The following is a 136,138-nucleotide window of genomic DNA, read 5'->3' as shown; positions in this document are numbered from 1 at the left end:
TCATCCCTGAAACTCCCCATCAGCTGCGGACACTCGCCACTTGGTTTCTGCTAAAGAAGTTGGGAGTTTAGATATTTACCTGTCTCCGGGGGTGGGGCAGGCTGTTATTTGTGAGGTAGGGTATGCAGCCCAGACTGACCTCAAACTCAAATTCCTCCTGCTTACAGGAGGTTGTGAGGGGCCATGTGAGTGCTGGAAATCCATCCCAGTGCTCTCAACCTCTGAGCCCTCTGAGCCCTCACTCCAGCCCACAGTAAGCACTCTTACCCACTGAGCCATTTACCATCCCAGCCCCGACTCTACAACAGCTCGGTCCTCACTGCTTTGTGACTCAACCACCCACACGCTCCCACTTCTTCTGAGCCTCATTCAGCCGTCTGTCTGGCCATATGGGCCTTGCTTGGTTTGGAAGAGGAAATGGTATTCAGGTAGCAGTGCGAGCTGGGATAAATGGGCACGCAGGTAATAGTACGAGCTGGGATAAATGGACACACAGGTAACACTGCAAGCGTGAGGTACATGGGCACACAGGTAACAGTGCGAGCTGGGGTACATGGGCACGCAGGTAACAGCGCGAACGTGGGTGAGATTCCTACGGACTAAGTTTGTTGCTTCTGCCTTTTCTGAGTCTACTTTCTCTTGCACCTGCTTTGGAGTTTATTATGTTACTGCCAGTGTGATCAGAACTCCTGCCAGGACAGATGTGAGAATCAAGGTCACGAACGTGTCATTGAGACTGTGATATACCTAGAAGGGAAGGTGAGGCTGGGCCTGGGGTCTCCTCAGGAGACTGAGTGAGGCAGGAAGATTTCAAGTTCAAAGGCCTACCTGGCCACAGAGTGAATTCAAGGTCAGGCTGGGCAACTCAGAGTAAAAAGTAAAGAAAGGGCTGGGGATGAAGCTCGGTGCTGGAGTGTTTGGGTAGGAAGCTTGAGGCCCTGAATCCACTCTCCATTGCACCCTGTAAACTGGGAATGGTGGTCATAAGGTATACTTTTGTTGATGTCTTGACCTAACGTAGCATCCCCTGTGGCACAAATCTCAAAGGAAAGTTGTTTAGCTCAGGTTGGCCTATGTGCAAGCCTGTGGCAGGTTTCCTAACTGGATGATTAAAACTGGAAAACCCGCTCTGTATGTGGGTGGCTCCTTTCCCGGGTTTGGGTGGTCGTCTTAGGTTTCTATTGCCAGGATAAAGCACTGAAAGCTGCTTGGGGAGGGAGGGGTTGCATATTCCAGGACGCCACACATCCCCTTGAGGGGAGCCAAGGCAGGAAGGTGGAGAAAGGACTGAAGCTGAGACCCCAGAGGAGCATTGCTTACTGGGTTGCTCAGCCAGGGCCACCTGCCTGAGATGGCACCACCCACTGTGGGTTGGGCCCTACCATGCCAATCGCAGGCCGATCTTGTGGAGGCATTTTCTCAACTGAGCAGCCCTCTTTACAGATAACTCTAGCTTGTGTCAAGTTGACAAGAAGGGGAGGGGAGGCAAGCTCCACCAGGACAGCAGTGAGCGGAGCACCTAGAAGCATGCATGCGTGAGTTTCTCTCTGTTTCCAGAACACCAGTGAGCTGAACACTTAGAAGTATGCATGCATTTCTCTCTGCTTCCAGTTCCTGCCTCGGCTTCCCTGCAGTGAAAGGCTGTAACTGTGAGCTAACTAAACCCTTTCTTCCCTAAGCTGCTGTTTGCCTGAGTGTTTTACCACCAAGTCTCATGAGTTTAGTCTCTAGGAGGGATGGAACTATGGCCTGCTGCCACAAGCTGTCCTCAGACTGCCATACAAGAGCTGTGGCACACACACACACACACACACACACACACATACACACATAGACACACATACATACACACATACACACGCAAACGTACACACAGACCAATCAATCAATGTAAAAGAAATAAAAATTAAATTAGAAGCTCTTATTTCCCTCGAAATCCAGTATGTCCCAAACACCAGTTAGCATCAGGGCACGCTGGTCTAATGAAACTGGGCTCAGACAACCGAGGCCCAGAGAGGTTTCAGATGGTCACTCAGGGGAGTCCTCAGGAAGGCCTGAGTGGTAGAGGTTTCTATTCTAACTAGGCCAGTTCTCTATTGCACGTCAAAGCTGCATCTCTGGCGATACTCTTTAAAAGCCATTTGAAATGTTCTGAAAGAGGACGTCCTTTTGTGAGCCTGACCCAAAGAGACCGAAATAAGCTTGAATCAGCTCTAGAGGAGCCCTCCTGTCAGCCTGTAACAGCTCACGGCCTCCTCACTTCACTCTGCCACCCTGAGTCTGTGTTCACAGCAAGGCCCGGGGGTGTGGAGGTGTTGGTAGCCTCACAAGCCTGACCTGGGACCCTTCTTCTGAGTCTGAGTTCCCTCGACTGTAACATTCGGATAGACTTGTTGAAAAAAATAAATGGTATCTAGAGAAAGTGTTTCATGCAACGGCTACTGGTCATGCACACATCCAGCTGAGAGAATCCGATTCATACAGCGGTGCCTGTCGTTAGTCCCGTGGTTTTTAACCTGTGGGTCGCAACCCCTAGGGGGTTTATAACAATGCTTTCACAGGGGTTGCCCAGGACTGCTGGAAAACACAGATATTTATTTTACAGTTCATAACAGTAGCAAAATTACAGTTATGAAGTAGCAATGAAATAACTTTCTGGTTGGGGGTCAGCACAACATGAGGAACTGTGCCAAAGGGTCTCAGAGTTAGGGAGGTGAGAACCCCAGGTTTAGACTGCACAGCACAGGAGGTGAAAGTTGATTAACCTTTTTTTTCTTTTTTTGGTTTTGGTTTTTGAAGGCAGGGTTTCTTTGTGTAGCCCTGGCTGTCCCGGAACTCGCTCTATAAACCAGGCTGGTCTTGAACTCAGAGATCCTCCTGCCTCTGCCTCCCAAGAGCTAGGATTAAAGATGCAGCTGAGAAGGAACCAGAAATGGAAAAGCCTCTATATTTAGAGGAACATTTTTAAATGTCTCTCTCTAGTCTTGTTTCCATGGCTCTCTCTCCCTAATGAAAACTGCAATTACTTTCCAAAAGTCAGTTTTTCAAGAAATCAAATGCATTAAGCTGACCTTCCTTGGGGAGACACCTGTCTTCCTGCAGTGAGTTCACGAGTGAACACGTGACCCTTGTCATTGTAGCCAGCACTTTATTTAAACTGATGCTTAATTTTTGAGAGAGGGTCTCACTATGTAAACCAGACTGGCCTCACACTCACCGAGATCCGACTACCTCTGCCTCCTGAGTGCTGGCATTCAAGTATAGAGTATATAAGACTTAAGTCAGGTTAAAATATCCATCTCCGGAAACATTTATCCTTCCCTTATGGTGAAAACATTCATAATCTTGTCTCCTGGCTTTTGGAAATACACAGTATGTGATTCACAGTCAGAACACCAGAACACCCTGCTTCTCTCTGACTGCGATTTAGAGCCCACTGGCCAGTCTCTCCCAACCGCCCTGCCTCCACAATCCCCAGATTCTGGTAACCGCTCTTCTGGGTGTCTATGAGATTAATGTTTTTATATTTCACATTTGAATGAGACATGCGGTCTTTTCTTTCTGAGGCTGGCTTACTTAATTAAAGACAGCATTTCATTATTCTTATGGCTGACTAGTATCTGTTGTATACAAGTAAGCAATTATCACTTTAAAGTACTGGTTTCGTTTTCTTAGATATATACTTATCTCTTATTGCTATAACAAAATGCCCTGATGAAAGTTTAAGGGAGGAAGTGAGATTTCTCCTGGCTCACAGTTCAAGGTACAGGTCACTATTGCAGGAACTTAAGGTTCTCAGTCACATGATGTTCATGGTCAGTAAGAAAAGGTCCTCTCCTTATGCAGTCCAGGTCCAAACCTAGGGAATGGTGCTGCTGTAACGTTAAGAGTAAAATGCTGCAGGTCCCCAAGGGGTTGCAGCAAGCAGCAGGCCATGAGACCACACTGCAGGTTCCCGAAAGTGGGTGGTCCCGGGCAGGGAACCACATGGCAGGCCAGGTGAGAGACAGATGGATAGGCACGCCATGCAGAGTGAGGTTGGATATTTATTTAGTGGGTTATAAAAGGGAAGGGGAGAAGAGAGAAAGGGAGAGAGAGAGAGAGAGAGAGAGAGAGAGAGAAAGTAGCTGAAGATCCGCTTGTCTCCATGAATAGGGAGGGAGTAGGTGTGACTTGTCTCTTAAGTGGACAGACAGAGCAGACCATTACAGCTGCCCACTAGGGCAAGTCTTCCCATCTTGGTAAACCTAATCAGAATAAAACCTCCGGGGGGGAGGGGCTGGAGAGATGGCTCAGAGGTTAAGAGCATTGCCTGCTCTTCCAAAGGTCCTGAGTTCAATTCCTAGCAACCACATGGTGTCTCACAACCATCTGTAATGGGGTCTGGTGCCCTCTTCTGGACTGCAGACATACACACAGACAGAATATTGTATACATAATAAATAAATAAATAAATAAATATTAAAAAAAAACTCCCAGGGGCTGAAGTGATGGCTCAGGGGTTAATAGTACTGCCTGCCCTTCTGAAGGACCTGAGGACCTGAGTTCTGTTCCCAGCACCAGTACCAAGTGGCTAACAGCTGCCTGTAACTCCCAGTCCCAAGGAACCCTATGTTGTCTTCTGGACTCCTTGGCCATCCCCTCCTGATTCCCCAAACACAGTAAAATAAAACAATAAATTAAATAAATCTTTAAAAGAGAAAGATGACCTTCATAAGCATGCCCAGAGGCTTCCCTAACATAAACAATTCCTTACAGGTGTTCTTGAAGGCTTGACTCCTCCACGCTTCTGATAATCACATGACAACCACATGGTCCTAGAGGAAAATCACACAGCACTTCTATTTTTAACTTTGTGGAGACACTGCCACACCACCACATGGTTCTCCAGAATGGCTGTCCTGGTTTACACTCCCACCAACAGTGTGCAAGGGCTCAGATTTCTCCACATTGTCGCCGGCACCTGCCACCTTTGTCCTTCTGATACAAGCTGTTTTTATTGGAGCGTGGGGGACTGTCTCCTTGTGAGTTTCGTTTGTCTGTAGAGCAGTGGCATAGAGCGTCTTTATCTGTCAGGTCTTACAGAAAGGTCTGCTGGGGTCTCTTGCCTGCTTGACTGGGTTGTTACTCTGCTATTAGTGTTTGAGTTCCCTACATAGTCTGGATGCCCGTGACAAACATACAGCTTGCAAACCGTCTCCCTCTGTACACTGCCTCTTCATTGTCGGCTGTTCCCTTTGCTGTGCCCAATTGGCATTTCCTAACACCTTACCAGATGGTGTAAATCCATCCAATGGAACTTTTAGGAAAATAAACACCCTCTTCTAGACGCGGGCTTAGACCTCCTGAGAGCCTTCTTATGTGACAGCCTCGTGTGTGTGTCTAGACACAGTAACACTACATTACTCAGCCAGTTTCAATTCCCTGGATTCAAACAAGCCTCCTGCCTCAGCCTGTAAACACTCTGACACTATAGGCATATACCATTGCACCCAGGTAGAGAGAGCTTTGTTTTGTTTTCTTTTTGAAACAGTTTTGTGTATCCCTGGTTGACCCTGAACTCTATGTAGCTGAGGCCGACTTTGAACTTCTGACCCTCGTACCTGGGATTACAGACATGCACCACCACACCAGTTTATGCGGTGACGAGATTGAACCCAGTGCTTCCTGTCTACTAGGTGAGCACTCTTTCAACTGAGCTACCACTTCAGCTGAGTGTTCTTGATTTTCATGTTCAGTTTTTTTGGTTTTTTTTTTTAAACTCTTTCCGTTTAAGACTTGTAATTCTGAAGTGGTGTTTAGCTCCATGGCCTAGCAATCAGTTTTCAGTGCACACGCATGCATGCACAGGCACAGGCACACACACACACACACACACACACACACACAAATGCAATATGGATCTTTGCCTAAGGTGTTGTATTAGTCCGGGTTCTCTGGAGGAGCAGACGGAACAAATGACTCTGTGTTTATGTAGATAAAGGGGATTTATTAGACTGACTTGCAGCCTGTGGTCCCCCTAGTCCAGCAAAGGTTGACTACCAACAGAAGGTCCAAGAATTAATGATTGTTCAGCCCACGAGGGCTGGCTGTCTCAGGTGGTCTTCGCTATACATCAGAATCCTGAGGAAGTGGGCTCTGCTGCCAGCGAAGGGATGGACTTGGCAGCGCAAGTGAGGGCAAGCGGGCAAAGGGCAGAGTTTGCTTCCTCCGTGTTTTTCTCTACAGGCTGCCAGCAGAAGGTGTGGCCCGGATTAAAGGTGGATACTCCTGCCTCAAAAGACTCAGGTTAGAAGTTGGTCTTCCCACTTCAAATGGTCTAATTAAGAAAAAAAAATCCTTACAGTATGCCCAGCTGCTAGAGTTTAAGTTAATTCCAGATGTGGTTGACAACCAACAATAGCCACCACAGGTGTCTTGAAGGTCTCTAGCTCTGTCCCCACAGCCCTCCTCTGTGGTGTAGCATGGATCGGTTTATTAGTGTGCAAAGATGTCAGAGTTGCTGCCTCGGTGTCAAGTGGTCAGAGCATCTGCCCTTTTCCACTTTCAACCTTTTTCCGCCTTTCTACCTTTCAAGTTGGTTGACCAATAAATGTGGCCTTGTTTCTGTACTCTCTAGTCTAGAAGGGTGTGTTGTCTTGTTCGCGTTAAGTTTGGTTGGTTCAAGGCTTGTCGTGATGGGGTCTCAGGTAGCTCAGGCAGATGCTGAATTCCGCTACGCAGCTGAGGACGGTCTTGAACTCATGACCCGTGGCTTGCGACACCACATTGGGTTGAAGACTGCACTTCGATGTTTTTATGAAAGTGGATATAACATAAAATTTGCTGTCTTGCCACCCCCCTTTGGAGAGAGAGAGTCTGTTAGCCAAGGCTGATCTCAGACGAAATCCACCCCCACCACCTCATCCCACCCTGCTTCCATCCTAAGGGCTGGAATTACACACTTTAACAATTTTAAATACAGGACATCGTGACATTACTCACATGTACACAATTAATGCCATCATCAATCACTCTTATTTTTCCCAAAATGAACATTAAAAAAAGACTTTTTTTTTCAAACTTTGGAATTTTGAATGCCACTTCCCAATTCTCCAGTTTTGTTCCAAGAGAAATGTTAGGGAGGAAAAGCAGCTCAGTGGTAGAGAACTTGGCTAGCATACGTAAGGCCCGCCATTCAGCTCCCGGGGACCATAAAAATAAAATTGCTGATGTCCCAGAGAGGTGGGTCTGAGTCTTAAGGAGCAGGGCGTTTCCAGGGCTCCCAGAGGTCCTGTAGAAGCACCACTCGTCTCAGAGAGGTGACAACTGAGACCCGAGGATCACGCCACTGACTGACAGAGCCAGCTGAGGGAAAAAAAAGAACTGCTATTTTTGTGTGGTTGGGGGATTTGACCAAATCCTCGCAGCCTCCCTCTGTGAATCCGGCTTTGGTAAAATCTGCTTTCCTCACTTTCGGAAATGTCTTCGGGGAGTAACCAAGGGAGCGGAAGGCAGAGCTGGGACGGGGTAGCAGTAGAAAAAGGCAGTCACAGGTCGAATGGCTCATCTGAAGGAGAGCCTGCTGGGGCTCGGGGATGCTGAGCCAGGCCGTGCTCAGCGGCGCCCTCCTCTGGCACGAGTTACAAACTGCATCGGAGCCAGGCCTTGAGCCTTGGTGGTTGAGGCAGAAGCCCAAGTTCAAGGCCTGCCTGGGCTACAGAGCAAGTTCAAAGCTAGTTGTAGCAACATAGACCCAGTCTCAAAAAAAAAAAAAAAATTGTTTGCCTAGCCTCTAGCACGTACAAGGCTCAGTGAGTTCAACCTAGGGTACCATAAAAATGACCTGAATCAAGTGGGAACCATTTTTCTATCTTACAAAAGAAGTGGCTAAACGGCGAGAAGGTGTTAATAAAGTTGCCAAACATTACCCAGTTCTAGGTGTGTGATTTCAGAGGTCTCTTAAGTAGTATAGAAGAGGCACCTCTAATTAGACCACCGGTCTCTCAGTCTTTTCCAATGTAGTTTATGGACGTCGGTATGAAAGTACAGCAGCCCTGGGAGGAGTAACTGGGCGCGCTGGTGGTCGCTAAAAAAATAAACAGGGAGCCGGGACTGGAGCGAGCTGGGCCCCTATCTGGTAGGCTCTGAGTCACACAGGTCAGTGGGGCTGGCCCGCTCAGCCTGTCACCCTCAGCTGTCTCTCAATGCTACACAGCCGGGCTCCGCTCAGAGATGGGGACGGCAATATACAAGCTCTCAGATAAAATCAACTTCCAAGGGAAGAAGACCCACAGGCCCGGTAAGCTTTCCCCTCGTTTGAGATGACTGAGGGCCCCAGCGCCACTGGGAGGGATCAGGGACCCACGTTGATTCAATTGTTTATGCCTTTGATGTTGCAGGACCCAGCTGGTTCTGGGGGCCAGGCATGAACACTTCAGGCGGGCCTGCTGTTGGGGTTTCTCATCATCTGAGTTCGATTATAAATCGTCTCCCTAGGAAACTTTGTTTCTTGTAAGCTGAAGTGCTTTCAAATGTTGCACGAGTCGAACAAAGGGTGGCCGGCACAGCCACGGGACAGCTCGGAGGGTCTGATTCCCGGTAACAGATGGAACATGGACTCCACCGTTCTTCTGGCCAGTTATAAATATCAAGGGCATGTGTTTTGCTGTCCAGGGTCTTCCTAAAAGGACACAAGAACTTTCAGGCTGCGACTCCAGGTTCTTAGCAAGCAAGGAAACATTTGGGTCGTGGCACTCGGTGGAAAATAGTGCGGGGGAAGGTACGCAGGTGCCTAGCATCTCTGGAGAGCACCTGGAGGGGCTGGGGTTCCCTGGGTTTTCAGGAAACAGGGAGTCCTGATTATCACAGATGTGCCATGAAGTTTCAGCAGAAAGGAAATACTGAGATAAAGAAGGGCTGTGGATGCCTGGTCCCAAGACTTGTAAAGTCCCTGCAAGATGGAAGTGCCTTGCAGGGTGTGTGTGTATGTGTGTGTGTGTGGTGAGAAAACGAGAGAGACAGAGAGATTGTTAAGGTGAAGAGGGTTGGAATGGCCTCATAAAGGAAACCTATGACCTTGATCGTGACCTGCTTTTTCTTGATGTGTATAGCAAGCTGCCAGACTTCATACTAAGCTATGTATGACATATGTCAGGGCTGCGTGTTTGCCATGAGACCGTCTTACTGATGTTAGAAGCTCTTGGTCATTTGTCTGGAACAGTTTGCCCTGTAGAAAGCCCAGCACGACTGTTGTCATATCTAAGGCACAATGTTGTTGTTTTTCCTTTGAGACCAAGTGGGCCTCAAACTCATAGATCCACCTGCCTGCCTCCTGAGTGCTGGACGCCGCTACGCCCAGTACCATTTTTTTCTTCCCAAGACAGGATACTTCACGTGTCTCAGGTTGACCTCAACTCACCTACAAGGATGACCTTGAACTTCTGACCCCTGATCCCACTGCCTCTATCTCCCAAGTGCCTCTATCTCCCCAGGTGGGATTATAGGCAAGCACCATTGTGCCTTGTATATATGGCTCTGGGGTCAAAGCCATGGCTTTGTATATGCTAGACAAGTACTCGACCAACTGGGCTACGTCCCCAGCTGAGCACTATCGATTTGGATAAACAACATCATTTTATTTATTTTTTTTAATATTTATTTATTTATTATGTATACAATATCCTATCTACGTGCATGCTTGAAGAGGGCATCAGGCCGCATTACAGATGGTTGTGAGCCACCATGTGGTTGCTGGGAATTGAACTCAGGACCTTTGGAAGAGCAGGCAATGCTTTTAACCTCTGAGCCATCTCTCCAGCCCAAACAACATCATTTTATATCTGTTAGAATGGAAAATGCTGTCAATTATATTGATCATGCCTTTCATTGTAAGATGTATACCATCTTACATGCGTTACAAAAAAAACATATGTATTTTTTAGGAAGCTGAGGGTGTGCTTAGTTGGTAAAGGGGTTGCCTAGCATGCACAAAATCCTGGGTTCAATTACCAGCACTCCATACACAATGGGCATGGTGGTACATACCTGTAGACCGGAACATGGGAGGTTGAAGTTGGAAGGAGCAGATGTTCAAGGGTCTCCTCAGCTACAGATTAAGCAAGTTCGAAGCTCTGTGGCAAAAGCACAAAACAAAAAGTGCCTTTTAGTAAAGATAAAATTTATAGATAAGCCCAAGACCTTGAGCTTAGAAGACAAAGAAAAGCCCTTTGTCTTGTATCAAAGCTATGCTGCAAGGAAAGTTCAGCTTGCACCTTGCTTGGGGTTGTGTTTGCTTCTTGGGAGGGTGTTAGGAGGAGAAGGTAGGTCTGTTGTGGACTCAACATCATAGAGATTAGAATTAATGTTGGGTGAGGGAGAAAGTGTTTACTCTTATACTTTTGTTATGGCAGAGCCGCTCTTAGGAACATGTGGACTCTCACACAGCTGGCTAACTCGGTTCACGTGTTGATTTTACTACCATGTAAGCAGACATAAATAGCAAAATGATCAATTTAATCTGCTTCTCAGATAGAACAGACAGCCTGCGACTGTTTTTTTTTTAATTTTTTAAAAAATTTTTTTAAGGTATGTAGCTTTATGAGAATAACGTGAATTAAGGAATTCAAATCTTTGCATATCCTATTCTATACTGAGTTTAAATACAGAATTCTACCTTAGTCCACGGGGTGGGGGATAACAGGTAAAGAACCTTTGCCCTTCCCCTCATGACACAACATCCGTATTTTCCTAATTACCAGCATGGCAGTATCCATGTTCTCTGTGAGCAGGGTCTCTTCTTAGTGTCCCCTGAGTCTCCCGGGGAGACACAGGCAGATTCCTCCCTTCTGCCCCTTCTCTCTGTCCTTTTAAGACAAGTGTCTCTGCCTTAGACTTTCCCAGCACCTGCCCCCTTGTCTGTCTTCTCTGTTGTCACGATTTGCATTGCCAACCTGTTTTCTTTAAAAAGAAGGAAGGAAGAAAACGTCTATTTCTATTTTTTATTTTTACTTTATATGTGTGAGTGCTTGTATGTGTGTGTACTTGATACCTGTGGAGTCCAGAAGGGGGCGTCAGGGCCCCAGGAGCTGGGGTTCCAGATGGTTGTGAGCTGCCATGTAGGTGCTGGGAACGCAGCTTATGGCTTCTGCAGCCAGGGCTCTTAACTCTTTCTTCCTCTCCCCAACCCACTATTTCTATTTCCAAATGTAGCTATGTCTGTATCTGTTTGTGAGTGCATGTACAGTTGATAACAAATCTGGAGTTGGAGTTACGGAGGGTTGTGAGCTAGCGCAACCTACTGGAACAGAACTCAGGTCCTCCTCAAGAGCGGCATGCAATCTTAACTGCCCAGCCACCTCTCCCCGCATTGTTTCCTTGAAGTTCATTGGTCTGGACTTCCGGCCCTACCCTCCTCGTTGTTTTTCTCCTTCATCCCTGGAAGCGCCCATCGTCCTCTGAGTACCCCTCCGCAGCAGCACTCCGCGAAAGTAAAAACAGCCGCCACGGTGTCTATAGTTCCTACTCTAAACCACGCCAACTGGCGTCTCCAACTTTACGGCACTGCGGCACGACACGGTGTTGTCATGTACAAAGTTCACGCTCAACAGGCACCTGACTGAGTCACAAAACAAACAAATGACTAATGCGTCTCAATGTTCTAAGTAGGCTTATGATTCAGCGTCAGCTCCATTCATAGTTACGTTGGAGTGCTTGTGGCCAACAGGCTGCCCGATCGCATTAGGGTGGACATGTCTGACTCTATAACATACCCCAGTTCACCTGTGGGCTTGTGTTCTGCACATGTATGTGTTCACATGACACAGGTGCATCAGGGTATGTGGAGGTCAGGACCAATGCCTGCACCAACGGGTCCTGCATCACAGGGTCATTGCCCACCATAGTTTTTTTTTTTTTTTTTTAAAAAAAAAAAAGATTTATTTAGTCCCCTTGTATCAGTGGGTGATCGCACCCCTCGCGGTCCTGATTTCCTTTTTCATGTTCTTCCTCCTTCTGCTCCTCATTTGGACCTTGGGGGGCTCAGTCCGGTGCTCCAATGTGGGTCTCCGTCTGTATCGCCATCGTCGGATGAAGGTTCCCTCTGGTCTTGCCTTCTTTGCTCACATTCTCTTTCCTTCTGCTTCTCGTTTGGACCTAGGGAGTTAAGTCCAGTGTTCCAATGTGGGTCTCTGTCTCTATCTCCATTCATCGCCAGATGAAGGTTCTGGCACTCTTGTCTATTTCCAATCTCCAGGATAACTACATGATTTTTTTCAGGTTCACCTTCTTGTTTAGCTTCTCTAGGATCACGAATAATAGGCTCAAAGACCTTTAATTATGGCTAGAATCCACTTATTAGTGAATACATACCATATTCCCATATCCACCAAGGCCAGTTGGACTGGGATTGAACAAGCACATGATCCAACCAGATTCTCTGAATGTGGCCGGATTCTCTGAATGTGGCTGGCCCGGAATCTTTCTGAAAAGCCATTGACAATGACACTGGGACTTGTTTCCTCTGCATATACTGGATTTTTGGGATCCAGTCTGTTTGGATACTCACCTTCCTGGACCTGGAGGGAGGGGGGAGGAACTTGAACTTCCCACAGGGCAGGAAACCCTGACTGCTCTTAGGGATGGAGAGGGAGGAGGAGAGGGAGTTGGGGGAATGGGAGGGTGTTGGGAGGAGGGGCGGAAATGGAAACTTTTATAATTTAATAAACTTTGAAAAAAAAGATTTATTTATTATATATACAGTGTTCTGCATAGAGGCCAGGAGAGGGCACCAGATCTCATTACTGATGGTTGAGAACCACCATGTGGTTGCTGGGAATTGAACTCAGGACCTCTGGAGGAGCAGCCAGTGTTCTTAACCGCTGAGCCATCTCTCCAGCCCCCTCACCATGGTTTTAAGCAGGCTCTCTCACTGACTCGAGAGCCTATCACAGCACATGTGCTCTACTCTCATTGGCTGAGTTTTTAATCACAGTTGTGGCTGGGGTTAGGGTCAACACGGCTAAGGGGAAGGTAACTGATGCGGGCAGAAAGAAGGAGCAACCCCAAATCCACAAGGGATTAGTGAGTGATCAGACCGTGGCCCATTCATACCCTGGAATGCCGCTCCCCAACAAAGAGATGGGGTGCTGACGTGCTGCAGTAGACAGACCTGGAGAATATCCTGCTGAGACAATGTTGTTAGATCACAAATCGTGCCACATAGCATATATTTCACTTGGATAAAATATCCAGGTTAAGCAAATCCATAGAGAAAGAGAATAAATTAATGGTTGCTACAGAAACGGGGATGGGAAGTACCCACCAACCGCATGTGCATTAGAGGTTCTTCGTTTTGTTTTTTTTCTGGGAAGACTGACACGGACACACGTTAGTGGCCACTGCTGCACAAATATTTTAAGCATCTTAGAAACTGGATTTTGCTGTTTAAACTGTGAAGTCCACGTTGTGTGAATTATGTTTCCGACATGGTTGTGTCCATCTGTCATTTCAACACTGAGGTTGGGGAGAAGACAAGATGACAGGGCTTGGGGCCAGGTCCTGGAGAGACACCTCAGGGGCTCAGAGCAGTGACTGTTCTTCCAGAGGACCAGTGTGATCGCTCACCACCTGTGACACAGTTCCAGGGGATCTGATGTCCTCTTCTGGCCTGCGTGACTACCAGGTACACATACATACATGTGACACCCATATACACAAAATACATTTTTAAAAAAAGCTTGAAATCAACCTAGGCTTCATAATGAGACTATGTCTCAAAAACCAACCAAGCAATAAACCCAGCACACTACTTTTACAAAAGATAATCAACAAAGTTATGACGGGATCTCATAGAAAGTCAAGATTTCCGAGAATTAAACAGTTCAGCAGTTTCTTGTGAGCAGATGGGGCCAACGCTTCTACTTTCATTGCTTTAAGTTGGACAGAGCTTTGTTATAGGGGATTTAGATTTCCCTTTGCCTGTGGGATGGATAGAGGTCCCTGTTCATCTCCACGAGAACCGTGTGTGTTTTCTGTTTCAGAGGGAAGATACATCTGCCACTCTCTCTGCCGAGACCTGCTACATCTGGACTGCCCACAGAACGGCAAGCGGCCCTGCTCCAGCAAAAGGGACAGTCAGGTGAGCAGAGACGTCAGTGGCGCGGGCCGCATTCTGAGTTTCAGGCCACCTGTCACTCCTATGCTGGAGAAATGGCCTGCGGCTTACCAAGGTGTCCCGGAGGAACAGGTCTGTGTTCTCTCCTTATCGTTATGTCTTTCCTATTGAGCCAGAAGCTCAACTCCGGGCTATGATTTTAGAACGAACGTGAGGCTTGTGCCTCGTATTAGCCAACAGATTTGTCACAGAGCACAAGGCTTTAATCTGCTTGATCACTTGTATACCCAGGGTCTGTCATATTTCTGTGCTGCCAGAACATGGAATTTGAATTTGGGATGCTTGCTTTTTCTTATGTATTCATTACCTTTCTGTTGCTATAAATATGTTACGAGGGCAAGTTAAAGAAGAAAGGGTTTTGGCTTCCGGTTCTGGAGGGTTAGGGTCTATCATAGTGGGGAAGTAAGCAGCAGAAATGACAGCAAGTAGCGGAAATGGTGGTGGCGGGAACTGGATGCTGAGGCCTCCCATCCTGAACTGTAAGTAAGAAAACAGAACAAACTTGAAGAGATTTTAGGGTCTTTAAGCTGCCAAAACCCACCTTCAGTGACACTCCTTCCAACAAGTCTCTCTCTCTCTCTCTCTCTCTCTCTCTCTCTCTCTCTCCCCTTCTCTCTCTCTCTCTCTCTCTCTCTTTCTTTTTCTCTTTCTGAGACAGGGTTTCTCTGTGTATTAGTCCTAGCTGTCCTGAAACTCACTTTGTAGACCAGGTTGGCCTCAAACTCACAGAGATCTGCCTGCCTCTGCCTCCCAAGTGCTGGGATTAAGGCTGTGCGCCACCAACGCCCAGGTTCCATCTCTTAAACATGCCAAATTGCAACCACCAATTGGGAACCAAGTATTCTAACGCCTGAATTATGGAGGACAGTTCTCTTTTTAACCACCATATCATCTAACGATGAACCTAAGCACTGAGACCGTGCTGGAGTCTGACTCCTTGTGTGCCTTTCCAATTAGGACAGTAGATGCACCTTGTCTGTGACAGACATGTTCCAAGTCCCCTCCCCCAGCTGAAGCCTTGGACTGCAAAGTGTACCAAACCATATATATATATGTATATATATATACATATATATATATGTGTGTGTATATATATGTATATATATATTTACTTACTTACCAAAAACAGGTTAGCAATGACTAGTAAGGATATACAATGACAAATTCTTTAAGCCAGGCATGGTGGGTATCTCAGGATTTCTTTCGCTGTGACACATGGCAAGACTAACTTGGGCAGGAAAGGGTTTATCTGGTTTACACTCTTCATCATCAAAGGAAGCCAGGGCAGGACCCTGGAGATGGGAGCTGATGCAGAGGCCATGGAGGAGCGCTGCTTACTGGCTTGCTTTTATGGCTTACTCAGCGCCTTCTCTTCTCTTTTTTTTTACTTGATTTTTATTGAGCTCTACATTTTTCTCTGCTCCCCTCCCCTTCAACCCTCTCCCAAAGTCCCCATGCTCCCAATTTACTCAGATCTTGTCCTTTCCTACTTCCCATGTAGACTAGATCTATATATGCCTCTCTTAGGGTCTTCATTGTTGTCTAACCTCTCTGGGATTGTGATTTGTAGGCTGGTTTTCTTTGCTTTATGTTTAAAAATCACTTATGAGTGAGTACATGTGATAATTGTCTTTCTGTGTCTGGCTTACCTCACTCAAAATGATGTTTTCTAGCTCCATCATTTTCCTGCAAAATTCAAGCTGTCGTTATTTTTTTCTGCTGTGTAGTACTCCATTGTGTAAATGTACCACATTTCCCTAGGGGTCTAGGGGTGTTTATGTTGTTTCCAGGTTCTGGCTATGACAAAGCTGCTATGAACATAGTTGAGCACATGGCCTTGTTTTCTTATACAACCCAGAATTACCAGTCCAGCCATGGCCACACCCTCAATGGGCTGGATCCTCCCCCACCAATCACTAAGAAAATGCCTTGGTGGCTTGCCTACAGCCTGACCTTAAGGAGGCATTTTCTCAACTGAGCCTCCCTCCTCTCTGATGGCTTTAGTTTGTGTCAAGTTGACCTAAAGCTAGCAGTATAGTGGGTTCACCTTTATAATCATTATCTGATCACTTCAGAAGCTGAGGCAGGAGGATTACCATGGGTTAGAAGTCAGCCTGGTCTATATAGTGAGTTCCAGGAGAGCTTGAATTACAAAGTGAGACATTGTCTCAAAAAGTACAAGAGATCAGGTGGTGGTGGCGCACACCTTTAGTCCCAACACTAAAGGTGGATCTCTGTGAGTTCAAGGTCAGCCTGGTCTGCAAAGTGAGTTCCAGTACAGTCAGAGCAGTTACACAGAGAAAGGCCTTATCTTGAAATACACACACGCACACACACACACACACACGTGCACACATGCACACACACGTGCACACACGCACACACACATGCACACACATGCACATGTGCGCATGCACACACACACAGTAGTAATTTTTAAACCTAAGAATTACCCGTTTCTGCAATCTGTCAGATTAAGCATGTCTAAAATAACTGAAACCATGGGAAGCAGAACATCTGAAGAAGGGATGAGTTAGTGGAAGTGATAACCTCCTTCCCAAAGGGTCTCAGCTGGTTCCTGCCAGCACTCCAGGGTCCCTCTGCCCTTCACAGTAGCTGAAATTCTAGATGTGCCACTGGCAATGATGGCCACACCTCTGCAAACTCAACCTAGCGTCCTCTTTCCTGACATATTAGCTTGTATTAAAAAGCTGGTATTTTTCCCCAAAGGTTGGGCACTAGCCTTGAATGATCTTTCAGTATCTTGTCTGAAGTTACACAGCGCTGTTCAACCTCCTTTCTCTGAGAATGAAACTCTTTGAAACCAAAGAGCTGATCCCCCAGCCCCTGACCAACACTGAACACAAAAGACTAGACCCACAGTTCCGCCTTGTTCCTTCCTGACAAAACTGACTCTTCTGAAGAGTTTGTTCTGCATGTGTGGTTCACATATGGAGGTCCCCATGCAGCTTAATTATACTTGGCAGGAGCAGAGGGGGCCCAGGAGGAATCCATAGAGGGCATGAATAATGGTACTCCTGGCAGCCGGAAGGCTTTGTTCTATGTAGTGACTGATGAAGAGTTGTGTGGCTGCCGTGGATAGGGGCGCCTACAAGATGTGTCCGCCTTACCAAGATCTCCAGCAGATGCCCTCTTCTCGCTGAGACAGGAGGGGATGGGGGGTTGCAGCTGGTACCTTCTCAGGATGACTCTGGAGGGAGCAGAGGGTAGCAGGTTCTCCGAGAGGCTCCAGAGATGGCAAACCTGCGCTTGGTGGGCTCAGAGCGGGTAGAGTTGAGACAAATGCTCCAGGAAGTGTCTCAAGGGCACCTGAGCTGCCCAGGCTTGCATAAATCACCCCTCTCTCTTAACTCACAGACAACATTTGCATAGTTAAAGGACACAGTCATCCAGGTGTGGTAGCATGCACCTTTAGTCCCAGCACTCAGGCAGGAGGCAGAGGCAGGCGGAACTCTGTGTGAGTTCAAAGACAGTCAGGGCTATGTAGAGAGACTGTCTCGACCCACCTCCCACACCTCCAGAAAAGACAGTGTCAACGGTGCGTTCTGGGGATCCAAATCCAGGTTCTAGTGTACATAGCAAACATTTTAGCAACTAAGCCATTAAAATAATGCGTTAAAAACACTTTTAAACTATAAATCCTACTCTGTGTGTGCATGCATGCATGTGCGTGTGTGTCTGTGCATGTGTGTGCGCATGTGTGTGTTTGCATCTGTGTGTGCGCGCACATGTGTGTATGTGCGTGTGCATGTGTGTGTGTCTGTGTGTGTGCGTTTGTGTGTATGTGTATGTGTGCGCGTGTGTGTGCGTCTGTGTAGAAGGCTCAGTGATTTAGAGCACTTGTCCCTTTTACAGAGTTTTTGAGTTCAGTTCCCAGTACCCACATGGGATTCACAATCATTGGTCACTAAATGCCCTCTTCTGGCCTCCTCAGGCACCAGGCATGGGTGAGACAGGGTTTCTCTGTGTAGCCCTGGCTGTTCTGGAACTCGCTCTGTAGATCAGGCTGGCCTCTAATTCAGAGATGTGCCTGCCTCCACCTCCCAAATGCTGGGATTAAAGGCTTGTGCTACAACCACGCCGGCAATGGCTCTTTTAACAATGCTTGTTATTTTAAAGTGTGTGTGTGTGTGTGTGTGTGTGTGTGTGTGTGTGTGTGTGTGTGCTGTGTCTATGAGTGCTGATACCTTGGAGGCCAGCCACATTGGCTCTCCCTGGAGCTGGCAGTTGTGAACTGAGTCATGTGGGTGCTGAGGCTGGAACTCCAGTCCTGCGCAGCCGCAATATACACTCTTTTTGTATGTTTGTTTTTCGATACAGGGTTTCTCTGTCGCTTTGGAGCCTGTCCTGGAACTAGCTCTTGTAGACCAGGCTGACCTTGAACTCACAGAGATCTGCCTGCCTCTGACTCCCAAGTGCTGGGCTTAAAGGTGTGTGTCACTCACTACGACCAGTGTATAAGTGTTTTTAAAAATGTAGGGTCTGGCACAGTGGTGTCTACCTGTAACCCCAGCTACTTAGGAAGATCACTTGAGCCCGTGAGTTCAAGACAAAATGAACAAAGTAGCAAAATCTAATCTCAAAGAAGAAAACTCAAATAAATCTCAAAAATTAAATCAATATAAAAAATTTAAAATCCACTAAAAAATGTAGCTACTTCAGATGTGGTGGGCAGGGTGTAAGAATCGTTGCGTGGTTTGGTCTGTTCCAATTAGACTGGCTAGCCTGTTGCATTTGTGGCCAGCAGAGGGAACTCTAACATCGACGCCTAATAGTGGTCGGCTTCCCATGAAGGACAAAAGTTTATGTCACTATCTCTGGTCTCTGTCATCGCTAATGTTGACGGTCAGAAAGCTTCCTCCAGAGCTACGGACAAACCCTGTTTTGGAAAAAAGAAAAAAAGAAAAAGAAAGGAAAAGGAAAGCCTCAGAGTGCTGCTCAGATTGCCTTCTGGTCCACGCTAGCAACAAGTGTATCGTATTTCTAAATGTTTTTTTCCTGTATATATGTGTGCGTGCGTGCGTGTGCGAGTGCATGTGTGTGTGTGTGTGTGTGTGTACACGGGGGAGGACAACTTTGTGGAATCAGTTTTCACCATCCACCTTAATGAGGGTTCCAGGGCTCATCAGGTTCCCAGCCGTCACCTTCCGGTGCTGACTCACGTTGCTCACCCTTACCAAGATATTTCTGGGGAGGGAGTGGGAACGGGGATATCTATGTAAAATGAGAAAAGATTGTATTAAAGAAATCTTAATAAAAATAAAAAGATATTTCTGATGTTTCCAGGTTTAGAGAGGTTAAATGACTTTTACGAAATAAGGAAAAGATAAACATATTTTTATATTTAGGCTTAATCCTCCACTAGGATTTTTTTTCTTTTTTCTCTTTTCCTACTGGCACCCCAAAGGGTGAAGGCTCTGCTTTGATGGTGCTGCTTCATGGCAGAACATTTGTCCGGCACATGCAGGACTCTAAACCGAATCCCCAGTACTTTGGACATCAGTTAATTAATTAAAAAAAAAAGAAGGAAGGGCTAAAGTTGAAGTCCAGTTGGTAAAGTGCTTGCTTACTGTCCTTCAGCCTCGGGGCACGGGTGCCAATAATCTCAGCATCTTAGAGATAGAGGCAGAAGGATCTGAAGTTCAAGGCCACATATGGTTGTTGTGTGCACGTAGCCAAGCTTTCCTTGTCAAAGGCCCATAAACACAGAAGGGGAGTTCCAGGAACTGAGCCCGTGTGCCCCCTGGTATGATGTCCTTGAAATGACTGGGCTCTCCCCTTCTCTGCTCTCCAGTTACCTGGATGAATGCCAGCAGCTTTCTCTGAGGAATGGCTGTGAGAATGGTTACAGTAGACACTTGCCAGTGTGGCAGGGCCCTTCCTCCTTGGAACCCAGCCACCCTGACAGTCAGTGGGATCTGAAGGGATTCAGCTTTTTATTGGAATAGCTCCCTCCCACCTTTCTCTGGTATAGATATTACACAGTGCTTTAAATACCCATGATTCTTGCTCCCGGGTACACCACACTGTCTTAACTACCTCACGAGTCCCTTGGGTCAAGCCCCCTTGCCTGCCCCTCTGCCCACACGAGTCATTAATAGCAATTGTGGCCTCACAGTTCTGGAAACATCTGTGAGACACACACACACACACACACACACACACACACACGCACCGGTCTCTATTATTTTGAAGCCTCGTTGTACCCTGGTTGTTAACGAGCCCAGTCTGTCACTGTCACTCCTACCATCAGTCCTGACCGGGAGGGAGAGCCACCTCCAAGCTTGTTAGTGCCACTGGGGCCCCATTGAGTCGGAAGGCTTCAAGGACAGCATGCCCTCTGGAGTCTCACAGGTTCACCTTTCTGGGCTTCTGAATTCCTTTTCCTTCGCCAGGGCAACCGACATTCCCACTTTGCTCGGCGCTGGCAATTTCTCCAGGTTTTGAAAAGTCACCTTAGCGATAGGTCTGACTTGTCCTCCGGAGTTATTAAATACCCACGCGGAGGTATCCTCTAGTGAAGGAATTATTTTTGAAAAGGAGATTAGCATGCGGGGAGAATGGCTCAGTGGGCAAGAGCACTTGCTGAGCAAGCATGAGGCCCTGCGTTTGCATTCCTAGCACGCATGTTAAAAAGCTGGGCACGGCCGTGTACATGCCAGTAATCCCGGCATTCTGCAGGGCAGAGACAATAGGATTGTTGGGTTTGTTAGCTGCCAGCTCCGCTGCAGACTTCGTGAGAGACCCTATTTCAAGGTAATAAGGTGGAGAACGGTAAAGTAGGATATTCGATGTCTTCTCCTGGCCTCTGGGAGCTCATGCATGTGTGCGCGAGTGTACACGCGTGCACACACACACACATGCACAAACACCCATATAGGACACACACACACACACACACCCCTACACACACCTGCAGAGAAGAGAGCTTAGAAGTGTGCCTCAGAACATGCATTTAGCATGTGACAGCCCCTGACTTTAAATCCTTATGCTAGAAAAAGAAAGAAGCAAAGAAAGCAAGTGAGAGAGATCAAATGCTGGTTTCAGCCTACAGTCACAGAGGTTCAAGCTACTGGAATAGCATGAGCCAGACAGACAGTGTTACATCCGCGTACATCACGTGAAGGGAAGGGGTCACAGGAAGCCAGAGCCGGCAGGAGGCGAGCTTATCACAGCCTCTTTTGTAGAGACTTCTCCAGGGTCCTGTGAGAACTGTCTTAATTTCACCCAAGGGTAGCTTCTCCCAGTGACCTAACTACCCAGCTCCTGCTGGGTCCCCACCCTTCAAATGCTCTACCATGTCTCAGCATTGCCACCCAGGGCACCAAGCTTTTAACATGTGAACCTTCGGGCCACAAGCCATAGTGATGCCCTATAAGCTGGGTCTGGGGCACAGGCCTGTAATCCCAGCTACTCCAGAGGTTGAAGTGGCCCTGAACTATGGAATGAATCAAGTCACACTGCACAACTTAGTGAAACGTAGTCTCAAAATTTAAAATAAAAAGTGGGCTATAACTCAACGGTAGAGTGCTTGTCTAGCATACATAAGGCCCTGGGTGATCTTTAACTCCCTCCCTCCCACACATGAATACACACATGTGCACATATACACACACAGACACACATACACACACATATACACCTAAGCACATTAGCATGTACACACATACATCTAAACGTGCATACAGGGCTGGAGAGATGGCTCAGCAGTTAAGAGCATTGCCTGCTCTTCCAAAGGTCCTGACTTCAATTCCCAGCAACCACATGGTGGCTCAAACCATCTGTAATAAGTCTGATGCCCTCTTTTGGCCTGCAGGCATACACGCAGACAGAATAGTGTATACATAATAAATAAATATTTTTAAAAACATGCATACACATATGCACTACATCTCACACACACAGATGCACACACATATACATACACATAAACACATATATATATACACTACATTATGTATATGTGTGTGTGTATATATGTGTATATATGTGTATTGTGTACACATATACACACACACACACACACACACACACACACACACACACCCTAATGATCTAAATCTAGAGCTTGTCTGTTTCATTGATTCTGGCTTGTACCACTGTGCGCTCCATTGCCAGAGGGTGATATCTGAGCTCAGATATCACCCTCTCAATGAGGCCTTTCCTGACTCCCCAGACTCCAGTGACTCCACGCCTTCTCTCTGACGAGGCACCGTCCTGGTCCGTTGTCTCCTTGTTAGTTACCACTACCCGGCTGACTTTATGGCTCATCCCTCCACCGACAGGATACTTGTGTCGCTGAAGGGGTGGTGCCTGTCTTCTCCACTTAGTTCCCATCCCAGCCTGGCACAAGAGTTTCTGCAAACCGTGCCCAGTGGCTGAGTTATACCCTCCGTGTACCCTGGTTCTTTTCGTATCTGTCATCACCGTGGATTCTGATCACCGCATAGAGTTTTGGCTCTGGATGCATAGTATCCTGAATGCTGGGTTTTGTCTCATACGCTGTCAATCTGACATCCTGGAACTCCATACTCACAATATAAAAAAAGAAAGCTTTTCTAAGAACATTCACCATCTTAGACATTTCTGCTTTTTCCTCCAAGGAACGTGAATCACCTTGCTTCACGTTTTTGTATTTTATCATTCAATCCATTTCTATGGCGCTGTTGCAGAACACCCAAGAGACACATTCCAAAACAAAACTTACTGGAAACAAAGTCAGTGGTTTCAAAACTCAGAGTCCAGTGGAGCCTACCACCTAGCAGGTACCCAGTAAGTCAGACATGGGGTGCTGAAAGGGACCAGAAGGAGCTGGGAACCTTACGAATGGTTCAGTCAGAGGGTTCATTGCTATGATTATCCAGCACAGGTAGGAAGGGGACCAAGCCAGCAACAGATACATCCTCAATCAGCCACGTTAAAAACAAATACGATACAGGTTCCACACACAACACTCCTGAATTTTCTCAGGCAGAGACAAGGAGACCATAGGCTGCTGTGTGAAAAAACACACGTTAAAGATAAAGCCCTGGACCAGTGATCGTAGTCCCTGCCTTTAACATCAGCACTGAAGATGCAGACACAGGCCAGCCTGGTCTACATAGTGAGTTCCAGGACAGCCAGAGCTATGCAGTGAGTCCCTGCCTCATTGATTGATTAATTAAATAGGTAAAGTCCTCTTGGGCTGGTGGAACAGCTCAGCTGGTTAGGGCGATTGCTGGCAAGCCTGGCAACAAATTCAATCCCTGGGACCACACAGTGGAAGAAGAGAACAGAACTCCCCCAAGTTTGCCCCGTGACCTTTCCCTAATACTGTGGCATGTGTGTGCACCTACAAATCAAACAAATAGATACAGAAATGTAGTTTTTAAATGTTAAAAGATAAAGCTCAGATATTCACTTGCGCATATGGTGTCTGAAATGGAAGTCGCAATGCCTGCTGGTCCCTATCTCCGGAGGGGTAGGGTTTCTAGACTCCTGATAACTGAGACCATGTTTATCACGTTGCCAGGTGGGGACCAAGGACAGAAGGCAGTTGTTGGGGTGCTTAGGTCCACATTAAGTACAGTTTCGTAGGCGTGGCTGGGGCACAGGCTGCAGCAGCCAAGGTCGAGGGTAATTGATTCTCTCCCCACTGTCTGAAGGAGCCGGGCAGCAGCTGGGGCTTGCAACTGTTGAGCAGATGGATTTCAAAGAGGCCTAGACAGAGGAGACCTGTTGCAGAGAAGCAGCGCGCAGCCAGACGCCTGCTGATGACAGTAATTCCCCCCGGGGGGCGGGGAACCTGGCTGACGTCTGACTTGAACTTAAGAGAGTGACTCTTGGTCCTGCCTTCTTCCGTCTCAGCTAGGACCGGACAAGGACAGACACAGGGATGTGGCCAGAAAGTCCTGCCAGGGACCATAAGCCACCATTTCCTGTGTGGAGAGTCAGTGACAGGCAGACTCTCCATCCCTGCCTCTGCATTACACCCCACCAGTCTCCCTTTCTCTGTGACAGGTAACATCCCACACCTCCTAAATCTGCCATGCTCAAACATCACTCCACACACTGAGCTGAGCTAAGGGACCTCCATGCTGCAGCCTGAAAGGAGCCTTGGCTCCCCAGTGATTATTGCTCATGCCCATTGAACCACCTCCTGAAGAGTAGGATTTGAGACGTCTCTGAAACCGCTAACAAACCCTCAGAAATAGCCAGCCTTGGGGTCCTGCAGCTACGAAACACCATTCCTGAAAAGGACCTCAATCCATTTTCTGTGACTATAGTAGATAACCTGAGACAAGGTTCTTTCTTTCTTTCTTTCTTTCTTTCTTTCTTTCTTTCTTTCTTTCTTTCTTTCTTTCTTTCTCTCTCTCTCTTTTTTTTTTTTTTTTTTTTTTTTTTTGGTTTTTTGAGACAAGGTTTCTCTGTGTTCTTGTTGTCCTGGAACTCACATTGCACACCAGGTTGGCCTCGAACTCACTGAGATCTGCCTGCCTCTGCTTCCCAAGTGCTGGGATTAAAGGCAAGAGGCCCCACTGCCTGGTGAGAAAAAGATGATTTCTGAGGAGAAGAAATTTAACTCTGGGATCTGGATGCTGGGAAAACGACACTGTGTGCCCACTGTCGTGGACTCAGGCTGCGTCACACAATAGAAAGCAGGCGGGCAGGTGGCCGTACATAAGGACACAAATGCCTCCTACTGAGACTTCTCCCGACACTGCCACCATACGGAATTAAAATTCTAACTCATGAACTTAGGACATACCAAGCCACACCTCAGAATCCCCGAGTCCTTGATGGTGCTGCAAGCTTGGGAGATGGGTCTCCAAAGTCCAGAGGCTTCCGAGACCAGCATGCAGGGCTGTCCTCCTCCCTTCGGCCCCAGAGAGGCAACTGTTCACCCGGAGGACAAACTGCAGTGACTGCCCTAATTCAGCAGACCGTGAGACCGCCACTGTTCAGGCTCTCTTGCCGTTCCCAGACCTCGTGTGCATGTACATGGGTGTGCATCTGCATACTGATGCCTGTGTGTGTGCACGCGCACCCGTGTGTGCAAGCACGCGTGGGGGAAAGGGCATAAACCAGGTATTACATAAAATGTGCCTTTTAATTTATTTATTTTTCAGGACAGGGTTTCTCTATGTAGCCGTGGCTGTTCTAGAGTTCACTTTGTAGACCTGGTTGGCCACCTCAGACTCACAGAGGTCCACCTGTCTCTGCCTCCTAAGTGCTGAGATCAAAGTGTGCACCACCACACCAGGCAAAATTTGCCATTTTTAACTACTGCTTGCTTCCCTTGCCTGCATCACCTCAAAGGGCCCGTGTCTTGGAAAGTATCACTCATGCCCATTCAAAGTGGCACGCGGTCACTTTCCACAGCTGCTTCCCCCCACGGCTTGGTGAGGTTTGCCCCCAGGACAGGGACAGTGGGCACTCTCCCCCGTCCACTTAGGGCTTCACTCTCCTGAAAACTTTGTATCTTGTATTCTTCTTTCCTCTAGCACCAGCCCAGCCTCTCAGCCCCTGAGGTAGCTGCATTGACTAGGATGTCTCAGAATGAGCCAGGGGGAAAGTTGGTGAGGCCCAAGTTCTGTTTCCACAAGAGATTTTTGCTAGGACAAGGTTGTGTCCCCTGAAATGAGAACCCAATGACCCAGATGTATAGTTGTGTATAAAATGGGGGCTTCTCTTTGCCTCTCCTTGCCTCTTGCTGTTGCCATGGAAGCTTTCAGTACTCGTTGGGGCCTAGCTCTTTGCAAAGGTGCAGCAAGGCTCCCTTTCTGACAGGCTGAGGTTTGCCCTGGAGGCCCCAAAGGACTGCCACAGCACAGGCTGGAGTTTACCCTCTGCTTGGCCTCCAGCCTGCTGCTCCGTGCAATGCACACCACACAGCTGTGGTGCTGGCCCTTCCCACCGGCTGCTGAGGCCTCCCTCCAGCATCGCGGCCAGTTCCTCCGCGCATCCCCCCGTTATTCACTCTCAAGGCATAGATTCGGGGTCTCACAGTGGCCAGGGGTAACTGAAGACATTTTTATTATGTTGCACTTGTGTATGTGTTATACATGTCTATGTGTATACGTGTGCATGGCATGGCATGGTGGGTCCCAGGCGTTGATCTTCGACTGTCAGCCTTGGCAGCACGTGCCTTTACTCACTGAGCCATGCTGCCAGCCCCAAAGGTGCTTTTCATAGCGTGCCAGCTGGAAATCTATGGACTTATCTATAGGAATACAGAAAAGATCATTGTTCCTAGCAGAAAATTGTATTTCTGGGTTTTTCCAAACAGCTCAAATCTTTAAAGGGCCATCTTCACCTTAGAAATTCAGGGTCTGGGGCTTATGGGTGACGCTGCTTGCTGCCATGTCTTACTACTTTGATCCGTGGGACCCACACGTGAAAACAGAGAACTGACTTACTACAAGCTATCCTCTGACTTCTACAAGCACACCCATACACTTGCGTACACACACCACACACACATGTACATGCATAAATGCATGTGCATGTACACATGAACACACATGCACAAGTACACATTACATGCACATGTATGCACAAGCACATACATATACACATGTGCGCACATACGCACACACATGCACACATGCACGTGCACATGAATAAACATGCATAAGCACACCCATACACTCACACATCACACGCACACACACGCACAAGCACATATATAAACACATGTGTGCACAATGCATACACACATGCACAGGCACACATACACATATGCACAAGTAAATAAATACATAAATTCAAATTTAAATTTAAGAACACAGGTTAGCATGCAGCACAACTTACTTTCCTCTACTTACACTAAGCCCCTGCATTCCCAGGCTTGCTCTGACTCTGGTCTTAGCCGCTTCCAATTTGGCTTCAGCATCCTCTGACGTCGGCTCACAAAGTGCACAAACTGGGGAGGAGAATTTTCAGGACCTCATCTTTCCTTGGAAACCAAAGCACCAAGCAGAGAATTGCGTCTTTATAGATGGCCGGTTTAATTAAAACGTGGGCAGAGCTGATTACACACATTTCTTCTCTTGACAGGGCTTATTCAGTGTTATCCTAAAGCTGATGTTCAGCGACTCTCGCAGTCGGAGGACAGATGTTTTGGCTCAGCCCTCTCTCCTTTATAGTTCTCATCTGGGCATACTGATAATACCAAGGGACAAATAAGACCGAACTCAACACCATTCTTGACCTCATTCCTGATGATGAATTCTTCCTTCCACCATGCAATCTGAGGAGAAGGCGGTCTCTGAAGTGGGTTTTGAATTTTGATATCTTTTCCTACTGATCTCTTTCTTTGTCAGGCCACCACTTGTGTAGCTGGCTTAACTCGCTGACTAGGAATTAGAAATGTTCTTTTCTCCAATGGCCAGAAACAAAGGGGAAATTTGTCTTTCAGAGAGCCACTTAGCTGCCTGCGCCCGCCCCCGCTGCTCCTGCACTGTATGAACAGCCTTCACAAAAATCTACCCTGCCTTTGAGTCCACGCCAGTTGTGGCATCTCTCCCAGGGTTCTTGTGTGGCACAGAACACGCAGAGCTCCTGTCTTCTCACCAGGGCTCATCACAGTCACATGAAGTGAATCCGATTCAGAGGATGAACTGGAAGTGACTCTTAGCCTTGGGCTCTCAAGACTGCTGGCCACCAAGGCTAAAAAGAATTTACTGTCTGGGAATGTATTTTAATTGGTAGGGTGCTTGCCCAGCGTGCACTAAGCCCTTGGTTTACTCCCCAGCACCACACAAGTTGAGCAGAGCGGTGCACACCTGTAACCCCAGCTGTTCGGAGGAGGCAGGGTGATCGGAAGCTCAAGGTCACCTTCAACTCTGTAGTGAGTAAGAGGCTGACTTAGACTGCATAAGACTTTGTCAAAATTTAAAAATAAAAAGAAATTACGTATTTAGAAAACTTCACTACAAGTTTTATGCTTTAAACTCTGCCTGTGCATCTCCACTCCTGGGAAATCCACCAAAGAGAGATTTTAAAACAAAAAAATCTCAATGACGTCATCTGGAAGCATTTTCCTGACACATGTAAATATTTGTCCCTCAAGAGGCTTTTGGGCTCAGAATAGTTTATGTCCGTGTGCACCCACTGGAGGTTAATCCCAACTCGTGGGACACTAGGGAAGTCCCTTGCTAATAGCCAGATCAGTAAGAGGGTTGTCAAGTTCAGTAGCAGAGCTGTCCCATCGCGGGGAGCCTGCACAGAATGGGGAAGCAAAGTGGCTGAGAAGTAGGCAGTAGGCAAACAGTGGGCTTCCGGGTTAACCCACTGTAGAAGTGGCCCTGGAGACAGCCTTAGGAACAACAGTGTCTGCCTAGCATACAAGAAGCCCTTCAGTTCCATCCCCAGCCCTGGACAAGACAGACATGGTGGCACAGCCTGTAACCCTAACATGGGAGAGGTAAATGCAGAAGGATCAGAAGTTCAAGATCATTCTTGGTGATGTGGGGAGTTCAAGGGCAGCCTGGGACCCTCGGGACACTGTCTCAGAAAAAAAGGAAGAAGGGGAGTAACTGTCACTGAGCCTCTTCATGCTCTTCCTCCACAATGGTGTGCTGCGGCCCCAGACAAAGGCGGGGTTGTCAGTCTTCAAAGTCAGGGCTTAAGAGGCCACCTGGCAACAGGAAATGAAAGCACTCCCATCTACTCCCCCAGAATAAGCCAGGAAGCTTCACGGTCGCCTGGCAACAGAGGAAGTGCAAGCCAGTTCAGAACAGACAGCTCTGAAAGGTTGGGCTGGGCTTCCGGGGCAAAAGGTTTCCTGCTCACTCAGTGCTCCAGCTTACGTGTGATCTCTCTCTCTCTCTCTCTCTCTCTCTCTCTCTCTCTCTCTCCTCCCCCCACCACTTCTTCCCCCTCTTTCCCCTCCCCTCCCCTCCACACCTTCCCCTGCCTCTCCCTGCTGCACTTTCTTCTCTGTGTGTTTTGGCTGTCAGGAGGGGAAGGCACGCCAACCTCCTGGGCAGCGCCTCTGCTTGGGCAATGGTGTCACATCAGTCATTCCCAGCAGTGGTCTCCTATCAGTTCCGCGGGGGAGATCCTGGAGGCTTTCTTTGCTGTTCTTCCCAACCCCCATGCCACCCATCTTGTGTTGATATGGCCTCTCTCTTCTCCAACTCCCATGTGCTTGGGCATGCCCGGATATGTATAAATCCAACCCTGGGATCAGGCCAGTGAGGGCAGGTGGCGGTTTTATTTTCTTATTTATATACTTACTTACTATTGCCTGCTGCTGTGGTTTGACTCCTCCCCACCCGGGACAAGCACTGATTTTTGAGGCTTTGCTGATGCCAGAAATCAATGGCTCTGTTGTTTTTGAGGGCTGGAGGGCAAAGGTTCTTCCACCAAGCCCAGAATTCACAAGGCCTTTTGTAAGTTTCCCTCTCCTTTGAGTTAAGGTTCTATGCTAATTTCCCCTGAACTTTGTAATGAATGTAGTTGATAACCCTAGATTAGAGTGTAAGGCTATTTGTTGGGTGTTTTCTTCTCATTAGCCCATACTATGGGCTGAATTGTGTCCTATTTAGGCCCAACCCTCAATGTGGTAGTGTTTGAAGTTCGAGTATTTGGCGGGTAATTAGATTAGGTGAGGTCACAGGAACAGGGCTCCTCTCACAATGGCACCAAGCTGTGGGGTAGCTCAGTGGTAGCCGTGATGCTTAACATGCGTGGGCCCTGAGTTTGATCCCCAGCATCCAATAAAATTAAAGAGATACTGGGTCTCTCTACCTCCTCACCCTCCCTCCCATGTGGAGGTGTCTGAGACAATGACTTTCTCTAAGCCATATGGCTGAGACCTCACTAGCACCCTCCAAGGTTGGTACTTTGGTCTTAGACTTCCAGACACCGGAGAAAGGGATGTCTGGAAAAGTCCAGAGTGAGCAAGACCCTGAGTCATGTGAGAAGAGGAGAAGGAACTAAAGGAGAGCCAGATCAAGAGGCCAGGAGGGTAAAGAGTAGAAGAAGGGACCAGGTAACCAAAATGATTGGATTACATATGGAAGGGCAACTCAGTCCCTGGGCTGGAGAAGCTTAGGGTAGGGGGAAGGGTATACCAGCCTTACTTGGTGACAAGTGGGGACTGAGGGATGCTGGGAGAACCTGGCCACTAGCACCCCCACTTTGATATGTTAATGGATACCTCAGTCAGCCATTGTCCTTGGTTGAAGACCTAACAATTTTCTAGTACTTGAGATTGAACCCAGTGCCTTGTGTGAGCTAAACAAACGCTTTACCACTGGGCTATAGCCCCAGCCTGGTGCTGCCTCTTGTATTTAACTTTGTGAGGACACTTTAGCCAACATAATAAAAGACAGAAAGACAGAACAAAGAGTCACAAATTTACCACTGACATGTTCATAGACATAGAAAATACTAAAAATCCTTAGAACAATTATTAGAATTAACTAGTGGTCATCCCGCCCCTCCTCCTGATGCTGGGATTTCAAGCTTGGGCCCCTCTGCCTAGTTAATGCAGTGGTGGGGTTTGTAGCCAGAATGTCACATACGCTAGGCAAGCGCTCTACCGACTTCATTATTTCCATACCCAGCTCTAAAGACTTTTTAAAAATGGCTATATCACGTTCATGAATTAGAAGAATCAATGTGTCAATATTTGATATTCACTTGTTAGCTGCAAATACATCAATTGTCACCCCCGCAAATTTTCTCCCCAGCTAAACCTCAGTAGAGTTCCCAATGGTCTTTTATAATATTTTCCCTTTTTTCTTTATTTCTTTGTGGTTCTATAGGTTAAAATCAGGGGTTGGCGATGCTAGGCAGGAATCACCCCTGAGCAACCCACCCTTGTAAAAATTTTACAGATTTTTGACCAGAAAATATGTTTGACACAATAGGCATCAAGAACAGCTGAGGTAGATTTGAAAAAGACGAAAGTGTATTTTTTTTTTAAACTCGAACCACTATGATTAAATATGTGATACTGGGCTCAAGAATAAACAGCAAGAGCCAACAGAACTGAGAGTCTAGGCCTGCGTGGTGGCACGCACCCACAGAATTAGTTAATAAAGAAGATGAGACAGACGTCTCACGTGAGCCAAAAAGTTCAACTTAGCCTTGGAAACAGTGAGATCCTCATCTCAGTAACGTCAAGTCTAGAAAGAACCTTACACATTTATGCATGCTTAATGCTTCATTTTAGTTATGTGATACTTACTTGATGGGCAAGCTCAGCAAATCACATTTGGCTAGGGTGTCTGAACCCTGGTCGTGTAAGTTTCTCCATTTTCCAACTATTAAACTATATTCGTTGTTTTTGAGCTGGTCTGGTTAATTCTAACTACTGGTTGACCACACCCATCACTTACTTCTTTATTTATTCATTGAGCAAGGTCTCTCTACACAGCGCTAGCAACCCTAGAATTCATTCTGTAGCCTAGAATGTCCTCAAAGAGACCTGACAGCCTCTACCCCAGAGTCCTGGGATTAAGGTGTGGGCACCACTGCCTGTTTTACTGTTGGCACAGTGACTGCACCTGACTCTAATGCTGTCTCTGCCACTGACTGCCACTCTGCAATCACTGCCCCCAGCGCGTCCTGCGGGAACCCCCTCTGCAGCCAAATGTAGTTTTTAACTAAGTCTCTATAGTTCTATTTTACCCATGAAGACTTGTGAGTCGGAGGCTGGGGGGAAAACCTGCTAGCTCAGAGAGGCCGAAACACAACCAGCTGACCTTCCTCAGTGATCCAGCAAGCGAAAGTCTCTTCTACTTCCCAAACCAAGGAGACCGCCAGATTCAAAGCCACTCCCTACTACATCTGTGTTTCTCTATCCCTTTTCCAGACTCCCTCTAACTTTCTATGATGACTTCCTATCAACTAATTGCTGACTCTGCCTCCCTATCCAAGGTTTTATTTATTTAACCCAAACTCAGTGATCACAGTATGAGCAAATATCCCACAACACTGATTTATTTATCTTTTTTAAAGACAGGATCTTGAACTTCTGCTCTTTCATTGGTCTCCCATGTGTGAATACTTAATTCTTAGACTGTAGAGTCCAGAGCCTCCTACATACTAGGAAGTCCTTCTAGCTCTGAGTTTACTCCTAACTGTAGCAGTCTTCCTTTCTTCTTTTAGTGTGTATGGGGGAGGGTTACATGTATGTCACATGTGTGCAGGGCAGGCCAGAAGACAACCGTGGGTGTTATCCATCCTCAGGAATGCTGCCACCTCCTTTGACAGACTCTTCCCTTGACCAGAGATTATCAATAGAGCCAGACAGACTAGCAAACCCTGGAGGATCTTCCTGTTTCCCCCTGCCCAGTGCCGGGAGTACCAGCTCATGCCAGCATGCCCATATTTTTGTGTAGTTCTGAGAATGCAACTCAGATCTTTATGGTTGTGTGGCAAGCACTTTACCGAATGAGCTATCTCCCCAGTCCCCCTGAACATTCTTATAATGAGTATTTCCGGATCAACTGGACATCTATGTGTATAAAAAAAAGAAAGAAGGAAAGTACTTTAACACATATAAACACACAAACATACACAGAAAACATGGAGACACATATATACACAGACACACATACACACAGACACGCATACACACAGACATACAAGCATACACAGACACACACACATACATATATACACAGATACATGGAGACACATACATACACAGACACACATACACACAGACACACACACATACATACATACACAGACACACACACACATACATACAGACACCCACATACATACACATATATACTCATACACAGATACACATATAACACACAATAGACATACATATACACAAACAAAACAAAAACAAAAAAACCTAAACACTCCACTTAGATTTTAAATCTAAATGTTAAAGTTAGAACAATAAAGATTTTAGAAGATAACAAATCTCCCCATTTTCTGGGTAACAAAAGACATAAATAGGACACAGAAGCACTGAGGCAGAGGAAACAGTTGACACGCAGGCTGTGAATCGGCAGAGTTAAGCCATAGGCCAGACCTGGCACCTGTTTTTGCGGATGGTTCTATTGGAATGCAGTCACACCCACTCATTTAGAGTTTCTATGGCTGCACTCACAGCCTGGCAGAGCTGAGGAGGGTGTCCCAGATAGTGTGGCTAACAAGGCCTGAACTATTTCCTTGTTGGTCCTTTTTTTAGAAAGTGTTTGTCAGACCTTGAATTAGACTAAATTAAAGTTAGGCATATTGACTCATCAACTGGCACAATTAGAGAGAGAAGCTAAGCCTCAAACTGGGGAGAAAAACAATTAACCAAGGACTTCTGCCCAGTCCGTCTGATGAACTCCTATAAATTAAATTGAAAAAGAGACATCTGAGCATAAATATGAGACAAAAGAACAAACAAAAGTATACATCAGAAAACGGAACGATTAACAGATATATTTAGATGTTCTCAGCGATATTAGAAAATCAGACCAAGAGATTCCAAAATCAAATCACATAGACAAAATAACCATAGTGTTGTAAAACAGGGCGACAGAGACCTTGGCTTGCCAAGGGGCCGCACGGCAGGTGAGAGCCCACGGTGGGTGAGGAGCAGACACACCATGCAAGCAAAGCGTATGTGGGAGTTTTATTGAGATAAAGGGAGTGGGGGAGGGAAGAGAGGAAGAGGAAGAAGAGGTAAGGACCCGCCAGTCTTTTCAGAAGAGCAGCTGGAAAGACCGGGAGTGGGCGGAGCTTGTCTTGTCAAGGGGCCTCTGCACCTGTACAGTCAGGGCACTGTCATGCACAGAGGGGTGACACACTGAGCCAGGTTCCCAAGGGACAGGGCCAAGGTGTGCCTGGATGCTAACACAGAGAGAGCTATCACTAGATGCTCACCAGAATAACTGATACCTGGAAGACTAAACTATTAAGCAACGATAATTGAAGCGCTTACATTCTCATGCATGGGAGGCTGTATTAGTTACTCAGCTGCTGCTATGATAAAATGCCATGGACAAAGGCGGCTTATGAAAGAGCGTTAATTTGGCTGAGGATTCCAGAGAAATAAGAGTCAATCTTGGGGAAGCTTGGCTGCAAGCAGCAGGTACGGCAGCAGGAGCAGTAAGTCAAGAGGTCCCAGCTTCTACATCAGACAGGAGAGAGCAGAACACACCTCCTCCATCAAGGCCGCCTGCCCCATGAGCGCCACCAGCTGGAGCCAAGCGCTCCAATGCCTGAGCCTATGGAGGACCTTTCCCATTCAGACAACCACAGAAGGCAAATTAGCCCCCTGTGAAAAGTCATTCGGGCTGCTAAGCCCAGGCCTATAATTTTAACTTTTGGGAGTGAAAAAAATGAAAAAAAAATCAGGAGTTTGAGGTTAACCAAAGCTATATGAGACCTTGTCTCCAAAACACAAGCCGTGGGGATGTGGCTCCGTTGGTACAGTGCTGGCTTACCGTCCATGAATCCCTGCTTCAGTCCCCAGGACTGCATAAACAGGGCAGAACGGCACCTGCCTGTCATCTGGAGTCTCTGAGAGTGGACACAGAAGTTATTAGGATCAAGTTATCAAGATCTATCTCAAATATATGGAGAATTTGAGGTTAGTGTGGGCCACATGAGAGCCTGTCTCAAAAACAAAACAAAACAAACAAACAAACAAACAAAAAACCCGCTGGGGTCAGCAAGATAGCTCAGTGTCATTTGCTGCTGAGCCTGACCTGAGTTTGATTCCAAATTCCCATGGTGGAAGGCAAGGCCTGACTCCTGGAAAGCTGTCCTCTGATTTCCTCTCTCTCTCTCTCTCTCTCTCTCTCTCTCTCTCTCTCTCTCTCTCTCTCTCCTCCCCCCCCTCAATGAATACATATAATTTTAAAAAAGGATTTACTTCTAATTTTTACTTCTCTATAAATGTGTGTGTCTATGTGAGAGAATGTCACGTGTTTGGGTGCCAGTGAAGGCCGGAAGTCCAGCGTATCCTTTGGAACTGTAATTTACACATGGATGTAGGCCACCTGATGTGGGTGCTGGGCACTATACTCAGGTACTCCATTTTGTTCCTTAAAAAATATAATTGCTGGCGTGACTGCAGCCGCTAGTCCAGGCAGAGACGGCTAGAGCGGTGCAGATTCCCCGCGGCAGAGTGGTGGCTCATCCTGCAACAGGGACAAGCTGGTGCTGTCATGCGGCCCGGAGAGTCACCCAAGCAGGCGGGTGGAGTCTGCGGATAAAAGGCTTACAGGACATAGTAAATAGGCATAAGGCTGAACATAAAGCTGAACATTTATTACTTAAAAAGAGAAAAAAAGACAGAAATAGGAAAAGGGAGAGAGAAAGACAAAAACACATGTGCACACGGCAAGAGAGGGAACAGAAAGAAAGAAAGATGGCGACAAGAGGTCAGAGGTCACTGGGAGTGGGCGTGGCTTGCCCCTTAAAGGGACCAGAGATCAAAAGGAATAACATTCTGGAACTGCAGTAAGCACCTTTAGCCACAAAGCCACCTCTCCAGCCCTGTTTTTTTTTTTTTTAATTAAAAACAAACAGAAAATGCTGAGTGTGTTGTCCAGGCAGATCTCCATGAGTTCAAGGCCAACCTGTCCTGCATAGTGAGTTTTAGGACAGCAAGGCTACCTGGTGAGAACTTGTCTCAAAAAAAAAATAGTGTCTGAAAGTTTGGAAGATGGAACTCAGTCAGGGTCTTGCCTTCCTTAGGTAAGCATTTAGTCATCTCCGAGAGGTACACCCTGTCATAATTACACGCTTTAAGTGTCTGTGTGCACCTTGTGCGTTCAGTGTCCACGGGGGCCAGAAGGGGCACCGGACTCATTGGAACTGGAGTGATGTGGTTGCTGGGAACCGAACTTGTATCCTCTGTAAAAGCGTTCTTAACTGCTGAGACGTCGCTGCAGGTGCAGGTATTAGTGGTTAGAGAATAGAATTCTTCCTTGTGTCGCTGCTCCCACAGCAGCCTTGGCTCGGGAAGCACTAACGGCCAGTAGATCCCTTAGGTCACATTTTCTATTACCCCCGAGAGACAGCCGCCTTGGTTCCGGCTTGTTTCCGGCTTGGTTCCGAAACATTCCCTTTGGACTCCTCGTGGCCAATATCAGAGCTGGGATCAGCATTGTCACAGTCCCAAGTTGGCTTTGTAATAAGAGGAGTCTCAGTGGCTCTAGGGAGGGAACCACAAAGGCTTTGTTGAATGTGAGAAACGAAAGGAGCCATCGCTCACCCCCTTTGTCTGAGTTAAGTGCCTGTTTCTTTGGGGGGAATCTTTCAAGTCACATAGCATGTTCAGTTAGTAAGAAACACGGGTTTTATTCACTTTGTTTGTGAGGACGGATGAGACAGGCAAGGACTGCTGGGAAGCTGATTTCTTGCTTACCTGCAAGTTGTATCTTCTTAAAATGTTATTCCTGTTTTTAAAAATCAGACATTTGCATGTGTGTCTGTGTGAGAGTCTATGTGCCCTCACGTATGTATCTGAAGGTCAAAGGACACCTGCAGGAGTTGGTTCCCTCCTCCTAACCTGTGGGCTCTGGGATGGAGCTCAGGTTTAACAACACGTTCCTTTGTCCACGGAGCCATCTTGCTGGCCAAGTTATGCCTTTTGTTTGTTTGGTTTGGTTTTTCAAGACAGGGTTTCTCTGTGTAGCTTTGGGGCCTGTCCTGGAACTTGCTCTGTAAACCAGACTGGCCTCAAAATCACAGAGATCAAGCTGTCTCTGCCTCTGGAGTGCTGGGATTAAAGGCGTGCCACCACCATCTGGCCAAGTTAAGTCTTAAATGTCCATAAAATTGTTCCTTCTCATAACCAGGGTGAAGTTGACTTAACCTGTGCTCTTGTGAAAGCACAAAGCCCCTGAAGTGTAGCTACTAGAAATGATCTCGAGGTTTGCCTCCAACGCATGAGGCCTGGGGATCAAGTCCCAACACCAGACAGGAAAAAGATAAAAGCACAGAAAAGAGTGGACTGGGAATATAGCTCAGTGGGTAGGCTACTTGTCTAGCACTCAGAAGGCACTGGGTTCGATCCCAAGGACGCGTAAACTGGGTGTGGTGGTTTATACCAGCAACGCCAGTACTCGCCAGGAGACAGCAGGAGGGTCAGAAATGTAAGGTCATCCTCAGCTGCATAGTGAATTCCAAACCAGCCTGGGTGGGCTTTTCATCAAAAATCAAGAAGCCAAGAAGCGGGGCCAGAGGGAAAAGTGGCTCAGTCGGTGAAGTGCTTGTCATGCAGGCCTGAGGATTGGATCCCCCAAACCTACACGAAAGCTGGTGGAGGTGGTAGTGAGGGTGGAAAGCAAAGGCTGGGGTCTACACAGAGAACAAGCTGGCAAGTCCAAACGGTGACTCCAGATTCAACAAGAAACCTTGTCTCAATACGTAAGAGGAGATCTATCAGGGAAGATACTCGGTGTCAACCTCAGGCCCCCTGTGCATACACACAATGTGTATATGTGTTTACATACATGCGAATACACATCTACGTACTCACACACAGGCATGCACACACACCTGTCACTGTAGCTTCAGGATTCTGACACCCTGGACTCTGAGGTACCACCATCACATACATATACACATTACCAAACACAGATGCACACATGTGTACATGATTATAAGTAATGGCAATGATGTGTAGGGACGGCGAAGCGTACTAGGACATTGCAGAAAGCAAAGGACATGGTGGCAGGAGGCAGGCCCGCACCAATGGTGATGGAAAACAAGCGAATCTGACGGAGGAATGAAAGACACCTTGCAAAATCTGCAAAGAGTTTCCTTAACGTAGGAGCAGGTTTTTCTTTTTTCTTTTCTCAAACCGAGTCTTAAAAATTGCTGCAGGATCTTTCCATTGACGACAAATATAAGGAAGTGATTTTTTTCCTCCCTTGAGAAATCTTCCTTTTCCCCAGAAACATAGTATGAGCTGCTCTGTGTGGAGACAAGCTAGCTCACTGCCAAGGACTGTGGCATTGCCCCGTGACTGGTGTGGGAGCATGTCGTCTAAGTTGGGCCCATCTATGAAACTGGGAGCAGCTCCACTCGCTGCTGCCACTCTGCACTGTCACATTTAAATGACGCAAGTCTGGGGAGGACACGACTGACGACAGGAACCTGTGTTGTTTGGATTATTACTCTGACTATTACGATGTGTTACACTTGTTTATGCTGCATTCGTTTATGCAAATGTGTTGCTGTTGCACCTTGCCTGCCTAAGGCACCTGGTTGGTCTAATAAAAAGCTGAACGGCCAATAGCTAGAGAGAAGAGGGACAGGCAGGGCTGGTGAGCAGAGAGAATAAATAGGAGGAGAGAAGCAGAGAACAAGAGAGGAGAGAATGAGGGAGAAGGAGCGGGAGACACTGGGGCCAGTCAGGCAGACGCCAGGCAGACGTCAGACAGACGCAGATACAGAGCAAGCAGGGAGTATAGGACTCACAGAAGGAACAAAAGGTGAAAGGCCCGAGGCAAAATGTAGATGAAGAGAAGCAGGTTAATTTGTTATAAGAGCCAGCAAGAAACAAGCATAAACTAAGGCTGAACACTCATAACTAATAAGTCCCCATGTCGTGACTTGGTAGCTGGTTGGTGGCCCAAAGAGAAAGCCTGGTACAAACTTGGTTCCTCGGTCCTTACGCAGAAAACACGGCATGGTAACTCATTCCTGAAATCCCAGAGCTGGGGAGACGGAAGCAGACAGGATTTTAAGTTTAACCGGACTTGGTAAAGCCTGACAATTTGAGTTTGGTCACCGGCGCCCATGTTAAAAGCCAACTGTGGTGGCACCCATCTGTCATCTCAGAACTCCTATGATGAGGGTCAGAGACAGGAGAGTCACGTGAAACATTCCAGGTTGGTTCTCCTAAATTACAAAGTGCAGCAGGAACAGCAAGAGACCTGCTTCAAAAATAAGGTGGAAGGGGAGACCAGATTCCAGAGAGCTGCCTTCTGATCTCCATGGCATGTGTGCCCTTCCAATTACCACACACACAATTGCCACACACACAATTACCACACACACAATTGCCACACACACACCTCCTATTCAAGGAGGTCAGTCTGGGCTGCATAGTGAGTCCTTGTCTCAAAAAAAAAAATAAAAAAAGAAAAGAAATCCTGCAACAACGTCCCTTCCGGCACCCACTCTGAGCTGTGTTAGGAGCTGGCACCACTTCCCTAGACAGGAATCAGGTGCCTACCGGCTCTTGAGGGCTTCACATTATGTAAACGAAGACTGAGCCGCAGGTTTGACCTGTCCCGCTGTCATTTCCCCGTGGCCACGGCTGTTTGTAGCTGCACTACTTTCTTACTTTTCATATGGGAAACTGGAAGTGTACAGAGCAGAGAGATCTGAGATTTGCAGGGGAGCGGGTGTGCGGTTGGGTCCTGGGGACTGTCGCCCTGCGCGCCACCCTTCCTGTGGGTGCTCTTGAGCCATCCTGACAAAACAAGCTGTTGTCGGCGCTGCCGAGAGATCCCCACCTGCTTCTACACCAGGCAATGCCAGGAATCCAAGGAACCTACTACACAGCCTTAAAATACTGACCCTTTGTTCCTGAGGAGGATGAGCAGTCCACCTGCTGGCGCAGCTAACACAGCCGCTTTGTTTGGACTCTTTCTGAAATTAAGCGAACTTTCTCTGTTGACTCATTGTTTACCCAAGTGTTCTGTGTCAGGTAGAATCGGATCTGTGCTTTACACAAACCAGGACGTCAGTCATCCTTGTGACTTTTGTTGGCACAACCTCTGACCTACCCTGCCCTGCAGCAAATCCCCCGGATTCCGACAGCAGAGTCGCTTGGTTTTCTGTCCCCAAGCCTGTCCACCTTCCTGTTTCTTTATAAAGCCTGCTGGCAAAATCTTATTATACGCGGCACATACGGTTTGTTTGTTCATCTTTCCCCAGTGCTATCAGTTTCCAGTCAATTCATATTTTAATGCTTGTCAGCCGCTGTTCCGGACACTACCTCGGCTTAAACGGCTTAAACGTAACGGCGAGAGTCCTATCCGGAAACGGCGTCACCGACTAAAGCCTCCAGGCAGCTCACAGCCTTGCGCTCTGGGTCTATGCAGGAATTCAAGTCGTCTGTGCCCAACAACAATGCACTCAGCACTCCCCACTGTTTCCTTCCTCTGACCGTGTCTGTGGGCCTCGGCGGAGCTCAGAGCGGGGCACACAGGTCCGAGCAGCTTTTGTTTAGGGAACCAGAGTCCGGTGAAGTTTGCCCTGAACATCCCGTCGCTCCCATTTTCTCATTTGCTCTTGGCCTCCCACTTTTTTACTCTTAGGAGTGTTTTCTCCAGATGCCCCCCCCCCCCCCCCCCCCCCCCGCCAAAAGACGGAAAGCTAAAGAGGCCGTGAATGTACATTCTTGGTTTTAGAGTACTTGCCTAGCCCCGGGTTGAATCCCCAGAACTACCTAAACCAGATGTGGTGGCACACACCTGTAATCCGAGCACTTAGGAGGTGGAGGTCAGGTGAGAAATTCAAGGTCACCCTTGACTATATAGGTAGCTGGAGGCTGGAGTGTGCTATACCACCCTGGCTCAACACAAGTCAAGATGACAATGCGCATGCTGCTTAAGCCTGGTGCCCGGGGTATGACCCTGGAAACCCAAGCAAAGGTGGAAGGAGCAAACCAGCACAAAATCGTCCTGACTGCCGTCGTACACCATGGCATTAGGAAACAGCATGTCAAACACAAGTTAATGATAAATAGAATAATTTAGGAAAAAAGAGAAAGTCAGTGTTCCATTTTTAAAATTTATTTTAAATTTTATTATTTATTTATTTATTGTTTTGGGTATGTATGTATAATAGGCGTATGTACCACGTGTGTGGATTCAGGAGCATATGCTGTAACAGGCATGTGAAAGTCACAGACAACTCTTTAAAAGTCAGTTGTCACCTTGGGGTAGCAACATAGACAACAAAGGTCCAATGGAAAATACCAAAGCCTTAGCAAATTTCAGGGCAACAGGATTGTGGTTCAACTGGAGCATGGCAGTCCTCCAGTGCCTCTGGGAAAGCACAGTATTTTTTTCTTTTGTTTTGTTTTTTGTTTTCTTTCGAGACAGGGTTTCTCTGTAGCTTTAGAGCCTGTCCTGGAACTAGCTCTTGTAGTCCAGGCTGGCCTTGAACTCACAGAGATCCGCCTGCCTCTGCCTCCCGAGTGCTGGGATTAAAGGCCTGTGCCACCACCGCCTGGCAACACAGTATTTTTTAAACCGGGTTCTCCAGCAGGCTGGAAACTATCGACCTCAGCCTAAGGACATCAGAACACTTCTTGGATGACTTGAAAAATCCAAGACCATAAAGACTGACTGGACCGATCGTGGGTGTGCACACCTTTAATACCTGTTCTCAGGGTCAAGAGGTCAAGTGAGTTTGGGGCCAGGCTCAAACAAATGAAGACTGACTGGGCTCTAGGCTCCAGAAACACCTGGGGAGTAGTATGTTCTTTCACAGGTTCAAGCATGCACAGAACAGAGTCAAGTGGAGGGCGGGAAGAAGTCTCTTTCCCCGGGGCTTCATCAGTACTCTTGCTCTGCCTCACTGGATGCTAACTGGCAGAAAGTTCCTGTCTACAGAACCCTTTACATCCTGTCTTACTCGGTCTACTTTAGAATTTTATGAACTTAGCCTTTGCATTCTCGTAAAAGAAGCAAAAACCCAGGCATGGTGGCGCACAGCTGTGACCTCGGCTCTTGGGAAACAGAAGCAGAAGAATCAGAGTTCAAAGCTGCCCTGAGGAGGGATGCAGGCTGGGTCACAGAAAATCCTCTCCCATAAGATATCAAAAGAACGAAAGGAAAGGAAGAGAGATCAGGAGGCGGCTCAGCAGAGAAAGCACTCGAGTGATAACCTGAGCGAGCGCTATCCTGGGAACCAAGAGAGTAGAAGGAGAGAACAGACTCCGGCAAGCTGTCTCTGACCTCCAGAGGCTTGCTGGGACACACAAGCCCCCACATAAATATAAGGAAGAAAGTGAGGGAAGGAAGGAGCTGGGATCAATCCCTAGTACTGCTTATACCAGGTGGAAGGAAAAGGAAAGGAAGGAGGGAGGGAGGGAGGGAGGGATAGAGGAAACTCCCATGAAGGGAGGGAGGGAGGAAAGGAAGGAGGGAGAGAGGGAGGGAGGGAGGGAGGGAAGGAGGGAGGGAGGGAGGGATGGATAGAGGAAACTCCTGTGAAGAGAGGGAGGGAGGAAAGGAAGGAGGGAGGGAGGGAGAGAGGGAGGGAGGGACCGAGGAAGCTCCTGTGAGCTGGCTCTCCAGCTACAGTCTGGCTCTGATTACTCTACCATCGGGAACACTGTGACATTGAGTGACATGTGAGACAACTAAGATTCAAGAAAAGTAAACGCTTTCCCCAAAGCCACACAGCCAGTAGTGAGCTGTCCCACCTCCAAGCTCATATGCTCTTTTAAGCCTAACTCCTCTTTTAATTTAACATAATATTTGACCAGCAAGCTCGGGAGATGCGTCCACAACACGAGGACCAGAGTTCACTTCATCCACAGTCCACAACGAAAGCCCAGCACGTGGCACACACTCTCAGCACTGGGAAGGCAGGGACAGGAGGGTCCTGGGAGCTTGCTGCTGGCCAGCCAGTCTCCGAACCAGCAAACCCCAGATTTAGTGACAGACCATGTTTCAAAAAAAAAAACCAAAAAACCCAAAAAGAGTGACAGAAAACATATCTAATGCTGATAACTGGTGAACACTGATAAACACCCGTGTGAATGCACACCAGCATGTCTATATTATACACACAAATACATACACACGGTATATATTACACAACACACGCACACACACATGTATCTATTACACACACACAAACGTATATCACACACACACACACACACACACACACACACCCCACTACTCACACAGGCATGTATTATACTTTGAGCTTTAAGCCTGGTTTTTGTATCATACCTCCACGCTTTTTCCTCTATCGTGGTAGCAGCAGCTGCATGTGTGGAAGCAGGAACTAATAATTTGAGAGTGACCTAGCGTGGCTAATGTGTGTCTAAAATGTCATGCTGCCTGGCCAGAGAATTCCCATGTGGAACGTAAAGTTCACTATTTAATTTAAAAGACCTTCAATTAGACAATGGATACCCATCTGCGGGATGAATGTGACTGAGCCCAGTGGTGTCACCGTGTCCCTCTGTGTGTCCCTTGTGGAGTAAAGAACAGATGCGCCATGACACAGGCTGGGATCTCCCTGGTATTTCCCGGCTGCTGTGCTCATGTGGCTTCTGCACTAGGATGCCAGGCGCCTGGTTTGCTCTTAGGATTCCACTGAAGAAAATAGAGACAAGGCCAGCACAATTTCATGTCTCTAACTGAAACGTCCAGGAGGCTGAGATGGAAGGAGGTCACCAGGAGGAGTTTGAGGCCAGCCTAGGCTACAGAGGAAGTCACCTAGGGCTGCAGTAAGTAAGATCCTGCCTTGGAAAAACAAGACAAGGCCGGGCAGTGGTAGCACATGTCTTTAATCCCAGTATTTAGGAGGCAGAGGCAGGTGGATCTCTGTGAGTTTGAGGCCAGCCTAGTCTACAGAGCAAGCTCCAGGACAGGCTCCAAAGCTGCAAATAAATCCTGTTTCAAAAGACAAAAAAAAAGAAAAAAGAAAAAAAAAGAAAGAAAGAAAGAAAAGAAAGGAAAAAAATACAAAAACCAACTTCCTCCCAAACAAAACAAAACAAACCTGCAACAGCAAAAAGATATATATATATATATATATATATATATATATATATATATATATATATATATATATATAGACACTATTGCCAGAGGTGGTAGCTCATGCCAGTAATCTCAGTACCTGCAAGATGGAGGCAGGAGGATCAGGAGTTAAAGGTTATCCTTGGTTACTCAGGGAGTTTAAAGTTGGATGAACTATATGAAATCCTATTTCAAACATTTCAAACAAACAATAAAGGAAGGAAGGAAAAAAAGAAGGAAGGAAGGAAGAAAGGAAGGAAGGAAGGAAGGAAGGAAGGAAGGAAGGAAGGAAGGAAGGAAGGACCAGGCTGGCCTTGAACTCAGAGATCCACCTGCCTCTGCCTCCTGAGTGCTAGGATTAAAGGTATGTGCCATCACCGCCTGGCGAGAATATTTCTTAATATCTGGGTTTTATTTCTCTAAGGATCAGCATAAGAAAGTGAACCACTGGGTTTTTTCTTGTCGATTGTACTTTTGTGTTTTGAGAAACAGATTCTGTAGCCCAAGCTAGCCTTGAACTCTGTTGTGTGACAAAACTTTTACTGGGGAGATGCAACACCCATCAACTCACCCCAGTGGGGAGCCCATGTCAGACTAAAGTGTGGGTTCCACCAAAGTCCAACTTGGTGGAACCAATGAATATTATTGGGGTTACTAACAGGAGTATGGTTGAGGGTTTACTTTCAGTTACAGAAATGACTCAAAGACAGCTGTATCACCAAAGCCCACCCCAGCATGGGTGACAGATCACAAAATCTGGGGACCTGGAGCACCCTGCACAGCCTGCAGCAGCTCAACAGGTTGGAGAACGCCCTTTCCAAGTGACTCAGTTGGTCTAAACCTCTTCAGACAGCTGGTCTGCTCTCAGAGTCTTCTTTGTAGTCTTGCTTTTCTCAGCAGGACTCTCAGCTTTGATAGCTTACTCTGGCTGGGAGTGACCTAGTGAATCTAGACAGTGTCAGGGACTTCCTGAAGCTATCTTGAGTTGTTCATCTTCCTGTTTAAGGAGCTTTCCCAGAAGGAGGGAATGTTTCAATCTCAGAAGAAATTGTTGCACAACAAACTTGCTACACAGCAAGGTGTGCTTGAACTTGTGATCCTTCTGCCCTCACCTTGGAGCGCTGGGAAGGCAGGCCTGCCGCACCTCACCCTGTTATTCAGTGCTGGAGGCTGAACTCAGAGCTGACTAACTCCCAGTTGAGCTGCATTCCCAGCCTAGTAATGTTCCCTACCGGACTGTGGAGATGCATGGTGGGTAAAGGCCCTTGATGCCAAGCCTACAACCTGAGTTGGCCGCTTAGGACTTACATGGTGGCCGGAGAGAAGAAGCTCCCAGAAGCTGTTCTCTGACCTCTTACTGTTTCACTGTGGCATGTCCCCCCAGCTAAAATATACAGTAAAAACTCCAACATATACGTATATGTTTTTGTTTTAAATTTTATTATGTATTATTTGTGTGTATACATGCCACAGCATGCTCCACAGAGGCCAGAGGATGATGTTGAGGAGTGGTCTCTTCTCTGCCTTGTCTAGGAGATAGGATCACTGCGTCTGCCAGCTGCATCCTCCAGGCAATTCTGCCTCTACCTCTGTCCTGCACAGGGATGCCTGCACAGAAGGACAATACTGCATCCAGTTTTTGTTTTTAATGTAGGTTTAAAGGATCAGATCAGGTCACCAGGTTAACATGAATCAAGCCGAGCTTTCTTGAAGGCCCCTGAATATATATTTTCAAGCTGAGGTTCAAACCCAGAACCTTGTATACGTTAAGCCAAACTGAGCTGCAGCTTCAGGCTTGTTAAGATATATACTTTCAGGGGCTGGAGAGATGGCTCAGTGGTTAAGAGCATTGCCTGCTCTTCCAAAGGTCTTGAGTTCAATTCCCAGCAACCATATGGTGGCTCACAACCATCTATAATGAGGTCTGGTGTCCTCTTCTGGCCTGCAGGAACACATGTAGGCAGATATTGTATGCATAATAAATGAATAAATATTTAAAAAAAAAATATATACTTTCAGTGGGGTAAAAAACGTTTATCTTGTAATTTCTAATAATATTTATGTGATTTATTCATATCTAGCTTGGAAAATTCTTGTTATGACCCTGATTGTAATAAAACTTTGATGTACAAATAAGAAATGGTGCCAGGCAGTGGTGGTGCACACCTTTAATCCCAAAGCTTGGGAGGCAGAGGCAGGTGGATCTCTGTGAGTTAGAGGCCAGCTTGGTCTACAGAATGAGTTCCAGAGCAGGCTCCAAAGCTACAGAAAAACCCTGCCTTTAAAAAAAAAAAAAAAAAGAAAGAAATCATTATATTACCATTCAAAATATAATTTAAAAGTTTTCCACTAAAGCCAAGTGTTTTACATAAAGAACAAAATACAAGTTCAGAATTTATATTGGAAGCCAATTCTCTTTTTCAAGCTAAAAATATCAGAGTAAGTGGGCCTGATGATGTATACCTGTAATCCAGTACTCAGGAGGTAGAGGCAGGAGGATCATGAATTCAAGGCCAGTCTCAGCTACATAGCTGATTCTAGGTGAGCCTGGGCTACATCAGACCCTATTTCAATCAAAATAAAGCTCAAAAAAATTGTAGCAATTGAGTATTCAAGGATGTCCCTCTACAAATAAACACTAAAGACAACAGCCTAGCAATTAAGGCTTCCCACAGCAATTGGGACAACCATTTGGGTATTCTGGTTACAATCTATAACTGTTTTCCTAAAAAGACAAGCTATGCTTGGGATGTTAGCTTTGTCTCTACTAATACACCTGTGACTCTTGTGAGCATGAACTTAGCAGTGAGACCAGGTCTGCCCACACACAGCTTGAGTAAGCACTGCATTCCATATAATTACTTTGTAGACACAAGCCCATGAACTTGACTCTCAGATAAAGGGGAGGAGACACCCTCCATTTCATTGAAAAGGGAGAAGGATGGGAAGCACATACTAAGAGGTTTCTAACTCGTTCTAGACTGTTTATTATATATAAAGTGTAGGGTTTGGAGGTGATCTTTCTAAGTGGTACCACCTACGGAGTAAAACCTGAAATACGAACGCTAGACTCACTGTCATGTTAATCTCCTCTGTGCTCTATATGTGTCTTCAGTGTCAGCTCGGCTATGATGGGAGATAGACTGATCTTCGGTAAAGTTCAATTTCCCACCTGTGAAGAGGAAGTAATTATAGGCCCTTTAGGCTAAGATAAGTACATGAGAAGGTGCTGGGAACTTTTTAAAAAGCATGGTCTAAGACACACAGAGCTATCATTATTACACGCCGCTATTTAATTTCTCCATGTGAAGATACAGCCATTGGCAGGCACACCCCTCAATGGTAAAGCTCTATCTTTAAGACGCTGAAAGAACTTTGAAGATGAAAGCGTACCTCGATGTTTCTTTGTCCGGGGTCTGATCCCACACAAATCACGTGGCTTGTAGGGGCTGTGATTGTTCTCCTTCTTCAAATTTTTATTTAAAAAAAATCTCACAGCATGACTCGGTAGGGGCTGGAGCTTGCTGGCAAGCCTCACTGGCTAAGCAGGCTGACCCTGAAGTTCAATCCTTGGCACCCGAGTGGGGAAGAAGAGCCAATTCCCACAAGTTGTCCTCTGCCTTTCACACGCACGTAGTGGCTTCTCGGGGAGATGCTTCGTGAACTGGAGATATAGTGAAGGGGTAGAGTGCTTACTGAGCATGCGGGCTTTGATTCACAGGCATGGCCCCCAACATGCATGCTTAAGCACAAGCATGCACTCGCACACACACAAATGCACACTCACATGCACACATGCACACATGCACACAGGTATATTCCAAATAGCTAGTATGTGTGCAAACAAGTCATTACACTCGGAGAGCAGCCAGACAGCGGACCTTCACATGGAGCTTAGAGCCGCAGGGGTTTCTGAGGCAGTGGGAGGTGACAGTCTAACAGAAGGTTAGGGACTGGAAGTAGCAGCAAACAGTGATTGTAATACAGAGAACACTCCCAGGTGACAGTCACCCGTGGTCATCTGTCTAGATCAAGTGTCTTCTCCCTGAGGAAAAGGTTCCTCCTAGGACAAAAGACAGACACGCCTGTATCTCTAATGGCTACTGATGTGTACTACGTACAAACCTCTCTTATAAAAGATTAGATTTTTCAGAACCATGTCTATGACTGCCATCTGTGGTTTCTCTGAATCGCCAGAGGAATATATCTGAGGCATATTTTATCTTAGAGACACTATGCCATGCAAGTTTAGTTTTTTGTTTGTTTGTTTGTTTTGAGACAGGGTCTTTATAACTCAGGCTGGTCACAAAGTCACTACATAGCCAAGGATGACATTAAACTTCTGGTCCTCCTGCCCCTACCTCCCAAATGTCACCACATGAGTTCAAGTAAGTCTTTTTATTTTTTTTAAAGATTTATTATTTTATACATATGAATGTCTTGCCAACTTGTGTGTATATGTACCACCTCCACGCCTAGTGTCTAAGGCCAGAAGAAGGTATCAGATGTTCTGGGATTGGAGTTACAGACCGCTGTGAGCCAACTTATGGGTGCTAGAAATCGAACCTGGGTCCTCTGCAAGAGAACCGAGTGCTCTCAACCACTGAGCCAACTCCAGCCCCCCCCTCAAATAAGTCTTTTTAAAAGGCTTTCTCTAAAGATAATGCCAATATCATATCAACATATGGAGATTGTTGTGATTTCTTCTTAGGGTTTATATAATATTTATTTTAGCCAATTGAGTAACTTATGGGCATTTTGGTGTTTCTTCTTTTTACTATAATTTTTAAAATTTTTAATCTCATTTTACTTTGTGTATATGTGTTGCCATGACATGGGCCAGTGTCAGAGGGCAGCTTGTGGGATCAGTTCTCTCCTTCCTCCACTGGGTTCTGGGTGACTTAGTTCATCAGGCCCGGGCTAAGTGCCTTTACCCGCTGAGTCACTTTATGGTCCTATTTTAATTGTCATGGGCCTGGGGATCTCATGCATGCTAAGCGAGTACTCTCTGCTTGTTATAAATAATGGTATCAACAGGGTGTGGCAGTCCACGCTGCAACCCCAGCCTGCTAGCACTAGGAAAGCTGAGGCAGAAAGGGTAAGTTCAAGGCCAGTGTGGACCACATAACTAGATGCTAATATACTTAGGGGAAAATAGGGGAAAATACCATTGCGTCATATACGTATAGCAGGTTCACACTCTCCAGGGCATAGTTAAACAAAGTTTGATACACAAACAGTTGCATGATCCACCGCAACCACAATCGAGATTTCAACAGTTCCTGGACCAGGAGAGCTGTTTAGAGCCCTTGCTGTTCTTCCAGAGGAACAGAGTTGGGTTCCTAGTAACCACGCTGGGCAACTCGCAAAGGCCTGTAACCTCAGTTCCATAGGATCTAACACCTCCTCAGGTATCTACACACACGTGCACGGACACACATATGTGAATACATAATAGATTACATATTTATAATAGTTCCTGCCGCTTGCCTTCTGGTTCAGTCTCTCGTATGTTGTCATACTGTTGCACTTCTTTGTAGCTTTGGCAACCGTGATTGAGTACAAACAAGTCTCTTGACAAATACTGCCTCACTGTCTTTCACATTCCTGTTTAGTTTACGGTGCTGGGGATGAACCCCAGGGCCTTGTGGATGCTAGGTAGCCACTGGACCTCTGAGCTATGTACGAAGCCCCTCTTTTGTGTTGAAAATAAATATATTATAAAGCTTAGTATATATGGTAGGAGGGGTGAAGATACATTATTATCATACATATAATTCTTTTTTTTTTTTGGAAAAAAAAGACCCTGTCTCAAAAACAAAGACAAACAAACAAATAAAAAACCATATCCCTATATCCCTTCCCTTCCTGGTACAACAGAAGAGAAAGTTTTTTTTTTTTTTTCAAGTAGAAACTTCTGGGGTGTGTGTGTGTGTGTGTGTGTGTGTGTGTGTGTGTGTGTTGCTAGGGACTGAACCAACAGACCTGCACATGCTAACGGCACACTACAGCTCTGAGCTACAGCCCAGCCTTAGGAAAGAGAAATGGACGCTCTATTTTTAGACCTTCTCCTGAGTGTGCTCTTCAGTAGCTTTCAGCTCAAAACATTCCTCATACCAGAACGGCATATTTTAGAGCGGCGTATTTTGGAACGAGTGCTTCATCCCTCTTAGAAGCATGTTGGAAATAGCAAGCCCGCCCAACCCCATCGGCCTCAGTCTGTGGTTTGCCCCACACATCTTCAAACAAAAAGAGAGGAGGTCTGCTTTTGACACCACCAATCAGCCAGCGCTTAGCAGGGGTCCAAAACCTGGAGTCGTGTTTCCCAGTGGCGAGCCGGAGGGAGCCGTGCTCTGCCCCGCAGGCTGCCATGGTAAACAAGGGAAGTTGCCCAAGCTGCCGGCACAGCTTGTTTGTCTGCTCCTGTTCAGCGCTCTTACAACATTGTCCCCAGTCACCAACCCGTGACATGTTCTGCATGTCATGCCCTGACTCTTTCCAAACCCTGGTAGAGAAGGCCTCACTTCCTCAGTGTGCTTTCAAGAACTTGGCTTTCAACGCGGGTTGTTACACTTTTTCATAGGAGTGCGTGCGGTTGAGGACTGAGGGGCCTATGCAAGGGGGTGGTGCTGACTTTTAATTCCAGTACTGGGGAGGCAGAGGCTGGGAGCACGGTGAATTTGAAGCTTATTTGGTCTATGTGGTGAGGTCCAGGCCAGCCTTATAGCTTCCAACCCATCATCCTCCTGCCTCAGCTTCTTTACTGCTGGAACTACAGACAGAGGTTACCAAGTCTGGCTTTTCAATAACTTTCCGTTTTTTCTCTTCTTTCTTCCATGTTTCCTTCTCCTTTTCCTTCTTTGCATAGGCATTTGAATCCAGACCCTTCCGGATGTTAAACACACTCTATCTTGGCGCTACACTCAAACCCCACGCCATCTTATTTATGATTCTCCCCAGTTTTTCATTTCATGTGCTCCTAGTTTGCGCTTGCGTCTTTGCAAGTGACCTCTCTCCTCCCATCCATCTCTCATTTCAGACAGAAAAGGTACCACCTACTCGGAAGGCTTCCCAGACCAAATCTTATCGCGTTCTTCTGATCTTTATTTTATATTTTGATAGAGTCTTAAAAGGCTTATTGATTGGCTAATGACAGACCATCAGCTATTATGATATAATTTCCCCAGTTAAATTACAAGGTTTTGGAAGGCAGGTACCAATTTGACACCTCTTTTATGTCTTGCCCAGTTCCCCGTGTTCTTGGCTCTAGCCAGGTGTCAGCATTTGAAGCAGTGAAAGAAACGACGCCCGGGTCACACAGGCACCCACGCAGTCAGCCAGAACGTCCCTGCAGGCCTCCCTCCCCTAGCCAGGCTCCTGTGCTTGGATGTGGATGATTTATTTCGCTCACAGTAAGCAGTTTCTGAGCAGCCTCCCCTGAACCTGTAGGCCCTGGTATCTCACGCTTGTTAAAATCCAAGGGGGCTGAGAGCATTTTCTCTCTGGAATGCTTGTCTATGACGAAACTGTTGTGCTCCACCGAAAATGTTGCCCTAATATAGACTCTGAGGATGGTGATGTCTGTCTGAGGACCCCATGTGTTTCCCAGCTTAGTTGCCTGGAAGAGTCCCGCTGTGGAAGCATCATAACTTTCAACTAATATCCTGGGACAAAAAAGATCTCAGAATCACCCTACTTGGCCAGAAAAAGGGTTGGGGAGCTAACAGATCTTAGCAGGTGCTTGAGAGACAAACTTACAGTAGAAGGACGAGTCAAAATAAGTATAGGAGAGCCCGGCTAACAGAGCACACGACTGTAATCCCAGCACTGAGAGGGCTTAGGCAGGAGAATCACAAATTCAGAGCCAGCCTGGACTACATAGGGGACCCTATGAATAAACAAACCCACAGATGTCAGGAAGTTCAGTGCCAGGGTTATTTGAATAAATTTTTTTTCTTTCTCAAACCTTAAACACACACAAAAATAACATTTATCTGTGCATGTGTGTATGTATGCACACATACATGATACAATGCTCATGTGGAGGTCGGAGGGGAGTGAGCTCAGGTCCTCCAGCTTGGCTACAAGCGGCTTTACCTACTGAGCCGTCTCACTGGCCCTTCTCATGGTCTGATAGCGAATGTCCTCTTCCAGCCATGCAGCGTCTCTCACAGCTTCCGTAAGTTAGCAACCAGTAAATCGTCTGTGGGCGGCAGAAACCTTCTGGATTTTTCTCTAAGGTTGGTTCACGCTTCCCCTCAAGGGACTGTGCCCCACAAACAATGTGCACAGTGGTTCGGAGGCGACCTTGGGTGTGGAGACAACTTTGCCATTCCTGGATGTACATCCTGCCCTTTAGTCAGGGTCACTGGGAGTTTATAAGGTGTCAGTAAATCCTACAGATCAAGCTTCCTTCCTTAGGGAGCAGCATCTTTACACATCCCCCTTTCCTATAGGATGTTTTTAATTGAACATGAATGTAAACAGAGGTGTCTCTGTCCCGCCGTGTCCTGTAGCCACTTCTAAATAAACACTTAGAGGCTCGATAGTAATTAAAGATTGTTCAGCCTATAGTTTAGACTTATTGCTAATTACCTCGTACATTTAAGTGAATCCATTTCTATTAATCTATGTATTGCTATGTGGCCGTGGCTGTTACTGGTCTGCTGCCATCTTGTTTCTTGGGTGTCTGAGTTGCATCTCTCTCTACTCTGTTCTTCTTTCTCCTTGTATTCAGTTTGGCTTTCCCATATAACTATATTCTGCCTTGTGATAGGCCAAAGAAGCTTTTACTATTAACCAATGATAGCAACATATACTCCTGGTGTATAGAAGAGTTATCCCACAGCACCTGAATACAGTGACACTGGCTTGGAGAGAGTGGCCAGGTGTTAGAGTACCTGCCTGGACACAGTGTCAGTGGTTTGATCCCCACTACCATAGGTGGAGACAGCAGGATCAGAAGTTCAGGTTCACCAGGTGTAGTGGTGCACACCTTTAATCCCATCACAGAGGCAGAGACAGGTGAATTTGAGGCCAGCCTGGTCTACAGAGCATGTTTTAGGACAACCAGGGCTACAAGAGAAACACTGTCTTGAAAAAAAAAACCAAAAATAAACAAACAAACTACAAAAAACAATGTACATTACTTAACAAAGTGTGTATTTATTAAAGTTTTTTTACCTACTAAAATCTCCAATTATTTTGTGAACAACCCTTGGAATTTTTAATTTCAAATGATTTTTGGGAATCCTGTATATTTGCCCAGGTAATCTAAATAATAAAATTATCTAAATAATAAATAATAAAACAGTACTTTTTTGCTTTCCTCTCATTTGAGAGAAGCCAGAATCCTGTTTTTTTCTCCATGTGTACACTCATTTCCCCTCCATGGCTTTTTTTCCTCTCTTTAACTGTGACCTAGCATAGGTAATTGTAAATGGAAGTTACCAATGAATATCTTAGACCCCAGTTGGTATTGGATATTTCAAATTTATTAAGCTATAACTTATGTGAAAGTTGTGTGTATATATGAGTGTGCACATGTGTGTATGTGTGTGTGTGCTATATAAGTACAATGTACATGTGTGGTCAGGTGTATGTGTTCTTAGAGGCCAGAGGTCAACATTAGGTATATATCACATTCACCTTATTATTATAATTATTATTTTCATTATTAGCTACAGGATAATGTTCTTGTATGCTGTAAAGATTTGTCACTCACATTGGTTTAATAAAGTGCTGATTAGCCAGTAGCCAGATAGGAAGTATTATGTGGGGAACAGACCAGAATTCTGGGAAGAGGAAAGGCTCAGTCTGCAGTCACCAACTAGATATAGAGGAAGTAAGATGAGAATGCCTCCCTGGGAAAAGGAACCAAGTCACATGGCTAAACATAGATAAGAATTATGGGCTAATTTAAGTTGTAAGAGCTAGTTAATAATAAGCCTGAGCTAATAGACCAACCAGTTTATAATTAATATAAGCCTCTGTGTGTTTCTTGGGGACTGGGTGGGGCAGAAACTTCCATCTACAATTATTATTATTTTGAGACAGGGTTTTACTATGTAGATCTGACTGTCCTTTAACTCTGTAGACCAAGATATCCTCAAACTCAGAAATCTACCTGCCTCTGTGTCCTGAGTATTGGGATTAAAGGTGTGTACCACCATGACTAACAAGTATACCTCATTTTGGGGGACTGATCTCTCACTAAAGCTAGAGCTCACTGATGTGTCTAGACTGTCTGGCCAGTGAGTCCCCCGTGGCCTCCTTTCTCAGCCTCCAATCCTGGAGTTCCAGATATTGTCTGCTGCACTTGGCTCTCCATGTAGGTGCTCAGGATCTGAACTTGGAGCCCATGCTTTACCCACTGAGTCATCTCCTCAGCCTCAAAGGCCTTTAAAGTCCTGTATGATGTTGGTGTGCACCTGCTTGTCTGTCTGTGTACCACCATACAATGTTGGTGTGTGCCTGTTTGTCTGTCTGTGCACCACCATACAATGTTGGTGTGTGCCTGTTTGTCTGTGCACCACCGTACAATGTTGGTGTGTGCCTGTTTGTCTGTCTGTGCATTCATAGGTACAGTGCCCAAGGAAGTCAGAAAAAGGTGCCCAGTCCCCTGAAGCTGGAGTTACAGGCAGTTGTGAGCTTTTCACTGTGGGTGCTGGGAACCAAACCCAGGTCCTCTGCAAGAGCAGCAAGTGTTCCTGACTTGAAGTGAGCCATCTCTCCTATTCCCTTAAATTTATCTCTATTCTGGGATAATTTTTTTTTCTGTTTATATTTCCTTGGGAAAATGAAGTGTTAGACATGGAAGTGCTGATTTCTCCCTTTGTTCACACAGTGTGCAAAACAAGATTACATCTGAATTGTGTCCTTCTAGACCTTATCAAAGCTGTTCTCAATCATTTCAGCTATTTTTTCCAAAGAATTGTGGGAATCTTCTTGATTTCTATGACCTAAGTTTGAGATCTGTGGTAATTTAAATAGAAATGGCCCCTATAGGTTCATAGATTTGACTGTTTGGTCATTAGGGAGTGGCACTATTTGACTGGGATGAGGAGGTGTGGCCTTCTTGGAGTGGGTGTGGCCTTGTTGAAGGAAGTGAGTCACTGGGGTGGGCTTTGAAGTTTCAAATGCTCAAGCCAGGCCCAGTGTCTCTCTCTTCCTGCTGCCCTCCAATGCAGATGTAGAGCCCTCAACCACCTCTCTAGTAACACAGATATTCAGAAGAGAGTTTGCTGCCCTGGAGTTCAGTTCCTCTCTGCAGCTCATGATCTCCCCAGCCTTGAGTTTTCACCGGGTTTACAGCAGCAGGCATGAATTCCCTATTTTGGAGCAGGCTTTGAATTCCCTTAGAGTGTTGATTATTAGAGTGTTGCTCCATAACAATCATGCCACTCCTGCACAAGTGGGAGGGGAGATGAAGGGAGTGAGAAAAAAAGTGAGATCACAGGGAGGGAAGAGGGAGGAAAAGAGAGGAAAAGGAGAGAGAGAGAGAGAGAGAGAGAGAGAGAGAGAGAGAGAGATCACTGGGGATGGCATAAGTCCTTGGAAATCTCAAATCCAATTCCCAGTGACACATCTCTGACAAAGCCACACCTCTAATCCCTCCCAAACAGCTCCACTAAATGGGCACCAAGTATTCAAGCATACAAACCTCCAAGGGCCAATTTCATTTAAACCATTATGATGCCTGTGTGATACATGCATGTCTCATGTTCAAAGGAGCCAGAAGAAACAGTCAGATCCTCTGGAACTTAAGTTACAGATGATCGTGAGCTACCATATGGATGTTTGGTATTGAGCTGGGGTCTATGGAAGAGCAGCAAGTGCTTTAACTATTGAGCTGTTCCTCCAGTCCCCTATTTTGTTTCTTTATCTTTTAAAGGCAACAAGTAACAAGTATCAAGGGATGAGTCACTGTCCATCCAGGGCTGTGAGTCTGAGAGGGAAAGCAACTGATTAAGCACTCGGTAACTGTTGTCCCTGGGCTAAGCCTTACTGTTGTGATGGGAAATGCAGACGCTGTGGTAGGCTGTACTAGGATAGGAATCAGACTGTGGGCATCATTTTGGAAATGCTTCAGTTTGGTTCAGTAGGTCCAACATCTGTTGGATTGACATTGGAAAGCCTTTTGTTTTTTTCCCTCTATTTTGTTCTCTGCACCTAGGTAGCCTCAGGCTCATGAGTAGCACATGATTTTCCTAGGTTCTGAGACTGCACAAATACGGAGCTGTTGTGTCCACGTGCTAACATTAATGAGCTGTAGTGTGTCAGGTGCAACACCCTTCACGCCTTACTTGGTTTCATCCCTGGAAGAATGCTGCAACATGGGTGCTATTATTTTCCTACTTTCCAGCTGTGGAATGAGGCTATAATAAAGTTCGATGGCTTACACTGGGTCACACCACCTCGACACACGTTCATCTCAGGCCTTCTTATTCCTGAGCCTACATACTCAGCCACCAAACATTCTGCCTGTCAGTTATATTGCTTCTCTGTGTCTTTGTCATGAACAAAATGGAAGTTACCAGAGTGACAGCCACAATTCCAGGGACTGATCAAGCTGGAGAGACACGGATGGAACCAGGAAGGCTACTCTGTATGATTTCCTTCTGGTCTTGAAGTAATCAACTTCCATTTTAAAAAAAGATTTATTTTTTATATGTAGCTCTCTGTGCGTGTATATGTGGTGGAGATATGTGCACATGAAGATCAGAAAAGAGTGCCATGCCCGGGAGCTGCAAATACTGGCAGCTGTGAGCTTCCTGCTGCAGGTATTGGGAAGTGGATGCAGGTACTGCGCAAGAACAGTACAGGCTCTTAACCACAACTTTCTTTCTTTCTTTTTAGGTTTGACTGTACTAGAAATTGTTGTTGTCTTGTTTGTTTTTTGAGACAGGACTCACGCCACAGTCCTCATGAGCCTGGAACTCAGTACGTAGACAAAGTTTGCCTCAGACTGTGCGACCTTCCTGCCTCTCCCTTGCTAGGCTGCTGTGGGATGGGTGTGTCACCACCACACCCAGCTTTCTCCTAGAATTAAAAAAAAAAAGATTTTAAATTATTTGTATTTGTGCATGTGTCTGTGTGTATATGTGTGGGGGAGACAGGGGTTTCCTGTGGCGATCAGAGGCATCAGATCCCCAGAGCTGGACTTACAGTCATAAGTGGGTTGACGTAGGTGCTGGGTTTAGAAACTGTGTCCTTCGCACGAGCAGCAAGATTCTTCCCTGCTGAAGGACCCCCCACCAAAACCCCTCTCTGAGAATTTTTAAGAGAAATTTTAGCACACTATTTTTTTCCTTATTTATTTTGAGATGAGGTTCTTTTTACATTGGTCAATCCACCAGACTTTAAATTCCTGGGCTTAAGCAACCTTCCTGCCTCAAGGCCTTTTGAGGCTGGGACTATGGGTGTGGGCTACAATGCCAAGCTAAGAAAACATATTGTCTCACATAACAAGTCTTAAGTAGGGCAGCTTCAAAGCTGGTTAATTCAAAGACCCAAGGAGTCTCTTTAATCATTCAGCTTTGCCAAATTCAGGGTGTCACTTGTGTCCAGAATTTGGCTCCAGAATTCCCAGATGCCACATTTGAGCATGCAAAGTCCAGAGGAATGTCTTTTTCCAAGGTGATGAAATGTTTCAAAAAGTCACCCAACGCGATTTCTCTTCCGAGTTAGTGTCTTAATAGTTGGCTTGTGAGATCAGCCCACACTGAAAACCGTCTGTGGTAGAGGAAGGTGTTAGTTACAGTTAGGGCTTCTGTCTCAGCAATAAAACACCATGACCAAACAGCAAGTTGGGGAGGAAAGGATTTGTTCGGTTTACACTTCCACATCACTGTTGATCAGCAGAGGAAGTCAGGACAGGAACTCAAGCAGGCCAGGGACCTGGAGGCAGGAGCTGATGAGAGGCCATGGAGGGTGCTGCTTGCCCTGACTTGCTCAGCCTGCTCATAGAGCCCAGGACCACCAGCCCAGGAATGGCACCACCTACCATGGGTTGGGCCCTTCCCCCATCAATCACAACTGGATCTCATGGAGGCATTTCCTCAACTGAGGTTCCTTCCTCTCTGATGGCTCTAGCCAGTGTCAAGCTAGAGCCAGCCCAGCCAGTACCAAGGCAACCACAACAGCGGCTGAACTTTAACCCCTGAGCTGCCATTGAACCTTTTATCCAGGTTTTATTCTTGGGCTGAAATGTTTAGTCATCAAAAAAGAAATGGGCAAAAGATGCCAAGCCAGCATCAAGACCCAATTTTTAGGGCACAAAGGACTCATATCTGCTTGGCTCCATTCTGTGTCAAGGGCTCTATGAAACTTCTCTCACCTAATCCTTATAGTAAGCCAAGGAGAGTAAGGTGGGAATGTTGTTATTTCCATTTTACTAGGACAAACCTGTTTCAGAGTAGTTACTTAAAATACTAAAAGTCATACAAAAACCTAGTATGGTAGTATGCCTTTAGTCCCTGGGCTCAGGAGGCAGAGGCAGATGGATCTCTGCGAATTTGAGGCCAGTCTGGTCCAGATAGTGAATTCCAGAGCTACATGGTGAGACCCTGTCTCAACGGAGGAAAAGTCACAAAAGAATAAGCAACCGGGACTGGAGAGATCGCGTAGCAATTAAGAGCACGGACTGCAGAGAATGTGGGCTGGGTTCAAATCCCAGCACCTACACATCGGCTCACAATTGTCCGTAACTGTGTTCTGGGGTCTCTGAAACCCTTTTCTGGACTCCTTTGGCACTTGGCATACGTGTAATTCATAGACATACATGCAGTTAAAACACCCAGACACATAAAATAAAAAACAAAACGAAGCAAAAAGAGTAAGCAAACTGTTGTCATTCCAACATGGTCTGCCTGTCCCCCAAGGTCATGCCTTTTCCAGATCACACAGGCACTGGTAACAGTCTTTAGGCTAAATCTGTGATAAGTTATCTTCTGCCTCAGCACACAGTAAGAATGTCACCTGCAATTACAGGAACAAACATGTGATCATATCATGCATGCTGTTTCATGACCCGCCTTACAATAAGTTGGCTGATTTCAAGAGAGAAAAAAAATGGACCTCCTTGTTCTATTCATTTGGGTTTTCAAATTGTTTAACCCTTTTCTCTGCTTAGTAACTAAATAAGTACTCTATGAAGAAGTCAAATATTATCAACCTTTTGCTTAAAATCTGGTAAAAATATAAAACCATATAGAATAGTGCCTTTTCTGTGTTATGTTTTTATGTTTTCCTTTTTCATGGCTGGGGGTTGAACCCTTGCACACGCTAGGAAAGCCCTTCACCGTGAACCACACCTCTGCTGCTGGCCTTCTCTTACTCTTTTGACAAGAGTTCCCCATACGCACCCCTCTACTTACACAGTCAGAAAACTCTGATTTCCTATTCTTATTTGTATATGAATACACCTACTCCAGCTATGGCTGGTCTGACAAAGCTACTTTGCATACATTTACTAACGTGTGTAGTGTGTGTGTCCCGTTAACATGGGAAGTACATGTTAGAAGGCATTTAGTGAAAATCTAAACCTATAGGTTCCTATATCAGTGGGAAACCAATGGTGATTCAGTCCACTTACAAGTTCAGTTCTGCATTTGATAATAAGTCTTGCTGGGCAGTGGTGGCACATGCCTTTAATCCCAGTACTCATGACTTTTTTTTTTTTTTTAACAAGTGATTCTTACGAAGACAGTGAGATGGCTCAGCCCATAAAAAGGTACTTGTGGTACAACGCCACTCATTTGAGCTCAACCGCCAGGACCCAGGTAAAGATGGAAGGACAGAGCTGATGTCACACAGCCGTCCTCTGATTTCCACGGCCACGGCAGGAGTGTTGGCACACACAAACACTAATCATTTTTTAAAATTAAAAAATAATAATCCTGCCTGGAGGTGGTGACACATACCTTTAATCCCAGCAGTCAGGAGGCAGAGGCAGGCAGATCTCTAAGTTTGAGGTCAGCCTGGTCTACAGAGTGAGTTCCAGGACAGCCAGGGCTACAAAGAGAAACCTGTCTTTGAAAAACAAACAAAACAAAACAACAACAAACCAATCCCAAGTGATCCTGATGAAATGCTAACATCTACAAATCTTAATTCAATCATTTCTCCTTAAAAAACAATTTGAAAAATCTTTTCTGTTTTTGTTTTGTTTTTTCTATATATTCTAGGTGACATAGAACTTACTATGTAAATCAGGCTAGCCTAAAAACTCAGAGATTTGCTTGAATGCTGCCTCTTGAATGCTGGCATTACACCATGCTAGGCTCAAAAAAAATCATTTTTTTTTTTCTGGTGTGGTGGCATATTTTCTCTCAAAACAATCATAGATGGAGTAATTTGTTCTGGGTGAGGGACTCCATCCTTTTTGGATATAATAAAAGAAGTTCTCTAAATTATTTAACACACCCATTACTCATACTGGAGTATTTAATGAAGACACTGTTGACATGATATGATAACATTTGAATGATGTAACAGTAAGAGCCAAACAAGACAACTCTTGCATTGAGTAATTGTCCTCTTCTCCTACATTTGGCTATGGGAAAGGCACACTGAGGAACCAGCTTACACCATGAAGTTAGACTCCGTTTGCCAGTCACTCAGTTGCTCTGTGGCTAAGAAGTCTTTCGTGGAGAGCATTTTAAGACAGGTTGTGACTTTGAGTTCTGTTTGGGGTTGAGTCCCCTGGAGACTCTTTTGCAGACTAGACCAGTGCGTAAGCCCGGAGGAAGGCAGATTACGTCTCTTTTCTGCCCCAGAGTCGAAGGGACGACGCCTGAACCATTTCTTTTCCTTCCCTTAACCTTAAAACTTCAAAACCTCTTTCCCTCCAAGGTCTCTGCAAGGAAATTAATAGGATTTAAGTCACTCCCGTCACACTAAGGTGAAAACGACCCTCAGGTGACCCGAAGCAAAGAAAATGTCGCCATTTATAAGTTTAGCTGATTGCAAGAACTTTTTATTTTTCAAAGGGAAACGGAGTGTGGGTGAACGGAAAGGTCTAATCTACTTGTCCCCAGAATTTAACTCGTCCTTTGTAGGTGGCCGTGTAAAGGCTGTTTGTGGAAGGCGACGTTTACAAAGTTAGTTTACACTTAACTAAAAGTATTGGATTGTCCTGTGATTATGGACTTTGTCCTCTAAAATCTGAACGACTTTAAGCCATTCACATTTGGGAAGCGCTTTCGCCACGGGGAGGCGGGAAAGAGGAGCGACCGAAGTTCAACCAGAGAGGATGTTTTATTTCGAATAAGCACAACCCAATTGCTCTTTCCCCACCCACCTCTGCTAACTTATAACGGTCAGGGAGGGGCTAGCCGGTCTCCGGTCTCGACTAAGCACGAGCCCCATGGAGAGAGTGGCAAAAGTTCCCCGTTGTATTCCCGCCCTCTCCAAAAGTTCCAGTTGCGGGGGACAGGAGGGTCACTGAGGAATTTGCAATTTCCGGGAGGTAGCAGCGGTGGCACTCGAACCCGGCAACCCCCACGCCGGGAGCTGCTGCTAGGCCGGAGGGGCGTGGTTAGGGGGACGGGGGCGGGGCCCCACCTGCGCGCGCGGAGCAGGGCTGGGCTCCGCAGCCGCGGCCGGTGAGGGCGGTACCTGGGCGGGGCTTGGACTGGGGTGGAGCCTTGGCTGGCCGGGGGCGGGGCCGTGAGGGGGCGGGGTCATGGCTCACCCGAGCCGGGAGGCGCGGGGAGAGGGCGGAGGAGCCCGCGGGAGGGGCTCAGACGGCGTCTTGAGCGGCGGCCGCAGCTGCAGCAGGACGGCCGGCCGGCGGCTCGGGGCCGCGCGCCGGGAACCTCGCGGGGCGGGCGGGCGCCTCACCCCGGCCTGGCCGCCTGCGCCCCGGGGAGGCCCCCTGCGCGCGTTGGGACCAGCAGCATGAGCAGCGGCTACAGCAGCCTCGAGGAGGACGCGGAGGACTTTTTCTTCACCGCCAGGACCTCCTTCTTCAGGAGAGCGCCTCCGGGCAAGTTCCGTTCGGGTCAGCCGGTGAGTGGCTTGCTCGGGGTCCCGGCTCCACGTGTCTAACCCTCCCCCCCTCCGCCCCCGCGCTGGTCGATGCTCGCCTGCGGGCTTGCGGGGTGCAGAGGGTGACCTCTGCCCTTTCGGGTCCTGAAAGGTGCTGGAAGCCTGTACAGTGGGCGTGGGGCGCCCGCGGCGAGGGAAGGAGGTGGAAGGGCGAGGAGCCAGATGGCCTGGGCCGCTCTGCTCGGGGACGCGGGCTGCGGGACGACTCCTTCGGCAACCCTTCAGGGGCAATGGCCGGGTCCCCGCGCCGTCCTGGCTGCAGTCCGCTCGATGGCCATGAGTGACCTGAGGGCACACAATGGGCCGGGGTCACCGAGCAGCCCCCACTGTGGGCAAGCTGTGGGGCAAGGGGAACATGTGGGGCAATGTGGCGATCGTCGGGGCTCGCTAAAGTCTAGGTCGCGTTTCCCGTCAGGTCCAGTTTGCGGGTGCTGCGGACGTCCTAGGTAGATTTAGCTCCAGAGGGCTGAGCTTTACGCCGGTTTCTTCCTTTTTTGGAGGAAGGGTGCCGTGGGAAGCGTGGCTTGGGAAAAGGCAGTACGGGAACTTGTGCCAGTTTCGCAGATCGTCACAGTGATTATTTTATTTTATTTTTTTTAGAGAAGTCTTCCAAACGGGGCACTTTGACCCGACTTGTAAGGTCGGCGCTTGAACCCGTGGCCTTCTGGCCCTGGAAGCCGCACTAGGGAGCCTGGCTAGCCCGGCCATGCTCTCTCATCAGATTTAGAGACAGCAACGGAACAAACTTGTTGCTCCTAAAACACAACAGGCTCGCACCGGAGGTTTCTATTAGAGCTCTGGAAATGAAAAACAAGAGAAACCAATCGTTGAGGGGCCCAGTGATGGTGGGGGTTTTGGCCCAGGTTGTCCCTGCCAACCCTTTTAAGTTTAATAGAGTAATTTCTGAAGTAAAATTTGGTTTTAAGATTTGGAAGTTCTAGTCTTTTTAGTCTATTAAATTTCCGAGCTAAAGGGAGGAAGGAGAAGGAGGGTGGGGAAGGGCAAGAGTGAAGTCAAGTGCCCATATGCCTACCAACAGCTTATCCCCTAGGGAAGGACTGGAGTGGGTGCTACAGGGTTTTAGCCGGACTATCTTTTATTTCCACTAGAATGTGCTAATGGCAGGCATGACTTGGAAGTCTAAGGCTCCCCCTGCCCGGCCTACCCCCTGTGGGTCAGAGAGAGAAATGCTTTTCTTTTTGCCTTCTCCGCCTTGTTTTTCTCTTCATGGTTGGTCTTTATTTCCCTTACCTCTCTGCATTTTCTCCTCCACTAAAGCGCTTGTGTACTAGTGTGAAGTGTGTTCCTGAGATGACTAGCAATTTCCAGAAAACTAGAGGGTTCTTGAATTCTACAGGTGTGAGATTCTCCTCCCCAAGGGCCAGCTGGAATGCTGTGGTTGGAGTTAAGTTTGAGAATCCGTCCCTGCCCTGAAAGAAGTTGGAGCAGTGGACCCGGGGATGTAGGTCAGGTGGTAGAGAGCTTGCCTGGTGCTCGCTGCATAATCTAGGTGGTGGTGGCTCACCAAAGTGTGTGTGTGTGTGTGTGTGTGTGTGTGAGAGAGAGAGAGAGAGAGAGAGAGAATGTGTGTGTAGGCAGGAAGATCAGCAATCAAGGTCATCATCCAAAACACACACACCAGCAGCAGCAGCATTTCTTTCTAGGATTATATACAGTTAGCCAGTTCAGATTATATGCATTCACTTACGTAATAGTCATCTAACTGTGAGTATGTGCATGTCTGTATATATCTCACAATATTGTTTATTGAGCATTGACGTACGGAAGACCTGGGTTGAAAGAGCCGCCTCCTGGGTTGAGCAGTTCACGGTGTATATTTTGAAGCTCCGTTGCCTGTGTATTCCATCTAGTGTAGCTTGTGCACGGTGCAGTTGTTTGACAGTTAAAGAAAGGATTCTTGTTGGAAAAGGGTTCTGAAACCTGAATGAATTAATCTTAGTTAATTCATTCAGGTATTTATTTTGAGACAGTTGTCTTTCTCTATAGACATAGCCTTGACTGCCCTGGAACTCACTCTGTAGCCCAGGCTGGCCTCGAACTCACAGAGATCCGCCTGCCTCTGTTTCCTGAATGCTGGGATTAAAAGTCATGTGCCACCACGCCTGTCTGAACCCTGAATTTCAGTAGGCATTTTGTTTTATAAAGAAGTGACTGTACCTTAAGTTCCTGCTTATGATTATGGGGGCAAGATGAACACTTCTCACATACCCAGTGCCTCCAGAAAGGTGGGGAGAGCCATTGCCATAAGGATCTATTTATTCTTGAGAGCAGTGATCCCCCCTCCCTTATGTTGTAACACCTGTTGGAAGAGCTACCAAGTATGGTTTTTGGAACTCTTGCACATAGTCAAAGAAAGCAAGAAGTCTCTGGTGAATACAGGATGAGGAGAAGGGAGTGTGTTGGGGAGGGTCGGGCATAGACATTTTCTTTCTTCTCTTGCCAGGCAAGGAAACATGATCCAACTTCTTTCCATCCCCCGACGGTAATGAAAAGAGACACAAAGAAAAGGGTGTCATTTATTTTCATTTTGTCTTGTACCCTGTTCTTCTTAAAAAAAAGAAAAAAAAAGACTGAGATCTGCGTGAAAGACTGGCCTTTTAGGGGGTGCCCCCCCCCCAGCACTCGGCTCAACAGTTGCTCAGTGAATACTGGCTGAATGAATGACTGATTTCCTGGCTTGATGATACGTCCAGTTCCCTGCGATCCCTCTGAAGCACTGATCTTAGGAGAGGACAGAGGTTATCTGAGGCCTTCACTCAGATGCCAGGAAGACTGGAGCGTGGATCTTCTAATTCAGATTCCATTTTCATTCTTAGCAAAAAGATAACTTAAAATTCCATTTTCCCTTGTAAATATGGATGCGTATGCATCAAGAGTTTCTCAGAAGTTTGATCTTTCTCGCACATACTGCCATTATAGCGCTCTTAGTTCTTGTTTGTGGAGTCACCGTGCTTCAGAGGACCCACCTAGGGCTGGAGAGTGGCTCAGAGGTTAAGAGCATTTATTTGACTGCTCTTCCAGAGCTCTTGAGTTCAATTCCCAGCCACCACGTGGTGGCTCACAACCATCTATAATGAGATGCCTTCTTCTGGCCTTCACGCAAACATGCAGACAGGACACTAAACATAATAAATAAATAAATCTTTAAAAACAAAAAAGCCAGGTGGTGGTGGTGCATGCCTTTAGTCCCAGCACTCGGGAGGCAGAGGCCGGTAGATCTCTGTGAGTTTGAGACCAACCTGGTCTACAAGAGCTAGTTCCAGAGCTAGTTCCAGGACAGGTTGCAAAGCTACAGAGAAACCCTGTCTTGGGGCCGGGGGTGGGGTGGGAGGGAAGGTCTGGGTGGCAGCGACCATCACACCTTTAGTCCTGGTGGGCAGAGGCAGGTGGAAGCCAGCCTGGGGTGGCCTGCTCTACTGAGTGAGTTCCAGGACTGTCAAAGATACACAGAGAAACCCTGTCTCGAAAAAACCAAAAAAAGAAGAAAAAAAAAAGACCCACCTATTCTTAGTTTTCAGCAGAACCAAAACTGCCCACAGCTCTGTAGTTACTAAAATCAAACTGCCTCAAGATCTAGGACACAGCCATGGCCTATAGCTATTAATATAAATTAGCTAAACCTAGATGCTTTTTTTTTCTTTAAGACAGTCTCACAAAGTCCTTGCTGGCCTGCAACTCTCTGTGTAGCTAAGGATGACCTTGCACTTCGTGATTCTCCTGTCTTCACCAGAGTGCTAGGGGTCCTGCTCAATTTTCTGGGGTGCTGGAGATGAAACCCCAGGGCTTGGAACACCTAGACAAGCACTCCAGTACTGAAGCACTTCCCAGCCCTCGTCTTCCCGTCCAGCTGAGGGTCCCCTTTCTTTCAAAGCCTTTGTACTTAGTGGAGTAAGGGGCTCTGTTTCTGCTTTGGAAGTGGAAGAGCCCTGACTTTGTGTCCCACCCACGTTAACTTTGGGAAGTTACCCTGGAGAGTGGCTAAGGCAGCCTGCACGATGCCACAGGCGCCCCAGCTGGCTTCTTCCCCTGGCTCCTTAGTCTTCTGTCGTTGTTCCGTGGCTGTCTCGTTATGCTTTATTCGATGGCTCAACAGTAATACGTTGCGCTTTCTTAAATTTTATTATTATTTTTTTTAATTTCATGGTGTATGGGTGTTTCGCCTGGGTGTGTGTCTGCATCAGTGTCTGTGGAGGTCAGAAGAAGGCATTGGATTCCCTGGAACTGGAGTTACAATTGGTTATGAGTTGCCATGTGGGTGCTGGGAACAGAACCGTGGTCCTCTGGAAAGGCAGCCAGTGCTCTTACCCTCTGAGCTGTCTCTTCTGCCTCTGCTCTCTATTTATTAGGGTTTCCTCCGGAAGTTTTGGTCCCTTGGGCGAAAGAATGGTGGTTTATAATATTAGCAGTATTTTAGCCATACTAATTTTAATCCTTTATAACTGAATACAAGTATTCCCACCAGCAGTCTTTTTTTTTTTTTTAAAGTTTCATTTTATTTTATGTGTTTGAGTGTTTGGTCTGCAAATATTTGGATCCTGCACACATGCTTGTCGCCTGTAGAGGCCAGAGGAGGGTGTCAGATCCCTGGAACTAGAGTAGCTGCTGGGAACTGAACCTGGGTCCTGGAAGAGCAACTGATGCTCTTTGCTGCCGAGCCAACCCCCGCCAGCAGTTTTGCTCAGTTTAGTAAGCCATTTGCACATCTTGCCTGCGTGACTGTTCTTAAGGTCTTAATCCTTCGGGCTTTTGTGATCGTGTCAGCAGAATTCATGACGGCATATTTCTCTAACTGCGTTTCAAAAGGAAATCAGTCCCCAGCCTTCTGTAGCCTCATCTGAGCAGTATTCTCTGGCGTTTCTTCTTTTGGCAAACATGCAAGATTTGGAATTATTTGGAAGCAGTGACAGAAAAACATTTATGAAAAGAAAGACTAAAAATATCCAATAATGTGGTTATTCTTTTTAGACTTCCTTTGGCAGCCAGTGCCTGTCATACTGTGACCATTATTTTTCTAGTGACTCCCCATCCTTCCCAGTGGGGTCTGGTCCCCAGCTCTCAGCCTTGCTTCTCCTCCCTCCCTGGTATAAGTAGCTGCCTTTTGAGAAAGGCCACACTTGGAGGCTTGAAGACCATTCATTAGCCAGCCTTGGGGCCCCTTTTCAGAAACCATCGTGGAAAACTGGAGTGTGTGAATGGCTAGGTGTATTGTTTATGGTGTGCGTGTGATGGCAAACACACCAGTCTGCAAAGGGTTTTGTCCAGCCTGGCTCCTTAGAAAAATCGTATAGTCTTGCAGTTGACTATGGAGGTGGAGAAAGACCGGCAACAGTGAAAGGCTTCCAAAGTCAAGCAGGCGATGAGTCTGTGTTCTCTCTTGGTGTGTTGGTTGCATTGCAGACGACTCTATAGCCTTGCTTCTGCTCGCACACCCCGAGCAGTACACACACAGCACCAATGGATGCTGGCTGAAGTACCTCATGCAGGTTTGAGTTTGTTATGTGTTTTGAACAGAGCACTGTTATAAAGTGTTCTGGCTGAATACATACTTTTGCTTGCCATTTTGTACTGTTGTATGTGTGTGAATTGGCATTTGGAGCATCCCCAGCATCGATGATTATAAAATCAAATATTGGCCAACTCTGAAAAGCGTTGAAGATGCGATGTCTGTCAGCATCAGATAGCCAATTAGTCAAGTTGTGATTCATTATGTGCAAATAGACAAGCATACCTTTTAGTATGCAAATTAGCCTATACATAAAATTTTACCATTCAAGACAAAAGCAAATTTGTATACTAAATAGTTATGCTTGTCTTGTAGTAAAATTTTAAATATATATATATATATATATATATACACACACACACACACATACACACCTAAAGAGTTGTTGTAAAATAAATTTCCTTAAAATAAATTTTACATGTATTCTGTGTGTGTATCCATGTATGTATGTGCATTTGTATCATGGTGCTCATGTCAAAGGCCAACTTGTTGGGAGTTGGTTTCCTTTTTCTACTGTGTGGACCCCGGAGGTAAAATTCACGTCATCTGCTTGGTGGCAGAAGCCTTTGCCTGCTGGGCCACCTCGCACCCTTTTATTGAGAGTGGGTTCTTCATAACTCAGGCTGGCTCAGATTCATAACACAGCAGATGTATCTGATAACCTTTAACTTCTGGTTTGGATGCTGGCGATTAAATTAGTTTCATACATGCCAGGCAAGCACTCTACCAACTGAGCTACGTCTCCAGTTCCTAAAATAAATTTCTTCATGATTTGTCATCTGTCATGTTTGGTTTTATGTGCCTGTTTTATATACCTTCAACCCCAAGTCAAGTTAGAAGTTCCTCAGAGGAAAAGGGAACTTGGCTGGGAAAAGTTTAAGCATCTCTGACACTAATGTCTGTCAGAGGAATTAGCAGGAAGTTCGAGTTCTCGGGGCTGAGCAGGCCTGACTTGTGAGACCCAGCTGATTTCTCACCACCCGATGTTTTTGAGGCTGGGGCGCACTACGCTGCCCTGGCTGGCTTTGAACTCATGGACTCACGCGTTCCTCCAGCCTTAGCCTTCTCGTGCCTGGACCTAGGCATACCCTGCAGCTCCTTGCTTTTAACTTCCTGTTTGAAGCAAGCCAATCACTGCTTTGTATACTTATTTAGTGAATGATTTATGCAGTCATCTTTCAAGCTAGAAAGCTATAGGCAGAGTGGATCAGATTTCTGATTAGACAGCCAAAATATAAACCACAGGCAACAGCTTCCTCTCCTTTCCCTAGCCCTCCTGCCCCCTCCTTTCCTGTGTCTTTTTGACTGAGTCTCACTGTAGCACGTGTTGATCACCAGCCTACTTTGCGGCTGAGAATCACCCTGAACGTCTCATCTTCCACTTTCTATAAGTGCCGTCACAGCAAGTGTGGGGTCCTGGGGATCTCACTAGGGGCCTGTGTGAACTTGGCAAGCACTCTGTCCACTGAACAGTATCTCTAGCCTGGTATTTTTCTTTTTTCTTAGTCTAGTTAACTCTGACTTGGTTGTCAGTAGCTGATGAAATGGTTTTTATTTCCTTCCCACCCCAGACAGGGTTTCTCTGTGTAGCCCTGGCTGTCCTGGAACTCACTCTGTAGACCAGGCTGGCCTGGTACTTGCTGGGTAGACTAGGCTGGCCTGATACTTGCTAGGTAGACCAGGCTGGCCTCGAACTCGCAGACACTTGCCTCTCTGCCTCTCACGTGCTGGTGTGCACCAGCATGCACCACAAAAAATTTTCTTAATGGAGATCAGCTGTTCTCTTGACTAGAGTGCAGGGTGTTGGAGCTTGTCATACATGACTGAAATTTGAAATACATGTGAAAAGTATGTCAGAACTGACTCGTAGGAACAAGTGACTCTTCCAAAGGTGTTTGACCTCTTGTAGTTACCAAGCCCATAAAATGTGGCTGACCTGGTGCAGAAGAGATGGCTCAGGGGTTAAAAGCACTGGCTGTTCTTCCAGTGGACCCGGGTTCAATTCCCAGCACCCACATGACAGCTCACAACTGTCTGTAACTCCAGTTCCAGGGGATCTGACACTTTCACACCAATGTCCATAAAATAAATTTAGATAAGCTGTAAAAAAATGTGTGACCTGAATTGAAATGTACTGTACATAAAAACTACTCACCATATTTTAAAGACTTAAATATAAAAGAATAAAAGACGCAGCACAGTAGTTTTTAAAAATATGGTGAAATGTTAAAATATGGATATGAAATACGTTACATGCTCTCTCGGCGTATTCATCTGCAGAAATCATTTGAGTTGGACTCCTTCTGAATGAAATCATACCGCAGTTCATGCGACTTACATGTCCTGTGTGTGGAATGTGAAATAGTTGCACTTCAAAACGACAGTGTTTTAGGTATATTGGCCTAAATTAATTTTATCTATTTTTTAAAAAGGACTATTGAAAAGTTGTTTATTTAGAGAGAGATCTTTCACTATGTAGACCAGGCTGGCCTTGAAACTACAGAGATCTATCTGCCTGCATCTTGCTCCAGAGTTCTGGGATTTAAAAGGTGTGTGCCACTATACCCGGCCTACAGTTATTTGTTTGAGTGTGTGTGTGTCCGTGTTTGTCTGTCTGTGAGCACAAATGTCACTGTGCTAGTGTGGAGGTCGAAGGCCAGCTTGCCAGAGCCAATTTTTTCTACAGTGAGTGTGGGGAATCAAACTCGGGTCCTCACGCTTGGCTGCAAGCCCCCTTTTACCAACCAAACCTAGTTTTCAACACCTGGAAACTCTAAGGGTGTGCATATGGCTTGCATTAGATTTCCGTGGGATAGGGTTGCATAATAACCAGAGTTATCGTCTGGGGGGCTTGGGTGGGGGTGGGGAACTACCAGCCCGGCATGCTGGGAAGAGTTTTGTCTATGAAGGGGGCTTGCTCACTGCTGAGGGGAATAGTTCCATTTTGGCCTGCCTTGAGTCATGCATACCAGCATTTTGAGGTTATGAAACTTGTATGTGGGGAACACCTCCCCCCCCACTCGTGAGCTAATTGGATAAAAATGGCCCTAATGGCATTCCACATGTAACTCTGTGTTCAGTTTACAGAGAGAATGGGACTCGTTACTTCAGAGTATTAGAGCAGAGAGCTTAATATGTATTTTATGGGCTGTAATTGCTAACTGCTGTTCCATGGTCCAGTCGGCTAAGAATAGTTTACTAGTTACATTTTGCTGTGCTCACGTTCTTTCTCCAGTTACTCAACACGGGGAGACAATGAGTGGGGGGAAAGGGGTCAATCTGGGAACTGGAGACCAGAGAATGGACATCTTAGGTCTTAGCTTTAACAGACTTGGAGTGGGTGATGAGCAGGCTAGAGACAGACAGAGATCAGGGAGGGTAGTTTTCTAAATTCATTTTCCAAGTGTTGACTGTGTGCTAGGCTGGGTCTTAGGGATCCAGTTGGGTTTTGGGGCTCAGTTGCTAGTCTCTGTAGACCGTCTTAGTGACGGCTCCTCTGGGGACAGTAGCCGTCTGCTCCTGCATTGGTCTTTCTGTGACATAGTTAGGTAGCTTCATGTCTTCAAGGTTCACCCTCGTTGTAGATGCCTCAGGATTTCCTTCCCCTTTCAGAATAATAATGTCTGCATGTACAGGCCACTCTTCACATAAAACTATTCACACACGTGTTACTACAGCCTTTGAGTGGACGTGCAGTACGGATATCAGTGAGAGGCCCTGCTTGTGATTTATGGGCATGCCCTCCCGGAAATACTATTACTTAGAAGATATCGCTTGTAATTCAATTTTTTACATCTTTTTGTAGACTTAAAACTGACATTTAGTAAGTCTTGTTACTTTTTTTTTAAATCTTTATTTAAATGTATTTATTATGTATACAGTCTTCTGTCTGCATGTATGCTTGGATGCCAGAAGAGGGCACCAGATCTCATTACAGATGGTTGTGAGCCACCATGTGGTTGCTGGGAATTGAACTCAGGACCCCTGGAAGAACAGCCAATGCTCTTAACCTCTGAGCCATCTCTCCAGCCCAAGTCTTGTTACTTAAATAGAAAATTCTGGGATATTTATGATGATTTTAGCTTTCATTTGATGTCTATGTTGTAGTCTATTAAATAGACACTAGTCTCTGTTTATTGGAAAGTATGTCTATGACAATAATTTCTACGAAAGAAGTACAAAGCGCAAGCGTTAGGCCTCTGTGAGGCAGACTCTGTGTGTGTGTGTGTGTGTGTGTGTGCGTGTGTGTGCGTGTGCGTGTGTGCGTGTGTGTGCGTGTGTGTGCGTGTGTGCGTGTGTGTGTGTGCGTGTGTGTGTGGTTTCCCCAGCCTCAACATTTGGGGATTATAATTTTTATACACCAGTCATGAACATTTTGAGTGTGAAAGTTTTCCATTACGGGTTCATCTTTTTAGGCGTACAAATGTTAAATGGGACTGAGCGTAGGACAGGTCGGTGCTGCCTTGGCCTCTCTTAGTCCCTTTAACCTGAATGGTAGCTCTCTTAGATGCAGTCATCAAAGCAGGGAAAAAATAACAGCTGTGGAGTGACAGCCTGGAGCCAGCAGCACTGGGGTGAAAAGAGGGAACAGGTTTTCAAGGACAGCCCCTGCTGCGGAGAGCCGTCCTGTCCAACAACTGTCGCAGTGAGAAGCTTGGAGTGTTTTATTTTCATTTGGTTTCTAGTTCTTTAATTAACAAGGGACTTTACTATTTCTCTGTTTCGGATCTTCTTTCTGTGTAAGCTTGACTTCACTCACGACCTCTGGCCTTTCGTCTGTGAGGCTGGTGAAATCTCCAGTCTTGATTGGTTGGTGTGGTAGTTCCCCTTTTCCATGGCCGGCTGAACTTCAGGCTATGTACTTTGTTTTTTTGCTTTTTGTTTTTTTTTTTCAACCTTACCCTGTAGTAGAGGGACCTTCCATATTGAAAGACGTGAGACTGAGCTGCAGGCTGATATCACTGCTATTGAGAGCTTCTGGAATGGTTAGTGGCTCTTGTTACCACACACACAGGACAGGCCTTGCTAAGAAGGCGGAGTCAGGACTAAAAAGAGTGGGGAACCAGCTGAAGGTGCTTCCTTCATGAATTTGGTCTCAAAATTTTGTCAAAAATTCCAACAAATACAGGTCAGATTGTCACCCACCTTGTAGGATTCAGGGGAGCCAGAGTCATCTCATTAAATAGACTAGGGTGCTAGAAAATGGTTGATAAGACTGGAGAGATGGCTCAGCGGCTAAGAGCACTGGCTATCCTTCCAGAGGACCCAAGTTCAATTCCCAGCACCCACCTGGCAGCTCACAGCTGTCTATAACTCCAGTTCCAGGGGATCTGACACCTTCACACCAATGCACATAAAATAATTTAAATTATAAAGAAAAAGAAAATAAAAGGGATGATAGAAACCCACCCAGCCGGGAGAATTGCAGTGTTTGCCTCTAGGTTTCAGCGCTGACTGGAGTCACGGTTACAGGGGAGCCCAGCTCACTGAAGTCACTGTCTCTGTAGAAAATTACTGTAACTCCCTTCTACTCGGATGTAACCTTTCTTCTTTCGGCATTTTTATTTTTTAATGAGCTAAATGAACATTTTATTTTTTATTTATTTTTTTTTTTCTAGAGCGCCACCATTCGTTAAATGAACATTTTAAAGAGTGCCAAGCAGCGTCCATGCCTGTCTTGAATCCCCGCACTTGGGAGGCAGAGGCAATGGGAACTCTGTGAGTTCAAGGCCAGCCTGGTCTATAAAAGTGAGGTCCAGGACAGCTTGACCTGTTACAATGAAGTACCCTTGTCTTGGAAAACCGAATAAATAACTAAATAAATATAATAAAAAGAGCTACTGTTTTGTGTTACGGTGGATTGCAGGGCAGTCCCGAGTCTCCTTTTCACTGTTTGCCAGCCTGGTTGTGGCGTTTACATGCACAGGATTCAGCTTTCCAAACAGCAGAACAAGAGAAAACTTTGGGACTTGTGTAGGAAAAGCTTGTCATTGTGATTTGCAGTTAGCGGAGCAATTAAAGTTGATGTGATTTGATTGTTCGTGGGAGAAGCAAGCCAACAGGAGCTTTACGGCTTCAAGATGTCAGCAGATGCAGGTTCCATGGCATGCAAGGAGTGAATTCAGGGAAACGGGACCACCGTGAGTAATTTCCCAGCTGTGGGAAAATGTAAATATTATGTACATAGTTAAAGAAACAATAACATTACTTTTGTCCTTCTCAGGTCTGACCCTGTTTGTTTAAACAGACTTGCTGATTGCTTTTCTTCGGGCCTGTCTTCCTTTGGGGGGAAGGTTCTGCCTTTCAGACTTTTCTGAAGTTTGAGAGTTGCTTTCTTGTGTTTCCTCTGACGCCGGTGATCATGTCGCACAGTCACTTAGCACGAAACTGCCGTGTCCAGTTTGGTCTCTGCTAGAGGGCATTTGTTCCATGGTGATTCTTTTCTTAAAAAATGATTTTAATTATTATTTTGTGAATAAGCATTTTGCCAGTGTGTATGTTCATGCATTACGTGTGTGTACCTCAGAGGTCATGAGAGCGTATTTGTATCCTCTGGGACTGGAGTTGCAGGTGGTTGTGAGCCGCCATGTGGGTGCTGGGAGTGGAACCCAGGTTCCCCGTAAGAGCAGCTAGTGCTCCCAACCACTGAGCCATCTCTCCAACCCAGTAGTTCTCAACCTTCCTAATCTAGTGACCCTTGAATGCAGTTCCTCGTGACATGGTGGCCCCCAACCATATTTTGATTGCTACTCCATAACTGTAATTTTGCTTCTGTTATGAATCAAAATGTAGATATCTAATGTGTAGGGTAGCTGATATGTGACCTCCAAAGGTTGAAAACCAGCACTCAAGCCCCTTCCATAATCGTTCTTGCCAGTTGGTGGAGAGAATTTGGAGGGAGGCTATTTAGGGTAAGAAATGCTTTTCTAAAGGTAGGCCATCAGCTTCAGACTCTTTCCTGATGGAGGGAGCTCTGTTTCTGTGTTTATCTTTTCTTTGTGTACACACACCGTCATGTCTGTGTGGTCATCAGAGGACAGTTCAATGGGAGTTGGTTTTTCCTTCTACTGTGTAGGCCCTGGGATCTGGCTCAGGCTTTTAAAAGCCGGGTAAACAGCCGGGAGAGGGTGGCACAGGCCTTTAATCCCAGCACTCAGGAGGCAGAGGCAGGCGGATCTCTGTGAGTTCGAGGCTAGCCTGGTCTACAAGAGCTAGTTCTAGGATAGCCAGGACTACACAAGGAAACCCTTGTCTCGAATAAACAAATCTGGGCGAACCACGCTGGGAAGGTGGATGCAGGAGGGTCTCTAAGGCTTGTTTCCAGCCCAGCCAGTCTAGTCACATTGGTCAGCTCCTAGTTCAGTGAGCCGTTTGGCCTCAAAACAAACAAACAAACAGAAACTAGGTGGAGAAGTGACTGAGGAAGGCTTCTGACGTCAAACTCTAATCCTAACATGTATATGCACACACATGCGCGTGTGCGCACATACACTTACATAGGAATGTAAGTGTGTGTGTGGGGGGGTGGAGCCCAAGGCCTGTGCAGCAGGTCAGTGCTCTCCCCTATTGATCTCCAGTTGGATATATGCTCATAAATGAAGAGTTGATTGATTGAAGCAGTTATGTATAACCCTTGGTTTTGAAGCAGTCTAGCTCCGTGCCACGGACAAGTCACTACCTGCCTTTAAGTCTGTGAACTAATAGCCTGCCTCGCATTGATACATGTTAGCAGTTGCTCTCTCTAAGAGATCCCACTACCAATGATATTTTACCCCTTTAACTGAGCAGGCCAAATGGAGGACCCACTGCAACCATTACAGTGAGTCAAAGGGTGCAGTGTCTTGGCTGTATTAACTTAGTGGAGTTGATAAGGGATGCCAGGCATTCCTGGAGGGTATTCAGATTTTTTAACTGCTTGCCTTATCTCTGTGATGTCTTTGTTTCCTGGGAATGGAGCTCCTGTTGCCTGCCTGTTTCCAAGCAGGCCACCCTGGCTCGAGGGAAGACATTCGGTCACATAAAAGTATAGTGTTTGTCACAGAGCTGTGCCCTAGTTTAAAGTGTCAATTTCCTTTCTTCTTGTAACTTGCATGGCTGCAGGGTCCCAACCAAGGAATGCTGTTCTCTTGGTGTAAGGACAGCCGCACTTCCTCCTGGGGGCTTTCCTTTTTCCTGCAGCGGGTGGTGTGGTCATTGTTTACAGACTTAGTCACTGTCCTCTTTCTGGTGACATCAGATGAGATGAGATAATGTACAGCAACTGCAAAGGGGGCGGAGCTAAGGCCTCTGTCCTCAGCTCTACCTCCACGCGACTGGCTGCTCAGCTGTCTCCCACCCACTGGGCGCTTGCACAGTTTGAATGCACTTGGTTATGCTTGAATGCAGACGCTGAGGAAGTGCAGTCACGGGATCTGCCCGGCCAACCCTGCAGAGTTCCTGTCTACTCTGGGGAGGGAAGTAGGGTGAGCCTTCTGGGTTCTGATGTCCGCCCTGGCCTCCCTTTGCTTTGCGTTTGTGTTTCTTTTTCTCATTTTGGTTTTTTGAGTCAGGGTTTTTCTGTGTAACAGTCCTAGCTGTCCTGGAACTCACACTGTAGACCAGGCTGGCCTTGAACTCCTGAGTGTTGGGATTAAAGGCTTGAGCCACCACTGCCTGGATGGGTTTGTGTTTCTTACCAAGAAAATTGGTTGTCTGAAATTAGCCTTATGTTAGTTCTGAATGCCTTCGCTAGCATGGTTAATGCATAGTCTCAATTTTAGCTGTAGTGCTTTTGATGAATTATAAATGACTCACAGATAAATATTTGTTTGAGACAGAGTTTCTCTTTGTGTCCTTTGCTGTCCTGGAACTCACTCTGTAGACCAGGCTGGCCTCAAACTCACAGAGATCCGCCTGGCTTGATAGCTTTTAAGTTTAAATTTCATTTGGAATTGACTTTGTTGTGTATGAAGAAATCTTTGGAGAAAGATTTGCATTGTTGGATGTGTCAGGGGACTTGCAAAGTTTTACTTCTAGACCATCCAGTTTGTGAACTTGACAAAGTCAAATCACCACTCTGGTTTATAATGCTGTAGTTGTGAGTTGGTTGTTGGGGACCCATTCTGGGACACTCATCACATGAGCCACATAGCCAATTAGTCAGGATGTAATTCGGGGTGTACACGTGCAAACCTAGATGATATCTCTCGGTCGGTCAGTCACTCCATATGGCCTCTTGATGCAATATGAAAGAACACAGATGTGGGATCTGTGGGACTGTTGCTATGGTAATATGGCATCCTGTTTCATGGTACACCTTGTGTTTTCTTTTTGTAAGGAGAAGGCTGTACACACGAAAGTCACAATGAAAATATATTTAATAAGCCAGCCACATAGTCACAATTATCAAGTGTTCTGTCCCTAGTGTGTGCGCTGCTTTAATGCCACTGGCTGCAGTTCACACCACAGCACTACTAGTGGAGTTCACACCCGCAACACTACTAGGGGAGTTCACACCCGCAGCACTACTAGTGGAGTTCACACCCGCAGCACTACTAGGGGAGTTCACACCCGCAACACTACTAGGGGAGTTCACACCCACAGCACTGCCAGGGGAGTTCACACCCGCAACACTACTAGTGGAGTTCACACCTGCAGCACTACTAGGGGAGTTCACACCTGCAGCACTGCCAGGGGAGTTCACACCCGCAGCACTACTAGGGGAGTTCACACCCGCAGCACTACTAGTGGAGTTCACACCCGCAGCACTACTAGGGGAGTTCACACCCACAGTACTACTAGGGGAGTTCACACCACAGCACTCCTAGGGGAGTTTACACCAGCAGCACTACTAGTGGAGTTCACACTACAGCACTCCTAGTGGAGTTCACACTACAGCACTCCTAGGGGAGTTCACACTACAGCACTCCTAGGGGAGTTCACACTACAGCACTCCTAGGGGAGTTCACACCACAGCACTCCTAGGGGAGTTTACACCAGCAGCACTACTAGTGGAGTTCACACCACAGCACTACTAGGGGAGTTCACACCACAGCACTGCTAGGGGAGCTCACACCCGCATCATTACTAGGGGAGGGAGCTCATGCTGCAGCACTACTAGGGAGGTGAAGTGTTGCCCTACAATGTTACTGTGGAGGCTGTTACTGTCTTAGACTAGATGACTTTCAGTGTGTGTGTGGTGTCTGGCATGGGGGCAGAGGGAGTCCTATTGGTTTTTATTTATTATCTTTTTAGTGGCGTTGCTGGGAAGGAACCTTTGTGTTGAGTGAGCGCATTAGTGAATCCCTGGTCAAAGACATTTGTTAATTTACCATCTGGTTTTAATTTGGTCAGGCCTGTGTCAGAACTGTAATCAAGAAGTTGGTTAAGGCAGAGAAACAAGTGGCTTTTTTAGTGGAGAAATCAGAAGACAGTGCCAATAAATTCTGCGTTCTTGTGGGTGTGAGGGAGACGGACAGTGCTTTGGGCTACATTGGGAGGTCTGGGTCCTAAGCCTGCTGCTTTATTGACTGTTGTGGTGCTGAGGCTACATTGTGGGTTTCCATCTCTTCCTTAGAGGCCCTGGCTAATTAATTCTTTAATGAATGGTTAATTTTTTTCTGGAACTCAGTTGCTGATGGAGTGGAGTAAAAGGAACAGTCAGTATGCTTGGGGGGGATTTTCTTCTGTTTTCATGAATGCATGGAAGTTGGATGAAGAGAATTGGAGCTGATTAGTTGATTGTTTGTGTTTGAGAAATGAGCAGAATATGCAGGATCATCTCTTTTCTGAAAGGAGAAATGTTTTGAGAGAGATTGAGGGACTCATGGTGTAGTTAATTCATCCATTTTTTGGGTACCAGTAAGAAAGAGTCTCATGAAGACAGAAAGAAAACTTGATCTGGAATTCTGTGTTGCAGGAGCTACAGATCCAGTACCAAGAAGGAGCCCACCAGCAGCGCCATGTTGTGTTTAAGAATCCAGTGGGCCTGGGAGATAGCTCAGCTGGTAAAAGTACTGGCGTGTAAGTTTAAGCGTAGGGACCTGAGAGCTGAGACCCCTGTGAAAACCGGGGTGCGGAAGTTTGTAAACGCCAGCTCTCGGGAAGTGGAGACTGGCGTGTCCCTGGGCTCTCTGGCCGCCAGTTTCACCTGGCGATGAGGTCCAGGCTAGTGAGAGAAAGAAACAAGGTGGACCCGGTCTCCTGAGGACCACCACTTGAGATGGCTCTCTGGGCTCCTCCTGCTAGTGCATACATACTCTCACACATGATGCACCCATGTAAACACACATGCACACACAAAGGGAACGGTCTACTTACTAAGCGTGAAGGGCAGAAGGGGTGTGGGCTGCCACTGTGCTTCTGAAGAGTGGGACTTGAGATGGTAGCACGTAGGGGTGAGGTGAGGGTGCAGGCATAGTAGTCAAGTTGGGTGGGCTCATGTGATGGTTGGTGGTGGCGCACTGGCCCTTTCCGTGGCATTTCTGAAGCTGTATTCGGAGCTTCACACTTGTAGATATTTGCAGGAAACCCCTGGGTCTCGAGCTTCCAGCTCAGTTACTGATTACATCCATCATCCTCTGACAAATATTCGCGTACAACATGAGTAGAAATCGTAATGACTGTGATGGGTGTCGCCTCAGCCCCGAGGAAGTTGGGACTTTCGAAAGCTTTGTTGTAATTAAGAGCTGTCTCTAATCAATAGGTCTTTGAAATTTGTTTCGAGGGATAGGGATAGTGAATGAAGTTCTGAAGGCTAGTTATGTGTTACTGTTGTTGTTGTTTCTCTCCCTCTCTCTCTCTCTCTCTCTCTCTCTCTCTCTCTCTCTCTCTCTCTCTCTCTCTCTCTCTCTCTCTGAGACAGGGTTTCTCTGTGAAGTCATGGCTATTCTGGAACTCTCTCTGTAGACCAGGCTGATCTCGAACTCACAGAGATTCACCTGTCTCTGCTTCCCAAGTGCTGGGATGAAAGGCATGCACCACCACTGCCCAGCATGAATTGTTTCTTTTCCTTTCAGATTCATAAGAAAATTTAAAAACCTGGGTGCATTCCAAAAATTAAAATACATCACACATCGCCTTATGACTCTGGGAGCGTGCAAGCATTCGCCGTATCCCTGAGCGTGGACGGACATGTGCAGAGCTGTCTCTGCACTGTATTCAGTTGGGTCACTAAAAAGCTAAAATGTAAGGGACTTTCCAGTGTGTGGGGAGACCGGCACACTGTGGATGAACACAGAGCTACTCAGCCTGTGGACACCAGCAGCGTCCCTGTGTCTGAGTCATTCAGGCATCGTTGTTGCGCAATGGGCAGCTTGGGTGTTTGAGTTTGGTTTTGGAAGGAAAGCTTCGAAACCAAGTGGGTATCTTTTGTGTTCCTGTAGAGAAAACACTTGCCTGTTTTGAAATGTTGCAAAGTGCCTGGAGAGCATATTGAGTTTTTTTTCTTTCTTTCCTTTTTATTAAACTATACATTTTTCTCTGCTCCCCTCTCTTCCTCCCGTCTTCCCCCTACCCTACCCCGTGACCCCTAAACTCTCCATTTACTCAGGAGATCTTGTCCTTTTCTACTTCCCATGTAGATTAGATCCATGTATGGCTCTCTTACGGCCCTCTTTGTTGTCTAGGTTCTCTGGGATTGTGAATTATAGTCTGGTTTTTCTTTGCTTTATGTCTAAAAGCCACTTATGAGTGAGTACATATTATGTTTGTCTTTCTGGGTGTGGGTTACCTCACTCAAAAAGCCTATGGGTTTTATGAGAGACTTAGATTCATTCGTTCATGCAGTGTGCCTTGGACATCGACATCTCAAGGGATGGGGTGATATGTGTTAGATACTATACTCACTCTTCAGAAATACTATGCCATGCATCTGGGGACAGAGGCACCGCAAATCAACACATTCCTCTTCACTCTCTTTCCATGACTTTGAATGAGATGCTTCTACTAGAGAATCCAAAATTGCAATAGAAAGGAAATGACTTGGGCACTCGTCTGGTCTCAGGGTGAATATTAATGTCTAGAAGGTGAAAATACTAGATTTCGTTTCAGTATTAGGGAGCAATTCTTGCCCAGGATAGTTCCAGAAACTGTACCGTTTGACTGCTTTCCACCTTAGAGGATAAAACACTGTGGCTGTACGTAAAGTCCCCAGGTCTTCTGTCTTGGCCCATTTTCTTTATCTCTAGGTTTTTTTTTAAATCCATGCCTTGGTTTCATATTGTGTTTTCTCCTAAGCTGTTGCTCCTGTTCTGCCTTGTTCCCGAGTTCGGTTCGCATTGTTGTAGATCATCTGAGCTGCCAAACAGCACCATGGAGCCGTTTTCCTGTTGCTGCCTCTGATTATCACCTCCCACTTACTTGGCTACAATAATATTGCAGTGAGCATCTTGATGTTTTTGCTCCTGTGAGCGTTGAGCATCCGAGTTCCTGGGGTGCCTGCTCACGGAGAGGAGTCTTCTTGTTTGCAGTGTCCTAGGTTCTTTTGGTTCCAGCTTCAGAAAGGAAGTTGGCGATAAAGAAATCGCTCAGACATCAGAGGTCACGGAGTACCCCTGAAACCCAGCACTCGGATATCGGCAGGAGGATATCAGTTCACTCATCCTGGACTGTGTAGTGTCTCCAAAAAAGCAAGAAAGATGAAATGAACTAGAATGTTGGTTATTTTTTAAGTCCTAAAGGAATCATCATAACTATTTGGAGTTAGGGGGTCCGGCATAGAGCAGATGATATTACTGGGTGTCAATGGGCTGCAGCTTGACAGTGTAAAGTCCCATTTAATTTAATGCTTGCATCTTTTTCTACGACTTCAGGGAGACTGTAAAGAAAATAACTAAACTCTTTCTCTGTGGGATCTTGGTGTCTTCAAACTGGACTTACAGAGTGTAGCTTAGTGCAGGTACAGGAAAGTTGAACAAGTAACTTTTGTGTGGCATATGTCTATGGATATCTGTCTGTCATCTCTTCTCTGTCTGTCTATCTACTCTATCTATCTGTCTATCTAATCTATCTTTCTGTTTGTCTGTCTATGATCTTATCATCTGAGCCAGGGTCTTGTCTCTGGGCTGGCTGCATAGCAGGGTGACCTTGAACTCCCCGCCACAGGGTTTTAACAGCTCTGGCTGTCCTGGAACTTGACTTTGTAGAGCGGGCTGGCCTCAAACTCACAGAGACCCACCTGCCTCTGCCTCCCGAGTGCTGGGATTAAAGGTGTGCACCACTGCCCAGCTGATGTTAAACTTCTGGTCGTCCTGCCCCCACCTTGTCAGTGCTGAGAGAAAAGCATGCTCCATCATGCTTGGTTTCATGTTGTGCTGAGAACTGAATTCAGGGTTTCATATGTGTAGGCAAGTACTCTGTCAGTTGATCTATATGCCCAAACAAAATTGTTATAATTACATTTTTTTTTAATTTTAGTTTTTTGTGAGACAGGGTCCTGTCACCTGTTGTTAGCCTGTACTTGTTCTGTAGCTGAGGATGAGGGGAACTTCTCCATCTACCTCCCAAGTGCTGGAATTACCGCGTCCGTGGATACCCTCATGTTATGCAATGCTGGTATTGTGTATCCAGCTCAGGTTTTTGTGCATGCAGGGCAGGCACTCTACCAGCTGAGTTTCCTCCCTGCCCTCTTCATTTATTCTAAAATCTCTTTTTAAAACCTTCTCAGAGTGCTCAAGTAGCAGGTGAAAGGTGCCCGAAATTTCGAGAGCCGACTCGAGCATGAACCTGGCTGGCACCATCCCTTCAGCTGAAAGGAGGCTGTGTTCCCTTATCAGGTTCTTCCTACTCCAGTTGCCCAGGCCTGCTCTGTGGTTTCCAGAGTACCCACAGGGCAGACTTAGGGCCCATGGTCCCGATAATCCTTTTTTCCTTATTTAGAACATTTATGAAACTCTTTTCAACTAGGCCCTCCAAACAGTTTCACTGTATGATGTAGTCACTGCTCAGAGTTTCTCATCTACTGGCAGAAACCAACGGGAGAGCCCTCTGTGGTGGATCTGGCCCCAGGTCCTGTGGTGGGTACTTACTGCAGAGGTATCTCTGATCTTCTTGCTATTCTGCAATGAAATAATAAGGAGGTAAACACTGAACCATAAAGGGATGGTGGTGGGTTAAGAGAAAGTGATTCCCATAGGCTCACGGGGAGTGGCACTATTAGGAGCTTTGACCTTGTTGGAGTAGGTATGGCCTTGGAGGAAGTGTGTCACTGGGGGTGGGCTTTGAGGTCTCAGCCGCTCAAGCCAGGCCCAGCATGGCATTTTCTCTTCCTGCTGCCTCTCCAGCACCAAGTGTGCCTGTGTGCTGCCGTGCTTCCTGCCGTGATGACAATGGACTAAACCTGAACTGTAAGCAGTTGGTTTGTTCTTGGACCATAAATCACCCTGAATGACCTAGCAAATGGCCTTAAGATACTTGGCATCACAACTAGAACACACAGGCAGAACCGATGCCAGACTCGGTGGTGACCATGCCATGGCTTCGAGGTTCCATATCTAGTTTTGATATGACTTGACAGATCATACTGAGTAGAGGCCCCGCCCGCCATCAACCGTGGCCTAACCATAAGACAGCATTTCGTAGCTCTCCTCCCTGTAGTCTGGTCCATACATTCTTTCTGCCCCTTCTCCAGGTTCTGTGTACATGAATGTGGGCAGGTGCCTAAAGAGCCAGAGACTTTAGATCTGATGGAGTTAGAGGCAGCTTTGGGCCTCCCAGTTTGGGTGCCAGGTCTTACAGAAGACCACTGCACTCCTGACTGTGGAGCCATCCCTCCGGTCTCCCTCAAGTGTGGAGCCATCCCTCCGGTCTCCCTCCTGACTGTGGAGCCACCATCTCTCCGGTCTCCCTTGTGTGGTTTTCATTCTGTCTTTGTGTGGGAGCTTGAGAGAAGAAGGCTGCTGATCAGTGACCTGGGAAGAATGAAAATAAATCGCCAATATATAAGGTTCTACTCAGCTACCCACTCCTTAGGTCAGCCGTCCCAGGGACAGCCCAAAACAACAACAACAAAACAGAAAACCAGCAGGAGGCTCCGGTAAGCACCAGGACAACAACAACAAAATCAGGATCTGCCCGCTTTTTCTTTGAAACAACCTTGGCTAATAAACTCTTGCCTCATTTTTCTTGTATTCTTTCATGATAAGAATCATGCTGAAATTTCAACAAAAGGTCACAGGACTTCAAGTTCCTGTAGGAAGTGTGGCTTGAAGCATTCCCAGGTTTTGCTCCTTTCTCTTTCTTTGTTGAAAGGCCATGATGGAAAACTGCGCCTGGAGATCACAACAACAGTGTTTATCAGGTGCCGGGGTGGGGTGGGGCAGGCCCTGTACTAGCGGATTTCTGTTCTTTAGTAATTCTGGCCCAGTAGGGACCACTGTTCTCCCCCTTTCAGACCCTCATTTACCCAGCTGGTAATGTAGAAGCTGGCCTTAATCTAGATCGGTGACTACAAAGGCTCCCTCCTCATAACTGTTAGTTTGTCAATAATTAATCAAGAGGCCGGGGGTATGGTTCCTTTGGCAAAGTGGTTATCTGGTGTGCACAAAAGCCCGGGTTTGATTCCCAGCCCTGTTGTTTCAGGACGGTTAGGTGTTCAAGGTCATCCTTGTACTCCAGGACAGCCTGGGCTCCACGAGACCCTATTTCAATAATCAAAGTAATTTCTGCATATTTATAATTTACCAACCAAGGGTCCTTTTTTACACCCTGCCCCCATCCTGGCCAAAGATAAATGAAAACCCCTGTTCCTCCCAAAATTATTTTAGGCCCTTGTGGACTGTAATCCAGGATGAATGAGAAACAGGCCCAGTCTTGGAGCCAAGGTTAGAGGTACTTATGGCCAGGGAGGAACTGCTGAGGAGCTGGGGTGTTGGTGCCGCCTTGTCTATAGGACATGCATGGGCTGTGCGTTCACAAGTTACCTCGAGTGTGCCTGGACATTGTTTTGGAGTCAGGAGTGTGAATCTACTCTAAACTGTAGATACTTCCGTTTGGGGAGTGTGTGTGCCCAGCTCCCACATGTTTGTTTGCTGCTTTTTATGCTTTGAAAAACCTGTATATACATTTTTATTGGCATGTGCTCATTGTGTGTAGTGATGGATCCCCTAGATGTTTTCATACACCATTCACCATTAATTAGTTAATTCATTCCCCATTCATCATCGATCATATCGCCCTTCCCACTCACCCCCTTCCGTGTCTTCCCTTTCCTCAGTCGTACTTCTGTTTGCACGTCTCATGTCTGTCCACACTGTTAGTACCCAGGAGCCGCACTGGCCTGCCCTCAAGACCCTGACGGGATTCGTCCTCAGCTGCAGCCACTAAGAGCACCCCTGTGCACATTCGCTAGGTTCCCTTTTAAAAGGTGGACCGTGCCTGCTTCCTGTCTTCTCTGCCTGTCTCTCTGTCTCTCTCTGCCGCTCCTGTCCCCAGAGGCCGGTCTTCCCTCTCCCCTCCCCCCTTTGCCCGTTCACTTTGCCCCAATAAAAACCCCTCCACCTGAGCTCTGTTGCATGGCGTCTTTCTCTCACGCGCTGCTTTTTAAAATTACAACACGTACAATGTGTGATTTTATGTATCTATGTAAAATCTCAGATTCACCAATGAGAGAAAATGTGATACTTATCTTTCAGAGTTTGACTTATTTCATTTACTAAGAGAATTTCCATTTTCCAGCAGAAAATTTTATTCTTTTAAAGCCTTTTAAAAATTTTATGTGGGCTGGAGAGATGGCTCAGTGGTTAAGAGCATTGCCTGCTCTTCCAAAGGTCCTGAGTTCAATTCCCAGCAACCACATGGTGGCTCACAACCATCTGTAATGAGGTCTGGTGCTCTCTTCTGGCCTGCAGGCATACACGTAGACAGAATGTTATATACATAATAAATAAATAAATTTAAAAAAAAATTTTATGTGTATGTGTGTTGGCCAGCTTTTGTGAGTGCAGGTGCCCACAGAGGCCAGGATCCCTGAGCTGCTGGAGTCCCTCACATCTTAAAGTATTATATCTACGCTTTCCTCTGACGGTTCCGAGTTCCAGGTCTTACAATAAATTCTTCCATTTTGATTCAGTTTATTTTCTTTTATGTGTGAGTGTTTTGCCTGTATGTGGTATCTGTACTACAGTCCTGCTGTGGTCCAGGGAGGTCAGAAATGGCCCCGGGTACCCTGGAACTGGATTACAGATGGCTGTGAGCCTCCAAGTGTGTGCTAGGAACCAAAGCGGGGTCCTGTGCAAGAGTAACAAGGGCTTTTAGCCACCGAGCCATCTCTGTAACCTGAGAGTCATTCTTTTAAATATGGGGAAATTTCCCCTGTACTGCAGACCTTGAACTCATGAGAGTTTTGCCTCAGTGACTTGGATTTCAGGACTTGGTAGCACAAAGCCACCAGCGAATCAAGGAATCACCTGGTGGCCTCTGGGGCACTTCCACCCATCGCATAGGTGCCCAGAATTCGGTCCTGACCAGTACTGAATAGAAGAGGACTATTTGATTTCCTTTTGGCGTGTACAGGATACACTTCTACGTTAGGGTGATGAGGTAGCACCCCACAAGGAGACCTGTAAGTGCACTGTGGATTCATCTGTCTGCTCATCCTTGACTGTTCTTGGCTGATTGGATGAGCAAATCTGCTCATCTCCAGGCAGAAGAGGGAGCAGAACCTCACAGGCAGCCCTTCCATGACTGCTAAGATTGCCTCAAAACCCGCCGACCTCTTGCCTGTCCTTAGCACACTGAATTAAGAATTCCTTTCTCACCGCAGGAGACATGGGGTTAGGGGTCTTGCAAATGCCCCCTACAGAATAGTGTCAGTGAAGTGACCCACAGTTTAGCAGGTTTGTATTGACTCTTGCACATTTTCTGCTTAAAATACATCGAGCTGCTCCCTGGAAAGTCCCGGCTGCTCTTACTTTTGGTTGTACTACCCCGTAACTTCCTACTTGTCCGTGTGACCTTGCTTGTTTGGCCAGATCTTTGCCAGTTGCCAGTACTGCCAATGGCACAGACTTCTCTTTTGTTTGTTTTGATGCTGGGCGTGAAGCCCAGACCCTCTACCTCTGAGCTAGCCCTAGCGGAGATAGTGTATTTTATTTTGTTTTTAAAGTAGATATGTACCTTAATTTTTTTTATAGATTTATTAATTTTATTTATATGGTATTTTACGTGTGTGTGTGTGTGTGTGTACTATGTGTGTGCCTAGTGCCCACAAAGGCCAGAAGAGGGTGTCAGTTCCCCTGTAACAGAAGCTATGGGTGGTTGTGAGCCACATGGGTGCTGCAGGAACAACTGGTGCTCTAAAGCACTGAGCCAGCTCTCTAGCACTTCTCCCCTTTCCCTCTCTCCTTCCCCTGCTTCCCCCCTCCCTCTCTCCCTCCCTCCTTCCCTTGCTCTCTCCCTCCCTCCCTCTCTCCCTCCCTTCTTCCCTCCCTCCTTCCCTCTCTTGAGATAGGGTCTCATGCCTCTGCAGTCCTGACTGGCCTGGAATACCCCACAGTTACCAGGTTGGCCTTGAGAGGTCCACCTGCTTCTGCTTCCCAAGTGCTGGGATGAAACCTGTGGGTCTTCCCTGTCCCTGATTTGTGACTTTGTTGTTTGTTCTTCAGGACAGGGGTTCTCTACATCACAACCCTGGCTGTCCTGGGACTAGCTCTGTAGGTCAGACTGGCCTTGAACTTACAAAGATCCACCTAACTTTGCCTCCTGAGTTCTGGGAACAGGTGTGTACCGCTGTGCCTTGCCATTTTTTCTTAACTTTCTTAGATAAAGACACTGTTAAACTTCCTTCCCTGCCCCATGCACTTTCTTCTGGCAGGTTCTCCGGGGTGGGGGCTGGGGCTTACATTTTAAAACATACCCAAGAACAGCGGTTCATAGACATAATGTCATTTGTTTGTTTTTGTTTGGTTTTACAGGAGACAGATGGTTAATTGGTTAGACTGGTGTCCATCTCCCGGACTCTGGGAGTGTCTGATACAGACTTGGACGTGCTGCTCCTCTTCCTCCCTCTCTTCTTCCGTGTATTTGCGGCACCTTGTCTTCCAGAGAGCCCCTCAGTATGGAATGACATAACGCCACAGCAGCTACAGAAATAACTTCAAGTTTCTTGAATGTGTAGAACTCAGAAAACTTGATTCTGTTTCAGTATGTAGTGTGTACCACAGTTGTATTTATATAAAGTCTTGGCATTTATGTTGGTCTGCCCCCCTCCCCCAAAAAAGGAACTGACCGGAAATGGGAAGACTTAAACAATGGAAATGTGTCACCTTCGTCTGGAGTTGGGAGCCAGAGATGGAGCTGCTTCCTTCTGAGGGCTGAGGCAGGATCTGTTGCAGGCCTCGCCCTTGGCTCGCAAAAGAGCATCCTCTCTGTGTGCTATTCCAGAATCCCTCGGGAGGGTGCCAGTCATAGGGAGTGGGACCCACCCTAATGGTAATGCTGACGTAGTGTCTTCTGGAAGGACCCCCAACACCGAGGTACCAGGGATTGCAGCTTGGTGTATGAATGTGGAGAAACAAGCAAATCCATAGGAGGGTTGTTCACAGCCAGCCCATGGCGTTTCTGCCAAGCCCTGTGTGGAGGGTGCAGGCCAGGGGTCCCCAGGTTGGTGGAGAGCCATTGTTGGTGCGTCACTTCTAGCCTGGAAGGAAGCCATGGAGCAAGTCTGTGTCAGAGAAGGAGAATGCTGCCCCTTGGTGTTTGCCAGCTCCCTGCTTGCTGAGTTCCCACGAGAGCCCAGTGAGTCATTTCGGCTTGGGCACCAGAAACTTGCCTAATGTAATCAAAATCCCCTGCTTAACACTGATGGGATGGAAAATGGCTTTCTCTCGTCTTCACGTGTGTGACTGTGGCCGCTCTCTGCTTTGTTCTTTGCAGTGACTCCTGAGTGCTGTCCGCACATGTATGTCTGTGAGTGCTGTCCTTACATGTATGTCTGTGAGTGCTGTCCTCACATGTATGTGCAGTGAGTGCTGTCCTCACATGTATGTGCAGTGAGTGCTGTCCTCACATGTATGTGCTGTGAGTACTGTCCTCATACGTATGTGCTGTGAGTACTGTCCTCACATGTATGTGCTGTGAGTGCTGTCCTCACATGCATGTGCTGTAAATGCTGTCCTCACATGCTGTGCTGTGAGTGCTGTCCTCACATGTATGTCTGTGAGTGCTGTCCTCACATGTCTGTGCTGTGATGTACTGGACATCAGAAAACAGCAGCACCAGAATTGGACACAGGTGGAGGACCAGTTCTCAACCCCTGTCTCCAAAAATACTGCATTACCACTTTTAACAGTAGCAACATTGTAGTTATGAGGTAGCAACATAAAAAATAATTCTGTGGTTGGCGGTCAGCACGCGTGAGGAGCTGTGTTGAAGGGTTGCAGCGTTAGGAAGGCTGAGAGTCACTGCAGCAGTCAGGGATAGCTTTCCTTCAGAGTTGTGGAGGGCTGTAGAGGCTTTCAAATGTATACAATGCTTCTAAGCTTTTAAAACGATTATTCAGCTCTTTCTGAGTAATGTTACTCTTTTAAAAGCTTGTGATGTCTTATGATATTCTTTGACAATGCTTTAAATAAGAGACAATGGCGTTATAATTTAACAGTTTTTACATTACTGGGCAAGTCAGAGAGCTCGGCAGTTTTGACCAGCAAAGCTTGACAAACTGAATGTGATTCCCAGGGCACACATGGTGGGAGAAGACGGACCTGGCAGGTTGTCCCCAACCTACGTGTATGCCGTTTTAGTAAATAGATGCATCCTTTCTTTTAACATTGCTAAGTGGATTGGCGATAGCCCCCTAGCTGGAGAGAGCGGGTGGACACAGCTCCCTTCACACAGGCAACCATGTCCTGAGAGGAGCCCTCTCATCAAATACATAACATAGTCACTGCTTGTCAATTTTATTTGTAGAAAACCAAACCCAAGCTGGGTGTGGTAGGGCCCAGCTCCTCGAGAGGAGCTTCAGCAGGCTGAGACCAGCTTGGTCTAAATAGTGAAGTCCAAGCCAGTTAATGCCACCTTGCAGGAAAGATCCCGCTTCAACAGACAAACAGACAAAGGTAAAACAAAACCCCAACCCCCAGCCCTTACTGCTTTTACTAGTTTAGAAAAGAAAAAAAGTTGTCGTTTTTTTCTGACTGGAACTTGAAGTCAGTGGGCTGTGCTTCTATACAGTTTGCGTATTTCTAGAAAAAACTGTTCTTGCGGCTGTTGGTGGCGTGGTGTAGACCTTAAAGTACTTGTTCAGAGGCACAGCAGGGGTGAGAGTATAAACCATGCTATTGGGATGGAGTGGGCTGGAACCATTATGGGCTTAGAGATTCTTTCTTGGTTGGTAAAAACGTAAATAGTGAATCATGGCGATCGTTCTTTCTGTGGGGGGCTGCTTGTTTGTCTTTTAAGACAGGGCTTCTCTGTAACATCCCTGGCTGTCCTACTGGCTTCCAACTCACAGAGATCCACCAGCATCTGCCTTCTGGGTGCTGGGATTAAAGGAATGTGCCACCACCGCCTAGATAGACATGTCGAATGTTCTTAAACTCTTGAATTGTATTCTTAAGTGGGTAGTTTTCAATGTCACCGTGACACCATCACATTCCTCTCTGAGTGTGAGCCAGGACAAACCCAGCCTTCCTTGCGTGGCTTTTGTCATGACTTTCATTGCGGCCACACAGGTTTGAAGGCAGCAGCGGCTGGTTTTTCCTTCTGGTCTCTGCATCTCCTGAAGTGGTCGCAGTGAAAGGCAGGGCACATTTTCTGATGTAGAGAAATGATGAGTGCTCCCAGATTTGTGCCGTCTGTAAGCCCAGACATAGCAAAAAGTGAGGCCAGACTGAAGGTCTGATTAGGGAAAGATAGGCCACACTGCTCACCTGAGGAAGATCCAGGCTGTCCTGATGTGGGTACCTTGATTGTTTAAAGACCGTCAACAAAAATGGTTGTCTGAAGTAAAGACGTTCAACAAGTACAACAGCCATGTGAAAGACATCAGCTTCGAAGGGATAAGCATAGGACAAGTTACCAGAGAAGCCAGATTCGGAGAGACAGAGGCACCTGTGGAGAGCAGGAGCCAGAGTTCATGGGGACAGAGTTTTATGTGTGTTTGTTCACAGTAGAATAATTCGGGGGCTGGAGAGTTGGCTCAACAGTTAAGACCGCTTAATACTCTTGCAGAGGACTGGGGTTCTGATCCCAGCACCCACATGGTCACTTACAACCACCTTAAAAAAACTCCAGTCCCAGAAGCTCTGATGGACTCTTCTGACTCCCAAGGGCACCAGGCACAATATGGTGCCAATACACACACACACACACACACACACACACACACACACACACACACAGGCAAAGCTAACCTGCAGTGCTTAACTAAGCTTGGTGGGGTTTCACTCTTGACCTCCTTCCTGCCAATCATTCAGAACATCTCTCTTGTCCCAGAAATAAAGGCCATGACATTGGTGCAGGATAAAAGAGTGTGAATAGGTGTGTACTCTGCAGGGTGTCTATGAGAGGCCCATCTACTTCAAAAATTGTAATATCACCTGGTGGAAGTTAGGTGGTGTTTAGGTGGCGACCCTGAAATCCTCTGGGAAGTCAGTATGTGGATGAAACCTGGTGTCAACAAGATCTGTCCGTGTCAAAGACATAATGTCTCTTGAAGTCATGGCTACATCTTAGAAATCTTTTGGAGGAGAGTTCCGAGGTCCTTGTGGGTGCCAGAGTGCCTTCGTAACTGGGGCTGGCCCCAGGGCTCTGTGAGTTATCTATCTAACGACCTCTGACACAGCCAGGTCCTTAGGAAACTGGTGTGCTGGTCCGGGAGCAGACCAAAATACAACCAGCAGCGTATGTAAACAAAGGAGAGTTCCTGTGTGTACATGTGTGTGGGGGGGCATTCACGCACACGAGTAAGGTCCCTATGGAGGCCAGAGTCATCAGGGTCCCCTGGAGTGGATGCAGGCGGTAGTGATGGGTGCTGGGAACTGAACTCTTGCTCTCTGCCAGAGCGGTGCATTCTCTCCAACCAAATTTATTTTCCTTTAATTTTTTATTAATTTAACTTTATTTATGTGCATTGGTGTGCAGGTGTCAGATCCCCTGGAAGTAGAGTTACAGACAATTGTGAGCTGCTGTGGGGTTGCTAGGAACCTGCGTTCTCTGGAAGAGCAACCAGTGCTCATAACTACTGAGCTACCTCTTCAGCCCCCCAACCCAATTTCTGAAGAACAAAAAGTGGAAGGGAAGTGTGAACGCCACTGGGCGGTGACCCTTGTTTCAAGGACATTCCTTGGCCCCATTAGTGTGTCTGGAGACCTGGCTCTTCATCTGCTAAATAAATTTTTGGAGGGAGGAGAACGAGGTGAAGTGAGGTGAGGATGTGGTATTTTTGGAAAAACTTGAGATACAAAGCAATTTCCTGATAAGATTAGATTCCTCCCAAGTGAAACTCGGCCTGTGGTCACTCTCTCACCCACGGAAGCACAGCTGGTGGACCTTGCCTCAGTCTGTGCTCACCTTTGAGGCTGTGTCCTGAGGTGGCTCTGAGGTCACGGAGGGTCAGCTCTTCATTGATTTCTTTGTTTGAGGTTGAGGTTTGTTTATGGATTTGACAAGAAAGTCTTCTGGGGCCGGGGATGCAGTTCAGCGGATAGAGTGCTTGCCAAACATGCACGAGGCCCTGGGATCTGTCCCCTGCACACTGTTAGCTGGTCATGGTGGCACACACCTGTGGTTCCAGCACCAGGGAGCTGCCTGAACTGTGCATTAAACTGTCTCAGGTAAAAGCAGGAGACTCCCTCAAGAGCTCCCTGCCTCCACTCGGGTCTGGGCCTGCCTTCCGTGCTGTGGCTCTGTGGTCCACTCCCATGCTTTCAGGCCTGTCTGCTTTCTTCTGAGCATTGCATTCTCTTAACCGTCATGCTTATGTCTGTATTAAAATGTAAATAAGAAGTCATCTCATGTCTTTCACCCACCTTAGTGTGGGTGGGGGCAGAGGTTACCACATTTTAGAATATAATAAGATTTGAAAAGAAATTTAGAAAGAAAGATCAAAAGCTACAAATTATGAACCTGATATGCTGGAAGCAAATATTATTTATTTATTTATTTTTAGGGCAAGGGGAGTTTGACGATCATTAGACCTAAAATGGTACATGCTCACAACCTGTTAGGTTTGGAAGCCATTGTAATGACGCCTGAAGGGAAGATTAAAGAGCCCTCTGTTTCAGGTGTGCTTGGGGACATGTTGGCCAGCACTGGGCAGCCGGCTTGGTGTCCTGAGAGACAAGCACAGCACCGTGCTTTATAAGGAATTCCTAGTCGTCAATATAGTTGAGAGAGGCGACCAAAAATCCTGTTTTAAAAAGGTAGTGATAACTTTCTTTATAGCAATAGGGAGATTTCCTCTCTCGCTCTGTCTCTGTCTCTGTCTCTGTGTGTGTGTGTGTGTCTGGTTTTTTGAGACACCGTTTCTCTGTGTAGTCCTGGCTGTCCTGAAACTCACTGTGTAGACCAGGCTGGCCTCTAACTCAGAGATCTGCCTGCCTCTGCCTCCCAAGTGCAGAGGTGTGCACACCACAGCCCAGCACTATATGCTTTTTCCCAATGACTGAAATACACTCAACATAGAAAACGTGGCGGTTAGAGGGGGAAATGAAGTTTGAAAACGGCTGGCTTCTCTGGGAGGCGAGAGCAGGCTCTGTCTTCCTCTTCCACCTGCAGCTGAGGTCTCCTGGCTTCTCCCCCCTAAGCACAAACAGCTGTTCATTGTGCTTGTCAGCCATGCAGTTTGTAATTCTGTAGGACAGTGCTGCGCTGCAGTGCCTTGTCTGAGGGGATGTGCTCCCAGGGTGTGTGCTCTTGAGGGGATGTGCTCCCAGGGTGTGTGCTCCTGAGGGGATGTGCTCCCAGGGTGTGTGCTCCTGAGGGGATGTGCTCCCAGGGTGTGTGCTCCTGAGGGGATGTGCTCCCAGGCTGTGTGCTCCTGAGGGGGCTGTGCTCCCAGGGTGTGTGCTCCTGAGGGGGCTGTGCTCCCAGACTGTGTGCTCCTGAGGGGGCTGTGCTCCCAGGTGTGTGCTCCTGAGGGGGCTGTGCTCCCAGACTGTGTGCTCCTGAGGGGGCTGTGCTCCCAGACTGTGTGCTCCTGAGGGGGCTGTGCTCCCAGACTGTGTGCTCCTGAGGGGGCTGTGCTCCCAGGCTGTGTGCTCCTGAGGGGGCTGTGCTCCCAGGCTGTGTGCTCCTGAGGGGGCTGTGCTCCCAGGCTGTGTGCTCCAGAGGGGATGTGCTCCCAGAGCATTCTAAACCTGGACTTGAGCAGAAGACTCCTGTAGAGGGAGAGAACCCTTCCTCACAGACCTTGCCCTCAGATCCTGATCTCAGTCAGTTGGTAGCGTGGACAAGTGGACTTCCCTCTGTCCACGTGTTAGTGATAACACTGAGTCCTTAGGTAGACTCTCTGCTGTTAGCGTGAGCAGGCTCTCAGAGTTCTCTGCATGGGCGTCAATGCCCCCCCTTTTTTCAGAGGTGTTTAATGAGCCCCAAGTGTTTCTGGCTTTGCTCTGGGTGCTAGGATCCAACTCATGAAAATCCCAACTCAAGAAAACAGGCCATAAAAGAAGATAAATACACAGTGCTTGTCCAGCAGCAAGGATGCGCTGGGTTCAAGCCCCGTCCCTTCTCTCTACACGAAAGGAGAAAGACAAGAGCCAGGGTTGCCCCTCAGTTGGCAGAGCATTTACCCAGCATGTGCAAAGTCCTGGGTTCAATTCCTGGCGCTTACTTTTGGGGCTGAGGAGAGAACAAATCAATCAATCAATCAATCAACTATTCAAGTGCTCAAGGCCTGAGTTTCAATCCCCAGTACTCATGAGTGTGGTGACATGTGCAGACGTGTGACCCAGGCACTGGGGGCAGGGCGGCAGTAGAGCTGACTTGCTGGCCAGCCATTCTAGCTGAATTGGTGAATTAATTTCAGATTCGTTGGGAAGCCCAGCCTTAAAAAATAGAGGCAGTTGAGGCAGACTGTAAACATCAACCTCTTGGCTGCTGAGCACACACACACACACACACACATCCATCCACACAGACAAGTGAACCCCCCCTCCCTACACATAAAAACAGAAAAGAAATGGCTAAAATGTAGGCTATATTAGTGTTACCAAGAGAAACAAAGCTTCCACGCAGTAACTTCGCGCCTGTGTGCCTGTGTGTGTTTTGAGGGAAGAATGTTAAATGACTGTCGCCACATGGCTGTTTCCATGTGTAATGTGTCTTTAAGTCCCAGATGGGGACCAGACCTTGTGTTGACATAAAGGTTCCTGGGGGTCCTGGATCTTGCCTGGTTGGACCGAGGGCCCCATAGCAAAGTGTAGGGCTTGAGGGAGAAGCGAGTGTGTGGTCTTGGGATGGAGGAAGCTTAGGGCAGTGTGGAGCAGTTCGTAAATTGTAGCCATTGTAGCCGTCAGCTCTGTCACATCCCGTCATAAAATTCCGAGCTTTAACTGCAAACCAGGGGCCGCTGTCCAGCGGTAGACGCGGTCGTTACACAAGTACCAAACTCGTGAGCACACACAGCTGTTAGCCCCTCCATCCTGACACACTGGCACTTCTCCCTCGACCTACCCTGCCCCTGTGGCCATTTAAGAGGACTGTCTTTGAAGCAGAAAACACAGATTTTTGACAGAACTCTTGCTCCTAGCTAGAAAATGGGCCAAGGGCAGACACATCCTCAGAATCCTCAGGTCTCTGTACACGGAGGAAGGCAGGCTGAAGATGTGGCACATGCTCGCTGGAGGAGAACCCAGGCTGTAGACCAGGGGTTCTTAGCCTTCCTAATGCTGCGACCCTTTAACGCAATTCGTCATGTTATGGTGACCCCAAACCATACAATTATTTTTGTTGATACTTCATAACTGTAATTTTGCTACTGTTGCGAATTGTAATGTAAATATCTGTTTTCCGGTGGTCTTAGGTGACCCCTGTGGGTCTTGTGACCCACAGGTTGAGAACCACTGCTCCAGTACCTTTCCCCATCTGTCTCTTGTTCGGAGACTGAATTTGCGGTTTAGAGAGTCCAGAAATTGTTTCAGGGATGTGAGCTCACCCTCTGGGGCGTATGCCTATGTTTTCTTACCCGCTTCTTAGTGGGGTGGGTGCTTTTTAGTTTTAGGAACATGGATTCTGCATGTGTGACAACCGCACTTTGAGACCTTCCCTGAATGCCACTGTTCATGGTCTCAGCCGTCTGTGTAGAATCTGATCTCAATTTGACAGCAGTCACTAAGTCATTTTATTAACAGGGCTCTATTAAAAAAATATTACTTATCACACACCACTTAAGAAATCCAAGATTCAGAATTATCGGGGTATGGTACTTAAACGTCGTCTGAGGAGATGGCAGCATGCTTCTGGGTGGAATCCCCGCCCTTGAAAACGCCACGATTTTCCCATATTTGAAGTCGTTCTCGCTCTCAGCTCATGACATTCTTGTGATGATTCAGATGGGCTCGTGTGAGGGCGCTTAGCCTCGGATGGGCGCTAAAATTGAACCTGACTAGTTTAGCATTTATTAGAAATGGTTTGCTCTCAGTTTTGGTTTGTTTTGTCGTCTTCTAGGGACAAAGTCTTGCAGTGTCATTCTGGCTGGCCGTGAACTCACTTTGATCCTCCGTCTCAGCCCCTCAAGTGCCAGCATTCTAGGGCTCTGCCTCCTCCATGCCCATGATATCTTAGTATTTTGAGAGCCTATGGTCAGAGATTGCCCAGTTTATAAACATTTTTTTCTGGTTAGATTTTGAATTTATCATTATTATGAAATACTGACATTAATAATCCTGACAAATGTTGGTGGTGAAGGCCATGTGGGTTATCTCTTCCTTTTAACAAGGCCCTCTGAGGTCTTAGGATTTTATTATGTTCATTTTAACGGCAAGAAGCCGGGGTTAGAACCAGGCACGGTGGTGCACACCTTAATCCCTGCGCTCCAGGCAGTACCGACAGGTACGTGAATCTCTGTGAATTAGGCTTCAGCTTGGTGTATATAGTGAGTCCCAGAATAGCTAGGACTGTTGTGGGGGGAGAGGGAGGGGACACACACCTTTAATCCCAGCAGAGGCAGGAGGATCTCTGTGAGTTCAATGGCAGCCTGGTCTACAGAGTGAGTTCCAGGACAGCCAGAGCTACACAGAGAAACCGTCGCAAAAAAACAAAAGAAAAAAGAAACCAGGTTTAGAGAGAGCAGGAGCTTTCGAAAGCGGTAATGAGCGATTGCTTTTCCTTGGTCACTGTAGTGACCACTGAGTGGGAAGGTCCTTGCAGCGACCTGTAGGTTACTAGTAAGCCCTGGGAGCTTTTCTTCTGAGAGGATTTGCTTTCGAGGCAGAAGGTCAAGCCTCAGCTGCTTGTCCTAAGGGCCCCAGAATACTGACTGACTGGAATGTTCGCATTCTTAGCCTCCTGAAGATGCGCAGAAGGTTTCTAACATTGCTTTTCTCTCAGTGGCTTTGTTTACCAGGAAAATGGCTGAGTGGCTGTTGATTGTTCTTAGTTTCCAGAGGAGTGGGGACCCACTTCATAATCTCAGTTTTGCTGGGAAGAAGTTCCTCTTTGGTCACCAGGCATCCCCTGCCCACTGAAGTGTCCCTTGGGGATTTCTGATGCTAATGTCATTGTCTCCCCAAAAGCTGGAACCCGTGGGGAACCACCTGGCAAGAGACCTTTGGGATCCCTACTACTTCAGTTACTTGGAAATGGTTACATTGAGTTATAATGCAAGATTACTTTTTTACATTGTATCAAGGCTTAATTCATTCTTGGAATTTGTTAGAAAGAGGGTGGGCTGGGGCTGTCTCTCTTCCCAAAGCACCTTACATAGCTTGGGGTACTCACTTATCTCTGTGGCATAAGTGGGAAGGAAACATGGCTGGTCTGTGTCATGGAACAACACTGGCCACTTGAAGACGGGCGGTGATGTTCTCTCAGGCTCACCAGCTAGCGGGAACCTAGGGCGAGGGGCGGGCTCTCTGGGAAATAACTCTGGGTTGGTGATGACGTGGTCTCCACAGGGCTGGTAGGACTCTGGGCAGTTCAGCCAAAATCTCCAAGACTGGTGTCTTTTTCAGAGAGCAGAAGCTGAACTCTGGAATTTGCTTTGGCCTCAGCTTTGGTCGGTAAGGGAAGCCCAGGCCTGCCCGGGTTAGGGAATGTTTAAGCCTGTTCGTCGGTGGCACGGTTCTGCTTAATTGATTGCTGTTGCTCATATGTGTTTTACATCACTCGATGTTTTTTCAAGATAAACAGTGAGAAAGGGCAGCTGCTGTAACCCCCACCCCCACCCATAGCAAATAGTTCTGGTGTTTGGCATGGGATGGCACTAGCTAGGCAGGCAGATTGTTTATTTTTTTTCCCCTTTAGTTTTTCTTGCTCCCTCTCTCCCACCCTCCCTCCCTCCCTCCCTCCCTCCCTCCCTCCCTCCCTCCCTCCCTCCCTCCCTCCCTCCTTCCTTCCTTCCTTCCTTCCTTCCTTCCTTCCTTAACATTGGCTTGTACCCCAAGCACTACAGATATGGAGTAGCTTTCTAGGCACTCTTCTCTTTGCCCTTTTACTTTGAGCTATTGGGTTTGGCAATGGCTAACTGAATCAAACTCTAAAAACACCTGCTCTAGCAGCATGCTAAGTATTTTTTCTTTGCCTAAAGTTAGCCCGTTTGGGCGGTGTGTTCTGGTTCTCCTGAACCCTCCATTAGCTGTCCTGACTCCCCTCCAGGTTTCTGTGTGCTGGGTGACATGTTCACTAACGAAGCCAGTCAGTGACTGCACAGAGCAATTATGGAGGTGCCCTCCCCCCACGGGGCCTCTCCTGGTGTCCTTCCTGTAGTAGCTGCCCTCACCCCCTCCCTGCCACTTCTGTGTCCCACTTGAGCCCTGAGGGCTGAACACGTGCGTCCTTCACTGTTGTATGTCTGTACCTAAGGCTAAAGTATTTGTGCCGAGTCGGTGTTTGTCAGAGGCCAAAATTGGTCCATTAACTACGCGGCAGGAAGCAAAATATTATTTGTTGGTGGTGTCTGCACAGAGATTTGCTTTTTCACATGAAAATCAGGGAATTGAAGGTGGGAAGGAAAAGTAGCTGTAAGCTCTCTGACCCCACGGGATTACTCGTATTGGGACTCATCGCTGGTTAGGAAAGTCAGGTGCGCCTGCTCAGGGCGCGGGCTGCCACCTGCCTCAACTGTGCACTGGTTTCCTATTCTTCTCTTCCAAGACAGGGTTTCTCTGTGTAGTCCTGGCTATCCTGGAACTCGCGGTGTAGACCAGGCTGGCCTTGAACTCACAGAAATCCTCCTGCTTTAGCCTCTTGAGTATGGGACTAAAGGCATGCCTAGCTGCACTGGCTACTTTTTTTTAAAGAGTGAAATGGTTTTTATTTGCCGAAGTCCAATTTTAGTTTTTCTTTAAAACATACAAAGGCCAACTAATCTTCAGACTCTGACCCATCTTCATCCTGACTAATCTGGAAATAGTGAAGTTCGTAGGTCTCCTTGTCAGATGCAACCACACGAAGCCAATCACGGAGATTATTCTTCTTAAGGTATTTCTTGATAAGGTATTTCAAATACCTTTTAGAGAACTGTTTCTCAGAAACAACTGTGATTTTATTCTTCAAGCGTTCAATGTGAACAACATTTCCAAGATTTCCAGTTTTCCCATTGATTTTTAACCTTCTCCCGGAGAAACTGTTTGAAGTTTCCAGAATCAAAAATTCCATCTTCCACTGGATGAGTGAGGTCCAAATGGAACCTCCAGGTCGACTTCTTGTCTTTCTGCGGTGCCATATTGTCCCGCGGCCGTGGGAAGGACACTGGCTACTTCCAAGGCTTATTTTTGTTTCTAAAATGGTACCTGCAGTGGTATTCTGTGCAGTCTCAAGCACACATTACTTTTTTGACTAGGCATGCCTGGTTAACGTCTTCCTTGGTCGATTTCTAGGCTTGCCACGCTTCAGTCGTTTCTCCGTGTCCATATATTTCATTTGGGGAGTGGGGTCTTAACTTGTATTTTAATAGAATTTCTGTCTTATAAATTCCATTTTCCAAATGCTGGGTATTTAAAGAGGACCACATTTTATACCACGTCCCTGCCTGTGCCTGTAACCAGTTGAGAAGACAGGAATAAGGTACATGGAGCCCCGGTTATCTTCATATCTGATAACAGGTGAAGTTCATCTGAAGAGCACAGTTTGGCTCTGGACAAGTGGCGTTCCTCACATTCATCCAAGTTGGGCTAGGGATGTAGCTTAGCGGTAGAGTGCCTGCCGAGCATGCACAAGGTCCTAGGTTCGATCCTGCTCAGCAACAGGGGGATGACAATGATGCGTGGTGAGGCAGTGTTTTCCCGTGCCACATGGTTATCTGGCAATGGATCTTTTTTTTTTTTTTCTTTCGACTTTTAGAGGCCAGTTGGTAGGAGGGCGTGGTTTGGGGGTCAGCCAGGCTTCGTGGTTGTCTTCATCTGTGACTTCAGGTATTATTTGTGCATCTGTACAGTGGGGACAGATGTCCACCGCAGGGAATTGTGGGTAGGTTACAGTGTACTGTGAGTGGCCCGGACCTCTGCTTGGCACCTCACTTCCAAAGCATCCATAGTGCAGATGCCACCTAGTGACACCTGGTGTGTTTCTCTCTGCACCAGTCCACGGCTTCATGCTGTGTCAGCGCTCTGATGGGAGGGTTGTCCACAGTACAGTTGCACATAGCCGTTACTGCTTTGGTAGTTTGGAAGGGAAAGGAAAATGTTCCTTAGCAAGTAAAGTTTTGAATGAAAAGAATTCTGTATATTACATGTTCCCTAGACCAACCCAGTCTTACCTGGAGTTGACTTTGTAGGCAGGAATTGAACATCCTAATATCTGACTTACAGGACATTCTGAAGTTCCTCTTTGAAAAGCTTAGTTGTGTTTGCCTGTTAGAGGACTCCGTTGACTAGCTCCCCGGGGAGGAAATTGATGCTGAGAAGGCAGAAAGACAGAACCTTGACATCCTTGCGGAAGGAGTGTGGCCCCGGATGAGTGAAATTCCATGCCGTCCCTGGCCTAGCGTTTCCTTAGCTTCCACAGTGAAACATCCTGTGTCCTCAGGGACACTTGCTCAGGCGGTGCCTCGCAGAATATCCTGTGTTTGCGGCTTTGCTGACCGTCCTCTGGTGTTGGCAGTGGCCGGCTTCCCGTTGGGTCGTTAGCATGGAGAGAAGGGCAGCTTCGAAGGTGCCCGCCCGCCCATGCACACAGTCCTTCGGGTACATCGATATCTCCCACCCAGCCAGGGTTTAGCACTCCGCTGTTCCTGTAGGCTGACCCTCTAGATGGTGGGGGAGGACCAGCTGCTGTCCCCCTGAGCTAAGGCGAGGGGGAGCTGGCTTCCCCTGGACTGTGAGCTTCCTGTGCACACCACTGCAGGAGGAAATGGAGCAGGAGGGCAAATGAAACCTCAGCATGGAAGAGCCTCACCCCTGCAAAGACAGTGTCAGTTACAGACAAACACTAATAAAAACCAACAGGCAGCCCGCTCCCAGGGCAGCTGTGGGGCATCCTTTATTTATAAATTGCTCAGCTGTGTGACTTTAGGAGCCAATATTATTTTTGGCAGTGTGAGTGTGTATTTGTGTGTGCCTGCATGTATGAATGTGTGGTTTTGTGTGAATGTTTGAGTGTATCAATGTGTGTGCGTATGCATGCGTGTGTGTTTAGAGGCTGCTGTTTTAAGTCTCTGAAATGGTGACATCTCTCTAATCTCTCTACCTGAGATCTCTCTCTCTCTCTCTCTCTCTCTCTCTCTCTCTCTCTCTCTCTGTGTGTGTGTGTGTATGTGTGTGTGTGTGTGTGTGTGTTTAGAAGCTGATGGAACTGTTTTGATTCACTGACATGGTGACATCTCTCTACCTGAGATCTGTGTGTGTGTTTAGAGGCTGATGGAGCTGTTATTTCACTGGCATGGTGACATCTCTCTACCTGACTTCTCTGTGTGTGCACACGTGTGTTTAGAAGCTGATAAGCTGTTTGTCTCTCTACCTGAGAACTCTGTTTGCTGTCTCTGGCTCATTGTTCCTGCAGTCTTCGTATGCAGCTGGCTGTCAGCCTTGCCTGGCTAGTGCCTCTGTTTCTTTTGGGGAGCAGTTGGCACATGAAAGTGAACTCAGTTTTACTGGTAAAGTGCTCAGTTGTGTTATGATTATTTTTGTTTCCAGGGCTATTTATTTTTTATACGTGAAAAGTCCCCCACTAACCCCACGATTCACGTTTTCTTCTCCGATTAAGTCATCCAGATTGTGAAGAAGGTTTTTGAAGTGTTTGTAATTTTTTTAAATGTTTCTTTTTTTACACAGAAAAAGAGGAGGGAGGGAGGGAGGGAGGCTCCTTTCCAGATCCTCAGATAAGGGGCGAACACTCAACAGGCTGGCATACTTCCATATTTAGGCACTCTGTCCTAGGTCCCCAGGCTGGCCTGAAACTTGCCAAGTCGCCAAGGACAACACTGAGCTCCTGCCCCTCCTGGCTCTGCGCTGAGTGCTGGGATTGAGGGCCTGCTCCACCACGTCCCGTTTGTGGGTTTTGAGGGATTGAACCCAGGGTTACCTGTGTGCTAGGCAAGCACTCTGTCCACTAGGCTGTCCTTGCAGAGTTCATACTTGGGAGAGTGTCTTCTCTGGTTTTCCTTTCATTTAGAAACCCTTCCATGAGCTGGATGGCATGTTTTAGAGTATATATCTAGCCTAAATATCTAGCCTTTTCCTTCCTCTCCTTTCTTCCTTTCTTTATTTCTTTCCTTGTTTTTCAAACAGGTTTCTCTGTGTAGCTCTGACTCTCCCTTCGTAGACCAGGCTGACCTTGAACTCCGAGATCCAGCTGTCACTTCTCCCAGCTTTCTCGCCATTTTCTTAACGTTGGAAATGGTTCTCCAGTCTTTGAATGAGCTCTTTGGTCGTGACCAGGTATGACTTCTCTAGTTGCCAAGTAGATAGCATTACCACGCGCTCAGATCACCACACAATTGAGTACTTTGGCAAAATAACTCAGGTTCCAAAAACCATGAGCAGGTCTCTGCGCTCAGCATAGGGTCTTGGCTGCTCAGCGTGCTCTCTGTCAGATTGTGAAGGGCGTGAGATAGTGCCTGGAAGGTAACTGTGAGGAGATTGGCGTGGGGATGGGGGTTGGGGCTCCCAATCCACTGCCCTGGATTTGGGTGGCTAACCTCAACTCTGGAGACTGTGTCTTAGTTAAGATTTCCATTGCTGTGATGAAACACTGTGATCAAAAAGCAAGTTGGGGAGGAAAGGGTTTGTGTGGCTCACACTTCCGCATCACTGTTCATCATCAAAGGAAGCCAGTCAGGAATTCAGACAGGGCAGGAGCCTGGAAGCCGGAGCTGTTGCAGAGCCACGAGGGGAGCTGCTTACTGGTTTGCTCAGCCTGCTTTCTTATAGAACCCAGAACCACCAGCCCAGCAGCGACATCTCTCCCCCTGGACTGGGCCCTTCCCCATCAATCACTAACTAAGAAATGCCTCACAGCTGGATTTTACGGAGGCCTTTTCTCATTTGAGGTTCCCGCCTTTCAGATGACGCCAGCTTGTATCAGGTTGAGGCAGGCCAGCCAGCACACTAGGGAAGGATCGCAAAATAGGGGTGAGGAATGGAGATATCCCCATTCCTTCTGTGTGTAGAATGGAGATGACCTTTATTCTTTCTGTGTATTAGGATTCTTCTTTCGCTTTAGGCCAGAGCCTTTGGGGCAACACTGGCACTCCTTGGTCCTTCGGTGAACGTCACCTGTGTGACCCCAGCATCTGGGTCCCTCACATTTCTCCTCACAGCTGCCACAGAGCAGGAGACAGAAGACAATTCCTATGAAGGATGGCTGGGCACGCACGCTGCCAGGCTCCCACAGTGCCGGTCTCCTGGTTCTTTGCTCTCAGATTGTATTCCTTCTTCAACAGTACTTTGGCCCTCTGGCCAAAAGGAAGAGGACGATTTCTTGGGCTGCAAAGCCAGCTCCACAGACGCATGCTCAAAACAGCACTGCAGAGGCTCAGTGGCTTCCAGGTGAACTCCATGGCCTACGTTCTGTGGGCAGCGGTGTTTTCTGAGATAACGCGCACAAAAGGGGACATCTTTATCTTTTGCTCCCGGCAGAAGGAATCATGTACTACTTGAGGCATGCCTTTTATAGGTTAGGAGCTGACTTATCAAAAGGGCCATCTTGGGAGGCGTCTAGGCTGCTATGGAGGAATATTCCGAATTAATGGGAACAAGAGTGATATATAAACAGTTTAACCTAAACCTCCCTCTGGCCTCTTCAGACTTTTGTCTGTGTGTAAAAGAAAGTACGCTTGCCAGATGGTGTAGGAGGGTCTTCTTTCTATGTGATGCTTTCATTGATTGAATAAAGAAACTGCCTTGACCTTTTGATAGGGCAGCCCTTAGGTGGGCGGAGTAGACAGAACAGGATGCTGGGAATAAGGGAAGTGTGGCAGACACCATGAATCTTCGGCCTGAGATGGACGCAGGTTAGAATCTTGACGGTAAGCCACAGTCACGTGTTAATACACAGATTTAATAGAAATGGGTTAATCAAGATGTGAGAGTTAACCAGTAAGAGGCTAGAGCTAATGGGCTAGGCAGTAATTTAATTAATACAATTTCTGTGTGGTTATTTCAGGGACTAAGCTAGCTGGGTGGCCGGACGCGGCCCGCTCCTCCTACAACAGCCAGAATAGTATTTCTTAGGATCTGCTAGGCCCTGGGTTCATCCCCAGCATGACTCATTCTTTTTGGTGCTGTGGACCTGGGGTGTGCAAGATCAAGCAAGTGCTAAGAATTCTTAGGTGAGCATATTAATGAGACTGCAGCACCGTATACAAATCCAAGCTATTCTGGAGTTCAGAGTGCCCGTTGGACACTGTGTCCCTGTTGTTCTGGGCGTTGGCATTTATAGTTTTGTGACCTAAAAATTCATTATCTGGGCTGGAATAAATCTTCTTTCATATGGTGGGAACTTACACTTGTCACAGGAGAAGGAAAGACGGCATTGTCCTTTCCTTTAAGCCTGGGGCAGATCATTTTACTTCTGCCCCATGTACATGCGGTGCCCTCAGAGGCCAGAAGAGGGTGTCAGATCCCCTGGAACTGGACTTACAGGTGGTTATGAGCCCTCATGTTGGTGGGTGGGAACCGAATCCAGGTCACCACCGAACAACCTCTCTAACCCCAGTTTCTGATTTTATTAGGACTTTTGTTTTTTTCTTTAAATCAGGCGTCACCTAGCAAAATTGCCACACATTTTGTCTGCCCACCTGTGGTGACTTTAGATTCCTGCTGGTGGTGGAGCAACGGCCACCTTCAGGGTTTCCCAGCCTGGCCCCAGCTGCCTTCCAGGTCACAACATTCCTCTCTGGCTGGCCTCCAAATGAGACATGACCTCCATACTCCGACCCACCAAAGCTTCCAGTCTCCCTGGGGCTGTCGTGGTTGTGGGGGGGGGCACTGAGTGGGCTTCTGAGTCCTGGTAGTAATTAACGTTAGCTGATGACTCCAGGGGCCTCCAGAGTGCACCAGTGAGAACCTTAATCCGGGATCTGGGCCAACAGGTGTGCTGTCACGGCTTTGTGTGGCTCACTTCCTTCCTGGCTTCACGCACCCTCTTATCTTCATCTTCTTAGTTAATTTTCCTAATCTTCAGCACTCTTACTTTGTCCTACTTGATTAGGGGAGCGTTGCAGGCAGGTCAAATGAGAGTGTTAGACAATGTGGGGGGTGACAGAGACCATAGTTCAGGGCTATCAAGGAGACGGAGGCCTGGAGTTGGTATGTTATGAAAGCCTCTGGCCTTTGCCCGAGCGCCGACTTCACCTGCCGCCCCATTCCTTTGCTAGTTGCTCAGGCAGTGAGCGTAGCCAGGGATGTGTGTGCGTGGCCTCTCCCCTCTCGCTTTGTCCACCCAAAAATGTGAACAAAGTTAAATCAGCCACGAACTGTGTCACCGTTCCGAAATGAAAGCATCTAGTTGGCTCCCTTAGAAAATATTCCAGCTGGGCTCTCTGAGGCTGAGTGTAATCTGGTACGCTTTGAGGGTGGGACCTCCGCCGGGGCGCTCCTGGAGCCACAGGTCCACCTCCAAGTTTGTTTTCTGGCTCCAGACGAACGAGCGAGTGGCTGTTTGACGATTGGCAAGAGACCCAGTTTTAAAAGCACAGCCATATAGGGTATTGGTGCAGTGGAAACCAGGGCTTTAAAGGGTGAGGTCATGGAAGGCCCAAATGAAGCCTTTTAATGTGTATCACAACTGCAGTCAATCTTACTAACACGTTGGGCCTGGACCTGCGTTCGCAGCCCGGCTGTGCCAGCATACTTAAGGGGCACGCTTTGAAGCCTCTTGCTCCTTGATGCTGCAGATGGGTAGCGGGAGCTTGTAAAACATTGCGTCTGATACTGTAAAGGCCTTGTATGCGCTTGTGGTTTTATAGCATTTTGAGAACATCCCGTGGCGAGAGGATAGATTGCAAATGCAGGCTTGCAGCCAGAGTCATGACCAGGTCTGTTGTGGAGGACAGGGCCTGCCTCTGTTCAGGACCCAGCTAGTGGCAGACAGTTGTAGGAGTAAAAGGTTTAAAAACACAGTAGGGTTGCTAGATCCTGGACCTTTATGTGTGTAGCGCAGGCCACACCCATGGGCTGCTGAGGTGAGGATGGCTTCCTGGGTGGGGAGGCAACCATGAGGCGAGGAGCAGGGGACCGCCAGGGTGGCACTGGGAGAGGGTGGTGACAGACAGGGGCTGTGTTGGTGGTCAGAGCACACCTCTTCTTGTTTCTTCTGCAGAAGAAGAGAAGATGGTTGCACACCCATCCTTGGAAACTTGCTGTGGTTTTGTTTTTGTAGTCTGTAGTCTGTTTAATTTTAATTTTTTTTTTTTAACAAATAGTTTCAAATAGCCACCGATGTTCTCTCCTTGTGTCATTTTGACTGTTAGTCAGTAGCCGGAGGATGCTTCAAATGACCACGAGTGACAGATGTGTTTCAGGTGTATGGCAGCCCCCAGAGAATAGACACAAGGACTATCACACACACCGTCACCACAGCACTCAGGCTGAGGCTGGCGGGTGGGTGGCAAGTTTGAAGCCAGCCTGGGCTATGTAATGAAGGAACCAAAAAAAGCGTCCCTGCTTAAGGTACTCACCGGTCACAATAAATGAGCACCATAGCATGTTCACAACCATTGTTAAAAGTCTCCTCTGGGCTGGGTGTTTTTACATTTTATTGCAGGGCTTCCCAGAGCCTATAGCATTCCGAAGGTGTGAGTGAGAGGAGACACACAGGTCACACAGCTCCCTCTGCTACTAGAGGCCCACACCTCTGTCAGCTTGCACTTATGCCTGAGGAAGCGGGGGGGTGGGGGGGCGCGGGGGGCACAGCTGTCGCTGCAGGGACATCTAGGTTGAGGTTGACCAGGAGAACGCAGAGGAGAGTTACCCGCCTACAAGCTGAACTCAGGCAAGATGGACTCCTGAGTCCTCACAGGACTGGAAGTAGAGCGGCAGCTCTCCATCATGTCTGCAGGGCAGCAGTCCCAGAGGGGCCAGTCCAAACCAGTATGCCAGGACCACACGCCAAGAGAGGCACCGAGTCTCTGAACGTGGCACCTGTGGGTTTGTAGCAATGGGGCCTTGAGAACACAGAAGCCATGTTCTTTTTTATTATTACTTTTTATTAAAGGATTTGTTTATTTTTATTTTATGTGCATTGGTATTTTGCCTGCATGTATGTCTGTGTGAGGGTGTCAATCCCCTGCACCTGGAGTTACAGATGGGGTGAGCTGCCATACAGGTGCTGGGAATTGGACCTGGATCCTCTAGAAGAGCAGCCAGTGCTCTTAGCCTCTGAGCCATCTCTCCAGCCCCATTAGCTGTTCTCTTAGGGTCACAGGTCAGCACCCCGAGCATCCTGGGAACTGCTGTCTGAGTCTTACAGTTGTGTCTGCTTGTTTTCCCACATCTTCACACTTACACGTCCCGTTCACGTTGTTTTCCCGCGTCTTCACACTTACACATCTGTTCACATTGTTTTCCCGCGTCTTTACACTTTACACATCCGTTCACATTGTTTTCCCGCATCTTCACACTTACATGTCCCGTTCATTGTTTTCCCGCGTCTTCACACTTACACGTTCCGTTCACATTGTTTTCTTGGTGCTCTTGCCTCGCCCTTTGTTTGCACCCGTGTCTGTTATTGCTTAGCTCTGCACCGACGCAGCAGCGCTTCAAAGCCCTGTAGTTCCTTTCTTCGTGTCAGCCTCCAAAGCTCCATGTAGTTCCTGGCTTGTGGTTGGCCGGAACACATCACTGCTGCTGGATAGTTACGGTGTGGATTGAAAAGTTGATTCTTGGGCAGACTTTTGTGCTCTGCCTCCTTGGCAGCTGATGTAAATACAGACCTAGGCCATCCTGCCCTTCTTATATGTTAGCTTTGTGTGACAGCCCCTTCTGTGTTCATCCCATACCATGGTCTCCACGTCGCACACCTAAAAAAGACTTCCCGCCAGAGTTCTCTACTGCTTGACATACTTGGGAGCCCAGTTCCGGAAGCATGTAGCTCACAACACGTTTTCAGTCAACCTGGAGTTGTGAAGTGTGCCTGTAACCCCAGCACTAGACATGGAGGCAGGAGGATTCCCTCGACCACATACATAACAAGTCTGCAGCTAGCCTGGGATACATGGGGTCCTGTCTGGGACCTTTCACCTCCTAGAAGAAAGAACTTTTAAACACGTCAGCCCTGCCTCTGCTTGCTCTGCTCCCGGAGAACTTGTTTCTTTTGTGGGGAGCGGGAGCGGGCTGGGAGTACTGGGTTTCAATGTAGCATAGACTGGCCTGGAACTCACAGAGATCCACCAGCCTCTCTCTGCTCTGTCTCCCGAGTGCTGGGGTTATAAGGCTTGCGCCACCACAGCCAATGAGAACTTGTCTTTCACCTGCACGCTCTGGGACTGCAGCAGGAGGGGCTCTCTAGACACTGCCTCTCCAGAGAGTGAGCTTCTCAAACTTAAAGGGGAGGAAGGGCTTATTTCCCACCAAGTTCACACGACAAGGGAGGCATGCCAGCTAGCTAGGGTCACTTGGTCTATGGTGCCCACCAGGAAACAGAGAAGTGGGGAGCAGTGCTGCACTGGCCTGTCACCCAGTCCAGGACCTCGGCTCAATGGGATTGTGCTGCCCACAGTCAGGGTGGGCATCCTCCCCTCCACTAACCCTCTGCAAGCACCATATAACACAGTGCTTAGTAGTGCTCTCCCTGTTTCCTTATTCCACCAAGCTGACAATTGAAATTGACCACCACGCCCCATGGTGCATTGTTCTGCTTCCTTACTGGAGCCCTGCCTGGCCGGAATATATTTCTAGGAGTCAGGGCCTGGACTAGGCTCGGCTCACCGTAACTGACTGAATCCCACTCACAGCCAGAGCGCACTGTCCAGGAAATGGGCTGCTAGGTATCTCAGTCTGTGTGTGATCACAAGTCTTGGACTTGTGTTTCTGTGCCCCTGGGTAGCCCAAGCTCTTGAGACATCAGTGGGCAGTAAGTAGCCTGCTTTCAAAACTGGGGGCGAAATGCAAAGCAGCAGTTCATGACTTCAGTCTAGTGTGGAGAGAGAGCGCTTGTCGGCCTGGTCAGGTTACCCTCCGGTGCTGCAGGATGGACCCAGACCTCATCCGGTGTCAGGGAGGTGCCTGAGAGCCACGAGGAGGGGGGGGTGGGTACAGCATGCACTGGTGATCCGCCTTCCTTACTCTGTGGAAAATCTGATTTTTTTTTTTAAATTTTTTCTTCCTCCAGTACCCTGGGAAGAAGGTCTGTAGCTTCCTTATCCTTCTTTCCTCTTTTAATTTTTGTTTAATTAATATTTGTGTGTGCGTGTGTGGGCACTGGAGCCCTTCCAGAGCGGCAGAGGGTAGAGGCCTCCCTTGAGTGGGTTTTGAGACAGGGTCTCTGTTGATTGCTGCTACACACTCCCGAGTAGCTGTCCTGGGATTGCAGGTGTGTGTCGCCATGCCCGGCTTTCTCAGGGCGCTAGATCAGAGCTCGAGTCTTCAGGCTTGTCTGGAGAGCAGTTTCCCCGCTGAGCTGTTTCCCAAGACCTCAGGTGTCTCACACAAGTGCTCTACCGTGACCTCGTTCCCTCCTGCCACCTTGTGTCTTAGAGGCCTGTGGTGCCAAGCCTGGTGACAGTCAAGCAGGCAGGCGTGGGTGGGGCACAGGGAGCAAGCTGCTGGCTGGGAAGAGGTGGCGATCCCAACTGCCTCTCACAGCTTGATGTGAGCCTGGCCCGGAGCTTGGCGCTAGTGGGCACTAATAATTGTCCAGTGATGGCTTACACTGTACCCTCTCCGCTGTATGGAGTAGGCATTGTTTGTGCACATCTCCCAGAGACGAGGAAGCCAGGGCTCAGAGAGGTTACAGAACTCGCTTTTGGTCACACAGCTAGGGTGTGGCAGAGCCATGATCTCAGACCTCAGTATGTCTAAACCATAATTCTCGTTCTGTCGCTAAACTAAAACAGAGGTAGCGATTGTGCATGTCTTTTTTTACCCTTTTGAAGCCGCTCGTATTTGTGCATTATGGTTTGAGCCTTTATTGTCCAGTGGCTTTGTGTTTTAAATTTTGGTGTAGCTTCAGAGTTACCAGACAGACAGAAGCTGTCCACGGATCCTCCGTCAGACCTGTAGGGGTCCGCCTCTGGAAAGCCTGACTCATGAGCCTATGAGGACACACCTTGGGTGCAGGTTCTCTGTGTCTGTGAGGTGGGTGTGTCTCACCAGTGAGAAAACAAACAGTCTGGAAATGTGGCCCCACCCAGGAAGCGAGGTTGCCCCAAATTGTGCTCTTCGGGCACACTGGCTGAAATGGCAGGGGCGAGCGTGGACTTGGGGCGGCAGGCCTCTCCCTGTGGCCTCAGACAGAGATGACTTGTAACATGCCCAGCAGCTGCTCTGGGGTGTGGCACCAGCCCCTCCCCGGCTGCCGAGAGCAATAACCATGCATTATTCAGAGGCGGCTGCCTCTGCCCTTCCCTGTCCTGCCCTAAATGAGAGTCCTGCCTATAGAGTGTGCTCTGCCACGCCACGGCTTTAACCCCGTCTTTGCCCTTTTCCTTCCCACCTCTTTGCCCCGCCTGGGTTGCGTTTCCTTCCCTCCCTCCTGCAGGGCTGTGCATGTATTTGGAGGGATTCTTTCCCAGGTTGGCAGACAAGAGTCTCTCAAAGGCTTAAACAACCTGGAAGTCTCGCCAAGGTAAGGGTCCTTCTCCAGTTTGGACCCTACCTGAAATCAGTGTCATTTCCCACCCCTGTCTGCAATTGTACTTGAAGCAGCTGAATTTGTCAGGCATGTTCAACCTGGACTACCCAGGGATAACGTGCACCCTGGGATGGAGACAGCTCCAGCTTCACCGAGTCCCTGTGTCCGTTCCCCGCCCCAGGCAGGAGACAGCTCCAGCTTCACCGAGTCCCTGTGTCTGTGTGCCACGCCCCCAGGCACAAGCCGATAGGATTAGATCAAGTAGCCCCCTCCCCCCAATTTTTTTAAACCCTGCTCTGAAATGCTCTGCTTTCCCAGGATTTACTGTCCAGCTGATCTCTGAACAGTGATATGCTCAGCCCAGCAGGGGTCTTGTAGGTCATGGACTACAACTCTGAATGCTTTCTGCTCTTTCCTTGGTTTAATCTCTGAGAAGTAAAGATAACCTTTCTGAGTTCCTCTGTGCTCCTGTGTGGGTTGTCCTGAGGACATGGCTCCTTTGATGTTCCTCTCAGTGCCTTGGGCTCCTGGTTCCAGGGGACCTAGGGGCGGGCTCTAGCCCACGTCATCACGGCTGCCCTTGAGAATTGACTGAGAACCCTTCTCTTTGCCCCTTCACTTCTTTTCCTTGGGATCCCACCCAGCTGAAGCCCCCAGGATACACATGCAGTATGTTTGTGTGCAGCCAGTGGCCTGGGGCTGTTCGCTTCCCTGATCCCAGAGCTGGAGCCATGTCCCTCCTTTGGTCTTACTAGAGAGAACAGCGTCAGATTAGATCTTTACCGACCTGTTGCTCTTAGGTCAGGAGCTCTTCAGATGTGACAGATCCAGCATCTAGCAGGAAGTGATGCAACAGACCTAGGAGGCCCTGGGGTAGACCAGGGAGCAGAGCCCGGAGCTCGCTGGAATGCTGTGCCCCTCCTGTGCCTGCTCGGTCACCCCACACCATTAGCCTGGTGCTCATTTGCAGCGTTGGGGATCAAAGGCAAAGTCTCGTGCTTGCTACCTCCCAGCTATTTCCTTAGTTTTTTTCTGTTTTTTAAAGACAGGCTCTTGCTATGTAGCCGAGGCTAGCTCTTCCTGAGTGCTGGGATTCCGGCATGTGCCACCACACTGGGCTTTCAGTTCTTATCACACCCCTCTGAACCTGTATGGTCTCTGTCTCTGGATTCAGCCAACCACAGAATTGTTCTCCTCACTAGTACTACTTTTACCGTGCAGCAGCAACTGTTGCTGGAGGAAATACCCTGGAGACGGTCTGAACCGTGCGGAAGAGATGCCGAAGTTAGCAGTAAATCCTGTGCCCTTTTCTTTATAAGGGACGGAAGGAGTTTGGTGTCTATGGAGGAGGCAATGACCTTTACCCTGTCTTCTCGGGAATAATTGTGTGTACTTTGAAGGCCTCTGGGCAGTTAACACAAACTGAATGTGTAGACAAGGAAGGCTTCCTCATTTCCCTGGTCAGCTTGTGGCCATTGGCTGACTAGTTGTCGACTGGAAAGAACGGCAAGGAGGAATGGGCTACATTTTTGTTTGTTTGTTTGTTTTGTTTGAGATGGAGTTTCACTGTGCAGCCCTGGCTGGCCTGGAACTCACAGAGATCTTCCTGCCTCTGTCCAGGTGCTAGGATGGAAGGCGTGCCCAGTTTGGACTACATATTTTACATTTGCTTAGATTTTTTTTGGAAAATCTTTTATTTTCTTTTTAAAAATTTATTTATATTTTATGTACATTGGTGTTTTTCCCCTCATGCATGTCTCTTATGAGGACGTTGGGTCCCCTGGAACAGGAGTTACAGACAGGTATGAGCCATGTGGGTCCTGGGAATTGAACCCTGGTCCTCTGGAAGAGCAGTCAGTGCTCTTAACCGCTAAGTCCTCTCTCCAGTCTTCTTTGGGAAAATCTTAACCCACAGTAACAACAAACATAAAACTGTTCCGGGAGTGCGGTGGGGACCACATCGACACGGGCAGTGTTCCCAGCGGGCTTCCGGCTTGCCCGTAGAGCCACAGAGATGAGCACATTATCCGTGCTGGTTACTTTCCAGTGCTGTCTAGTCTTGGAGGCTATGCCAGGCCAGCGTAGAAACTGGAAACGGTCACAGTAGATGTCCATCACCCTCATTAGGGCCTAAGAGCCTTTTTATATTCTGGGTGGCTTTCCGCTCGTGGCTTCCGTAGTGCCCATTCCTGATGTGTTTATTGCCGCTGCCATGCAGGGGTCACTCACGGAACAGCTACCTGCCCGGAGAATATCTTACCGTGAGCCTGGTGGGCTTTGGCAGAAACCCCCAACAAGCAGGCCCTCATGTTACAGAAGAGAGGTGTCTTCAGCCCCTCTTTTTGGAGGATAAACCTTCCAAATTTAATTCCAATCCGCTCCTCGAGCTTGAATCTGACTAGACACATGGTCTTTACATTTTCAAATGTTCCTCTAGGCCAGAGCCTTGAAGACCGGTCCGGTTTCGTGGAAATGACATATAGGCCCCGGAGTAAGATGGCGCTTGCTCTGGTCACTAGTGGGGGATGTCACTGGAAGGGCTGACTCTTCTCTACACCACAGAGAGACTAGCTCATTTGGGGGAGGATTACATGAAAGTGCCCACGTGGAGACACTTACAGGCTACCAGACAGCTGGGCTGGAGAGAGTTGCTGGGCTTTGGGCTTAGGCCTCCCCTCAGCAGCGAAATTAATTCACTTCCTCAAATCCTCAAATCTAGCCTCACCTGAACTCTGAAGTAATTATGCCAGCTCTGCTGGATGACTGGGAGAGTTCCATGTGACCCAGGTAGGCACTGTGCTTACGTGGCTGCACCTGTGCTGTCTTGGGGTCTGCACTGCTGGGTGAGACGCTGAGCAACAGCAGCTTGGGGAGGAGAGAATTTACTCCTTAGAGTTACATGTATGTAGTCCACTGTCCCGGAAAATCAGGGTGCAGGAATCTGAGGGTAAGGCCGTGGAGGAGTGTTCACCCAGCAGTCCATGGGTGGCACCGCCCACCGTGAGCTGGGCCCACCCACATCCCTCATCCAATCAAGTTGCCTCACAGGCTTGCCCACAGTTCAGTCTCATGGGGGCGTTTTCTCAGCTGAAGTCGCCTATTCCCAAATGACTCTCCCCTGTGTTAAGTTGGCATAAAGCTAAGTAGGATGTACGGTCTTTTATTTACAGATAGTAAATTAGTTGTAGATTCTAAAGGATCACAGGAGAATTTAACCAGTCAGTTTTCCCCTTTCAGGTTCTAAGGAGAGAGAGGTGGGGGGTTAAGTAGGCAGGGTGCTGGGTAGAGGGGTCTGGTCACTTGCAGCTTGGCCTAGGGAGGTTGTTCATGGTTTGACAGGTCGATGGCTAGCGCCGGTTGGTTGGCATCCATTATCTTCTGTGCTTATTGCTAATATAGACTGGAAAACTGGAGCGACCATAACATTAATACAGTTCTAGACATGCATCTTTAAATACTGTTTGAAACTGGGCATAGGGACTCTCAGCTTTAATCCCAGCCTCCAGGGGTCAGAGGCAGGCAGGTCTCTGTTAGTTCCAGGACAGCCAGGGCTACATAGACAAACCCCATCTTGAAGAAAATGAAATAAACATGTAAATAAGCAATTGTTTGAATTCGAAGTGTCCAGCAGCTCGTACTGTGCGGAATGATATTTTTGCAGAAGGGAAATTTACCAGAGAGAGATTTGCAGAATGCTGTTTAATGAAGCACTGTTTTCAGTTGCTGGTGGATTGGTTTCATTTCTGTGTGGGAAATGGGGGGCATGCGTGGCGGCTGAGCCTGGGTGTTAGAGGTGGAATGGAGCGGTGTCGTGTCTTGCGAGGTGTGCCTGCTGCTCTTGTGGGACGTAGAAGACGCCTAGTTCATCATCTGCCTTCTTCCCCCTGTGTTGTTCGTGCATGGCGTGATCTGTTTTTTTTTTTTTTCTTCTTCTAGGATGTGGAGAAAGAGAAGGAAACTCACAATTACCTCAGCAAAGAGGAAATCAAAGAGAAAGTCCATAAGTACAATTTAGCCGTCACAGACAAGTTGAAGATGACCTTGGTAAGGCCTTCCTGGTTCAGTTGGCTCTTACTGAAAAACAAATGGGGTCAGGGAGATGGCTCAGCGGGTACAGCCTGGCAGGTTTGATCCCCAAGACCCAAGAGAAGGCCAGATGGGGTGGGGCACATCTGTAATACCAATACCCCTTCAGGGAAAAGGAGAATTGTCGGGGGGTGGGGCTTCCGGGTCTGGTAGCCTGGATACCCAAAAGCAGCAGCAGGAACTACACAGAGAGGCAGAGACACCCCACAGTGAGCAGATGGGAGAGTTCTCTGACCTCCCTGAGTGCACTGTGGCCCACATGGGCCCGCATACAGCCACACACCAAATAATACATAAACCTGTTAATGTATAAAAAAAACTAGTATTTTAATCTAGTAACAATTAACGGTCAAGGTCTGCAGAACAGGAAGATGTTTTTTTGTTTGTTGGTTTGGTTTTTTGAGACAGGGTTTCTCTGTGACTTTGGAGCCTATCCTGGAACTAGCTCTTGTAGGCAAGGCTGACCTCGAACTCACAGAGATGCGCCTGCCTCTGCCTCCCGAGTGCTGGAATTAAAGGCGTGCGCCATCACCGCCCACCTGGAAAATGGTATTTTTGCAACTTTCAAATTGAATCTCTTTGTAGCTGAGGTTGAATATTGATGATTGGGTTAGTGCCTCCCCCTGCAAAGGGTGAAATTTGGGCAGGAAGGTGAAGCCACTTGTCAAATGAACCTAATGATGACTCTTGACCGCACATGGAGAGGAAAAGAACAAAACTACCAGGGTTGTCCTCTGACCCCCGAAACCTATGTTTTAGGACACACAGTCGATACACACACACATTAGTATTTTAAAAGGGAAATGCATTAATTTTGTCTTAGTAGATTTGCGATTCCTCCTTGCCAGGGGATATTTGGGCATTGTCTAATATATCTGAAGTAGCTCCGATTCTATTGAGATTTCCTTTGATTTCTACCCACTGTAGAATAGATGTGAAAGCAGCTAAAGGATTTCGTGCCCGTGGATCAGGACTTAGTCTATCTGAGAGTTTTCTGCCCTGACTGTCCACTGTGAACAGGGTACCTAACGTTCAGCTTCCTTCGAGGTCCCACACCGTGTGACACGGAAGCTGGACAGTCGGGGTTTAGGGGTGACAGCAAAGCCGCCGTCTTCACGACATCTTCTGACTGAATTAAGCTTCACCCATCCGTTTAGCGACCTTCCTCTGCAGCACTTGTGGTCCACTGGTGCCGTTTTTTCCAGAGCTGTGCCCCTCCCCATCCCCCACGCCGTCTGTTCATCCATTGCTTGTGAACTGGCGGAGATCTTTGAAAGGACAGAGTGACCCGCTTAAAACTGGCCCGGGTGAACTTTGTGACCTATGGACCCGAGCTTTCACACGTGAAACCTGTGATGAAAGACACCTCTCCCGTGGACTTAGAACCACCAGAAGGAGAGGCGGGGATAGATAACCCCAAGTTAGCCTTCGCTCGTCCAACTGCGAGCCTGCCTGCCTTCCTTCTCTCCTTCCTCCTTCTCCCTTCCTTCTTCCCTCCTTCCCTCCCTCTCTCCTTTCTTTCCTTCTTTCCTCCCTCCCTTCCTTCTTCCCTCCCTCCCTTCCTTCCTTCCTTTCTTCTTTCTTCCCTTCCCTCCCTCCTTCCCTCCCTTCCTTCCTCCCTTCCTTCCCCCTTCTCTCCTTTCCTCCTTTCCTTCCTTCCTTCCTTCCTTCCTTCCTTCCTTCCTTCCTTCCTTCCTTCCTTCCTTTCATCCTTCCTTCTTTCCTTCCTTCCTTCCTTCCTTCCTTCCTTTCTTCCTTCTCCCCCTCCCTCCCTCTCTTCTTTCCCTCCCTCCCTCCTTCCTCACCTCCCTTTTGTCAGTGTATGCATGTGTCTGTGTGAGCGTGGGTGCCCTTGGAGGCCAGAAGCACACACACAAGAACAAACAAGGAAATTTGTAAATTGATCCTGAAGAAAAGAAAAATAATGGAAGATGTTAAAGTTCTCCCACAAAGTATTTATTAAATAAGACTGATTTGTTTTAATCAACACAATAGTGACGTGTTCTTATAGAGTGAAGACTAGATCGTCAACTACTGCCACAGCTAAGAAGTGGCCACCCCATGTTTGTAGTGAACATGCCTGTAATTCCCGTGGTTTGGATGTGCTTTAAAGGTGCCTGGCGTGCATCGCATGCTGTGCACTGATGACTTTAACAGAGTTCTGTGGAAGAGGTCATCTGGTATGTGACCTCACTACCACTGGGAGTAAAGCCAGCCTGTTTGCCTGGTGTCCATTCATTGCTGCCTTTGGTGTCTCAGAGCCCTCGCTCTGACCTTCTCTTGAGGATGGGTGGGGATGCCCTGCACTGAGTGGGGATAGCCCTTAGGCTTCGAGGCAGACATGTGCCGCACAGGAGTGTGTCCGGTACTGACCCAGCACACAAGGCTTCAAAGGCTCAAACCTCAGGGCCAGTGAGCCACAGGGCTAGCGTGTTTCCTCTGCCGCATTTCCGCATTTCCGAAGACCTTGCATCGATTCCCCGCTGAGTCCCTCTCTGCACTCTCCTGGGAAGCTGAGAGAAGAGCCACAAAGAGCTGCTGGCCTTCCCCTTTGTCTTCGCTGCTCTAATGCACTCCTGTTCTGCCTACACCACTCATGGTGACCTTTCTTCCTTCTTCAGAACTCAAATGGGATTTACACTGGCTTCATTAAGGTGCAGATGGAACTCTGCAAACCGACCCAGACCCCAGCCAACCCCGGGAGACTCCCACCCAGTAGCAGAGGGTGTGTGAACACACTTCACATCAGCAGTACAAACACCGTGGGAGAAGTGATCGAGGCCTTGCTCAAGAAGTTTCTGGTGACGGAGAGCCCCAGCAAGTTTGCACTTTATAAACGATGTCACAGGGAAGACCAAGGTGAGTGGTCTGTCTGCTCTGTTTGTCTGTTGCATTCGTTAGGAAAAGGGCAGCGGACAGATGTCGTGTCGTACTGTGTCAGAGCCCAGGGACACACTGGAAGCCACCCTCTCAAGGCGGATCTTTATGATTCCTGGCTGTTTGTATCTCTGAGCCGAGTGGTTGAGGGGCTCTGAGGCTGCATGTAGTAGGCACGTGTGGTGTGGGAGATTTGCTGGCAGCCCGGAGGGACAGGTTTGGTGAGGGTGTGGTGGCAATGATTTTAATACCTTTCAGGACACAAAAGAACACTTCTGGAGGCTGGAGAGATGGTTCAGCAATTAAGAGCACTGGCTGCTCCTCCAGAGGTCCTGAGTTCAATTCCCAGCAACCACATGGTGGCTCACAACCGTCTGTAATGAGATCTGGTGCCCTCTCCTGGCTTGTAGGGATACATGCAGGCAGAACACTGTATACACAATAAATAAATAAGACTTTTTAAAAAAAGAAGACTTCTGTGGTTGAAGTCTTGAGTAATGCTTTCACGTTTGAAGTTCACGCACACATGTGGTGTGATGGACAAAGAGGCACACGTATAATTCATTCAACTCGCATGTAAAAAGAATAAGTGGTGTTTTGACCTGGGGTCTGTCTGAACTTATGCCCATGCCCAGTGGATAGAAAGAATATTAGATTATCTCATAAAATGGGATGGGATGTCCCGGGCGAGGCGTTTGATGGAAGTTGGTGTCTATGATTCTCTCTGCGCCGACCCGGAAGTATAACAAATAGCAGTGAGCTGTTTGCGCTTCCTCCCGTTTGGCTCTGGGAAAAGCCCGCAGCAGCCATAGAGGAAGATGTACTGACGCACAGGGTGACTGACACACAGCTTCCTTTTGAGGGTGTGCCATTTCTTACACACAGTCCCGACAGAGCTCTGGCTCAGCAGCCTGGCGGAGGACGAGCAGCCACCAGGAAACTGGGATGAAGTTCCATCTGAAGTAGCAAGGGACAGGGAAGGTCTGGCGACACTTTTAGCTTGCCAGCAACTTTGCCAGCTCAGCTGGACATCAGCTACACAGTCAAAAGTGGCAGTGTCCTGAATTGTCACCCTCGTGGCTGGCATATCTTTAGACACTAGAGTGTGTTTGTGTGGAGACACGCTGTGTCCGTGTGACAAATGTCTGGTTCGCTTGGCTGCCAGTTCTTAATCTACAAAGAGGTTTGCTCCTAGAGCTTTGGATTTGTGTTTGTTTGGTTGAGATACTTTCATTGTTTTTAAAGGGGTTAAGTTCCTCTTTTCTCCCCAAAAGTTTGTCTTCTTTCTGACAGGAAGGACAGAATCTTTGGGGGCAAATTCCTATTTTATTTTGTTTTTAGAACTCATTTCCTCCTCATCAAGGCTTGGTGTATCCTGGGCTTTTTGTCCACCGTGGGCCCTTGGTGTTTATAGAGGCTCGGGAGTGGGCTGTTGCTGTGACTTGGTGGGGTGGGGGAGACTGTCTCTCTTTAACAGGCTGTTTGTCCCCCTCCCCAGTGTATGCCTGCAAGCTCTCCGACCGGGAGCACCCGCTCTACCTGCGCTTGGTGGCAGGGCCCAGAACTGACACGCTGAGCTTTGTTCTTCGAGAGCACGAAATTGGAGAGGTGAGCGAGCGGCTGTTGACAGTGGCGTCCAACCTCACAGAACAGCTGGCCTGCTTTATTTCATCAAGGAGGTGGGGCGGGAGGGAGCAGAATCGCCCGGAATGATCCCCAAGTTAGCTTACAGTGTAATTCTCTTAGGACATTGCATTGGCATGACTCCTTCAGGAGTCGGAGGAAATAATTCTTGCATGTCCGGCTCTGTGCAGAGAACCGTTCTAGTCTCCTCCCAGCCCCGTGTCACTCATCCCGCTGAGCCTCCCCGTCCATCTGCTGCTAAGGAAGGACTCCAGGCCGGTTTCCTTCTGACAGGAAATAAAGGGAAACCCAGCACATGTGGGCCTCAGTGTCCACTTCTCTCTTCATGCAGTGGGTGACTTGGGAGTTCTTGGCGTGAGCACCCTTCTCCCCAGGGGAGGATGTCCTGGGGGTTCACTGGAAAACATTTTCTGCCCTTAGATCATCTGCGAACCCTCAGTGTGAAGTGAGGGCTGGAGAGACGGCTCAGTGGTTAAGAGCACTGACTGCTCTCCCAAAGGATCCAGGTTCAATTCCCAGCACCCTCATGACAGCTCACCCCTGTCTGTAACTCCAGTTCCAGAGGGTCTGACACCCTCACACACAGACATTCATGCAGACAAAACACCAGTGCACATAAAATAAAAATAAATAAAAATTTAAAAACCAGAAGTGTGAAGTGTCCTGTGGAGCATCAGCCCACAAAGCTGGGAGAAGAGGCTTGCTGGCTTAGACGGGGGACTTGGCCTGAGGCAAGCTCTCTAATTGTTCTAGCTTTTCTAACTCAAAATGATCTATAAAGTGACCCTAAATATTTCCTTTAAAGTATCATCGTTGTTATTGTGTGTATGTGTGATGTGTGTTTGTGGGTGTGTGTACGTCAGCACAGGCATAGAGCTCGGGGACAGCCGGGTAGAACTGTTTCCCTTCCACATTAGGAAGGTTCTAGAACTCAGGCCACCAGGCTCGTGCAGCGGTTTCCTTGACAGTCACTGCAGAAGTTTGTCTTAATTATACTTTATTGTTTTGTGTGGATGTGTGCTTATGCACTTGGCATGGCACATATATGGAAGTCAGGACAGCTTGCAGGAGTCGGGTCTTTCCTCGTGTATCAACTCAAGTCATCAGCTTGATAAGAGACGATGCTACCACTGAGGCATCTCACTGTCTCAGGTCACTCCATTTTGTGCCTGCGTGCATTTGAGTGTGTGTGTGATACAGTACCTGCTGTGGGGAGAGGCGCTGTTAAGGAACCAGACCTCTGTCATCAGGACAGGAAACAACTCCAAGTAATGAGAGGCACACAGCTGCCACTCAGGGCAGGTGTAGGTGAGGGACACTGGGAGGGAGCATCAGTCTGGATTGTGACAGGGCTTCTAAGTGCTGCAGTGAGCACCTTGCATAGCAAGGGAGCGTGAGAGATCCTGGGAGCTGGCTCAGGAAGGTAGGCTGAGATCCAAAGGGTGAGCAGGATGTGGCCAGGCAAAGCAGAGCAGGGGCGAACAAGCCCTAAGCCAGTTGGGGTACTGGGTGAGTGTGAGATGTCAGGCTGGGGAGGTAGAGGATTTCTTACTTCATGTGGTGTTCAGTGGGTGCCAACTGAATGCTTGTCACCATGAGCGTTTGCCATACCCACCCGTGTGTGTAGGAGAGCTGGGTAAGGGTAGACTGAGAAGAGGAGGCTGATGCTAGGGTCCAGGAGTGGCTGCAAAGAGCTGGTGGGCAGAGGGCAGAGATGGAGAAAACAGATGGGCTGTGGAACTGTCTGGAGTTGATGAGATTGTGGGAGAGGAAGAAGATTCAGATACCAGGAATTGATCTCTGGAGGGTTGGACCAGGAGCTGAGGACAGCTGTACCCCCCACTTTCTGATAGCAGTATTCTGCAGGGCCTGGAGTCGCTCAGGAGGCTGGGGTGGGGGGTGATCATGAGCTCAAAGCTAGATTGTGCTACGTAGCTAACCTTGTCTCTGGGGAGAAAAGGAGCTGAAGTCATTCTGCCCGGACTCCGAGTTACACACGGCCTATTCCTCTCTCCCTGCAGTGGGAAGCCTTCAGCCTCCCAGAGCTGCAGAACTTCTTGCGTATCCTGGACAAGGAGGAAGACGAGCAGCTGCAGAGCCTGAAGCGGCGCTACACAGCCTACAGGCAGAAGCTGGAGGAAGCCCTGGGTGAGGTGTGGAAGCCCGGCTAAGGCGAGGGCTTCCTGTCAGGAAGGCACAGCTCGGACCCGTGAAAGAGCGGCACCGCCCCTGCTCAGAGAGCTGTTCCCGTGCCCGCCATGCTAGGGCCTTCCTCTTTCCTCTCTAGACACAGTTCTCAAAGCCTGCGCACGCAGCATCCTGCGCCTCACCGATTGGCACAAGGGACTCCGCAAGCTTGTTCTGTTGGCATGGCGACGTTACCTCTTGCAAGCTGTGAGCCTGTGGTCCTCGGGCACATCTTGGAGTGCTCGGAAGCATGAACGCCGGGTCAATTCCCTGTTTTCTTCTCGTTACTTTGATTATGTGATCTTTGTTAGGCTTCAGGGTGTGCAGATACTAACAAGCGGTCTTTGCAAACTTGTCCTGCGGCGAAACAACCTGCTTGGTTGTCTTCATTCAGAACAGTCTGCTCCATGATCTGAAAGACACAGGAATGTAGGAACTCTGGGGGGTTGGGAAAAGATTGTGTAAGAGTTTTGATGAAGAAAGTAAAGAGCATGTTGGGAAGGTAGAGGGAGTGGAGGGAGCCCTCGCTTGGGAGGGTAGCGTGGCTTCTGAGTTAGCCATAGAGGAGGAAGGTGTATTTGTTCATAAAGGAGTCAAAAGCATTTAAAAGCATTCAGGGTTGATGTTTTAAGATTGCTTGATTTAGTGGTAAAGTGTGGGGTCAGAGCCAAAGAGCTAGGAGCTAAGCCCAAAGGAGGGGTCCCTGAACTGCAGCTGGCCTGTGGTGGATTTACCCTTGACTGAGGTGATCCCGAGGAACCCCCCCCTGTGGCTGGCCCTGTGGGGATCCAGAGGTAGGTCTCCTGCTCCTGCGGCTGGACCTGGCATCTGTGCACCAGTTCCCCGGCTCTGCTGGTGTAGAGCAATGGTCTCTGGGTATAGCTTCTCTGTAGGTGTAGGTGGGGCCTGACCATGACTGATCTCTGTTAAATGTAGTTGCCCTCCCCCACCCTGAGTTTTTTCTCAGTTAAAAAGGAGTTTAGGTAAGGGCAGCTGTTTACCCTCAGCTGTTAGCTAGAAGATGTATCAAGTCCAGGGCTCACAGCAAACTTTGACAATCACTCTCTTCCCCTTTATTCCACCTCCCCTTTCCTCTTCCCCTCCCCCTTTGGTGCCCCTTCATCCCTCTCCAGAGTTCTTAAAAGTAGAGGACAGGGACGCTGATTAAAGGCCAATCCTACCACATCCTTGCCTCTCAGAGACTTGACTGAGGCCCCAAGGAAGGCAAGTCCACACCCCGCTGACCACACAGCAGCTGCTCATTCTGGAACTATTTTAACAGACTTGTGCGTTCCTTCCAACCAAAGAAATGCATGTGCAATAGAAGCCTTCCTGAGGACGGGCACTGTCTCCTCGGTTTCTGCAGCAGCTTGCAAATCGGAGAGCAGAGGGAGCGGTGTGCTGGGCTTCCAGAGGGGCCTTGCGTCACTCTGCTTTGAGTCTAGGTAGATTTTGTTGTTGTTTATAAATTCCCAAGGAATTGTTAATGGGTGAGACTTAATGGATTCTTTTGGAAATTCCAAGGTGCTCCAGCTCTTTGCCTTTCTATGAACCGTGCCTTTGAATGAGTATCTGTCCCTTCACGGTGGCTCTCGTGACTTGTCAGAGGCTGTCATCTTGTGGGGCAGATCCAAGTGCAGGGTGTGCCCCGCAAGCTCCCGAGACAATCAGATCGTCTAAGCTATTAGGAAGAGTTGGAAAAAAAATAAACACAAAAACAGGAGAACTAGCTATAAAATATGAATGGCCATCTTGTTTAATTTTGCATGTGATTTCTAGTGCATCAGCGAGGCTTTAGTGACGCCGCCACCCAACACTTTGCCTTTGTTATTCAGGGAATGCCTTGGTGGCTTCTGTGCTGGTTTTACTATTGCAACTGTGGCTTGGGTTTGTGTCTGCTGTCGCCAACCACCTGGTCTTCTAATGACTCCTCCCAGTAAGCTTAGAGTTGGTGAAGCATTAGTTTCTCAGTTCAAGACCCTGCTAGAACCTGAAAGTAGTGGCTGATGGCTATCTGTGAATTTATTTTTTTTTTTTTACTTGAAGTAGACTGTGTAATGCAGGAATCCTCATCTGTGTTCGTTTGAACCTCGCTCGCTGCCGTGCGCACTACACCTCGTGACTCGGAAACTGTTGAAGATCTGCCCGGTCCGGGTTCCTGAAGACTGCTGTTCTCCCTAACACTGGTTACTACAGCAGCGTTTCTAAAGCGTGAGAAAGAGCCCCAGAGGCCAAAGATCTTTATTGTCACCCGTTGTTCCAGCCTTTCTGTAAAATGAAAGCAGGCTTTACTGTAATGCTGTTTTCTCTCCAGAATGTGATGGTACCCAAACGAACGAACGGTGTTAAATGAAGGGCAGAGTTGCAGGGGAGCATTTTAAATCTAGAAGTTAAAAGCTATATTTATAATGTTGATGAGTTTAAGTTTTATTTTTATAGGGAAGATTTTTTTCTCCCCTGAAGTTGTGTCTGGAATGGCAAAATTGTTTCTATTATTAAAAATTGAAGTTGTTAGTTGATATTTGTGTGTCTTTATTTATGATTTATATATATATTTTTTTCAAAGTTTTGGAACAAGCTTTTTTGAGAGACATACATACTGGAATTCAATAATGTTTACAAGGGTTTTTTGGGGGGGTTTGTTTGTTTTGTTTTCTGGGAACAGTCACATCATTCTTCCAGGTGCCGGTTCTGTTTCCTTCCTCTTGCCCCATGTCCTGGGCATGAACACCATTTTCCTTGTGAGCCACACACACATGGAAGACTGTAGAAAGCTATGCGAACATGAAAAGTCACCAACAGACCCAGGCAGTCCTTAGAAACCCCTGCCCACCCCTGCCTCTCTCATCCTGCCATTTCTTCCTTGAAACAGGTTGCTTCAGCAGCAGGGGGTGTTTAGGTTCCTACACTGTTTTTACAAATGAGATGGAGTGGGTTTTCTTGGATATGGTGTGGGCTGCTTCCCCTTGTTCTCCCAGGCTGCTCAGTGTTCACTCTGCTATGCTGCCCCCTAGAGGCCTTGTTGAGATGAGGACCAGTGTGGGTGGAGGGCAGGGACTGGCTCTGGATAGGCTTCAACTCTAGTACAGGGTTTGGGACTTTTCCCCTTAAAGAGACTATCTTCCTGCCCTAGGCTTCTTTACAAAATGTATTGTCCGTTGATTTTTTTTCCCCCTAATTAATATTCTGGGGACTGGCTGTTCATCTGACAGGACCAGGGTTTAATTCCCAGCACACATCTGGTGTCCTCTTCTGGACTCCATGGGTGGTGTGGGAGGTCCTTCTGTATATGTGTTGCTTTTATTGGTTAATGAATAAAGAAGCTGCTTTCGGCCAATGGTTTAACAGAATTTAAACAAGCTAAAAGAAATATATATAGAGAGAGAGAGACATAGAGAGAGAGTAGGCGAAGTCAAGGAGACACCATAGAGCCCTGCCAGAGACAGACACTGGGGACAGAAAGACTGCTCCTCGTTCCTTTCAGGAGAAGCCTGACCTTCCACCCTGTGAACACTTAGGAACTGAGGTGACCAAAGCCTGAGAGCAGCACCTTGCGCTTCTCCCACAGGCCTGCACAAAGCATGTGTGCGGTGCCTAGTGTGGGGGTGCACACTAATCTGGCACTTGGGAGACAGAGTCAGGTGGATTAACTGAGTTCCAAGGCAAGCCTGGGGCTACACAGTGAGACCCTGTCTTAAAAAAGAGAGAGAATGTATGTGACATTTTCCTCTTTCCTCGGTAAGACAGCCACCCAGTACCCATATCCATGTATATGCACATACATACACATATATATGTGCACACACACATATATCCAGTACACACACATATTTGTATAACATTTACATTTCTATGATTCTTGACTCTCCTCTCCATCCCTAAGACAAATTATAGAAATGAGAATTTCTCTTCCCTAAGGCAGGTCATGGAAGCAAATATTCCTCTCTTTTTATCTTGGAGCTGGGGGGAAATGGCTCAGAAGTTAAGAGTGTTTACTGCTCTTTCAGAAGAACTGAGTTCAGTTCCCAGCACCCACATCAGGGTGCTCACAACCACCTATGTATAACTCCAGCTTCAGGTTGCTCTCTGACCTTTGTGGGTACCTACACTCACGTGCCTCCTCCCCACCCCCAGACACATAATTAAAAATAAAAACCATTTAGAAAAAATAGAGGTGACCTTGGGTTAAGTTCCAGTGCCAGCTCTATGTCAGAGTAGTACTCCTAATACAATTAGAAGAGAGTTATTTGAAGTGTAGCATCAGACTCCATTCCAAAGGGTTCTTGCCTCTTTGCTGTAGAAAGGTAGACTGTTCAAAGCACTGGGGCCATCTCCCCAGCATTGCTGGGTTTCCCCATTTGATCTATCCCATTTCAACATGACTGCCCATGCTTCCCTGCATGCATGTTACGTGGTGAAGGCTCCATCTTCATCTGGAGAGCTGCCTGGAGGATGGTGTGTCTTGCTCAGTGAATTTCTTCATCTGTATCATTTGAAATAAACCAGCACACACAGATGGGTGTTTCCCTGGCTCCTGTGTGCTGTTCTGGTAAATTAAATAAGCCTGAGGAAGGGCCAAGGGGACCCAGATGTATAGCCTGGGACTTCAGCGTCTAGTGTGCAATGAGCTTTGGGGGTTGAGCCCTTGAGCTGTGGATGGATTGCAAGAGGCCATCTTGCCGGTTTTCACTGTAGAGTTTCTTGTTTGCTGGTGGGGAGTTCTCTTCCGGGCTCACACCATGGACCAGTGTGAGCATGGGATTTGTAAGAGGAACAGAATTCAGTTCCACAAACACGGCGTCTGGGTGCTGTCAGATGATCCAGAGTTGCTGTTTCCTTTTCCCGAAAGGGAAGTCTCTGTCACCCCATGTCAACACGGTGCTAACCATGGGCGAAGCCTTATTTGGAAAGTCCGCAGTAGTGGGTAACGTAAACACTTTGCCAGGCAGACCCAAGCTACCGTGAGGGATTGGCAGACCTCTGATGACTTGCCTTCTCGGCCACCTTGTTCTCCAGTTCCAAGAAGTGTGCAGTAAACTGCATTTCCAAAGAACAAACACATCTCCTCTGATGGTGATCTCACATCGTGAGAGCAGGCTTGTGTCGGAGCAGATGGACTTTTCACCCACTTATTTACTTATTTATTGGTGGTGGTTCTCATTTATGGTCTCATTTAGGGCAAAGGTTCTCAACCTGTGGGTCACGACCTCCTTGGAGGGGATTGATTATAAGATACCCTGCATATCAGATATTTACATTATGATTCATAACTGTAGCAACGTTACAGTTATGAAGTACAATGAAAATTTTATGGTTGGGGGTCCCCGCAACTCGAGGAACTGTATTAAATGGTCTCAGTGTTAGGAAGGTTGAGAACCACTGATTTAGGGGATAATATTAAATTACAGCAAGAACTGTCCTGGGTTTTTCCTTAGGGTCTACTGCCTCGGAGGAGTGGTCAGATCAGGGAGCCAATCCCAGTGTTGCTCTTGCTGTTGGTCCGACAATTTCTTGAGCTACCAGAAAAAAAAGGGGGTTCAGAAGCAAGTCACGCAAACTACCCAAGCCCACACCACCACCCTCAAGACAAGCATCATCCTTTGCAATGGAGCTAAGTATTTAGAGTTTGCCATGTGCAAACTGATGTGAGCCGCTACTTGCTTAATTCAGTGTTCTAGAGAGAATCTTGGCTTAAGGGTTAACAGGTTGGGAGGCAGGCCAGGTGAAGCCCGGAAGAGGCAGAACAGGGAGTAGCCAGCTATGGAACTACTTCCAGGTGGAGCTCAGCAGTCTGGTCAGCAGGAGTGGTTGAGGCTTTGGTTTGGTTTCTGGTCTGGTAGCATCTCTCTGTCAAAGAACTGGCTGGTTCTAGAGTGGCAGAGTCAAAGAGCAGCTTTTGTTGTTGGTTTTCAAGACAGCTTTTCTCTGTGTAGCCCTAGCTGCACTGGAACTCACTCTAGACCAGGCTGGCCTCGAACTCACAGAGCTCTGCCTGCCTCTGCCTCCCGAGTGCTGAGATCAAAGGTGTGCGCCACCACCCAACTGATACCCGTCTTCTTATCACCTTCCGTTTTTCACATCTTTCTATATTAGTATGTTCTGCCCTTAGCTTGAAAAGAAACTCCAAGTTTCCCAATCTTGTTTTAACTGAACGACTCTTCTTTCAGACAGGGTCTCGCTTTGTAGCCAAACTGGCTTAGAATTTACTGTACAACCAAGCTAACCTCCAACGTGTGGCAATTCTCCTGTCTCCATCTCCTAATATTGAGATTACAGGGAGAGCCACCACTCCTGCCATCAACAGGAGTTAGGAAGTTAGCTGTGCTGGGGATAGGGCGGATTATATGGCAGGAGAAAACACCCCCACCCACCCACCCACCCACACGCACACACACACACACGCACCCCTTCACGGGAACAAGAAGCCATGTAAGCAGCCAGGTGTTGAGGATGTGTGTCCAGGTGCTTCAAAGAGTGACAACCGAGGAGACTAGAGAAGCCATTTAGAGCCGAGGTCTTGATGGGGAGGGCCACCAGCTGGATTCGCAATTGGAGTGTCTTCTTAACAGGTGAACTGACTTTCTGAGGTTGTTTGGACGGTGTTTATTAGAGTTCTGTCTTCTTAACGGGTGAACCGACTTTCTGAGGTTGTTTGGACGGTGTTTATTAGAGTTCTGTCTTCTTAACGGGTGAACCGACTTTCTGAGGTTGTTTGGATGGTGTTTATTAGAGTTCTGTCTTCTTAACGGGTGAACCGACTTTCTGAGGTTGTTTTGACGGTGTTTATTAGAGTTCTGTCTTCTTAACGGGTGAACTGACTTTCTGAGGTTGTTTGGACGGTGTTTATTAGAGTTCACCTGGCAGCTTTACTCTATTATTCTAGACAAGACTACAGTTGACTTTGAAGGCGAACAGTTAACATCTGTAGCAACAATTGCTCTGAATCAAACTCAGTTGGTTCGTTCTTATTGTTTTTCTCTCAAATGGAAGAGTTCTGGGGCTCCTCAGTTGACTGTTTGCCTCCCATGACCGGAACCTGGGGCCCACCCCCAACTCTGCATAAGCCCTGTGTGGTGGTCTGTGCCCATAACCCCAGCACTGGAGAGGTGGGGGCGGGGTGATCCGAAGTTCAAGGCCATTCTCAGCTGCACAGTGAATTCAGGACCAGCCTGGGTCACCTGAGATCCTGCAAGGATGGGAAAATGGGAAGGGCAGGGATGTCGGTTTCTGTCACAGGGCTACTGTGAGGACGAGATGTGGTCACGAGAGGCACGAGCGAGTCCGCATACTGCAGGTCTCGGAGTCTCGGGGTCCATCAGGTGGGATTTTCTCAGTCCTCATTCGACACCAGAGCTCCTCTGGGAGCATCCTAGATGTCAGTTTCCAAGAGGAACCCTTTTCACAGTAGAAAAGCTTTTGTTTAGGCTTCAAAATATCACATTTACATGTTCAACAGCATTTGCAGCCCACAGGCTGGCCTCGAACCCAAGCTGCCTGCCTTTAACCTTGGCCTTCAACATGCATGTGCGTGCATGCATGTGCACACCTCCATAAAAAGAACCAACAGGGCTGGAGAGATGGCTCAGAGGTTAAGAGCACTGCCTGCTCTTCCAGAGGTCCTGAGTTCAATTCCCAGCAACCACATGGTGGTTCACAACCATCTGTAACGAGATCTGGCGCTCTCTTCTGGCCTGCAGGCACACATGCAGGTAGAACACTGTGTGTGTGCGTGTGCGTGTGTGTGTGTGCCCAACATAAGGCAGTGCTTGTGGGGAGTTGTTAGTCTGCATTTCCCAGTGGATTCCCACGCCTGACCCAGGCTGCGCGCTTCCTGAACTCGGGCCCACGAGAAGGGACAATTGTCCTGAGGGTTGAAAAAGAAGACACAGACAAAAGAGACCTGGCTCATCTACAAGAGTAAATGGCAACTTTATTAAACTCAAGACAGGTATTTATATCAGTGGGCTAGAAGAATCGAAAATGCAAAGCCTCCTCCCATCCAGGAGCAGGATGAGAAGATTAAAGCTTCCCGGCCCCTCGGGCAGGGTCAGCTAGGGGAGGCAGGCAGGGGCCCACTGCTAAGACCTTGAATACAAGTGGAATCACCATAACAAAGAGAACCAGGTTCTAGCTAGGTTATCCCCTCAAGCCAGAGCTAGTGCAGAGTCTCCAGGAAGTCGGGATGTTACACGGCCCTGCGAATTGCCAGGAGAGAAGGGAAGAAACTTTGGTAGCCACAAGTACAGTGAAGGCTGGAGATCTATAGATCTATACTTCATTGCCATTTGCCCACTTCCTTTCTCTCCCAGCATTCCCTTTGGAAGCTGGCTCCTCCTCTTCCGTTTCTGCCATCTTCAGTTTTGACTTAGTCTTGGATCTTGGCCTTTTGGGGGTTGGGCCAGACATGGCTGTGGAGGCACAGCAAGTGTGTGCACTAGAGGGACTCTGAGCTGGGGAGTGGCCACTGCCAAGTGTCTTGTTTGTGTTTTTAAAATGGATGCTTGCAGAAGGAAACTGATTTCCGCATAGACCACTCCCAGCGGTGGGCGACTGATGGAGGCTGACTTACAGCCGGCCCTGTGTTCCCCACAGAGGCAGTTACAGGGTGCGTTCTTTCCTGTAACGTAGAATCAGGCTCAGGAGCAGCGGCCCACAGGGCTGTCATATCATTGCAAGGTGAGGATGAAGCCAAGTGAGCTGGACCCCAAGCCATAGCTGGAGGCCAATGTTTCCAGCCAGTAAATGCCCACCCCCTCCTTAAGCGGGGCCTGGAGGCTTATACCTGTCATCCTTGCGCTCCGGCTCCAGAAGCCGAGGCAGGAGTGTGGCCTCAGGGCTAGCCTGGGCCACACAGTGAAGCACTGTCTAGATAGCTCCCAGGGATAAACCACCATGACGAAAACCAGTTCCCTCAGTTGGTGATTTCCTCGGTCTCCTTTGCATCACTCCTAGCTGGGGGCACCAAATGTGGCGGGGAAAGACTTCCTAGGCAGGTGTGGCCACCTGGATACCTTGGAGACAGAAGGGTCAGGCACGCCAGTTACAGCTTGGGTCAGCCCCACTGCAGCCTTTGCCCCTGGCTGAGCTCTGGGTGGGGCTTCTCAGGCATCGCAGGGAGGACAAGGGGGCCACCATCGCGGGCCTGAAGCGTCTCTCTCCTCACTCTGGCACCGCAGGCTTCTTTCTCTGGGAGAGTGCAGAAGGTGGACTGAGAGGTGACTCCACTTCAGTCATTGTCACTCGCTCCAGATCCCCAGAGTCCAGAGTGTCACACTGCATGGGAGACGCTGCTGATGGGGAGGTGGGGAGCAAGGTCACAGCACAGCTTTGCAGCTTTAAGCAGAACAGCGTCCACAGCGCCCAGAGGCAGCCCGGGGTGGGAGCGGGTGGGAGAATAGCGTCCACAGCACCCAGAGGCAGCCCGGGGTGGGGGCGGGTGGGGAGTGCTAACAGGTGCTCGGCAGTCTAAGCTGGACTGCCCCTTGTGTCGCTTTTGGGAGCTCCAGAAACACACTGGAGAGAGGTTTGACTGATGAGCTGCCAGTCAGGGAGCCCCTTGAAATATTTTCCAACATATGCCGAGCTCTTAGCGGGCATTCCGCAAGGACACATCTGCTCCTTTTAGGAGCAAAAGTGGGGACTCGTGTTTATTTATATTCTTGTGCATGGCATGTACATAAACTTGGTGGAGGAGGTGCTGGGTATTAAACCCAGGGTTTGGTGCACAGTGGGCAATGCCACCGCCCAGCAACATTGTCAGGCCTTGGTCTGAGACAAGGGCTCACTATGTATATCCCGGGCTGCTGTGGACTGCTTTAGCTGTTCAGCTTTGAGCTTATAATCCTCCTGCCTCCTGGAGGTAAGAACTGAGGAGGAATGACCCAACGATGGTTACGTCATAGTGCCAGGATTACAGGCGTGGGTTACTGCACCTGGACAATGTAATTTTGTCCCCTTTGGAAACAAGTTGAATCTCTGCCAATGGCCAGCCTTGCTCTGTCCCAGACACCTGTCATTAAATAAGCTTTGGCAAAAAGGAGGGACAAACCCTGCAGAACGCAGAAAGAGTGGATTCAGAAAGACGGATATGGCAGGGGCTGCAGTTCAGTGGTAGAGCAGGCTTAGGACATTCTAGGGTTCAAACCTAGCAACCCCATCTGTCTTCATTTGGGTCTCTATTGCTGTGGTAAAACTCCAGAACCAAAAGCAGCTTGGGGAGGGTAGGGTTTATTTCATCTTACAGCTTGTAGCCCATCATCCCAGGAAGTCAGGGCAACAACTCAAGGCAGGAACCTGGAGGCAGGAGCTGATGCAGAGGCCATGGAGGGTGCTGCTCACTGGCTTGCTCCTCCTGGCTTGCTCAGCCTGCTTTCTTAGCCCTTCAGGACCTCCCACCTAGGGCTGACACCACTGGCTTTTTTATACACCCAGGAATATCTGTACGGGGTTGGTACCGCCCAGGGTGAACGGACTCTCATTAGCAGTCAGGAATGTAGCACAGGCTTACCCACAGTTCAGTGTGGTGGGGGAATTTTCTCAATTGGGGTTCCCTCTTCCCAAATGACTCTAGCTTGTGTCAGGTCAAAAACCATTCAGCACGGCCCCAACCCATCCCCCCCATCATCATCACCACCACCACCATCATCATCACCATCATCATCACCATCATCATCATCATCATCATCATCACCATCATCATCATCACCATCATTTATGCCCGCCCATGCTTAAGCCTGCATGTGCATCCCGATTATGACGGTTCTGTTCCTGTCCTGGGCAGTCTGAGATGCTTGTGTTATTGTCACACCCAAGGTTCCACAGTCTTCCCCATGCTGCCTGTCCTCTCTGCCTTCTCCCGTGCACTCCTCCGAGCAGTGCGGTCTTCAGGTATTTGCTGCCATTCATTCTCATTACATGGCCGCGGTATCTCAAGCTGTTGCCGTATCCTGTCATTGACTTCCTTCTGTGGATGGAGGTGAATGTGTGGGAGATGGCATGTCTCAGGAGGGTTCTAGGCGTCACACGAAGAGACCTGCTGTGCAGCGGTGACCTGAAGAAACATCTCCCCATTTCCACCCCTGGCCAGAAAAGAACAAAAGATAGACTTAAAGCTCCACTTTGTTAGAGAGAGAAGAGAGAGAGAGAGAGAGAGAGAGAGAGAGAGAGAGAGTTTTGCTGTGGCCTAGAACTCACTATGCAGCCCAGCCTAACCATGAACATATGTCCATCTTAGCATCTCAGGTGCTGGAATTACAGGTTTATTGCTGCCATTTCCAACTTAAACCTGGATCTTTAAAATCCATATTTTTTAAAAATCTATATTTTACTAAATAGCTTTGTGAGCTTTGATAAATTAAACTGAATAAAAAATAAATTTTATTCCTGTTTTGAGAAAGCGACTGACCATGCTGGGATTAAAGGTGTGCATTACCACACCAGGCCCATGAGGGTTTTTTTCGGTTTTGATTTGATTTTGGCTTTTTGAGACAGGGTTTCTTTGTATAATTCTGGCTGTCCTGGAACTCATTCTGTACACCAGGCTGGCCTTGAACTCACAAGATCCTGCCTCTGCCTCCTGAGGGCTGGGATCAAAGGCGTGCACCACCACCACCCGTCTGAGCTTTAATGGTTAACAAAATTATAGGCTCCTTTTATTTCTCTATGCTTTGGGAACCTATCATCACCAAGTATTAGAGCTGCAGGCTAAGAGAATGGACACGGGGTGGGGTGGAGAGGGAGGGAGAATGGGAGAGAGGGAGGGGGACATGAGCAGCTTGGGTCTCGCAGGGAGGTAGGGGGCCATGTCATGTTTTGTTAAATAGTCTCACATAGCCCAAGTTGACCTCAGTCTTGATCCATAGCCAAAAGCGGCCTTTTATTTTTTATTCCTGACCCTCCTGCATGCTGGGATTATAGGTATGCACTGCCAAGCTCAGCTCTGAAGTACTTCCCTTCAAGACAAAGCTATAATGTGGAACTCTCTTAGCTATGATACCATAAGAACCGGCGCTCTTATTTCCTATCCCTCCCATTTGTGCGGCTATGTGAGTGTTTGCTCTTTGCTTTCTCTCTCTCTCTCTCTCTCTCTCTCTCTCTCTCTCTCTCTCTCTCTCTCTCTCGTGTGTGTGTGTGTGTGTGTGTGTGTGTGTGTGTGTGTGTGTGTGTATACACAGAGGCTCAAAGCTGACAACCAGCCCCTCCTCACCATTGGGCAGGACCGCCAATGGAACAGGGTTCACTGGTGACTGCTAGGCTAGCCAGCTGGCCAGCTCGTCCCAGGGATTTCTTGCCACTAGAGTCACAGCTGGGCTTCCCATGCCCACGTGGCTATTAGGGATCCATTCTTGTTCTCACACGTGTGCATTATCCAAGGGGCCATCTCTCTAGGACTCTGGTGGTTGAGTCTTGCTATGTAGCCAGCACTGGCCTTGGCTACAATCCTGAGTTAGGATTGTAGCTGTGTGCTGCCACACCTGGCCCCACCTCTTCACCTGGTCTAATTACAGTGATCCCTAATGCCACCAGAAGAGTTCATTACAGGATTTTAAAGTTGAGTCATGTGGATTCTGTGGTTCATGGATCTGACTTCATTGCATGCATATGCCCAGCCCTTGAGAGCCAGTGCTGGGGGGAGAAGGGGCTCCAAGGGACAGGCGCCATGTTAACGGGACACGGTGAGATGTTAGGTCTTCTCCAGGAGGGCCTGTGCCGACTGCTGTTGGCACGCCAGTGAGACAGAGCCAAGTCTCACATTTCCTAAAGGGATCTGCAAACCTTCCATATTTTTTTCTGGGTAGTTTGTGATCACCCTGCACTGTTATTTTCTATGTAGGACTAGGTATTGCTCAAGATCCTGACCAAAACATCTCCACTGTTACCTTTCCCTCATCATCTCTTTAAGGCTTTGGTATCTTCTCTGTCAAAAGGCCAGTGCTGAGGCTGATTATATGACTCAGTAGGCAAAGATGCTTCCAGTCCAGCCTGAGGACTCTAGTTCAATCCCAGGAGCCACATGGTCGTCAGAAGCTGTCCTCTGATGCATGCTTGCATGCGCAAACACACACACACACAACTGTCAGAAGCTGTCCTCTGATGTGCACATGTGTGCGCACACACAGAACTGTCAGAAGCTGTTCTCTGATGTGCACACATACAATAGAGATTAGAATATATAAAAGCACAGTGCCCATCTTCATTACTTACCTATACACACCCTTCACCTTAAACACAGGGTTGATTAAAAAGCAGCTCTCCTGACCACATCACAGCATTTGTGGATGGCTGCTGGCTTCTAGACTCTGTGGTCAGGCAGAAAATGCATACAATTCAGTGACCACCTGCTATTACCCAGCAGGGAGTTGTTGGGCAAGAGTCAACTACGGCATCCCAGCTGCAAGCCCCTGAACGCTGTTTATGCGGGCCGTTTCTCAGGGCTGTTGGCAAGTGAACTACTTCAATGGGTGAGGTAATGTCTTCTCTGGGGCCAAGAGCAGGCTTGCTATGAAACGGCAGGGGGTTCAGCTTAGTGCTCCTCACCTGCAACAAAAACCATGTGTGTCCCCTCAGTGTAGGACTTTGCCTGTCACCCACAAAAGTGAGGCAGACAGGCCTGTGATTCATAGGGGTGATCTTCACAGTGTGCTGTTCAAATTAATTTTTAAAGATTTTTAAGTGTGTATGTGTGGGTTTGGGCATGTCTGTAGTACCTACGGAGGCTGGAGTTGCAGGTGGTTGTGAGCCACACAATGTAGGTGCTGGGAACCAAACCTGGGTCCTCTGCAAGAGCACTTAGGCTCTTGACCTCTGATTCATTTCTCAGTCCTAAATTATTTTTTTGCAGACAGTAACCTGTCAATCTAATTCTCAACATCTAACATCTCCTTGGTCTGTGAAGTCACCCACTCTGCCTGGCTGGCAGTTTGTCTTTCTTAGTTGGAGCAGAGCCACACACTGGAGCTGAAGGTGCCTCGCCACACCCAGTTTACTTAGTGATGGGGATGGAACCCAGGGCTTTGTGCAAACGAGGTAAACTTGACCCCTGAGCTGTAGCCCCAACTGTCTTTGTGATGTAGTTGTGATGAGACCACGTAACCTATAAACCTAGAACGTGGGGTATCTGTCCCTTTAAGAAAGTTTGCTGACTCCTGCAAGATGTCTTTTTTTCTCTCAGGGAAATGGCTCAAAACCCTGACTATCACAACACATCTTCGTGGGTGGGTTCGTCTGTTGACTTCAACAGTAGAAATGATTCATCAGGATGTTCTCTCTAATAACTAATTTATGCGTATTTGTGTGCATGCAGGAGATCGTGGGGGTCAGAGAAGCACAGATGGTTGTTGACTGCCACGTGAGTGCTGGAAACTGAGCCTGGGGTCCTCTGCAAGATCAAATGTTCTTGTTTTTTAAGACTTATTTTTTTTTTAAATTATTATTATGAATACAGTGTTCCGTCTGCAGGCCAGAAGAGGGCTCAGATCTCATTACAGATGGTTGTGAGCCACCCTGTGGTTGCGGGAATTGAACTCAGGACCTCTGGAAGAGCAGGCAGTGTTCTTACCCACTGAACCATCTTCCCAGGTGCCGGGTAATTGGCAGGGA

General features: G+C 47.7%; 1 protein-coding gene, 3 long non-coding RNA genes and 1 pseudogene across 6 annotated transcripts; 2 read left to right on the top strand and 3 right to left on the bottom strand.

The window, feature by feature from the left end:
* Positions 1 to 7,989: 7,989 nt before the first annotated feature.
* On the bottom strand, positions 7,990 to 11,526 carry LOC125389916 (uncharacterized). Of its 2 annotated transcripts, none has more exons than XR_014999752.2 (3): positions 11,389 to 11,526; positions 10,027 to 10,112; positions 7,990 to 8,662 (listed from the first exon to the last, which is right to left on the bottom strand). It is a non-coding gene; the product is annotated as an uncharacterized LOC125389916 (long non-coding RNA). The 2 variants fall into 2 exon arrangements; XR_015736765.1 differs by lacking the exon at positions 7,990 to 8,662 and adding an exon at positions 9,624 to 9,821.
* Positions 11,527 to 26,171: 14,645 nt separating this feature from the next.
* Positions 26,172 to 27,368, bottom strand: LOC146889831 (uncharacterized). Its single transcript, XR_014999786.2, has 2 exons — positions 26,980 to 27,368; positions 26,172 to 26,375 (listed from the first exon to the last, which is right to left on the bottom strand). It is a non-coding gene; the product is annotated as an uncharacterized LOC146889831 (long non-coding RNA).
* A 34,321-nt stretch (positions 27,369 to 61,689) lies between these two features.
* Rassf3 (Ras association domain family member 3) lies at positions 61,690 to 124,059 on the top strand. 2 transcript variants are annotated; one of them, XM_085683442.2, is made up of 5 exons: positions 61,690 to 61,878; positions 114,683 to 114,790; positions 117,454 to 117,691; positions 119,208 to 119,317; positions 119,774 to 120,004. In XM_085683442.2, the coding sequence occupies exons 1-5, from the start codon at positions 61,768 to 61,770 to the stop codon at positions 119,795 to 119,797; spliced, it is 591 nt and encodes a 196-aa protein (XP_085539568.1). In that variant the 5' UTR covers positions 61,690 to 61,767; the 3' UTR covers positions 119,798 to 120,004. The 2 variants fall into 2 exon arrangements, with proteins under 2 accessions (XP_085539568.1, XP_085539567.1); XM_085683441.2 differs by lacking the exon at positions 119,774 to 120,004 and adding an exon at positions 121,375 to 124,059 and having other exon boundaries at positions 61,692 to 61,878.
* On the top strand, positions 87,013 to 87,607 carry LOC146889832 (uncharacterized). Its single transcript, XR_014999811.2, has 2 exons — positions 87,013 to 87,135; positions 87,331 to 87,607. It is a non-coding gene; the product is annotated as an uncharacterized LOC146889832 (long non-coding RNA).
* On the bottom strand, positions 98,751 to 99,293 carry LOC125389570 (ribosomal protein eL22-like 1 pseudogene; annotated as a pseudogene).
* Positions 124,060 to 136,138: the final 12,079 nt, after the last annotated feature.

This window comes from Myodes glareolus, chromosome 26, assembly GCF_982192425.1.
Source record: "Myodes glareolus chromosome 26, mMyoGla1.1, whole genome shotgun sequence".
NCBI lineage: Eukaryota > Metazoa > Chordata > Mammalia > Rodentia > Cricetidae > Myodes > Myodes glareolus.
The sequence above is the reverse complement of the archived record's forward strand: the minus strand, read 5'-3'. Positions and strand labels throughout refer to the sequence as shown.

Excerpts from the sequence above, each read along its gene's own strand:
- Rassf3 (XM_085683441.2), top strand. The coding sequence starts at position 61,768 with ATGAGCAGCGGCTACAGCAGCCTCGAGGAGGACGCGGAGGACTTTTTC. Across the intron at positions 61,879-114,682 it reads AGTTCCGTTCGGGTCAGCCG|GATGTGGAGAAAGAGAAGGA; the intron begins GTGAGTGGCTTG and ends TTCTTCTTCTAG. Across the intron at positions 114,791-117,453 it reads ACAAGTTGAAGATGACCTTG|AACTCAAATGGGATTTACAC; the intron begins GTAAGGCCTTCC and ends TTCCTTCTTCAG.